This window comes from Misgurnus anguillicaudatus, chromosome 16 (genome assembly GCF_027580225.2).
Source record: "Misgurnus anguillicaudatus chromosome 16, ASM2758022v2, whole genome shotgun sequence".
Taxonomy (NCBI): domain Eukaryota; kingdom Metazoa; phylum Chordata; class Actinopteri; order Cypriniformes; family Cobitidae; genus Misgurnus; species Misgurnus anguillicaudatus.
The window spans coordinates 26916143-27043820 of record NC_073352.2 but is presented as its reverse complement, the minus strand read 5'-3'; the positions used below and the strand labels follow the sequence as shown (position 1 = coordinate 27043820).

The window sequence follows — 127678 nt, the reverse complement described above, 5'->3', positions numbered from 1 at the left end:
ACTTGACTAAAATGTTAACTATGATCTTAGAAATCATTTAATCTGAAGGTGCATGGTTAAATGCTTGAAATGATTTTTGTAGACCAAAAATATACCTGTGCCAAACTGACTAATTTTATTTAATAGTATTATTAGAAAACCAAAAATGTATTTTTGAAATAGATGACTTACACTGAATATTGAAGAAAAATCAGCCAATAAGAGCCCATATTATATATAAACTCCTTCTATAGTCTTAAAAATTAATCCTAAATTGAAAATTTAAGAAGCTTTTAGGCAAAGGAGGACTTACACTTCAGATGATGAAACGTAACCATTGATTTATTTTGGATGCTTTTAGTCACCAACAAAATTCTCACAGACACAGTTACATTTGTGCTATGTCGTAGTTTGGACGTGTTTATTATTATTCTGTAATATGGAAAAAATATAAATAATTTAAAAAAATGTAGGGGTTGTCCTCTGTATTTGAAAAATCCTGGCTACGGCCTTGCTGTGACATTCAACTTTATTGTACATAACTTTATTTTATTGACTTCAATGTTGTGTATTCTTTGTATTAGAGCCCGACCGATAAAGGATTTTGAAGGCCAATACCGATACAAATGTTTGTCGGGTTTAATTTCCGACATATCGGCTGATTTTTTATTTTTTTTTATTTCAGAAACGCACAACAAAACATTAACAGATTCACCTAACATTAGTTATTTGTAGTTATTCATGAGTTTTAACTAAAATAATATGATAATGCATTTTAAAAAGAAACTTGTTTCTTTTATTGTCTCGTGACCAACTCACCATAAACTCACTTAACCGTTGATCTCTCTGCCCGACTCTGGCTGGATCAGCAGGTTGCAGGATGTGTGACACGTTATACACGAGTGTTGCCAACAGGGAGGTTGTAGAGTGCCCTCGGGTGGACAAACTATACAACGGCAACACTCATGACATGGTTGAAGGCTGTTTCGTCCGGGTTTTTTTATATTCATTTATCGGCCATTATGAATGCCAATACCGATAGTTTGGAAATTGTCTAATATCGGTATGCCGATATATCGGTCGGGCTCTACTTTGTATTAGATTTATTGAGTTAATACTGATGTATGGTTTATGGTATGTCAATAACCTAATTGGAAAATATGCATAAAAAATGTTGACATGTTCAATACTTATTTCCTACAATATGTGGCGGGGGGAATATACCACCGCCTTGTGAGGGGGAAATTAAACCACTTAACTAACGAAGACTGAGTGAGCAAAGATATCTTAGTACCCTCACCCAATACTTTTAAGTCTTTGTACAATTTACCATAAATTGTATGTAGTGCCTGTTGTGTTGCAATACAAAATGCTTAAGGATTCAGTAAGGCGGCTTCAGGGTCTTAATTTTACACGGCAGCTTCCTGAAGTGTATATGTGCAGCACTATTGGTAAGTATAGGCTAAAGAAACTACAAAGAAACTACAAAGCTACAAAGATTTGTTTCAATGTCTGTGTAAGACCAATCAAATTGAAATATAAAACCCTCTTATCTGAATGAATTCTTATCTCACTGAATATTATATACACAGTAAGCTTAATTCAAACCTTCAAAAATAACACAATATTACACAGGGAATTCACTTACAACTTTTACACGAATCACAGATTTTACATGAACAGTAATTCAATGATTCAAAGTCACTGATTATTCAGTCCAATCCACCATTAGGTACGGGAAAATCAGTTAAAAGTTCCAGGAAAATAGAATTTTAAACCCTTTCCATTTCCATGTCCGTGGGTTCAGAAATGAATAATGCACTTGTGCACAGAAAAAGTCTCTGATTTCCTTGGCAAACATGTGCACTAATCACAGTTTCACGAATGATAGTTAAACCACAGTTCACTCACCGAAAACAATGATTTGCTTACCAGTGTTCAGTAGAAAAACAGAAATATTGTTCATCACCACTCAATTTGTGGATAAGACTCTGAATGACGTCCAGGGATGGCAGGGTAAAGTTTCTTCACTCAATGGTCTTCTGCGACTGTACCCGTGATCAGCACAACAACAGCACGATCCAACGAGGCTGCAGTACCACGTGCAGGCGACGCATCGAAAAGACAAACGATACACAGCCCACACAGCCCTGTCTGACGACTCAACAGGCTTTCCTCAAATAACACTGTGACAATTCAAAACTCAAAAACAACATCATACGGTTCTGACGTGTATCACGAGATTCAAAAACGTTGTTTACTTTCACTTTTAACGTTATAAACACAAACAACACCAACCGTACACTTCTTCAGCGTGTAGTTGCTTCTTCCAGCTCACTCGCGTAACTCTCCAGAAACACGCAAAACTAACGCACTTTACAGGGGCACAAAAAGGCGGCGCCCATGGCAAGTGTCAAAATAAAAGTCTCTCTCAAAAACACTTACGTAGGTAAATAAATACAGGTAAATTAGTTAATTATATAGGTCCCCTACAAATGTATTAGATAGTAAAAAAATGTTGACAACTTTATTTGTGTGTCTGTGTTTCGGTCAAACTGGAAAATGGGCAGGATCTTAATACCACAGCCTAGGGTGGCCATTCATGCCAGTTCCGCCAGACACGTCCCGAACAGGACCTCGGGTGCGCTCACCGGAAGTCGCGGTCGACATCAAGGTTTAATATTTTGGGTTCAATTTCAGAAAAGCCACTGCATAGTTTAGCTCCAACCCTGATCAAACACACCTGAGCAAGCTAATCAAGGTCTTCATGATCACTAGACAATCACAGGTGGGTAAGTTTGATTAGGGTTGGAGCTAAACCATGAAGTGCTCCGGCCCTCCAGGGTAAGATTTGAATAGCCCTGACGTCATTTGAATAGCCCTGGTCATATCCGGAGAACACACCAGAAATCCTGTTCGGGACGTGTCCGGCGGAACCGGCACGAACGGCCACCCCACCACAGCCCCACCTCACGATCACTACTGCACAGATTCTGGACCCAAATTTCGTCATCCGCACAAGATGTCAGGTGCTATTTTTGAGATATTTTGATACATTTCCATTATTTCTTGACATTCACATAAGCTCTGAAACCTGCACAAAAACTGACTGAAAGATCAGCTGGTCAGTCCTCGTGTACAAGACAGCAGTGCTTCTGTCGCATGACAGTCCCATACAAGCTGTGTATACTGTCCGGAAACAGAATCTCTCAAGTCTTTAGGTTCGAGTCGTTCAATCTTTTGTCACATATTCAATTCAATTCTATTTTGTTTATGTAGCGCTTTTCACAATTGGTAATTGTTTCAAAGCAGCTTTACATTAATAGAAGCAGGGAAAAACACAGAAAAATCCTAATACAGATAGCATAAGCAGCAGAATTTGCTGCGGCTATGAATCAACATTATAGAGCCCTTCAAGGTTTGTAAACATTGAATGACTATCGGGTGCGCGCGCAGCATGGGGTCAAACTTTTCATACCATTCAGGCTTAGTTTATAATTTAATCTAACATGGCTTAAAAATGATGACTTACCTCAAATGAAGTGAGCACTACAAACACAAGCCTCTTTGATCTTTGCATTGTCCCAGTCTGCACGTTAATTGCTTGCAGCTGCAGATGTTGTGTTTTTTTGTTTTTGAGATTCTGCATGAATCGCGAAAACGTAACGGAAGACCTGGTGCGATTTTCACAGCCCACAACGTAAGTAGGCATTTTTGACGATACCGAATAATACGCAACTCAATCTGCTGTAATGGCTTTTCTGACCCCGACATGCGCAGTGGGAACCGCCTGTGACGTGAACCGTGAAGGGGTCTATAAGCGAGCGTATTACTAATGTAACATATAGAAGAGGGTGCTAAGTTAAGCAAATGAAGGCTGACTGCCTGGGTTGAAAACCCCCTAGGAGGAAAAAAGAAGAAATTATTATATAATACGAAAATTCCATATTATTGATTGTACTATTACTAATCAGCTGTGACATTTCTCTATGAAAGATTTATCTTGTTATATTATTTAAAGTATGTCCTTTTTGCTATTACTGAATAAAAAAGATAAAATATAGAAATGTAGTGTTACTGCATAATTTTAGTCCATAAAAAATCACCTAAAAGCTGCATTTTGTAGTTAGCAAAGTATTTTACTAAATGTTGCTATATTAATAATTACATTAATATAAATTAAATATACAATTATTTAATGATAGAGATGTCTGTGTACCTACCTTTATAACATAGCAATGATGATGTACTATAACAATAAACACTGTAGACATAATTGTTGTTTATTGTTTATATATAATTCTAGCAAAAATAAATTAAAACAAATGTAGAACCTATGTATGTACAATGTGTTCACGTGGTTCATGGTTCAAACACATTATTTCCACATACTGTACATTTTGTTGCTTCAGATTTTCCTGTCTTCCTCAAATGCTCTGGGCTGGGTTTCCTGATAACGATTGAACTTAGCACTTGAAACACTAACCAAAACTTTATTTTAGATGTTAACATAGTTTTGTTGCACATCATAGAAGACAATGTTAGTATCTGTTAATTTTAACATTAGGAGAAAAATAGTTAAATATTAGCTTTTTTGTGATATTTTTGTCTTCCCGGTTTAAACTTCATATCGTGTAAACGTCACAGGCTGTGACGTGGCAAATTACTGTAGTACATCATAACTGTCTTTGTTTAAATTTAAAGGTGCAATTTGTAAGATATTTGCAGAAAAATGTCCAAAAACCACTAGGCCAGTGTTATATATTTTGTCCAGCTGATTACTATCAATATCTGTAATGTTTTCAACTACTTGTAAATCGTGAGAAAATTTCAATTCAAAACATTGTTACGGGGCAGTGCAGTCTCCTGTCAATGACGTTAATATCCATGTGACCCTTTGTCACCGCCTTTACTGACGTAACCCACATGACGACACTGGTCGAGTTCGAAAAAATAAAATGGCGGCCAAGGAAGCGACTGGAGCACAAATTTAGTGTAAATAAACGTATATTTTCACATTTTACACATTTTAATTGCATTTCTAGCGAGAAATTAGTATTGTAGTTTTCAAAAATGTGATTAGTTATCACAAAAGCGCTCTCTGTTCATATTTCAAACACGCTGCCTTTGAAGTGCGTCGGAAAGCCTTTCTCTGAGCTGCCTTCAGGCCTCCGAGTCCGAAGTCATTTCCTCATGAGGCAGCGAGGCAACAAGTCCTCACATTCCTCACAGCCTTGAGGTTTCGGACGCAGCCAGTGTCGTGGACAAATGCGGAACTATGCGATAGCGGCTGTCGGGCTACGCGCTTGCTTATGGACTTATGGATAACTCTTTACCATCTGCCGCTGGTTGTGTCAGCTCCTGTTAGCGTACGGGCCAACCAAGCGACCCAAGAAGAGTTTGGAACAAAACGAGAGAGGATCAATTTGTTGTTGCATTATCTGGATGGAGAAGAGCTTCACAACAGCATTTAACTAGACCGAGATTCTGATCCTGCTTGTGTTTTACACGATGGTGAGTTGTTTTGATTCGTAACCCTTCAAAAAACGTATGCTGTTATATTGATCACAACATTAGTGTGTGGATTGTAATCAGCGTGTCTTCCCGCGGACGATATGCACATCAAAGATATTGTACAGCAATATAAATTGTCATTTTAAGACACTTCACAATAAGATCTGTACTGTCAATACATTATGTGAAAAATCATTGTAGATTGTAAGTTGAAAACTTAATTATGTGCTGTGTTAACCATCGAATTTGGACTAATATAATATCTATGACTGAAAATTTCGTTTTGAACATCACATATAAACTTACATAATGAAATAAACGATGTCATCAAACGCAACATTTATAAGACTTGATTACCTTATCCATCAACGTGATTTCTCGTTCTCGTCTGATTCATGGCCATCAGCGGTTGAGTTAAAGACTACAAATCCCATAATTCCACGCTGCTTCAGAGCGTCAGTAAACAACATCATTGTTGTTGTTTGATCTGGCGCCATCTATCGGCGCAAATAATACAAACTGCATCTTTAAATATTATATTCAGTTTAATTATTTCTGTAATACTGTAATCTTAGTAAATCTTAGCTTATATCAGTTGCCCTGCCCACTCATCACCGTTCTTCTCACAGCGGCCACGCCCATTTAAGTAGAATTTTTCAAAATGATAGTGAGGTAGACTGAAACAGCCGGGTTTCATGGCACTTTAAGAGCGCTTTCTACGAGGTACTTAACAAATATTTGTTGTAAATTTACGTGCGTTTCACAAAGATGCACGTAATATGATCGCTCGCAGCTGGGTTTTAAGTGCTACGAGTAGCTATCCGTTTGTCAAGTGCTGAAATATCACCAATAGAATGACTCAAATTTGTAGCAGAAGCTTGTTTAGGCTAATGATCTTCAGCCGATGTGCACTAATATTTTTTTAAAATACTTTTCATTATTGTTGTTCAATGACTTTTTAAATGTTTTAATAATTTGTGTATAATTAAATATTCCTTTCCGTATTTAGTTAGGACTCATCCCACTGCAAAATTCTTTCTGCGTGTTATATTATAGTTTAGATTATTATAATTATTTGATGTTTATTATCTATGTTTACTCAATATTTAAAATAATATTTATTTTAAATTGTAAACATTTTTTATGTAACATTTAATTATATTCCTCCAATTTTGTGCACGTATATGTAAGAGCATAATTAAAGGCAGGGTATCTCATTTGATCCAGAAACATTTTCAGTTATGCTGGTTAAAAGTCTCCTCACATCCTGATAGCAATCACTATGATAAGTTCTTTAAATGTATTTGTAGAAATGTATGTCATCTGTGAAAGACGTAGGACCAAAAAATGTTCAACCAATCATAGATCTTAGCCTGAACGGACGTTGCCTTTTTTGTCCCTCATCTATAAGCGTAATTTGAATGCCACTGCGCAGCTTGTCCACACAGACATCATACGTCATCGGCGCGTTCATTTGCGCTCACCTAGAATGGCAAACTTTTCTGCTGAATTGACAACCTGCACAGGAGCCACAAAACGAAAGACATCTTTTAAAACAACAAAAGCAAAAACTGCCTCAGGAGCTTGGGAACGAATTGAGACGTTCGCCGAGCAGCGAGTGATTGGGTGTGCCGCTCTAATTTGCATGAAGGTAAAGCTAATCTTTACATTATAGGAATGACGCTGGTAGTGACAATTCTCTCAGACCAATCAGTGATTTACAGTGGGATCACTGGGTGGTGATGGTGCAGTGGATAAGACACAAATAGCTTTCTGTGCCTCCATGTCCACTACAAGCTACAACCGTACATTCGCGCTTAGCGTCTACGTCACGGCTCTCAGCCCGCCCTCTGTTCGTTAATTGGACGACCGTTTTGAGACCAAAGGAAAACTGTTAGAATGGTAGTGATCTTAGACTGAGTACAGAAGCGTAATAAAATTTTGCGAAAGTACAAAGTATGACGTAGTCAGGCTAAACCCCAACCAAGGTTGTACTAAAAAAAGTACTGCACCTAGTGAAAAGCTCCCAAAAGTAAGCTGACTTAGCCTAAAGTTGTCATACTCAATTCTAGTCAGAATTTGAATCTGATACCGCTCCATTGGGCTATGATTATGGGGCGTGTCTCAACCAAAAAATAACTCTGCACTCAATTGGATAGACCTACGACCAATCAGAGCAACGGAGTGTGTGACATATGTTGAAATGGCGTCTTTAGCAGCCTGACCGAACTGCTAGTTATTTCGCTACAATGACACTAACACTGTGATTATTATACTAAGTCTGAGTTAGCGAATGTACATCAACACTGTTTACAACATTTCATTTATATCACAACATTAAGTATTTACGAAGTCATACAGTCAGACTATCTCTTACCATTTGTATGTTAGGTGAACTTCATCCACGACGATACCCATTACGTTGGCTTCAAAAAATATCGGAGCCTAGCATGTCCCTCCACTTATTCAGCAGTGTTTAAATGACGGTCTTATTCGAAGCTTTGGAACAACAATCTTTACTTATAAAACTGCATCAGCATCACACCAGGTACATGTGAGTTATTCCACCACACAGTTCCGTATACGTCAGGGCGTACTCTGACGTCACTAATACGGATACGCTAGAGATACAAATCACATTATTAAGAACATGTACTCAATGTTCTACATTCTCTTTCTTTAGTAGACTTTCCTGTAAACAAATAACAATTATTAACATCAATTAAAGCATACATAACCTAGTATGCTGTTATTACTGTTAACCATAACATTTTGTTAACAAATAAAGCTTGAACTGTTAACCACACAAGTTATAAAATTCTTTCTTGATTTAAAATGTCTCTAAACATTTCAGTCAGCATACTTTGGGTTTGGTCTAGAAATCCTGCCTGATCGAGTTACATAAAGAGTCTTTTCTGGTTCTTTGGTAGGCATTGTGCTTTGAGATGATGTTACTGAACTTGTATATGTTATCTGTGTACTTGTGTTGTTGGTCAAGAAACTTTTCTCAGATGTTGGTGTTAGTCTTTCGGGGTTGAGTAATGTTGTGTTCTTCTTCCTGTTTTGGCATAGGTTCAGGCACAGACAAAATGTGTCGACGATTTCTTCTGTAACATCGTCCGTCTGACTCCACAACATATGATCTTGGTTCCTTGCAAATGTCTTTAATGATTCCAACTTTGGTATATCCATGAGGCGTTTGCAGTCTGACCGTTTCTCCTTTCATCAAGGAACGAATAGGTTTGCTGGTTTTAGTAGTTTCCACCCCAGGGTGTCCTCTGTGAAGAATAGTGATGTATTCCTTCTGAAGTGACTTTGGAATCACAGCTTTTGGACCTTTCATAACAATTCCATCCTGTGTTGTGAGTTCGTCTCTGTACGGGTAGTATTGCTGAAGTACATTAGGAAGTTTTACCAGTCGACTTGACCAACCTATAAGTATTGTTCTGCAAAGCTGTTGCAAAGTTGGATCTGTGGCTGTATGCACTTTCAACTCTGCAAGCCTTGACAATGAGATGTGTTCCACTGACATTACCACAAAATCAGCTTTTTCAGCACCTATAGCTTCTGCGTCCTTCTGCGGAGCACGAGAGAGAGTATCGGCAAGGTACATTTCCTTTCCTTTCTTGTAACTTATCACAAAGTTATACTTCTGGAGTTTCAACATCATACGTTGCAATCGCGCAGGCGCCATGTGTAGTGGTTTATTTAGAATTGTCACCAATGGCTGATGATCTGTCTCGATTTGAATCTTCTTCCCGTAGATGAAATCGTGGAACTTTTCACAAGCAAACACCACTGCTAGAAGTTCCTTCTCGATTTGAGCATATTGGGTCTCAGTCTGGGTTAGAGTGCGTGAAGCATATGCTATAGGCACATTCTGTTGTAGACATGCTGCTTCAAGTCCGAATTGTGAAGCATCACATGTCAGTGTGACAGATTTGTTGACATCATAATAGCGTAATGTCGGTGTATTTGAGATACATTTCTTCAGCTTGTTGAATGCTTTTTCATGTTGCTCTAACCAACACCATTCTACATCTTTGCGAGTTAATTCTTTTAAAGGTGTGGCGAGGTCACTGAAACATGGAATAAACTTTCCCAGGTAGTTAACCATTCCTAGAAAGCGCAGTAAAGCGGTCACATTTTCAGGAGCATCCATTTCCGTGATTGCTTTGACCTTTGACGGGTCAGGTTTCAAGCCTTCATTTGTGAACACATGTCCGAGGTAGGCAACTTCTGACAGTCGAAACTTGCACTTAAGAGGGTTTAATCTTAGATGGACTTTTCTTGCACGATACAGAACTTTCCTGAGATTTTCATCATGCTCTTTCACATCTTTACCTCCTACCAAGATGTCATTTACCATTATTGAACAGGGATATCCGGCGAATATTTGCTCCATCGCTCTTTGGAATACTTCACTCGCTGCACTAATCCCAAATGACATTCAGAGAAATCTAAATCTACCAAAAGGTGAGTTGAACGTTGTCAACTTTGATGACCTTTCATCAAGCGATATTTGCAAGAATGATGATTTCGCATCCAAGACTGAAAAGACAGAAGAGTTCGGCATTTGTGATGCAACGTCTTCCACCGTACGCATTGGATGATGTGGTCGTAGAAATGCTTTGTTGATGTCTCTTGGATTGATGCATATTCTTATGTCATCTGAATTCTTTTTGTGCGTTGCCACCATCGATGACACCCATTTAGTGGGCTCAGAGACTGGAACTAATACTTCCATTTTGACCATCCTTTGCAGTTCTGCTTTAACCTTGTTGTGAATGGCTGCTGGAATTTTCCGTGCTGGTTTAACAACTGGGTGTATTGCTGGATCTAGTTTCATCGAATATGTCACTGGCAGCTTACCAATCTCATCTTTGAAAAGATCAGAATACTATGAGTAGATCTGACTTGTGAAGCTTGCAACTTCATCCATTGACAGGTGATGTATTTCTTTGTCTAACCTGACCAACTCCATTTGTAAACAGTCTGGAAGTCCAATTAATGGTTGTACATTTCTTCTCACCACATAGAATGAGAGGTTGTATTCCTTTTCAGATGAGTAACAGAGGAATGTGACAAATCCTGCTGTGGGTATCTCCTCTCCTCCATAAGCAATAAGCTTAGTGTGCCTTGATGAGATAAATTCCTCTCCTCTGTGTATTTTCCTGAACAGATTTTCAGAAATGACATTGCATTTGGCTCCAGTGTCTACTTTGAAATCAACTGAAAGTCCATTAATGTGCAAAATATATCTCAACTCAGTCTTTTGAGGAGTTTTCATGCCGACTGTTTGTACAGTAACATTTTCCATTGACACTCCATCTACGTAATAGGATTCATCAGGACTGTCTGTGAGGTTTTCGTTTGATTATAGCTGGTCCACTTGTCTTCTACGTCTGTTTTGCATGTGCTTTTGTGTAGTTTTGCAGCACTTTTTGTAATGGTTCCACTTTTTACACTTGTGACATTGCTGACCATATGCTAAACATTTCTCCTTTTTTGCTTCATGCTTGCCTCCACAACAACTACAGTTTACAATCATCTGTGAAGCTGTTAGATCAGAAGTATCTCTTTGTGACATCTTAACCTTTGTCTTATGATGAACACTATCTACATTTGTATTGCTTTTAGGCACCGCAAGAGTCTTTGTGTGTAGATCCGTCAGCTCATGCACTTGACACAGTTCTATTGCTTTAGCTAGTGTTAGCTCACTGTCCCTCAGAAACAGTTTTCTCATGCCATCGTTGCTTACGCCACACACCAGCCTGTCTCTTATTAGTTAGTCTATTAGATCGCCAAATCGGCACGTCTTTGCTTTGTTCCGTAAATCACTGATGTACGCTTCTATCGTTTCACCTGGTTTTTGATTTCTCATATTAAATTCAGTGTTGTCAAGTCCGCTTATTATAAGCGACTTTGGGCTTGCTTTTCTGTAAAGTCGCTTACAAATATTGGTAGTCGCGGGTCGCGTTATTTTGGGCTTGTTTCTTTGTCTCCTCTCCACTAATAAGCTGGTGTGTGGTGGGCGTTCTGGCACAATTTGGCTGCCGTCGCATCATCCAGGTGGATGCTGCACATTGGTGGTGGTTGAGGAGATTCCCCCTTTCATATGTAAAGCGCTTTGAGTACTGAGAAAAAGCGCTATATAAATGTAAGGAATTATTATTATTATTATTATTAAAGTGTAGTTGCTTATTTGGGCTTGATCCCAGCTCCATAATAAGTTGTCAATCAGATATTTTCTATATGTTATTTAAACGAAGGAGTTTGTCTAGCCTGTTCTCTCCGTCTCTCCCCTTTCCTTATACACGCAGGAGACAGCAGTTTTTCCCACCCACACCTGTTTCTAATTGGCTCTGACCCAGATGGCAACGAGTACTAGCCAATCAGAGGCAGAGCAGGGCAATCTGTTTTTTTCTGGTTAGGAAAACGTAGTCAGTGAGTGATGTAAACTTTAAATTAATGCACGCGAGTTGCGACTAATGTTGACTGACTGGACTGTAGGAGAGTTTTTTGGAGGAACAAATGCCTGGAACAAAGTGTGAAAAGACTGGGAGAAAGAGAAAGGAGTAAAAGAATGGATTCAACCTGTCGTGTGGGACGACTCAAAGCACTGTGCAGAGTATCAGTTAAGTGTGAAATACATACACACCATGCGGACCTCGTACAACATGTTAGCACATAGAAACATAAAAAATGCAGCCCCGTTCTCCTCAATGGTCTCGTACACACTGCAAACTTTCGGGAATGACAACCGCATTTAAATGCGGTAGTGAATCCCCTAAATGTTCGTTTCATGTCTGTACGGAACAAGACTCACTCCCGAAAATGTGATGATTGACACAGAAATAACCATAGCAACATTCTGCCGGTTTGCGTGCTTATCACTCACAGCTTCGACCAAAATAATCGAACAGCATTGTGTTTTTTGAGGCTTACGGACAGTGGGGGGGGATTGTGGAAAAGTCGCTTGTTTTGGGCTTGTTTTCACAGGCCTGGTTGCTGATTTGTCTCGCGAGATCTGGCAACACTGATTAAATTGTGACGTTCCATTGTTACATTTGTTTGTGGGTTGCATAACTTTTTAGACATTCCGGGTTTTCTCTGGACTATGCCTCCGCGACCAGCTGTCTGTGCTCTCCTTCGCCTGTGTACTGGGCTTGTATGTAAACAAACGCACGCTCTCGCTCAATGGCCTCCAATCCGGACAGATTGAGGAGTATAAACGTTTGAGTCCGGGCATCCTTATCTGAGTGAGCTGCCGCAATGAAGATATCGTATTCTTGCTCGAACACACGCCAGTTCTCACTGATATTGCCGTCAAACACGAGTGTGTTGGGTCGTCTGAAACCTTCCGCCATTTTCAATGAAGTTACCGACCTATTCCCACCACTTCTCTATTTCCAAATAAATTGACCACACGACAGCAATCCTCGAAGGCAACGGTCCAGAGAGCCGTCTTCTGACACCATGTTTAAATGACGGTCTCATTCGAAGCTTTGGAACAACAATCTTTACTTATAAAACTGCATCAGCATCACACCAGGTACATGAGTTATTCCACCACACAGTTACGTATACGTCAGGGCGTACGCTGACATCACTTATATGGATACGCTAGAGATACAAATCACATTATTAAGAACATGTACTCAATGTTCTACAAGCAGCCACGATTCCAGGGCTATATCCATCTCGTCATGAATTCTACATCGGCAGCCATTTAGTTGTAAACAGATTGAACACACGCGCTCTTTGGTGACGTGGTTGATTACGTTACTGTTGATCATCTGTCCATCATCGTATAAAGCCCACCCTGACAATTTGGTTGGTCGACCAGCTTTGGGTTTCACATAGAAGCTCCTCAACGTAAAAACCCCAGACAGATCTTCCTGTTTCTCAAAATGTTGTGGGCGGGGCTAAGATCGGCTGGCACCCAGGCTAAAGCTGACCCAAACCGTGGGGTATGCAATGGAAAAGCGCCAATAGACTACTTACAGGCTGTGAGTCAGAAGCAGGAGGATTATGACAATGACCATCATGTCAATGTCAAACGGCCCAGTAAGCAAACTGTTGCCCACAATCATTGTGTTTGTATTACTCGTGCCATTGTTTAATTTGGTATTTGTACCTTTTGCATATTGTTAACATATCATTATTAATACACACTTACACACCAAAGGAAATGTAAAATCATGAATCGGATATTTTGTGCCCTTTAAAATAAAAACACATACAGACTTAGACACACACACACAAATACACACACACTGTCAGGTTTATTCTACTTATAACCCTTAACAAAATAAGACACACATAAGGGTTTCACACTTCTCGCGAGGGAGAGCACCAGAGAGCTGTCTCATAAAGATATGCTCAGGTTCTCTCTCTGATTCTCTCTCTGCAAGCCTTTTTATTTAGTTTTAGATGGCCCGACAACCACATGTGCTATGTGTCGAAAACAAGGATATGCGTCATCAAATCAACAAACACACACACAAACAAGGACATCTTATACCAGTCCAAGGTGAAACAGTATATCAAGGCTTTCCACCACCCAAGGACTCCAAACTGCCAATTCTCGGGTTACTACTTGCTAGCTACGACTTCCACTAAGCAATACTGCACATAAACATTTAAAGAAATTAAAAGAAGTCACAATAATAATATCATAATATCCAATGCTTGTGTTTGAGGTTAAAGCCCCCGTTCGTTCTGTGCTTTTGAAGCTTTGATTGGGTTTACAGTGCGCAATATAACATATGTTCATGTTTCACATGTAAAAAAACAGTATTTTTCCCACAATTTACTTATCTGTACACAGCTGTTTTCACTGTCCTCAAAACTGGCTGATGTCTTCCTTGTTCTATAAAGTCCCTCCTTCAGAAATACGTAATGAGTTCTGATTGTGTAGTTTGTTTAGTGTGTTGTGATTCGATAGCAGCTTAGCTTAACCGTTTGAGCCAAAGCTGGTGACTGACGTATTCCCGTGGGCGGAGTTTAGTAAAAAAAACTTTTTGCTGATGTCATTAAAGCAGGAAATAGAGGGCTGTAGTCCAAACCGGCCGTTCGTTGTAGGCTTTGAAAGAGGAATTCTATTAAAGAAAATATAACACCTGCGCTCTAAAAAATATTGGATCGCTTTCAACCGAGAGCTGGGCAACCACTGGACAGAAGACACCTCCGGGTCAAAATGACCCAAACACTGGGTCGCCCTAACCCAACCGCTGGGTTGCTTCAACATGGTTAATCAACAATAACCCAGCAGTTGGGTAAAAACAACCCACCACTTGGGTCACTCCAACCCAGAAATGTCCTCTGTCCAACAGCCACCCAGCACCGGGCCAAAAAACAACCCAATATTTCCCAGAGTGTGGCAGTGAACTTTGAGCTTTATCATTGGGTTTTATTTATGCTATTATAGCAACATTACACACTAAAAAAATGGGATCAGGAAGAATGTGACCTTTAAAGCTCTATTCATGTGAAAATCTTTTTATTTCTCATATAAGTGATGAAATCTCCTTCTGTCTGTTGATGATATTCTGTTATCTTGTCCAAGTTTTCCTACAGAACTATTTCTTCTTGTTTCTCTTCTGAAAACATCACATTATAATCATTATCACTTAATATAATCTTAAACATTAGTGATTCAGATTCATCATAAGTGTTTGTCACCTGGTGTTTGTGTGCTGGTGGGCTTTCTGATGTAGATGTGAAAGCCTCCTAACAGAAGCAGAACAAATATCATCTGTAAGGTCCAAACTATCACAAATGTCCGAGAGACTGAACCTACAATACAACACAAACACAGCAAACAATATCTGTCAGTCAATCATTTCATTAAATAATCCACCCATCTTTTATTAATCATTGCATAAAAACCTCAAAACAAAATCATCATCTCATCCTAAAGACAGTGCTTTAGATTAATAATTATTTTCACTAACATTTACAACAATATTTAATTAGCAGACAGTATGTGCAGTGTACACTGTAAACAGTAAGCAGTACACTAGTATTGTGTCATGAACATACTGTAGCGAAATAAAAAAAAGAAAAACAACATAAATAATTATTTTCCAAATAAGTCGAAATAATTAAGTGAAGTTAGTCTGAGGTCACAGATGCAGTAGCAGTAATTGCTGTAGGTGTTGTTCCTGTAATCAGACACAGTTAAAGATTCATCTACACTAAATCTCTTTGAACCCCACAACACATTTACACAAGTCATGAACTGACTGATAAACCTCATTATTGTTAATAATTAAAACTTCAGATCAGAGAATTAATTCAACTTAGTCACTCGTTTTAGTAAATCAGTGAAAATTCATAGTTTAATATTTTACAGGGATTCTCTTCTCTCCATATGCAAAATATAATGTTTATTCATTCTTTTTATTTAGGTGAAATGTGGCTTTGTTTATGAGATGTTGTGAGATTCACGCAGTATATTCTTGTTGCTGTTGTTTTAGTAAGTAAACATTTATAGTTTAAATCTCACCAGGACAATAGTTTACAGTGATGCTCTTCTCTCCATGACTGATGTGGTTCTTCACGCTGCAGATGATGTTTCCAGAAATGTTCCCATTCAGATTAATGGTGGTCTTATTTTCTTGTGCTAGTGGTTGTCCATTCAGAGTCCAGTTGAAGAAGAGTGAATCCCCCTCAGATGAGCAGGACACCACCCACTCCTTACTGATGCATTCGGCTAACACATTCACCGAGGCAACAGGAGCTGGAGGCAAGGACACATCACAGTCACATGACAAATACAGCACACACAGGGTTCAAAATGGCATTCTTATATACTACTATTCTTTTGTGCAGTTCTGTTGCGGGGGTGTTTGCTAAATAATTAGTGGATTGTTATAGCTATACCTAATACAAATGAATTAACACCAAACCAAGACATGTTCAATGCACATTTAATTGGAACGTAATTCTATTGGTTGATGGCATACATTGTAAGAAAAATGGCAAAAACATACTACAAAAGGAATTTTATAAGGGTTTTAATAGAAACAGCTAATGGTTCATAATGAACAGAAATTATTACAATTTTTCTATTGTCATTTCAGCTGGGTACTACAGATATACAAATTTGTTTCTTTAATTAATTATTAGTGCAAAGCGATCCTTTAGGGATGGAGTAAAACTAAAATTCAGCAAACACAGGTCAAAAGGGATATGAATTTATATATTATGTGAATATTCATAAAAAAATTACAATTCTGCCTAGCTAAAAGTACAGAATTATGACATGTATGATCAGTATGTTAGCAATAGAATTGCGTTATAGAAATACATACCTAAACAATTACCAAACACTCAGGCACAATATAATCTATGATTGCAGGCTCCCTTAATCTTTTGCAAATTTGTATTTAGTACCACTGAGGCTTTGTAATGTTTGCTAGCCATTTAGCCATTTGTTAGACCGACTAGCTCAGGTTCTCATCGTTTATTCGTACGCTGATGGCTTTGTTTCTTGACATAGGTTGTGATGTCACATTGGTCTGGGCCCAAGGGCGTCAGTTTGTGTTGAAAAGTTGTGGGAACAAAAGATCAGATGAAAAAACATGACAGCAGGACAGGAAAAATATTGAATAACGGTGCATCAAAAATGGGCAAATAGGCCAGTAAACAACATGAAAATACTCAGCATAAAACCCTTAACAATGTCGACTGCACATGTTACAGTCCCTGCAACACCAGCTCAACCGAATAATGCCAAAGCACCATACCGTAGAAAACAGCAACGCATTAAGTCAATGATTACAATGAAATTCATTACATATGTAAAAGAAAACAGCATACAACGCAATATATTTGACCCTGGACCACAAAACCAGTCGTAAGTCGCAAATGCAACACTTGGTTTTTCAGAACATTTTAACCAAAAGCTTTCAAAAAGTGGTTTGAACATGTCCCTAGCGTCGTAAATGATACCTATGTCCTGGCCATGAATGTTGGTAATCTTGTGGTGTAGAAGAGGATGCTGCGAACAAGAGATTCTGCTTTTTCTCTTTCATAAGGCTTAAAATTGCCGACTCACTCATGTTGGAGATGTCAAAATATTTGACACAAAGTTTGTATATAGCTTTAGTTTCAATTTTGGCCTCCTTAGCCAGCCAGTCTTTAAATTCAGGAGTGTCAAGCCAGCCATCATAAAACTTACATTTATGCAAAATTTGACAAAGTTCAATGTGTTTAGTCGAACAGGTGGGGGCACCTGTCATGTTTACTGCTGCCTCACTGCTTAACATCCAATCACAGCAAACAGTCCTGCAGCAGGTTTGGTCTAGCACTGATCTTACGGCAGCTCCAAATGATATAAAATAAATGTATAATTAGAAATTTTTTATTTAAAATTTTAGGAATAGGCTGGAAATGTAAAAATGTTTTTCCATACTCCATTTTTCTGTACTAATCCAGACTTGGAAAACACTCAAATCAAATTCCATACTTTTTCATACTTTCCAAAAATAGAATGTTCAACTTCATATAATGTAAGATCTGTATATTGAGCTGAAACTTAACAGACACATTCTGGGAATACCAGAGACTTTTATTTTATTTAATAACATCAAGGTTAGCGGCCCTTTATCTTACTGCCAAATAAAAGAAGCTTTTTGAGTGATATACACCTGTAAAACAACTCAGGTGTATATCATTTGCTGAATTAAACATCTCATGTATGTGACATCAATGTAACATAAATGTGTGTTAAAAATATTTCAGCATAATATACACTTTAAATACTGATTTAAAGACAGTATGCAGTGTAGACTGTGTAGAAAAGATCTCTAGAGAAAGTGTGATAGTATTTATTCTAGAGAGTTACTTTACCTTCAACGTTCACTTGAAGTTTTGTATTAGGAAATTGTTTCCCATGTGAGTCAGTAAGCTGTAATGTGTATCTCCCTGAATATGCTCTGGTCACACTGTTTATAATCACAGTGCTATCACTGATGATAACATTAGATGTGTTATAGAGATCGGATAGAAAGATTCTCTCTTTCTGTTTTTTATACATTGTAATATTTTCTTTCTTTAAATCCAGTTTAGATATATTATCATCGTGAATCATCTGTAGAGAGAGTTTGTCTCCCAGAGTTGCATAACAGGGTTTAGTCTCAATAAAACTGCAGATCTGATCCACACCTGCAGAACAAAACAAACACATGCTGTACACAAAATTAAAGAATCAAAGAACTTTTTTTAGCATTTAAAGAGACACACAGAAAAACAGTGCATCGTTCATTGCAGCCACAAATGACATCCATGCCATGTTGAATATCATATAATGAAAGATATGTAAAAGATATGTGTTTTATAAATATATAGAAAACACCTGTTAGCGTGTTGGACATGTGCTATGGCATTTAAAATGGTTCCTCTCTGATTACAAGCCAATAAACCATTTTAGTGCAATTTAACACCATCTTTTTTGTCTACAGCTGCCCAAATGTGGTTAAACAGCATCATAACATTTAGTTTGAGATGATCATTTACTTACATGAGCCAGTCTGTAGCAGCACCAACATCAGTCCAAAGATGATCAACATTTCTCTGAAGTTTCCAGAAGAGAGTAAATCCATCAGAAGAGAGTAAAGACCTGAAGCAGACTGTGAAGTATGAAGATCTTTCACTCAGTCACGTCTCATTCTGACAGACCACATTTGCTTACACTGGACTCAAAGTCTTTATAAGGACAATGAGAAGTTCGATCAGAAATTATTTGTCAAAAGTTTTCACTAATAGACTTGACACGAAAACTGTCAAGAAAATGTTTATAAAACGCCCAAATCACATTCTCACGTTCCTTTAAATACTGTAGTGTCATCATTTTCTCATCTGCATGTTGTTCTGAACCTTTATGAATTTCTTTTATCTGATAAACACAAAAGAAGATATTTAATAAATGATGTGCTGATTGTAACCATTGACTTCCACAGTAGAAAAAAACAAATAGATGAAATTCAATGGGTACCTTCAATTGTGTGCTTATCATTATTTATCAAAATATAGTCAGTTATCACAATACTTCCATAATATTTGTTTTTGTGATAGGATTATAATGTTAAAAATGGTGGTAAACTGTCCTTTTGTCTGTGGTCTCTCATGGATTGAAAATAGAGCATCTGCTATGACAATACAAATAAATACATAAAGCACAATAAGCTCATTCAGCTCATCCAAGAACAGTCCACAGGAAGAGTCTATTTGATTGACAGATACATTCAATCACATGCTTCCTTTTAGTATATTACATGCATGCAAACATTACACTACAATAATTCAGCGACACAATAAGGCAGCGACACAAGAGACAGATGTGGAGGTCATTTGTGTACAGTGGATGAATGAGATAAGGGTTAAAATTCACTTTTTTTTTAGATGTGACTCTGGACACAATGCTATCAACAAGAACAATATCAAAGTCCAATTACTCATTATTCAGATGATGATTTGATTTTTCTCTCTTCAGAGATAAATCCAGCTGCATATGTTTCGTCTCTCTCTCTCCCCCTCACGCCTTTAGGTCTCTCCGTTGGAACTTCGCTAGACACTTGGGGGTCTTCCACGTTCCACGGAGGCGAGTCAGTGACCAAAGGTGAGTATTCGCACTACTGAGGCTGTTCGCCCTTCACCAGGTGTTACTGTAAGCAAAGGTAGGTTACACTCCGCACAGGTAAGTCGCTCACAAGACTTGGACTTTTCATCCACTTCAGGGCGTACACTAGAGCAAAGGTAAGTGGTTCACACTACTGACACTGTTCGTTCCTCTTCGGGGTGTTGCTGTAAGCAAAGGTAGGTTACACACCACACAGGTAAGTTACTCACAAGACTTGGGCTTTTCGTTCACTTCAGGGCATACGTTGGAACAGAGGTAAAGGGTCCACACCACTGCCACTGTTCGTTCCTCTTCGGGGTGTTGCTGTAAGCAAAAGGTAGGTTACACACCACACAGGTAAGTTACTCACAAGACTTGGGCTTTTCGTTCACGCTCCTCCAGGCAGCGGGCCTTCACAACCACGGCTGTACACCGTATACCTTCACCCGTCCTCCTGAGCTTCGTAGGTGTTGTGGGGACTGATGGGTCGGGCGACGCGGAGCTGAACGCTTCCCTAGCTCCCCCCTCCTTGTCGATGACAGGAGTCTTAAGCTGGGGCGAACTCTCGACGAGGCTCCGCGCACACAGAAGGTTCTTTTAAACAGATCGAATCACAACAACGACCCTCCGTCCGTACAGTGAACTTTGGCCGTTACTCACTCCGATATACAGCTGGGCTGCACCACTGCCTGCTTTCCGAATTGGCGCGGGCTCTCGCCAACACACAGGGGATTAAGGTTTTAGTTGCCTCCTCTCGTGTGGTTCAGGCCTCAACGTGCCGTTAACTTCTCACGACCTGCACGGGGCCAGGGCGGCTTCCGTCACTATAAGCACAGCACACACAGCAAGCTTTAGTGAAAACACACAATGAAAGTCACAACTCACCCACAGCACTCTGCACACACACTCCGCGCGAATTAAGGACTTGGTCGGCTAGACTTAGGCTCCTCGTGAGGCTGGTTGGGCGTTGTTCTTGCCACAGAGAGAAAGGGTTGGCACGTAAATATGATCAGCAAAGCCCCTGTATGTTTCCTGGTTACCTCTTCGGCTCACCTACATTTCTTTTATCCGCAGGGCCAGAACTACGAATGATGGAGGGTTTCCCCAGCGGATCTCCCGGCTCGGGTTCCACGGTAAATACACGGCGCACCCACGTTTCCCTCCGTAGTGGGGCCGGTAACCTTCGACACACTCACAAAACACACCAGGTAACTCTTCTTCTGAATAGCTTATAATCACACTTCAATTATTACTCACACTTCGTGTTCAGCATATCTCTGCATCAATGCATCCGATGACTTCGTGTTCAGCCCACTCAACAGTCGAATCACACAATATTCTCTTCGCCCAGTCACCTCCAACCTCTTATCTTCCCTAAGGGATCGATGTAAGCCAATACAACAGATCTGCACAGCAGCAACAAAGCGCACCCAAAAGCACTCACAAAAGCACCCCATTTGGTGTCTTCAAAGGTCTTTTTATACCCTGCCTTCTCCCCTTGTCGACCTATCAGCAATCGCTGTGTTAATCGCCCTCACCTGTACGTAATCGGGCTTGATTTGGTGTTTGGGGAAACCCCGGAAATTCCGGTGTTCAGAGTCAGTCGTCCGGGCGGAACCATCGTCGGGCGGAACCCGTCTTCCACACTTTTGGTTCCGCCCTCACCAATCGTCACCTGGTGACATTAACCTACCAATATTTAACTTTGTGTTAACATACAGTAACTGTATGTAAACACAATTAAATTAAATTCTCAAATGCAGTTAAATTTAAACGAGTGTTTCACCATTTACAGAAATTTGGTCATTTGGATGAATTTGAATATGTAATGTTACTTATATTTTGCCATTTCAATGGTATTTGCATATAAGCACAAAATTTGCCATGTCACATATTGCCCCTATATCTACAGTATCACTTTATATTCCCTCATTGGAGATCTGGGATGAAAGTGTGATGTGCTGTAACTATGGCAACCACATTTATGCACCGTGATGATGGAGACCTCTTGTGGAGATTTTGAGTATTAATGCGTTTGCTTTTAATCTTCTCTAGGTTCTTCATCAGGTTAAATATCAGCATGTGTTTTTTTACATTATTGATCACAGGGGTTTGTTCAATAAAATTGAAAAGGCAAAAACATTGTTTGGGTATTGTTAATTATAGATCTTATTTAATTTTTACTCCTGGACACTCAAACTTTATCAAATTCTGATTACTGTTAACTGCTTCCTCTTTATTGACATCTGGTGTTGCTAACTGTGTCTGTTTAGTGGTTTTAACTTCTGTTAACGTGAGCTGTGTTTTGATGACTTGTTACATGATGAGGTAGTCACAGTTTTCTTGTTTACAAAAACCTCTGTTATCTGTGACTTCCTTTACAAAAATATTTTTGTAGAAACCTCCAAATATAGCTTAACTCAAAATTAAAATAGCAAATATGTTGAAAATAAGATGACAGTCAGTTTATAAAATGAGCTGTATGAACTGTAAAAGAAGTTTAATAAAATACATCAGTATTACCATAATCATGTCACGTTGCAACAAAAACAGATTGACAATTATATGCTGTTAACATTTAGCCACACTTCCCATTAAAGCTTACGCAAATTAAAACGACGCATATCTTACCTTTAAAAAAATGCTGAAGGTGGCATGTGCGAACATTAAACTTCCTTAAAACAGTGTCGTGTAGATTTGAAAATTTTGCCTCGACCTTGTTGGCCCTAACTCTGAGTTTGATTAATTAATAAAAGCATATATCAACTATATTTTCCTCATTTTATTACATTAAGGGTGGGTTGCACCAGTAAGGTTGAAGCAGTCATGAAACATTCAATGTTTAATTTGTTTTAATTGTTCTTGATATATATTAAATTAATAAAAAACTGCTTAGGGGCACAACAACCTCTTTGGGGAACCACAGCCCGCGAATGCCCCCCCCCCAAAACTGACGCCAGACAGTGTATGGATTTATTAAACTCAATTCTGAAGGGCCCTAAAATGTATACAACATGTACGTGGGTACATGAGTTAAGAGCAGACATTTGACACTTTTTGAGTATTTTGTAAAGATTATAGTGAAATATTTGTTACGTCTCTCTTTCTTTCAAGTCTGTTATTGGAAACTGTTTAGCAGTGTGTCTGTTTTCCCCCATGTGAGGAAACTTCCTGATTCTCAATAAAGGCTGTGAGTCCTGTGTAAGCAGATCTGATCTGTCAGATTGAGACACATGAGACAGAGCGACAGATCTTCATACTTCACAGTCTGCTTCAGGACTCTGTCTTTCTGACGTTCTCTCTTCTGGAAACTTCAGAGAAATGCTGATTATCTTTGGACTGATGCTGGTGCTGCTACAGACTGTCTCATGTAAGTGAACAATCATCAATTTATAAGGTTTCATTTCTTAAGCAGTTTTGTGGTTTGACAGGCTCACTGCAATAACTTTATGTATATTAGAATGATTTTAAGGCAACTGATGCCAAAATTGTGGATAAAACAGTCCGACTTCATAAAAGGTTAATCTGAAACGAGACGTTAGAGGGAGTAAATTCATTCCTTAATTTCAGAAAAGTTTACAAAGTCTCTGTAATTTGTTAATACTGGAAAACACCAAAATTGTAAAGTGTTACACAGTCATTTATGTTAGGAGTTTAAAATACATAATTATAGTCTGCTGTGATGCAATTACAATGTTTCTGCTCTTATCATTGTGCATTAGTGGTGTGTTAATACAGTATATAAAAGTGTTCAAGGTATTGAACCACCTGTGTATATAATAAGGATTATTTGATAGTGACCTGAGATCAGATGCTCCACTAATCAAATATAATGTCTGTCTTATACATTTCTTTGTTTTCAAAAGTTTTAATTTGTGAGTTAATTTAAAATATGTTGCTTTTCTGCTTTTAAATTATGACGAGAGTAAAATGTGTACCAGCAGAAAACATTCAGAGTCTGTCTATTATAATAAACATGTTGAAATGTTTCTGTTGTTAGATTTGATTTTGTGTATGTGTATTTTGTTCTGCAGGTGTGGATCAGATCTGCAGTTTTAATCAGACAGAAACCTGTTATGCAGCTCTGGGAGACAAACTCTCTCTACAGATGATTCAGGATATTCATATATCTAATCTAAATATAAAGAAAGAAGAGCGTTTAATTTATAAAAAACAGAAAGAGAGAATCTTTCTATCCGATCTCTTTAACAGATCTGATGTTATCATCAGTGATAGCACTGTGATTATAAACAGTGTGACCAGAGCATATTCAGGGAACTACACATTACAGCTTTATGACTTACAGGGCACACTAAAATCTACTACAGATCTTCAAGTGAATGTTGAAGGTAATGTAATTCTCTATCAGAATAAATACTATCACACTTTCTCTTAACCTCTCTTTTCTTATCCAGGTAAATTAACAATTCTAAAGTAACTCTACAATACTACTACCATACTACCAGTATGCATTGCATACTGTGCAGAAATAAATATTTCAAACATTAATATGCTTCACTGACGTCACATAATCTGAACATAATCAGTATCCTATCAGAAATCAAGAGTTATTTTGCAAGTTCATTTTAGGCACACACATAAAATAAAATATGAATAGCATGAAAGATGAGAGTTTTTTTTTAACTATTGTTAACGATATTAAACAGAAGAAAGAGATTAGTCAAGAGTAGAGAAAATGTGTCTTGAGTTGTTTCTTGAAGGTTGTGAACAGGTTTCGTTCATTACTGATCAGTGTGAGGATGAGTGTGAGGATGAAGTTTCAATTATGGTCCTGGAGGTCAGTGACTAACATATGATGCAGGCAGCAACAGGAAACCAATAGAAAGAGATGAGAAGTGATGTGACAAGAGATCTCTTTGGCTGATTGAAGGCCAGACATGCTGCTGCATTCTGGATTATTTGAAGAGGTTTGCTCACTTTGACTAGAAGGACGGCCAGCAGGGCACTGCAGTAGTCAGGAGTTGATATGACATGAGCTTGAACATGATGCTGTGTGTGCTCTTAAAAATAAAGGAGCTGTTAAGAGTTCTTCACAGTAATGCTATAGGAGAGACCCCTTTTTTGGTTCCCCAATGTCCGTAAAAGATCAATTTCTGACTTATCCAAGTCTCTAGAACCTTTTCCACTATGAAGGATCTTTTGTGCAACCAAAATGTTCTGTGGATTTTAAAAGTTCTTTATGGAACCATTTTTGGAACCTTATTTAAGAGAGTATGCTCACAGAGGAAAGATGGTGATAAAGCACATACAGTATAGTAGCTGTTGCAGTGTGTGTGTTGTAAATGTCAGCTGGTCGTCAAGCACCACCTCCAGGTCCAAACAGACTATTACATATCATGAGCTGTGACATCAAATGAAACAAAGAGAGATACAGCATGCTAACCAGCCAAACCTTGACCTTTTGGATCACAATGGAAATTGAGGATTGAGTACAGTGCAGTAGTACAGGATCTTGTGCATTGGATAGACTGCGCCTGTTCATTAGTATTATACACATACAGATATGAACATGCTGTACACAGTATACACACTGCAGAAATAGTATGAGTAGTATGCAAGTATGCCATTCTTAACCCTGTGTGTGCTGTATTTGTCATGTGACTGTGATGTGTCCTTGCCTCCAGCTCCTGTTGCCTCTGTGAATGTGTTAGCCGAATGCATCAGTAAGGAGTGGGTGGTGTCCTGCTCATCTGAGGGGGATTCACTCTTCTTCAACTGGAGTCTGAATGGACAACCACTAGCACAAGGAAATAAGACCATTAATCTGGATGGGAAAATTTTTGGAAACATCATCTGCAGCGTGAAGAACCACATCAGTCATGGAGAGAAGAGCACCACTGTAACCTATTGTCCCGGTGAGCTTTAAACTATAAATGTTTACTTACTTACTAAAACAACAGCAACAAGAATAATATCACTGGATGAATCTCACAACATCTCATAAACACAGGTCAATATTTCACCTAAATAAAATAAAAACCAAATAAAAATAACAATATATAAATTTTGTTGTTCTGATAAACACAAAGGAATATATTTAGAGAAATATTTGTAACCAAACCGTTCATGGACCTCATTTATGAAATGTTTACCGTACATATTAAAGTATTCTGTTTTTCTACTATGGAAGTGAATGGGGTCTATGAACGGTTTGGTTATAAACATTTCTCAAAATATCTTCCTTTGTGTTCTTCAGAACAAAGAAATTCTGTCATCATTTACTCACCCTCATGTTGTTATAGGTTTGTAACAACATGAGGGTGAGTAAATGATGACACAATTTTTGTATTTTGGGGTGAACTATCCCAAATTTTTATTTTGTTAAAATTAATTTCAGTTCCTTCCCAAACATAATTCTCATTGCTGTAATACATTTTTATTTAAATCAAAGGCATTGCAGCAACTACAACATGATGTAAACATCGTTTAGAGTTAGGGGTGTAACGATTAACCGTGCAAATGCGTGTTTTCTCAATGAATAAATTTGAGTGACATACGGTGAAATCCCATCCAAACGACAGGGGTCAATCTCATGCAGAAACTCCCTTTGTGCCACAGAAGTAGTAGCATGCATTGATGTAACTTTTCCACGTGACCACACGAGAGCTCGCCCGGTTGAGTGGCAAAACACTCAACAAAATGTCTGGTTTTCATAGCGGCTGCTGCGAAAATGCCAGTAAAACTGACTATTATCAGCTTAAATTGAATTTAGTTGGACTTGATGGCAAAGGTGGACAATATTTATTTACATTAGTTAAATTTTCCAAGCATCTGTCCTTTATTAGGATGTTTGAATTGGGAAAAAATTTACTTCACTACATTCTAAAGCATATCATCATACTATGTATTCTTTAATATTGCATATTAAAATATATTAAATTACATTAAAATTATGTACTTTTAAGTATGTTAATGTACTTAAATATTAAATGTAAAACAAACACGTGTATTTATGAAATGTAATAGAATAAAAATTATGATAATGTACTTTGGAATGTGTTTTCCAAAAAAAAACACGGATAAAATACAAAAACTTGAAAAATTATTTTAAGTAGAAATTAAAACCTTCTTCTTGATAGTGACTTATCAACCCACCTGTGGTCTGTTGACGTTGGCATGAACAATCAATTTACTTCTTCTTTCTGTGTTTTTTTGCAGTCTGTAAAACAATAGCTCTGAATTTTTGTTAATCTGTTAGTACAGTCTATCGCACAACAGCTTTTTGTAATAAAGCGTTTTCCCATTTCGACTTGTTTTCACCATGTTTTTGCCGATGTCACACTGTACTCAAATGCTGCCACTCTGTCTTTTGCCACTCAGTGGGCATATCTGCAGTCCCTCTCGCTGACGGTGACGTCATGTGCATACCCTCTATACGCTGTTCTTCAAATTGTTTCAGGTATTTTCATGATAATATAGAATATTTTGAATGATTTTAATTTAACAAGTGTTGCTTTTTTAAATGCATGCAGTGGCGTAGAGTCTGGGCATGCAGGGTATGCACGTGCAAATGGGCCCGGGCCAATAGAGGGCCTGGCCCTGGGCCCGCCCCGGCTTTTAATAAAAAAAAAAAATCAGTTTAACTTGTATTTGTGGCTGCAATAAATATATTTTTGTATGCATATCATGTGTAGTGATTTCTTACTTCTCCGTAATGTCTAATTTCTCCGTCATTTCTTGTTTGTGATTATTTAAAAAAAAAAATTGCACTCGGTGGCTGCTGTAGACTACTACGCCATCATTTTTTTACATGATGCATCGCCGCGCCAAATAAAAAGAAAACACAGTGTGAGAGTGTACTATAGTGGCTATCTACATGAACATTAAGGATGGACAAATATAAACATAAAAGTGGTGCCTTAAAGAGAAAAGAGAAGGCGGAGAAGTTAGTCACGAGTCAAAAACATTTTGTTTTTCTTTATTCAAATCTACCCTTTAAAGTAAAAGAGTAATGTAAAAATATTTGACTACCTTATTAAAAGTATATGTTGTTAAAAGACCTGCGAGCTTTGGCTTAAGGGGGCCCGTAAATTTTTTTTGCATATGGGCCCGGGACTGACTTCCTACGCGACTGAATGCACGTTATAAACGATTCTGACCCATAATGAGTTTAGATTGATAAAGACTTCCTACTGACCAAATGCCGTAGTACATGCATAAGCTGTGCATGAAACAAAGAATTGCAGCCTTGCGATTCAGAATTGATTTTAGACAGGCATTTTTAATAGACACACAATTGAATCGTTACATCCATATGTAGAGTATTATACAGTTAAATCATACAAAATGTATCTTTTCGTGTTATATGTGTTTAAGTTAGCATATTGTTATCGTAATGAAAAATTCTCACTTCTTTATTTTGATTTCGGGCTGAGATGTGTCCTCAACATATATTATTGATGAATTTGAGATTCACCCATGAATTTACTGTCTAAAGTGGAGGTTTAATTGTTAACTGTGATGAGGTTTATTGGTCGGTTCATGACTTGTGTCGATGTGTTTTGGGGTAAATTAATACAAAGAGAGAATGGAGATGATTCTTCAGTTGTGTCTGATTACAGGAACAACTACTGCATCTGTGACCACACATCTGACCCCTGCGCTGACCAATAGCACATCAGTCGGTACGAGTCTCTCTGCTAGTAATCTCACCCGCACACAGAAACCTGGACTGTTTTCACCACTGAACTGTGAGTGTTGAGCAACTGCAGTGTAGATGTTAGAAATAAACTGTACAGGGTTTCGTCAATGGATCATTTACCCATTCAATCATGTAGCTAAAATGATTTTTATGATAAAAACCAAAACACAATTGTCATTTACGTTTATACAAAGCCACTTTACAGTGCATTACAAGTATGTGTGATCCCTGAGTTCAAACCCATGATCTGTTGTGCTGATGCTCTACAACTGCTATAAATTTAACCAAAATAAAAAGAACGAATAAAATGAGATTTTGCATAAAGACATTTATCTGCACACAGATATAGTTGCTATTCTTGTTGCTGTTGAACAATAATGAACATTTAAAATCTGTTTATGTATTTATGTAACTGTGTAAAACAATCGTGTTGTGTGTTTTTTTCATAGTGACACAAACAGAAATTATTGGAATGGGTTCTTCAATTGTTATTCTTATTGTGCTGGTCATCACAGTTTGTTACATTTACAAGAAGAAACAAGCTAAGTCAGCAGCAGGTCAGTTCATTCAGAGTACATGAATTTGCAGTAAATATTCTGACTGGTACAGTAACTCAATTTTAAAGGTTAAAATGAAATATAACTGTAGTGCATAAGTGAAAAATGCTTCAGCTTTGTCTAAACATGAAATGAGACTATGGCGATATGTTTGGTTTTGCTGAGTAGCCAAAAAAAATATGAAATTTTTTTAAAACATGTACATTCAAATGTGAACCACTGAGAGATTGAACCAAAATTGTGACCTACCCCACACTAAAGGGATAGTTCACCCAAAAATGAAAATGTTGTCATAATTTACTCACCCTTATGTTGTTCTAAACCTGTACCAGTTTTTATTTTGATAAAAAAGAAAGAATATATTTTGATAAATGATGGTAAGCACACAGCTGATTGTAACCATTGACTTCCATAGTAGGAAAAACAAATCAGCTGTGTGCTTACCATCATATATCCAAATACCTTTTTTTGTGTTCATCAGAAAAATGAAATGCAACAGGTTTACAACAACATGAGGATGAGAAAATGATGACAGATTAACTATCCCTTTAACCATTGTGTTAAAGTCCCCCTGTGGGGAAATTCGGGTTTTTGATGTAGTTTATATGTCTATGTGATGTTTTATTATGCTTTAAGACCCATCATGTACAAATTCATTATTCAAAACCATTGCTGAGTATTATCTCCATAAAACTGAGGATATTCTCATTCCAACGGTTCAAAATCGGTTCAAAATGTAAAAAATCACATCAACACAGCTGAATGTTTGGATCAGTAGTTTGAGTCGATAAATATGATGTATGGATGCAGCATAGACTCTGCAGAGAAACGATTGCAGCTGCTTCAGCTCTTCTGTGATGCTCACACGCGCTGCTCACAAATGACCTGTGAAGGCTCCAACCTGTTAACATCAGCGCTTAAAGTTTAGTGCTGCAAAGTTCACGTATGCGTTGTGTGAAACCAAACTTGGCAGTTGTGTCTCTGAATGTAGCATCTATTTACATATAGTATATCTGTTACAAACTGAGATGTTAGCGGAACATGCCAATACCCTTTTAATAGGTCCAGCTTCGTCACAAATTTGGCGAATTGCAAATTGTGGATGTGGTCTTCCATTCTGGGTAATGGGTAACAGTCAGGTACTGTAACTGCATTTACACGACAGTACACTCTCAGAAATAAAGGTACAAAAGTTGGCACTGGGACAGTACCCTTTTAAAAAGGTACACCTTTTAGTGCATATTAGTACTTCAAAGGTACATATTTGTACCTAAGTGGTACATATTTGGACCTTTTAAAGGGTACTGCCCCATTGACAGCTTTTGTATCTTTATTTTTGACAGTGAAGTCAGTGCAAAAAACGAAACAAACCTTCTGGCTTGTGCACTTAAAGGCAACGAGAACTCCAAGTGCTACTACTATATTTAGCCAACCCATTCTGCTACAAATATTCAGTTTCTTGCTTCATAATAGTTATTTTAACAGCGTTAAACTGATATGCATGTTGCTTAATTGGGGATGCACCATCAGCATTAATATTTTGTATGAGTTGGAACTTAATGGGTACTATGAAGGACAAAGATACTGAGTACAAAAATGGCACATCAGTAGGGTTTGTTTTTAGTTATCCTATACGTACACTATATGTGCCTCTCATTAACTTACCCTGGCTTATAGGTACCACACATACAATGTATATACAATTCGTAAGTACATTACTTTTTGTTATTAGTTATCATATATGCAGGCCTGGAAAAACATAGTGTAGTGCCCCAGGGTGACCACATTAGAAGTGCCCCCCCCCCCATTTTTTTTTTTTTTTAATAAACTCTAGTCATTTAGTGTTCAATAGTTTCATAATATGGTTATGTCCTTTTTCCCCCAATTTTGAAAACAGTTCATTCTAGATGTTCCAGTCTACGCAACTGTTTACAGTTCCGTCCATCCTGTGGTACATCACAGAGTTGCTGGATCTTTTTAGGCATGTCGTTCTGGATCTTAGCAGGTTCAGAAATGTCTGGATTCCCTATTCCAGTGGTAAATCTGGGAATTCCTGGCTGATCGGGTTAATTCCTTTTTCTTGAAGAAGAACCCTGCCATCACTTGTCGTGTTGGCCTTCTGGTCCTTGTCCTTTTTGTCCAGATCATCTTTCTCCCAAGGGCACACATCTCCATGCTTACATTGAAACAACAACAAAAGAAGAGGTTTCCCCCCTTTTCCCCCACAATTACTTTTTCACATTCAAAACATCAGTCACATATGTTTAATCACAGCACATCAAACATCAGTAAAATGTAATGGCTTTAAAACATTCCTTCTAAATACATTTACATATCAACCACATTAAAACCTTTTTTATGAATTATAAAGAACCCCCCCCCCCCTTGATAGTAAACATACTTTACTATTATAAACAATTTTCTAGTTCACATCAACATCTGCTTGTGACTGAGTTACAGTCATGTTGTTCACACAGTTATGTGTCTGGCAAGGCGTGAATGCTTTCTTCCTTGTTTACTTTCAACAGAGCTGGGTTTCTAAATTCCCTATTTTCTTAAGCAAATCATGAAAGCCAAACTTTCATTTATGTGAAGTGACACTGTCTTACCTTGTGCCCTGTCTTTCCACATTTAAAGCAAACCACTTCATTATCTTTCCATTTTTTTCCAACAATGCCTTGCAAATCATGTGACCATCCTTTCCACATGCATGACAGACAAAGTTTTTATGTCTCTTATTTATTGTCTTGACATTTTTTCGTAAATCCTTCACTGCTTGGCTTGCCAGTGTAAAGAAAAATGATGAGGATGTAGAAAGTTTTGTGTGGTAAATTAAGTATAGTACTAGAAATGACCCCTGTCACCAACTGTGTGCCTAAAATAATGTATGCGATTTTTCTTAGGCAATAAGATACACATGAATCGCAGGCAAATCTTTTTTTAACAAATTCATATGCATGGAAAATGGCTAGTTTTACAGTGTCATATTTTAAACTTTCCTCCAAAGGTAAATTCAAGAAAACCTCTTGTACCTTGCCTACTAATATGCACTCAAGTAAAATTCAAAGTCACAATACGTTCAAAGGCATTAAAATTGGAGTCATCCTCAGTATCCCGAAAATGAGGTACTAACGCAATAAATATACCAACATCATACATAGCCGCTACTGAGTTTGAATCCACTGGTTAAGAGAGCGTACTGTAGCAACTCAAGAGGAAATAGGTGTAACTTGAGAAGGAGCTGGCAAAACTGATGGCTGATGGTTGGCTGCACGGCTGCTACACCACCAACAATTTTCATTGCATCTAACTCAGCCTCAATCTAAAGTGTGTGTATCATTCTCTTTGAAGTGTGTGTATTCAGCCTGTCATTTATCAGCTTTATCCTGAGCTTCCATCTGTAAACAAGCTATCCAAACTTAACCTCACATCCCCCTTGGAAACAGAGGAGACAGGTGAAAACAGATTGTACGGTGGCAGGACAATCCTAACCATGTCCTCTGCTCCAGTTTCAGAGAACAGCTAGCTTCGCGCTTTATCCCTATCAGTTAAATCAGGAGTAGAAATGTCTTCTGCACCAACTAACACAGAGTCTAAATCCTACACAACCAAAATTTTTCATTCAAGCAGACGATTCCACAAAACATATTTAATCTCTTTTTAAGAAATTGTTTAGTTGAAAATTACTCACAATGGCTAGTAAGTCATGCTTTCTACATGTCTCAAATAACTTACGGCTTAAACCTTACTCCAACACAAAAACCCTTCATAACCTGTATCATCACTTGATTTCCAGTAAACGAACAGTGCTTAATTGTTCGGGACAACTGTTATTGATCCCGGACGAGCCCCCATTAATTACAAACACTTTTTTAGAATATCTAGGGAAAACAAAGGTGCAACATTAAAACAATGAATGTGCACTGGAAAACAATCACACACCATTTTTACGTCAGCAATGTGTTTGTTTATTACAATGAGACTGGGACAGATTATCCCAGAATATAATTACTTAAATACATTTACAAATTCATTAACCAAGCAAAAATAATTCACAAAAAAAATGGGGAAAGGAAAAAAGAACGAGACTGTGCCAAATCAAAGAAATAAACAAAATATAACCAATCTTACTAAGCAAAAACTTCATCCAACTCAACCTAATATTCGCAAAAAACCCTACATTAAACAAAAAGAAAAATGTTCGGCATCAAAGACGCCCTAACTAATCAAAGAACACAGACTTACCCAACAGGTATTAAACACAAGAATGGTACAGGGCAAAATAAGCACGCCATTTAACCATCACACAACAATAAAATGTGTGACATGCCAGATAACTTCCGCTTCCTGCACAGGTGCGCTCTTTAATATTCCACTAGGGTGCCCTGATTGGTGAAGCCGAGCGTTGCTGTCACCATGCGTCCCGGTGATTGGCCAAGGATTTACTCAGGTACCCGCATAACCATGCTGAAACAAAAGTAAAGGCAAAGGATGAAAAGAGAGAAAAAAACAAACAAAATACCATTCCCAAAATAAAAAATAACATGGGACGTAACAATATCTATGGTCCGAGGTGGTGCGAAAAAGTGGAATTTACCAGTCGATTGTGTTTCCATTGTCTCTGCCATTGGAAGATACCAGTAAAAATGTTGTGAATGTACATGTGATCAATGCAACCTTGACCAGATTCAAATCTGATTTAATTCTGATCTAGATATTGAAATAATTTATGGGACGAAAGCCATCTTTTATTGGTCAGCCATCAATCTTATTTCAAATATCACTTTTCCTCAAAGAAACTGAATCAATGTTTTGTTGTTTTGTGCAGGTCTTGATGTTGCAGATATGTTGATGCTTTACTGAATGAGTGTTATATCATTTCTCTATCCGCAGCTGATGGTGGGACAGAACTCGTCTACGCTGACATCAATCATGACAAACTCAACAGAGACAATAAACCTACGAAAACAGGTAACAAAGATGACCAATTAACCTAAATCAAGTTTAGAGACTGAAAATAAGAAGTAACAGTTTAACCTTTAAGTTTATTCTATAGAGTTGATAGTTTGCCTTATCTATTGATGATGTGATGTTTCTCTTTATTTAGAGATGAGTTCAGCTGCAGATGTTGAATATGCTGAGGTCGCATCTCAGAGAAAGACTAAAAAGAAGAAGGGGAAGGAAGATGAGGTTCAGTATGGTGAGGTGTCATTCACTCCGGCCGGTCGCAACGTTCAGAAACAACATACGGAGCAGGATGAGTGTGTCTACTCTCAGATATACCAAAAGAAATGATTGACTCACTATTGCTGCAGTTTTCTGAACCAGCTGCATGGTCAGTACATCTCACACTATGAAAAAAGCAGCATGAAGTTTAAAGAACTAAATTATGCAAGTCAATTCAACCTATGTTTTAAAATTTTGACTTGTGATAAGTTGTTGTTAAGTTAGATTAACATAAAAATATAAGTTGATAAGAAAACATTTTACAGTACATGTCACCACCGTACAATGTCATAAAATATTTGAAAATATTTTTATTTTCAAAATAATTTTGGCCATTCGTGAGATATATGGTGTGGTCTTTTTTTGAGCTTTATAAGTATTCGTGCATAACAGCTGTTACTAAGGGTACAGTATGTTTCTGTGGTTCAGTGGTGAGGTGTTGAGCTTGCAAGCCAAAGGAAAGAGAGATATTCATCTTTAGAAGAAAAGAGGAAACCATTTTGGTCTTATTTTCCATCAAACCAGAACTTCCTTTTTCAAGTCTTCAAGTTGCAGTTTCTAAATTATGTGGAACTGGATTTTATTTAACAACTTTTTACATTTAGACACTTTAATAATGTAATATAAAGTGTTATAAATGTAATAAAAGGCACTAAATGCAATTACAAGTAAATAAATGTAAATATTGTTTCTACAGCTCAGCTGGTAAACCCGTATGCCTGATTTGCAATTATTGTATATAGTGATCTATAATGTACAAAGTGAATTGAGGAAGTGTCTGCTGAATGAATAAAAGAAAATGCAAAAAAGTAACCCAAGATAACCTTGAATCATGTCTGTATTGTGTAGAATGAGAGGTGAGGAGGTGACGGTTATGAAGTCTTGCGCCACTAAAGAGCAAACAGAGAAGTTTAAGGGACTTAGCATTTAGAGCCAGATCTACTAACAGCTTGCGTCAGCGCAAACCATCATTTTGGCATTAAATTGCGACTGTCAGGATTTACTTAAAGGGATAGTTTATCCAAAAATGAAAATAAGGTCATGAATGACTCGTTCTTGACTCGTGGGACCTCCGTTCGTCTTCGGAGCGCAGTTTGGGATGTTTTGTATTTGGTCCGGGAGCTTGTTGACCCTTCATTGAAAATCTATGTATGATATACTGTCCATGTCCAGAAAGGTAAGAAAAACATCATCAAAGTGGGTCAGGTAGAATGTGTTAAAGCATCGAAAATACACTTTGGTCCAAAAATAAAAAAATTATTATCTTGCATGCGCGTGACTAAAGTCACATGACTGCATTGACGCGGCTGACATGTTATCTGGTGCACCCAGCAGTTGTTTTGTGCACCCAGGCTTCGTTTACAGTCTGAGGGAGACGCACGCTGTAAGTTTAAAAAAAATAAACTACGAAAACATGTAATTTGATAACACATCATCCGTGTCACTGCAGTCACGAGACTTTAAGGGCGATTTATAGTCGTGCGTAGGTCCTACGGCGTAGCAGCGACGACGTAGGTTCCGCGTCGGTTTTCATTTATACTTGTGCGTTGCCGTCCGCGTCGACGTGCAAACACACGCGAAACCGCTGGTTGGCAGTAATCACGCGTGTAACCACAGTAGCAGCAGAAGTCGTCACAGAAGAAGAAGCTAAGCAAGTAAACCCACAAACGAAGAAGAAATAGCAACTTGTTGTGTATAATTTGAGAAGACCAGCAATGATGGAAGTAAATAAACAGCGACTTATGTTTCAGTTTGAGTTAAATCACTCCTCAACTTGGCTCGTCTTTGTTTTCACGGTCTCAAACGGAAATACCTATGACGCAGTTTTTTTACCTGACGGGAGGGGTTCTGGTGGACCAATCACAGCGCTTACGGTCCGCGTAGAGCCGACGCGCTGTTAGAAAATTTGTGAGGTGCGCGTCAGGCTACGCAGAGCTACGCACAGGCTACGGATAGCCTGAGCCGTAGCTACGCCGTGGGACCTACGCGCGACTATAGATCGCCCTTTAGTCTCACGCATGTACTTCACAACAGACGCGGAAGAGAAGACAATGCTAAATAAAGTTGTCATTTTTGTTATTTTTGGACCAGGGTGTGTTTTGATGCTTCGGCACATTCTGACTGACCCACTGATGTCACATTGACTACTTTGGTGGTGTTTTTGTTGTCTTTCTGGACATGGACAGTATACCGTACGTAGATTTTCAATGAAGGGTCAACCAGCTCTCGGACTGGGTATAAAACATCTTAACTCTTTCACCGCCAGCGTTTTTTAAAAAAAAGTTGCCATTTCAAAACTTGAAGGAATGATGCAAAACTCTGATTGGCTTTGCAAAGCTTTCATGAGCCAACTGACCCACAATGGCGTGACATATTTTATATGTGCATTCGGTTGTCCAAACAGTTAATTTTCACATATAAAGCATCAAAAAGGTTAAAGGATTTAGAGTCATTTTAATATATATTCTCTATTGTTTACATCAGATTTTAAATAGGAGAGTCATCCATCATCTGAATCTTATGCATAAAACAAGCCGACGCACACATGATTCGTATTTTACAATCAGATGATAAGTTTACTCTTTAACAACTTTATGTTGTTATTTTGTGTTTGAGTTCACCGTAATCCATCTGTATTCCAGTACTACTATTGTCATCCCCATTTACATGCACTATTAGCAAAACATTTTCCATGTGTCTGCAGTATTCAGGTATTTATGAACATGAATTAGTGACAAAAATGTATTGTTTGAAGCAGATCATTGCTTTATGTACTGCCCTTCACTGTGTAAATTCAGCAGTCATTTACACTAGTGCTCGACTTCAGACAAAAAGATCTCCTGTCAGCCATCAGCTTGAATGACATCTGTTACAGTTAAACCCTTGGTATCTATTCTGCTTTTTACTAACTTTGAGTAGTTGTGTATTATTTTCAACAAAAATATATATGTAAATATATAATAGACATAAGTAACAAAATCTAATTTTGATCATTTAAACATCAAGTGGTGATTTGTAGCATAGGAATAACCATTGTGTGTGTGTGTGTGCGTGAGTGAGTTTTAATACTAACAAAAAGTTATACACAATTTACTGATTCACAACCTATATGGAACTGTGAGGAAATGATTGAGACATATCCAGTGATTCATTTGATTATTCCCCTTCTGTGGATGAATAATACTGTTAGACCTTACCTTATTTTTAACTTTGTCCTTTTTTTTGGTATATGCTTGTGATTTATTGAATTGTTTTGATTAGTACTTGATTAGTTAGGCTAGTAGCTTTAAAGTGTACTTAAGTACTCACAAAAACTTACTAAAAAACTAAAACTAAAAACCAAAAATTTAAAGTGCTCTTTAATTAGTAAAATTTTATCTGGCCAGCCCCCTTTCTGCTGATCCAAAAAATTGTACAATCCAAAACTCAGTTCAGACACAGATGTGGTCTAAAGCAAACGTCTTCAACCTTTTTCAGGCTAATGATCCCTTAATGGATAGAGGAGGAGAAGGGACCCCCAGTACATGTAACAAATTAAAGGATTGGTCAATTTTCTTGAAACTAGAATCCAGGTGGTTTACTCACCACCATGTAGTCTAAAATGGTGATATCTTTCTTTGTTCAGTCGAGAAGATTTTTTGAGGAAAATATTCCAGGATTTTTTCATTTTGATGGACTTTAATAGACCCCAATACTTAACAGCTTTAATGCAGTTTAAAATTACAGTTTCAAAGGACTCTAAATGATCCCAAACTTTATATGCACTTTTAAACCACAACCTCTGGTCTTCCTCCGATCGTTTGACGCGCCAGTTCAACCTTGCGTAATGGCCTAATGATTTCGAAAGGTCACGAATGACTTATGCAAACTACGCCCGAGTGTGGAGAAAGAGGACGTTGTTTTATGTCGAATGATACTAATTAATATCTTTGTGTCAGTTTATTGTTTAAAATGGTCTGCAAATGTGCGTTTCATATATGTAACACGTGATCTTTAGACTTCATTACGCAATTACGTAAGGTCGCTGGCGCATCACACAACTGGAGGAAGAAGTAAAGTTGTGGTTTAAAAGTGCATATTTTTTATCGTTTCGCTAGATAAGACCCTTATGCCTCATTTGAGATCGTTCCCTTGAAACAGCTATTTTAAGCTGCATTAAAACTTTAAGTCCATTGAAATGAGAAAAATCCTGGAATGTTTTCCTACATTTTGGATGACATGGTGGTGATGAAATTATCCGGATTTTTTTTTTGGGAAATTTACTTATCTTTTAAGACTGTATTTTTATGATGGTTCCATTACAAAAATACACAAATAAATATTTTTGGCATACTACATAACATTTTATTTAACTGAATATATTTTATTGTGGAGACATTATACATGCTCTTCATTGCATTTTTATTATTGGCCCATAAATGTACTTTATTAAATAAAAAAATGCCCCAAGTATTACCACCATGGACCCCCTGTTGATGGTCTAGACTAGTACCCCATTATGGCTGCAAATAACAATTTATGATATACTATGCATCATATACAAATTTTTGGAACTGTTGTATGAAATATTACATATAAATAGTACACATATATTACATACTATATAAATATCAGTGAAATAAAACTGTAAAGCTATAAATGTGTACACTCTTAGAACGGATGTGTTTTAATAGAAACATCACATTAGTGTTTATTCTGGGACAACACACGAAATGCGTTTTCCCAGAATTCACCCATCCTTGTGTTACTTTTAACACAACTTGTGTTTAATTTGAACACATAATGTGTTACAATTACACATTAAAAGCATAACACAAAAAGATGAGTAAAAAATTTACAAATCTTCTTCTTTTTAAGAGTGTATGCAGGCTATTATTTTAAACGGATAAATACCACTGAAATTGTCCGCCAAAACTAATTTTGCATAGGCCCTAAAATTCTGTGCTGCTCTCTAAAAACAGAGGCACGTTCAAGCTCAAACAGGTGTGCAAAGGTTTGCTATGGTTTCCAGATGAAACAAGATGTTTCTGGGAAACAGTGTCTACAGGTTTGAGATACATTTTCTCTTGGTGGGTGTGTCAAAAATGCCAGCCCAATTGGCAACAACATGATATAAACCATGAGGTATTAAAGAGACAACACGCATAATAGGTGTAAGTAAAGTAGTTTGCGAATGTGTTATCTTTTATTATGGACAGCAAGGACAGTGACTGTAACATTGAGCGTATTTTACAGTATTAAATACGCATTTATAACATCAGACACAAAGAATGGCCTTCTAACCTGCCTTAGATGCAACATTTGCGTCATCAGAACAGAGTGTTTAACGCACCAACGTTTTTTCGGGGTTCAACGCATCCCTCATGTGTTAAAAACAACACCTTCTGTGTTATTTTAGGGACTTTTCATCAGATGTGTTGTGCATAACTTACACATCTCTGTTATTTTTAACACAAAATGTGTTGTCCACTTCATTCATTTGAACCCTGCGACCTATGTGCATATTTCAATTTAGTTGTCAGTTATAAGCCAGGTTTTTACTAATCCCTTACCTTTAAATAACACTATTTATTTAAAAAAAAATTGGTTACACTTTATTTTAAGGCGTCACTGTTACATTGTAATGATATATTTAAGTACCAAGTAATAATCATCAACAACATGTACTTACTGTAGGGTTGGGGTTAGGAATAGAGTTTGGTTTAGGATTAGATGCATGTAATTATGCATAATTAAGTGTTATTACTATAATAATTACATGTAACATGTGTAACAAAGACACCGTAAAATAAAGTGTTACCAAAATATTTTATGTTTTTGGGTAGATACTTTGACACAAAATTATTTACTATTGTTTTTTGTTCCAGTTTAAGGTTCAGTGTTGACATTGTGAAATAAATCAAACATTAACAGTTCATACACATGATCTTCGATACGTTGCTGCCGTCAGTTCTTTATCACCTTTTTAATTGACATGAATCATCTGACAAAATGTGCCAAGAGGTCAAGGTTAACCCTCGGTTCAACGAATCCGACCCATGCCAACCGAAAGCCAAGAGATGTTATTTTAATCATTATTATAGGATTAATGATCATTGATTATTTGAAGCCTAAATATGTATGATGGCTTTTGTTAGTCATTTTAAGTTTGTAATGTTTTATTTATTTTCATTATGTTTGTAAATCTATTCTGACCTCTGTGTTTCTGTGAATAATTGACTTCATTGAGATGTGCTTCTGTTTTTATCAGTAAGCAAAATTTGTTTCCTTATGTTATCACTTCTTAAGATCCACACAGTTTATTGTGATCAGTAAAGATTGCACGCTAACTACCCTCCACCCAGTGAGATTTAAAGGTTATTTAAGGAGATTATGTGTTTAATCCAAAACACAAGTGAATCTCATGAACATATAAGAGAAATAAAAGAGAAGTTATGTTTTACAAACCAAAATGTTTCACCATTTGCATGCCATGAGAATACGCAAAACTGTCAGCAAAAATAGTCCCAACAGGAGACCATAGCAGGGGGAACATATTTTCATCAGGGGGTGCTGAGAAAAATGGTGGGGGAATGGGGTGAATCACGTTTGGGCTTAGTCGCAGACTAAAATGCATGTTTGAGCTGCCTTATTTTAAAAACACATTGCGCTGAGATATCAGTGCCATTATTTTGTCTCAACATGCACACCTGCATTGCTTTTGTAAGGTTTGTTTGTAAAAACTACTAGAATTACTTAGACCTAGTCCTGAATTAATCTAAACCCTGTCCGGGAAACCACCCCTAAATGTGCATTAATATACAGAAACATTAATTTGTTGGTTCATCCACTGATTTAATTACTTGCCCAGTCTTTATAGAAATAACATTAATTTATGCAGGTATTTCATGTCATCCATCTTATATTCATTTTTAAGAACATTTATGTTTAATATAAGCCAGTTTTCGTTAGTTTTAAAACTATTTTATTGGATTTTGCCAACATGTCTGAATGGCCTGAGGCCATGAAAGTATTTGGTGAACGTATAATACATTCAGTCAACATGCATTCGGTCAACGTCATTTTGGGGATGTGGCATTTAGCGCTTTGGTATCTGAGTTCCCCATTTGTTCATTATAAAAATCAAGGGTGTGAAGATCAAACATAAAGATCAGAATGTAAAATGTGCGGTATAACACTGGTCATCACAAGTTTATTAATCAATATCACCATCACATCCCTATTCTTAATGTTGTCAGAAGACATGTTATAGGTTTAGTTGTGAACTCTAACTTAAAGGACAAGTTCGGTATTTTACACTTAAAGCCCTGTTTTCAGATTGTTTATGGTGAAATAGAACGATTTTGACTGAAATTTCGACATATGCGGCTGGCCCGAGAATTTTCGGGTGTTTGTCGTTTCACCTCCTACCTCTATAATGGCTGAATAGGTGCACTGGAACAATCTTCAGCTTCGTACCTTTATTTTTGACAGTGTAAATATGGAATTGGCATGGCGTGAGCGCAGCTGGCTTTCAAAGAGGATGACAGCTGAAACTCTCAATGATTTATTGCACGTTATGCCCAAAACACACTCATTAGTAATTACGAGAATAGGAACAACCCTTTTTAGACTTGGTGCACAAACCAATTTTCCTGTCATCAAATTAGCAAAAGTGCATTCGGACAGGCCCTTTACGTCTGTGCGCTTTAGATAATGCACTTAGATCATTAAAATAGGGCCCTTACTGAAAACAAACTGACCTTAGCTGGAGAACCAAACATATAAACACACGTAATGTATGCTTGGCTATAAAAAAACACAACAGAAAGTTTTGAACCATACTTCCTGCGGCTATAGAGGGTATGCACGTAACCAGGGTTCTAAATTAACAAAATTAATAAAAACTTACTAGCCAGTTTGGCCGGTGATGCATGAGGCATTGCATGTATGATACATAAAGCTCTGTTCTCGGTCATTTATCCCTCTGGCAGTACTTCCTACATTTCCCATGAATGCTGTGCCGTAATGCTACGTGATAATGTTTCATACGCCAATTGGCTGCACGCAGTTTGCAGCGAAACCAGCGTGAGAAACCATGGAAACGAACTAAGCGCGTCCACCAGAAAACTAACGGAAGAAGGAGAACGAACGGGCAGAGCAGGGAGGATAGACTAAAGACAGGGGTGTCGCCAGACCCCTTTACTGAGGCACGTGCCCCACTGTAAATCTTTTGTGCCCAGGTGTAAATCTCAAGTTTAAATTTTAGCAGTTAACTAGTGTATTCCTTTCCAAAGATAATAGCGGCTACATCAGATTTATATGCAATGTAGTTAGTTATTTACGCTTGTAAAAGCGACGAAGGAGTCGCACTTACGCGTGCACGCATGTATTCATGTCCGCACGTGTCTTTGCGTTCATCCGCGCACGCAACTGCATTCCAAAGGTATGCCATGCAAGTGAGTAATTATGAAAAGATGACGAGAAGTACGTTTCTAAAAAATAATGCTTATCTTATTTTGTCTCGATCATTATTGGCTTCTGTAGATGGACATAAGAAATGTTTTGTTCAAAGCAGGGAAAGGGAAGCAGAATGGAGATATGATGAGTTTAAGGAAGGTAAGAGAAACTACATCCTCACCCTGTCAGGTCTCAAACATTAGAGGAAAAATCTCAGGAAAGCCTTTTTGTCAAGTCTATAGCATTGTTGCTGAGAAAATCCACAGATTTATGTGTTATACTGTTCTGTATTTCAGATATGAAATTAATATTTAGTTTACTAATATTTAGGACACTACATAAACAGTTAGCAGTAACTGTGACTGAGATTATTTAGTATAGCAGTCATAAAAAGACTGGTTTCTTAAAATATTCTTGTAAAAAAAGTTATTAATCATTTCCATCATTGTATAATGTAGAAAATATTTCTCTGCTGTAATTATTACCAAACATTTTACGCCATTTATGCCTCCAAACATGTTACTAATGTTAGGTATGATGAAGATGATACTTAAATATTTTTAAATACATATTTATCTTTCGCAGCACCTGTTGCACTGTAGAATAGTGGGTTAGGCAAAGGACATATAGAAGTGTTACACACAGCAGGCTTTCAAAAAAAAGTCAGCAAAAAATGGGGGGGCCTGTGCCCCAGTAAAGCTTTTTTTCTATCGACAGAGAAACGAAGAAAGCTTATGTTTGATCACAAAAATGTTGTCATGTTTTGTCATGACTGTCGCATGTACGCGAAAGAAAAAAACAAATCATTGTTGCATTCAGTGGCACTCATAATTAAAAAAGTTAATTTAGAACCCTGCACGTAACGTCACCTTCAGCAAAAATGTCTGCGGTTCCACTGAGTGGAAAAAGACAGAGCGGCAGAATTTGTGTACAGTGTGAAGTCGGCGAAAACACAAGGAAACGTGTCTTAATGGAAAAAAGCTGTTGTGTGATAGACTGTACTAACAGATTAACAAGAATTCGGAGCTATCGTTTTACAGACTGCCAAAAATACAGAAATAAGTAAATTGATCGTTCAAGCCAACGTCCCCAGACCACAGGTGGGTTGACAAGTTGCTAGTGTCACTATCAAGCAGAGGCTTTACTTTCTACTTAAAAGTATTTTTTCAAGTATTTGTATTTTATCCGTGTTTTTCTTTGGAAAACATACATTCCAAAACATATTATCATCATTTTTACTTTATTTTTACTTTATGAAAACCAGCATTTTGTTAAACCTTTCCACTGAACAGTACGAGTTCCGGTGTGATCACGTAAAAAAGTGACGTCAATGCATACCCTCTATTTTTGGTACCGATGTGTATCTCAGAGGTATTAATATGAACTCTTTAGATGCTTTTTTGAAAGCATTCCACCCCAGTGACAGTTTGGACCCATTTTGACCATCTTTTTCTGACAGTGCACAATTGACCCAAATTCTTACCACAAGGCTAAAAATCTTTGTTTTCTAGGGCTGGGCCCATACCACTTTTCATGTCTGATACCGATGTCGATACCACAACCTAGAGTATCTTTTGATACCGATACGATCCAATACCATCTCTATCGCCCTTTTAATCAATTAAACTGCAAATAACACATTTGTTAGCCATATAAAAAGCTTAAATAGGCCTACAGAACCGTTTTAGTGTGCAACAAATGTCTGTGCAAATTCAAGACTCAATGAATCATTGTGCAATACTGCTGCTTCATTTTTACAGTTTTAGTTAGTCAGCACAAAATTCAAAATGAAATTTAAGGTGGCAAATCGCGTTTTACGCCAAGTTGTCATGATAAGGTCCGTGGTGGTATTGGATCGGATTGTACTCCCAGACTACTTCTACAATATTTCAATCCGGCCATTTCCGCCAATATCTGAGTAATATCAACACTGAATATAGTACCGGCCCACCCTATTTTCTACTTTAAATCTGATTGGATTGGTACATTTTGCACTGTTTAAAAAATTAAAATGAGCTGTTTTACTTTGACTGTCCTCAAATAAACTTTTTTATTAGAATTTAAAAACATTTAAATGATTAATTGCACAAGTTCACAAATTCTAGAGACATCAATAAAGTTATTTTTAATGATTCAGTAGATTTAGTAGAAAGTATTTTACAAAACAGCGAAACATATTGGCATTCATTGTGAAATAGGCACTTAATATACAGTCATCCAACAATAATTTTCAACAGTTAGCGTGGTCATATCAAAAGCAGTTCAGAATGTTCATCATACACAAGAATCATATTTATTCTTTACAAAAATTGAAATACTGTGTGCTTTATTCACAATAAAATGTGTTTGCATGTCATTTGTGTAGTGCAATGTGAGCGTTCAGTGTTACTGAATCTGTGTAAACATTTAGTGTTTATCCTTCAGTTATAAAGAGTTCTCAATATTCCTCTTTGATAGTGCTTGATATATCTGTCATCAAACTGTTATTGGTGCTGGTAACCATGGCGACGTTGCTGTGGATTGACGTGCTGGGCTGTGACGTCTGCTGAACCTGCTGCAGACGCTTCTTGTTCATCTTCCTCTCTTTAGCTCGTCTGTTTTGAAACCAAATCTTCACCTGTGAACCACAAGCGGATGTTATTGACCGGTTATAGCCTCACCTTAAACCATTAAAGGAGCTGTATTTAGGTTTTTGGCTGTACTAAAAAAAGAGAATGCTGCCTGTTTTATAAAGATTTTGCTAACTTAATTTATACCATGGGCAGTGGCGGCTAGTAACTTCTTTTTTTGAGGGCGCTTGATGCGAAGTTAATCACGACATGTGTGTGGTTCTTTTTTTCAAAATATGTGTTCTGCGCTTTGAGAGATCTTGTGTGCATCACGTGTCCTGCCAAAATAAGTGCCTGCTGCAGACGTGCCTAAAGAGTTTATGATAAAAGTTTGCCAGATACTCGTATAATCTCATGCGTATTCAGAGTTTACTGTTAAGGGAGTGTCTTGCGTGTATTTGGTCAACGTGAGCGTCTCTTTTGTCATGGACGGTTTTGACGCGTGTGCAGCATGCACTTGTTTTGGCAGGGCATGTGATGCACGCGGGATCTCTCGGGGCGCAGGACACGTATTTTGGAAAAGAAAACCACACACATGATACTCCAAACACTTATTTTGAATTAGCAGCCCTCGGATGAGGAGTCACGAGCTGCCATTGACCACGGGTCTGTTGAATGCTGTTTTCTGATTGGTTGAGAAATGTTCCACGGGTATGCATTATTTTTCGATAACCGCACAGCTAACTTGTCAAATGTCTAAAAATAGGCACCAGGGCAATGTTTGTGATAACCATAGTATAAGCGGATAAATTTCATATTTATTTGAAAATAATGCACACCCGCTGTGAATCGGCACTCCGCTTACTTATTTACTTGGACGTTTTTTCCATCATTCACAGTTGGCTTGTGGTTTATAACACCTTTTCTGTGGTATGACAAACTTAGAACATTTAAAATTTTGTTGGGTGGTTAATAACACCTTTTTTTTAACTCAAAATGTTTACAGAACTCAAAGTTTGAGTTTACAAGCTCAAAACACATTATTTGAACTTTAAGCTGCAGAAAGTCATAGTCAGACGGAAAGCGTACAAAATCTAAATAAAACATCCGAATTACCATCATCGTTACCATTGTTTATCAAGGGGCAACATCAGGGGGAGTGAATGATGACAGACGTTTTATTTTTGGATGAACTTTACACAAAACTGCACCCACCTGTCGCTCTGATAGGCTGAGGTTCACAGCGAGCTCTGCCTTCCGCCTGATGGTGATGTAGCGACTGAAATGAAATTCTTTCTCGAGCTCCAGACGTTGCATGTCGCTGTACACGACTCTGTATTTGTCTTTCGTTCGGGTCTTTCCACCTGTGATCATAAGAGATCTGTTAGGATTTCACATATAAATATTTTTGCATTTAATGTTCGGCACCAATCATTGTGCTTATTACAGTTGATTGCTTTGACCTGGTAGGATCCACTCAGTTTTCATCATCACTATCTCGGCAGAGCAGAAGACACGTTTTGCAAATGTGTTAATTCTTTCTCACGGGATTGACACATTTCCCCACCCTTTTGCAAAACAGTTAACACGGATGTCATTCAAGCAGTCCAAACTCCATTGTTTCAGCTATGGTAGCCAAACAGAAACCATCTATTCCTAACTATTAGAAACTACCTAGATCAGTATGAACTCACTGAAGCACTTGTTTGACACTCATTCACACAAATCTTCAATTTCTTGGGCAGCAATAACTGCTGCTGCCCAAGAAATAAGTGCAGAGAAATACCAAGGTTGGATAAGGCATGCAAAAAGATTTTTCCATAGGTGTATTGCAATAGAGGATATTGAATGTGATGTGGATGAGGCCATGTGGGAGACTCAGTATCAATAGTGGCTTAAACTCCCATAGATTTTACTGTGTTTTGGTTTACATGCATTCTCTGTAATATTTACAGTATTTCAGTTTTAGACATGGTTTGAAAAAAATAAATGTCATGGAATCAATAAAAAATGCATCAGAGCATTTCTTATTCTGGATCCAATTCTTTGCAAAAAGGAAAATTTGACAAAGCCTATATAGAAAGACAACAAATGGCACTGGCAATATAGGCTACATGGACAGGCAATGGTACAGTGATTCGCACTTAGTATTTCACGAGTTCACACTTACAAATAATTTTGAACAGTGTAATTAATATGCGTATTTGGCGTGCTGTCCGATGAGAGGGCTCCGAGCTCGTTACAGTTTTTTCCAATTGCTAACACACTAAAATGACATGAACAACACAACTATTTAAACTGACACACAGAGAGCAAGACCTCTTCTCAAGTCTCCAAAAGTCTAAACACATTTTCTGCTTTACACATATTTTGCAATTCACAATGGCACTTTTTAAATGCACTGAACACGGTTCTCTGCACAAGACATAACAATCTGACATAAAGTCACATGTTTTCCTTTTCAAAACAGTACCATTCAAAATGACACTACACGAGCTAAATGGCAATATATGTGCCACCTGCCCAAACACCTGAATGGTTAATTGTTAACACTTCAATCAGGATGTAAGCACTAGAAAAGACCACAGGTACGTCATTGGCCACAGAACCATTATAGATGTTCCTGGCTAACGTGGTGGGAACATCACAATGTGTGCTGCCATTTCCAATATGGATGGTGTCCTCCACCGTCATGCCAACCTTGATACAACACAGCCCATATTCTCACATTTCTAGGAAGACTCCACAACATTCTCATACCATCAGAGTGTATGAATGATGCAGACCAAAGAAACCGGTATGTTGTAGTATGGCACAACGTGAGCTTTCATCTGCAGCCCCAGTCCAAAACTGGTTTGCTGACTACCAAACATTTATCGTGCAATACCTCCCACCATACTTGCCATTTTTGAACCCCATAGAAGAGTTATATGGAAGGTATATGACCACCAGCCCTTTGTGCGCATGCCTCTTTTGCAGGCGATGGAAGAGGCATGTGATGAGATTGATGTTGGTGCAATTTAGGGATGGATAAGGAGCTCAAGGCGCTTCTTCCCTCGATGTCTGGCAAGGGAATATATTGCCTGTGATGTGGACGAGGCGTTGTGACTTGTTTGGTGAAAAATAAAAAAAAATTCAACAGCATGTATGTGTATCTGCAAATATTTTTGTGCATGTGAACAATCTAATACATACAGTATGTTAGTATTATGGCAAAGCATACTAAAGAAAAGTGCACTTTTCATTATGCCCAACTGTGTGTAGTTGGTTAGACAAAAATCTGGTAATATGAATGAAGTGCGTTCCAATTTGTGTCAAAGTTTGATTTTGATAATGTTATATGTAGTTGGAGTGCTTCGTTTTGCAGGATATATGTGGTATTTTGCTATTTGGGTGTGTGGTTTTGTAAATTGTGTTAAAGGAATAGTCTACTCATTTTCAATATTAAAATATGTTATTACCTTAACTAAGAATTGTTGATACATCCCTCTATCATCTGTGTGCGTGCACGTAAGCGCTGAAGCGCTGCGACGCTTCGATAGCATTTAGCTTAGCCCCATTCATTCAATGGTACCATTTAGAGATAAAGTTAGAAGTGACCAAACACATCAACGTTTTTCCTATTTAAGACGAGTAGTTATACGAGCAAGTTTGGTGGTACAAAATAAAACGTAGCGCTTTTCTAAGCGGATTTAAAAGAGGAGCTACAGCTGCGTCAAAGCAATAAAAAAACTGTAAAACGAAAATATCTCCAATAAGAATTTTACTCTACATAAAACTCTTAAATTGGGAGCAGAGCACATCTAAAAAAATGTGCAGAAATGTAAAAAGTTTTATTATGTGATTTCCATGTTTGCATTTAGAGTTTTTAGAGCTGTTCTCAAAAACAGAGCGACAGAAGAGGAGTTTTTTGGAGGTTTAAAAGGAAGGACATCGGCTAAGATCTCACTTCCTCTTTTTATAATCTATTTCAGCATCTTAAACAAATGAAAGCTGTGGCTTTCATTTAGAAACACTGCTGGAGAATATGTGCATGTTACACGAAAACAACCTTGATATTCCTCCTTTAGTTTTGGTTCCTCTTCTTCATCTGCTATACACAACTGCTTGTAAGAACAACTCTTAAATAATCTCACACGTCTGAGAAAGTGTCAAAACACACAGACAGTGACCCAAAAGTGTTTTGAAATGTCTCTTTTTTTTTAAAGTTGATGTGCTATACTGTTATATGTTTTGTTGATCTTGTTAACTTCTTAAGACTTACTGTAAGCACATGACCCGTGTTATACAGGAACTGTTGTTACCCAACCACAATGACTTTAAAAGAATGTTGTAAAGTGGATCCAACTTTACTTTTAATAAATCAACATTTTTAACAAACGGTGAAATTGGATTCTTTCATATGCATTTCAGTGAATTGCTGACTAACAGAAATCTTTTGTATCTAAGTCTGTATGTCAGTGAAGATCAGATCAAATGTTTGTTTAAATCCAAAAGTGTTTCGGTTTGATCCTGTCCACAATGAAAATGATTCGACATAAGCTTCATCATTCATTGTTCATGAGAAATTCAACACATTTCTATCTGCTTCATTTTTATCCTTACAGTGTGTTTTACTAAACTTCAGGAACAAAGCTGTATTAGACATGTTTAAAGGAAAGGCCTGAGGTTTGTCATAACAATGCCAAGATGACCAACAACACACTGGCATTGAGATGTAAGACAATTAATGCAATACGATTCCATTCTGAATCATGCAGGACACTTAAAAATATATTGTGCATTTACAAAAAACCTTGCAACTTCCGTTTTAAAACTTTTTTAAGAGTTTTCATCACCGGATTTAGCTGACATACATAAACCCACACACACGCACACACACCAACTCTTATCAGTGCTCCAAGGTTCTCTCACAGTGCACACAGTAGGGTGCGGCACCGCCTCAGACTCGCTGGCTTCTGCTCTTATTAGCTTTTCAAAAAATCTTTCACTTTGTCGACAGGCTGTGCGTCTTAAAACATCATGCGTTTAACGCGCCGATGAATAATTGAGCTGCTAATATTGTGCAACAGACCCTCCACCTTCATTCATAAACCGTGACACAGCATTGACTCACTGTTTCTGTTCAATTGACGGCCGGCCACACGTATATCCTCATGGCACCAAGAATCTTGTTTACCTTTCGTTAAATGCCGATTTTTCTTTCTGTGACATCAGCGATACATAATGATTGATATCACCGAATCTGGAAACGACGATTATTGGCACACTAATCACCGAGACTCCTACTTGAACTAACAGAAGTTAAAGTGGGTGTAATAGTGTGTCACTGGAGTCCTCTGTTAAATGGATGACTGATTTTACTGGGATTTATCTCCTCAGACTGGTCATAAGAGGGCAAACATTTTGAGTAAACTCGGTACATCAGGGTTCATGGTGTTTAACATTATTACAACATGCACGCACACACAGTCATATGACGTGTTGAGATAAACACAACTATCAATCTGTCAATCCTGCCCGACATCTCAGTGGAGACCATAGACATCATTTTAAGCATTGTGGCCCTCATCTAAACTCTCTGTTCATTTCTGACACCTCATTCTGGACATTCTCCTCAAGATGCATAATGTCATCTTCATGGAAATCCCTGAATGATTGTAACAAGTTCAATGACAGGAAAGAAAAGTGCATTATAAACATGTTAACAGGCCAGTAGGTGCCAGAAGGAGTCATTTTATGTGTACACTTATAGTAGGGAGATTAAAACAACATTCAGTTATGGACAGAAAAGGTATTTGCACAATTTTTCATAGTCTACACAGGAAGATATCTGTAATATTACACCTAACTGGTCAGAATAAAGCATTATGAATGTGTCAGTTTGATAGTTTAACAATAGGGGGCAGCAGTGAATTGCATTGGTAACGTGCGTGTGTGCGTGTACTGTAAAAAATGGTTAAAAAAAACTTTTGAAGGTTCAACCTACTATTTTAAGTTTTGCCCTGTGATAAGTTTAAATTTTTTAAGTAACATAAAAATATATGTTGAGTTAAAAATGGTGCATTATTTTTAGCGTGTTTGTGTTAGGTTAGGTTAGGTTTAGAGATTGTGTTGTGGTTCTCAAACTGGGGGGCGGGATGGTGCCAGGGGGCCCCAATTGTATAAAATACATTAATTTATCATAAATTCTGTGTAATTAAACCTCAGAAATAAGACATTTAACCAACAGCAATACATTGTATCATTTAATTTGTTTCGTTTAATTCAAAAGTTTTTTGGGGGGGATGTGTGCGTGCATGCGCACATATGTCTTAGTTATGAAGTGCCATAGGTCATAAAATAAAAAGGAACATGAAATAAAATAATTTTCTATTTTTGGAGCTGATGTGAACCAACTTGTTATGTGTGCGTTTTCTAAAGAAATGAATAGGAAATAAAGAAGTTCAGGTCATTGTTACACATTTCTCACATTTCTGAAACAATGTCATCATATCTATATTTGTTTTTGTCACATGATGCATGTATGAATGATATCAGAATGTTTGAACAGTCAAGCATGATGGCCACATTTGCATCCTTTCCAATCCTCTTTGAAAACCAAATACATAATTATTTAACTGTATTTTACGTAAAACTTTTTTTTATTATTGAACACAGTTTAAGAAATGTGACCGAAACGTTAAACTTCTTGAAATAAAGGCAACATAACCGTGTTCACTATTTTCTTGCACCTGGTCATGACTTTTTTGGATGTGCGTATTTTGATCTTTCTTTAGTTTATGAAATGTGACCATTTACACAGACTTCAGTTTAATAATATCTTAGATTATGACAGGTTGTTTCCTGATCTGCCTCTGAAACATTCATTGTTCATTATTCATTACTTTGTCATTTAAAATTATTGATTGCAAAGTTAATTTGAAACAATACGTATTATGAAACAAAACGGAACTGAAACAGACATTTGCATGTCTGCAAATAAATGCCAAATGTGAGTAAACAACTACAAATCCAACACAGGAAAGATGTTACATCACAACTTCTAGACAAAAGCTTCTAGTCTCCTAATGTTAAGCCAAATCTCCATTTCCATTTCTCAATAAGGTAAATTTAGTGGTTTGTTTCACTTAAGCTCTATATCTTTTGACACACAACTGTGCCAACCTTACATACGCAAATATACCCAGATGAGATTAGTCTTTCGATCTGTAAACTATTAGCCACAATACTTTGATAAGGCCACAAATATAACTGTTCAACTACATGTTTATTTAAATAATGTCAAAGATCAAACATGAGGGTTCTGCGGGAATTTTAATCTTTCTGTAGCCGGACCGCATACTGTACAAACTCATTTATAAACTGTTTGACTGAAGGGCAGAAAAAGATGAAAGACACATATGACTAAATAACTAAAACACAACAGCAGTTAGACTGCTTTACATGTTCTTGGAGAAGAAAAGAAACTTTGTTTTTAGCCTTATCAAAAAGTACATCTGATTGTATCAAATGATAATGGTTTACAGGTATAGGCTTTTCTATGGTACTTTAAGGGACTTCTAAGAATATATGTTAGAACCACTATGGTGTATTTTTACTCCTATAGGTGATGAAGCCCCTATAGGTAAAATAAATATGGCTTTATCAAGGCATAGCCTATCACAAAAACATTAAATGCTTTCATAAAATGTGGTATTACAGGTATGACTAAAGTCATTATATTACCATGGTGCATGCATGCTCAAAAACTTGCTACTATCATGGGAAACAGTACAAAGCATCGTGAAATATCATGGCACATTTTTTAAGGAAGTGAAACAACTATGAGTTGAGAATGAGTTGGTTTATGGTTCAGTTACTTTAAGTTCAGTTTTTTCAAGTTCAGTTTTTGGATCTTGATTTCCACCTGGAATTGCAGGACCGGTTGCGCGTCTCATCCAATCCTGCGGTTCTTCTCTCTCCACTGGCGCGCTCTGTCCGCCGCTCAGCAGCCCCTGATCGACCGATGGAATGACGTTCACCTCCACGCCGTTACCCGGCAGAGAGTGACCTGTCCCGTGCCCGTACAGTGGCGGCCAGTCCTCACGTGCCGCTGTGCCGAATCCGGGACTCCACGCGCTCCCGGTGTGATGGAGGTCATTGCCGAGGGCAGAAACCGGGTGGTATCCGGTGTAATCCGGGTACGGGGTGGACGGATAGACGTTCAGGTGAGGCTGAGCGAGGTTCAGGTGTCTCCCGTACATGGCCGTGTCTCTCTCCAGCAGGAAACTCACAGACATTTTTCCTCCTGGACGAAAAGTTTTACTTTAACTAAACTTCACCTCACCTGAGCGCTCGCGAGCGTGCGTTTGTTTGCCCAGCTCTGACGTCATGCCGGGACACCCACCTGAGCTGATTTATGACACTCGCACAGGTGCCGCTGGCCCGCCGGAAGGGCGATATTATATGATCAACTACGTGGATGAAGGCTAAAATGCGTTGAAGTTTTGTCTCTGTTTGGGGTTCTCATGACACCCCATTCGCACTGGCGACGTGACGCGACGCTCCATCAGTGAAGCTGGCGCGTGCCAGATGGGGCGTCTGTCGCGTAAACCAAATTTAGGCTACAACATTTTGCATAAAGGTCAGAATATGATGTGTGTGTGTTTGAGGTGACGACGATGAATAGGATGATGAATGTAATACTACAGTGAGGTCGGTGTGTCTAAGAAATATATATTTTATTCGCTGAAATATATATTTTATTCTGGAAAAAAACGTAACAAAAATGTAATAAAATAAATGGAAATACAAGAAATAAAAAACTCCTTTGTAAGAAAAGTCAGATTTCTTCCAACACAGCAAGAATATTTTGGAATATTTTAAAATCATGTCGTGTGCAAAAAGCTAACAAAAATACACAAATATGCACTTTGCGCAATGCAAAGTGTAAGCACTGTAATGTGATTCCATTGTAATAATAATATTAATAACAAGAGATAAAAATAAAATAATGTATAATATGAAATGTAGATGGGTTTTCAGGGGTGGTGACAGACTTTTGGAGCCTACTGTACGTCAGAGCGGCGCGCATGACTCTTTACATCAGAAAGCGCTCCTGCATTTCAAAGGCTCCCGCGCGCCGCACATCAAAGAGCAGCAATAAAGGCGACAAATGAGCGCCGTTGTAAAGTGAAATCCTCTGTATTCAAATGCCGATGTCATGCAGCTTTCTGCTTCCTTTCACAGACTCGTGCTGCTGCCGTGAGAACCCACTGAAATTTCTCATGCTTCACGTGAACACTGACACGACACTATGTGAACTTATACTCTTCACAAAGTTGTATTAAACTGTATTGGCTCTATTTTTGTTATTATAATGTGAAATTAAATTCATTATTAAAAATAGACAAAATAGATTTGTGTTATGTTACTTCTAATGTTAGCTACTTTATTCATTAATATCTTTTTTACTTCAAGGTTCCATTATAATTTGTTTAATTTGTTATTTGAATGGTATACCCTTTTAATAAACATTTTGTGTTTATGCATGCCATACAAGTGTCTTTTCAGGTAAAGTGGACCCGCTGGTTTGGTAGGTGGTTTGTAATTTATTTGTAATCTGTTGTAAAATAATTACATCCTAATTATACATTTAAAAATGCATTGTTTGTTACAAATCATACATTACCTTAGAAAATAATTCAACATTTTAACTACATTTATACATTACAAGGCCAATGTTTAAAATGTGTAAGTTTACTTAATTAATGAGTAAAGGCAAAACAACTGATAGAACATGTTTGTTGACATTACATTTATAGGCCTATAAGTCTTACAATAAATAAATAAATATTAACATTTAAAAATGTCCCTATAACACACATAACAATTTAAACTAAATACCTGCATGTGGCAAAAATACTTTGAATGTACCCTTTGGGCATGGATATTAAATGTAACAAGGCCTATATTTTAAACTTTTTTCTCTGAATCTTTCATCACTGTTCACATAGTCACATCCAAGATGCATGCATTCTGCACATTTTATACTTCCCACTTCTGCTTTTGCATCTGCTCTCTCTTCTTTTTTTTCACCTCCTACCGGATATTCCTGACAGCTCATACTACTTTTAAAGTACATGTCAATTATAAAGTATAAACAGTGAATGTCAGGTTTATAATTAGTGTGAGTAGAATAAGTAATGATTAAATGTGGCTCATTTTACCAACTGGCCCATATAGCCTATTTCAATTTCTAACAAAATGTTTTGGATTATAATAGTAACAAATACAACACCAAGTACTGTCACAGAAATGTTTGTTTACATTTACTAAGCAACCTTATAAGTTAGAAAGGAAAATCTGAGGTGTGGCCACACTCATCACTATTTTATAATTTAAAGAGAAAGTGACCCTTTAACACATTAAACATGATATCCTAACAGTGTAGTAGGCTAAATCCAGTGATCACAATACAATCAAGCCTAAATGCCCCACTTCATTCACCATTTATTATAGCATCATTATAGCATTATATTTTACAACATTATTTTTATTATCACTAAACATTTTTGAATACCATGCACATTGTATTTTCTTAAAGGTGGAAAGGCAAAATGTTCAAGGCTTCCCCATTTGTAAGCCGAGTAAACCGAATGGCCATATCGTATTCCTGACAGTCCTCGTGTCGTGAGTTTCTCTGTTTGGTCACTAGTGGGCAGCACACAGCTGTGCTCGTGCACTGAGCTGTACTACTGTAGCTCTCTAATGATCAGTAGGCTATAAGGCTTTCCAATTAGCTGATTTTTAACATAATGGTGGTAGTCAAAACTACACCAACTACACAATAACAATGTGAAACTATGAGTGGCTAATGCATAATGTGATTTTTTTCTTTATCATTTAGGTTAAATCATGAATGTCTATAGGAAATGTTATGTCTAAGATTAAGTAACTGTATGTCTATATATGTATACACACACACACACACATATGTTGGCATATGTGGTTTACAGGGATAAATTTATAGATGCAATGCATATACTGTGCACAAACTGTATTCTATTTCCCTAACCTACCCAGTCCCTAACCCCAACCATCACAAAAACCTGTCTTTAATCTATGAAAAAGTGGTATTTAGTATGTTTTTAAGATGTTAAGTTTCAGAGACACTTCCTGTGTCCCCATAAACCATGTTGATCAACCATGTTAACACACTCTTCATGTCCTACATATACCATATATTAGCATTATGAGGGCTTGAGGTGTATAAACCATAGCCTTGTTTTTATGGCATGTCACTGAAATGTACCTTAACCTTCCTTAAACATTTGGTTATTTTTTTCTTTAATTTATTAAGTCAATAATTGCAGCAAGACTTGAGGTGTATTGCAATGGATCAAAGACACACAGAGACACAGAAAGTTTCTGGTACCGCGTCTGTTTTTGCTCTCTGGACATTTCTCCTCCTCCATTTCCTGTCTGTGCTGGAGCTGTGTTCATCCCTCATACTTTTTACAGGCCAGCTTTTCATCCTCAAACCACTGCCATCAAATTCATTTACAGTTTTTTTTATTCGCTTTGGTACTATTTTCACAAGTAAGGTGCACATTTTCAAAACTCTTAGTACAAAAATCCAAACTGATCACACTTGTAACGCAGCTAGTCATTCTTTCAAAACCTGATGTATTGCTTTCAGTGAGTTGCACATGTTTTCAGTCCACATAATCATTGTTTCAAATACAAGATTATTGTAATATGTAATGAGAACATTTGGTTTAATCACCGAAACACAACGATATGATCTTCTTTTAGTTTAGTACTTTTAACAATCAGCTCATCCAACAGCAAACAATGCTAGATACATGTTTCAAATCAGCCTTAAAAGAACTGAAATTAATATGCTACAGTACTATAAAATACATATTACACAGTTTCACATTAGGCAATACACTTACATTACTTACATAATCTATAATTTCCCAAATATCCGTTCTACGTGTAATCAAGTGAAGGATCAATGAAGACATCCTCTACAATCATTTGAGCAAATTACAGTAGTTTTTATTTTTCAGATATAATTGTAACATAGCTTTACTTTCTATAATGTAACTGAATGAGAACATAACATTTAGTGCACACATTACATTACGGTAATTTGGATCAAGCCTGTCTTACAGTAAGCATTTGGCCGTAGATTTTCGTCCACCTCTTTGACCTCTCTGACAGATCCCTTGTCCACAAGATCTTCTTATTCCTTGCTATTTGTCCTGCTCCATGTTGAATTTGCCAGTGTTTACATCCCCACTTTTACAGTATATCTACTGTGATGACCAATTGTGGTTACCACTATGTAAAATCAATTAGCAACAAAGAGTATTTTATCATGTGTGGCTACACATAATTTATATGTTCGTACAAACACACATTTTATTTATGTAGTTCTCAAAACCCATATACTGTATATTGCTGAAGTGAAAATATACATTTTTACCAAATGGTTCAGTGATTAACCATTAAGATCAGTTGGATTTAGTGCTGGTCAAATGTATTTACGCAAATAAGATGAGAAGCACATCAAAAGTATTGTGAGCATTGCATTGTGAAAGACAATTACTTCAAATGAAATGTATTTCTTTGATGACACAATGATTAAGTGTGGTGAAAAAGTGAGTGTATAATTTTGTGTGTTGTACTAAGTCAATTGAAAATGTGATTACATGTTTGAAAAAATTGACTTTTTGATGATCTGCTGTGAGTTTTGTACTAACAGTTGTGAGGTTTTAACACATACTTGTGAAAATTGTACCAAAGCGAATTAAAAAAACTGTAAAAGCTGAAGTTAGTTTCATATATGCAAACAACAAATATAACAACAACTTTGTATTGCATGTGTAGCCTATAGCCTATACTGTCCATTTCAAAACAAAAATAAATCATACTTAGTTTTTTATGTACTCTAACAGATTGCTGGAAAAGTGGAATTTCCAACCACAGTAAAGTTTAATCCAGATGTTCTGCTTAAAATTAGAAAGAAATATAAAACAATGAAATAATGAGTGAGGGTTTTGTTGTTGGTTAAGCTGTTTACAGGACAGATATAGGGATCTAGTTTCACACTCAGCAGTTCTCTGACATCTGTTTGTGTGATTTAAACCACAGCACTGCTAAAGTTTTTCAAATTCAGCTTTAGCTCTTTATTTATCTCAACAGGAAGAAGTTAAGCTCGGATCACATTTATATTTTGCAGAATTCAGTCAACTTTGATGCAAAATCATCAGATTTATTACTAAATAAAACCTTAAACTGGACAGAAATTTGATTATATTAGTTTAGAGAAGATAATCACCTCATTAAGATTTATGAGTTTTTATGAGGCTGTTTCGACATAGGGGAGGCTCAGTGTTGCATAGAAACACTAGCGTAGGGAATTTTTAACTGTATATTATATCCCCTAACCCACCTAATAAAACTTTCTGATTTTTTAGATTTAAATTTTAGATTTTCAAAAAATCGTGCGCACACGCGCACGCACGCAGACAGACAAATGAAATGCTTCAGCGCCTCTTCAGAGACGAGCTGCAGATAAAGCGGAATGTTTGTGAGAATTAAAGCTCTACATGCTGCTTATCTGTTTCCTGTCCTGTCAGTTTAACAACAAACTAAACTAGTCAGCACTACAGAAGAGCTGATAATAGGTGTTGTACGGTTTGGAAAAGTGAAACAAATTTATGGTACGTACAGCAATTATAAACAGAAACAATATGATACAATTTAAGTGAGTAACGTTTTTGAATTATTGTATCTAATCATAATTATAAACAGAAACAATATGATAAAATTTAGGAGTGAAACGTTTGGGAATTACTGTTTCTGTGTGTGAATTAATTGATAAAAAGAATTGATTGATAATTAAACAAATTGATGTAGCAGCTTTAAAATGCTTTGAGGGATTGTGTGGGATTTAAAAGGTAGATTTTTATATTTATAGAAAAAAAGTTGGAACTCCGCGCACTGGGATTGTCCTCAGCAAGGATGTTTAGGTGTGTCGTTAGGCTTGTTCGACTTCATGCGGCGCCGTAAGAATCGACAGCCGGATGACTTCAAAGAACCGCGAGAGCGATTCGCGAAATCATACAGAGGAGTTTGCTTTTAAATCGCTCTCGCGGTACTTTGACGTCATCCGGCGGTCGGTTCTTGCAGCGCTGCATGAAGTCGAACAAGCCTGTTGTGTTGCGTCCAAAATGTATGAACTCCAGGGTAACGAGGCGTTTAAAATTATATTTAAAGCTAATTCTGAACAACTACTTTATCGTGAAAATGCGTTTAAAGTTGTAAATAGTGTAAACAAAACTTTCGTTTGTACAGAATTTGCCTGTCCTCTGGCCTCTCAAGAGAATACACAACAGCTTTGGTCCGTTGCTGCGATGGGTCAACAGCGCCGCCATGTTGGATCGGAACAACCAACACATACAAGTGAGTTGCAGTTTACATTTATGATATCGATTTATGTGACACATTAAAACGTTTTATATGCTTAATTTTGTATAATTAAATATAGGCAGTTAATTAATGCCAAAATAATATCAATAAGATATTGATCATCAAAACAGTGCATCTTAGCATTGAAAAGACACTTAGCCTATCTGAAGCAACATACAAAAACGAGGAAAGCAGTTCATTCTTAGGATTCAATAATATGCAAAGTGCTAATTCTTTTAACTATTTATACTGCACATAAGTTGTAGTTTTTATCTAATCTATAGTTCCAGCATTGGCAGTATGAAGCCAACATAAAAACTCTATGGCACATAAACTTTTATCTTCAAGTCTGTTTTGTCCATTGTCAGAAGAATTACTGAGCACTGTATTTGTCATCTTTCCAAGGTCTTTAATGAGCGTCTGTTTATCAGGACATTTTGTGTTCACTCACACTAATACAGAGTGAATGCCAACACTCCTAGTCTCGCTCTCCCAGTCTCTCTCTTTCTCTGTCCCTGAAATAAAGAGAAAAGGCCTTACTCAGCTGCTGGACACCGTTATGAATTTGCAAGCCACTCAGCTTGCTGCCTGGAAGAAAGAAAGAGAGAGAGAGAGAGCCAAGATTGAAAACAGACCCCGGTACTTTGTGTGTGTGTGTGTGTTTCATACGCTACTATTGACACACCTTCTCTTCATCCAAAGCCACACAATATTCCATTGCGTTTTCATTTATCGTTTAAGGCCGGTTGTCGTCTGCACTGAGACGCTCTGATTTGCCCTGAAAAGAACTTTCTCTCCTGTTTTTGTTTCTAATTCTTTTTCCTTCTCTTCAGCTGGCCGCTGCATCGCAAGAGTTGCCAAACTCCTTTAATTCTCCCTGCGTCTCGTGTTTTCAGCGCAGGAGAAACAGACGACTGTTGCTGAGGAGCTCTGGCTGGGCTTGTGTTTTGATGTGTGCGTCTCTCCTCAGCTCTACCAAACCTCTGGAAGACAGACGTCCCGTTCAGAGAGGCACGCTTGAGTTCTTCAAACGGTACGACTGTTTTTGTTTTAAACTCAGCTGGAGATATGCCATCACTCTTTTATAGTTTAAAAGACTTTTTGGTTTCCTTTCATTTAAGTTTCAGCTTTGTCTTGAATGTTTATTAGTTAATGTGGATGGCATAATTGATATAATTAGATAAAAAAATGTTTGAAGTCTCAGGTCTCTTGTATTTTGAGACAGCAAATCAGAGTTTGAAACATTCTTAAAATCTCATAAAAAACTTAAAAAATGCTTACTGGACAATTTTAGTATCTTAAAAGTAAGAATTTAGGTAATTTATTAGATATTATGTGTTAATCTTCAGGGTTTAGTGTTGTTTATATGTGGAAGGATGCGTTAGGATCTTTCCTGTGGTACCTTTCAGAGGTGGGTTAGTTTTACTAGTGAGTGAACCCTGCTGTGGTCATTTGACTAAATAAACAAGTGGTGCCCAGTCTCTCTCTCTCTCTCTCTCTCTCTCTCTCTCTCTCTCTCTCTCTCTCTCTCTCTCTCTCTCTCTCTCTCTCTCTTTCTCTCTCTCTCTCTCTCTGGGACCCTGGAGACTAAAAAGCTTTAGCTCCATCCCTCCCTCGACCAGCTGTATGACCGGCCAAAGCAAAAGTGCAGATAATTGAACACTGTTGCTCACACATAGTGAGAGAGAGAGGGCCAGGATACAGACTTTAAGTCCGAGAGGAAAAGTTAGAACAACTCAGAGTTTTCTAGGAATGTGGTTGATCCGAAGTTCAGGATTCTGTGTTGTTGAAGGTAAGAGATGTGAGATCATTTATCTGCCGCACATTCCCTCCATTATGTGTAATTTCCGATTGACTCCAGCTGGTTTTCCTGAAGGTTTTTCCACAACATTTGATTCTTTTTGGCTATAGTAAAAGTTCCAGTTATTTTTGTGTTTATAGAGTCAATAATGAAAACGACTTGTAATTAAAGTCATGCAGCAAGAATGTGATATTTGGTGAACGTTATCACATGATGTGTCAAGATGTTTTTTCCCAAACGCTCTGAACGTGATTGTGTTGGGTAAGGATGACCGTGCATCATCACATCTGATGCTCTGTCTGTGTTTGGTCTGGGTTGTTGAGGACGTTCCTGCTGTTTGTTTATGTCGTAAACATGTTGTATTGTAATGAGTATGTCGGGAATTCAGCGATGGCAAAGTTAACGTATGCATGTTTGAACATCTTTACACACGGTTGTCAACATCGTTGAAACCTCTGGCTTGTTTATTTTCTTACAGAGCACGTTTGTGTTCTGTGTGTCTGTGTGTGGAGTTGTAATGCAATGTTTTGTGTGTGTGTGTGGTGGTGTTGTGCTGTAATACTAATGGTTTATTTGACTTGTTCTTCAGTCATTGAAACACACTGGTTTTCTCACCAGCTGCATTGTTTGTGTCTGTTGTAAAACTGCGTTTGGAGGACAGTAACATTCCAGAACCTCATTGCCTAGATTCAACTTTATGGCTTAACTTTAGCAACTATATGCTGCCTTATTAAAATGTTTACAAAAATGTATACAAAATGCACATTGTGTGTAAGGTGAAACAGCTTAGAAATAACTTTTTTTTTTTTTACAAAAGAAGGTAAACAGACATCTTGATTAGATCCCAATTTTATGTCATTGCTGCTATGAATAACATCTGAAAAAAATAGGAGATCTCATTTATATATATTTTTGCAATGGCTACAGTCACCAATAAAAATAACTGCTCTTTCATAGTTCATGAGATTAAATGATCTCAGTCATGTTTCCTTAAATCATCAGCTTTATCCCAGATGTTTCTCCTAAAGTATGAGAAAAAGCAATAGACACTGATAAAAGCGTTATCATCATTATCTCAACATTATTTAGTGTAGTATTGCTTGGAACGCGAACATTTATAAAATGAAGTTCCACAGACTCTTATCTGAAACGCAGGACGTTGTGTATGTTTCGAACAGTCTGAATTGTTCGGCGCTCTCTTACAGATGTTCAGCAGCTGATTTCAGCAGAACGGGGCTCCGTTTCAGGAGCACATGTTCTCGGTTTCACTGAGGCAGAACCTTCATCACATTGTGTTCTAGCAAACTCCATTAGTCATCGGTTCATTGTTTTGTCATGATAAGGTTCTGTCCAGAGTATAGTACTAGAACACACAATCTTTAGTCACTGCATGAGTAAAACGTGAGTCTGCCGAAACTGTCAGGAGTGAAGTGAACTTATGAGGACTGCATCACCAGCTGTTTCCTGTATACCCTCCCTCCCTCAGATGGGTCACATACCAGTCTGTAATGTGCTGTAAATGTGCTTTCCATTAGCAGCGGATGAGTAGAACTCGTGGACACTAGACATTGCGTTTTAGTTTTTACCATTAGGTTCCTAAAAATCATAGATTTGATTTGAATGTCAACTTAACCCTAATGAGTCCCTTGGGGTCAATCTTACCCCAAAGACACTTTTCTTTAGTTAAAAAAACATGGTTCCCTTCATCTCAGTGGAATAAGATTTTGTGACTTTTCTAGACTATCTGTCAATATTGCATATAAAAACCTGGGCTTGATTCGGTCGTTCTAAAGTTGTGTAAAAATTTACCAAAAGAGGCCCTTAGGGGGTAAAAATGACCCTAATTGGAAATGAATGGAAAATGCAAAAAAACTTTTTTTCTTTTTATTTGTAAAAAAAAATCCATCTAGAATAAATCTGAAAAATTTAACACAGAAAAGTAGGCCTGGTACTAGAGCACAAATGCAACATAGAAAAGACATGGTCAATTGCACACACACACAAACATACAAAGGTATGCATGCCACAGAGAGCATTTTTTACAGAATTTGGCATAAAACAGCCACAGATGCAAAACAAAGATGCAAATTGGTGGGCTCTAATGCTCACACACACACACACACACACACACCTTCTGGTTTCCATGTTTTGTGGGGACATTCCATAGACGTAATGCATTTTATACTGTAAAAACTGTATATTCTATTCCCCTAACCTACCCCAGTCCCTAACCCCAACCATCACAGAAAACTTTCTCCTACTTCACATTTTCAAGAAACATCATTTTGTTTGATTTAGAAGCTTGTTTCCTCATGGGGACATCAAAATTTCCCCACAAGGTCACAAAAATACTGATATTCCTATATTTGTGGGGACAATTGGTCCCCACAACGTGATAATTACCCACCCACACCCACACACACACACACACACACACACACACACACACACACACACACTTACATTCATTCAAATTTCTGTGGCATTTTGTAATAACTTTTCAAAATGCAAAACTGCAAAAAATTATACTATTTGAAATAATATTTATTTTTTATGTCCTTTCTAATGCTTAATGTATACATAAATTCACAAAATGTATCACTAAAGTAGTGATTTGAGCAGTTGGCCACATCCAGTGAAATGAATGGGTCTCTATTGGCCTCTGCTGGTCGAAATTATTTATTTCATAAACGGATTTTTTTTTTAATGTTTTTTTTTCTAAACACCAGATGACCAAATTTAACACACAACATCCAGACCAATAACTAAAAACAATTTAAATCAAATTAAGATAATAATTTATGTGAAAATGTTCATAAAATTTGATATTTTACAGGCAAGCTAATGGTGTAGTTGAGGAATTTAGTGGTAAACAGGTACAAAAGTACTTCATATCTCCCAAAACCCAGCATTAATGTAAAGATAGGAAGTAAACAAAAAAAATTATATATTATTTGTATCATTAAAAATGTATATATTTTTGTAATCACTCTTTAAATTTCTGGGGTCATTTTTACCCCCAAGGAACTCTAACACATACAGGAAAATCGGGGCTTATAAGGGTTAATATGTTGAATAAATGTAATTTTAGCAAATGCTATCAGTGCCTTTTTGATGGTATAAGATGTCAGTAGTATGGTATTACTAAAATCATTGTATCTATTAGGGATGGGCATTCGATTAAGTTTTCTTTGTCGATCGTCGGGAGAATTAACGATCGACTATCGATTAATCATTAATATTTTTATAATAAAATTTGTTATTTAACTTTTATACTTAAAAAATGCAATGAATACAAATATACACCGTGTTTTTCCTCGATGAGACCTTTATTACAAGATCAACTTGTGGCAGACAGTTAAACTATGTTTCAAACATATATGTGCGTGCATGTGCGGTGCTCTAAAGCAGTGGAACCTGCAGCTGCGAGCCAGCGTTCTTAAACAGAGACCTCATTAGTTCCAAAATAAAAAAACCAAAAAACAGATTCATGTTTAACATTAAATTAAACAAAAAACATAATACTTAGATCTGAAAGGTTTTGTCAAAATGTAACTCAAAATTATTCAAGCCTGAAGAAAGTGCAAGATATTAGCCTTCCTAACATTAGGCTATAACAAATTAGGCATTAAAGCCTCGTGAAAAATAACTAACTTTAGTAACTCGCATAAAACTTCTGCACCAGTCTACTGATTTTTTTTTTGAGAAATAAAAGCATGTTTTGGGGTCAGACGCGACCGCAACCCATGGTGACCGTCAGTCCAGCCGCCGCCGAAAACAGCCGCTCTGAGGAGACTGACTGGGATGCACAGGTACCTCAGCGCTAACTTGGCTTACGGCGCATTCACATGGGGCGTAAGCGTTAACGCTTAACGGAAGGCTTGTCTGAAGCGTGGCCAACAGCCAATCACAGTGGCCGCTACACATGCTCCGTTCTTCCATAAACGTAATTGGCTGGCTCTGTCTAGTTAATTTGCATAAGGCGATCTGATTGGCTGACGCACGCGTTGACGCTTGAAAAGTTGAGAAATGTTCAACTTCTGCCGCGAGCAACGGCACTGAGGCGGCCCCGACGGATCCATAATTCAGTTCGGCAACGCATGACGTCACCCATTAAAAGTGAATGGGAAGCGTTAACGCTGACGCCCCGTGTGAATGCGCCGTTATTCCGCATACAGAGTATGTGTGAAACAGCGTGCGTTTTGTGAGCCCCATTCACCATTGTTTAATTATACTAACATAGTCTTTTAGTTTTTATTTGTTGTAAAACAACAAGACAACAGTAGACACAAATTTACTATGGTCTCCAACTCCACAATATAGCCTACCATAACCATGTTATTTGTAGTAAAATTGCGGAAATACAAATCGTTTTTTATCTGCAAAAAAAAACAAAACATTTTCACAATGATAAAATCATGGCTAATTTTCCTAAGGTAGTAATTACAAAATTATATGTTTGAAAGACGGAGATGCGCACCTGTCAATCTATTACATAACAGAGCGAGGCCAGAGACAAATGTGCTCCTAAACGGGAGTAATATGGAATAATGTGTGCATATTTAAAAGTATACATTACTTTTAAATATATTTTGTCATATAAAGTTTTGAGACATGGCCTAATAATGTTTTTTTCACTGTTTTGCTCATTTAGACTTATTGTGCGGGTAACAGCGTTTTTGACGCATTTACCTCAGAGATTACTTTAGCAATATTGCCTTTTTCCGGTAATAATAATACAATTTATATTTCAATCCTGTTTCATTGTCTGTTTATTCATTTCATTATGCTGTTATGTTAATTTGAGGATATTTATTTGCCATATGAAACGTGCAGTTAAATGAATACTTTTATATAATATTCAAATTATATGCAGAATAATGTCTGCATCTTTGAATAACTGTAGGAATACAGTTGCTTATTTTTGTCATAAAGTTTTGAGAAATAATAATATTGTGATGATTTATTTCCATATGAGACACTTTTTGTCGTTGAATACTCTCGTTTATTATTTGGAAATCATATACATACATAGTAGGAAATATATAATGTGTAAGGGTAGACTTGCAAAGTTACTCTGCTTATTTTTATTTATGATATATGTGGAGATAAATAAAGCATTGCAAAACTGCTGATTTGATCCATTCAGATCCTGACCACCAGGCTAGAGATTTTAAACATGCTTAATCCACACTTCTGTCAAATAATATCTAAAATATATCGTTTTGTGAAAAAAAATGATGCTTTGTTCTTTTGTTTATGCGGAAAAGTGTTCACAGAAAGTGTCAATCACATGAACGTTTTATATGCAGAATAAGCGGTCAGCAGCGCACTGCACAGGTGCTTGACGTATATGTGAAACAGGAGTTAGATTAAAAAAAATGCATTCGATTAATTGATAACAAATTAACGTGATCGACGAAATTCTTAACAATCAATTATCGATCGTCGATTAATTATGCCCATCCCTAGTATCTATGACTGTCTTATTTATTGTATATATGGCTGTAATAATATTATTGTTGTTAAAGCAACACCAAAGAGTTTTTTTACCTTAAAAAAATAACGTTTCCAAAAAAGTTTCAGTGGTTCATCCACTCAAAACAGGGTGAACGGCACTTTCACATTCGCTTTGCAGCCCTCTGTCGGCCAAAACCGCACTAAAGAAGTTTCCAACCGTCAGGTAGTGGTCCTGTAGTTCGAGTGAAAACTACAAAAACTTGCTTTACGGCAGACCTACAATCCAATCAGAGCCAGCTATGCTGCAGTATTTACGACAGTGGTAATGAACAATTACGCTTTTAACCTGTAGGGGGAGCAAAGAGCAATAAGTCTTTAGTGTTGCTTTAACATTGGCGTTCCTGTCGACCAGTTGGTAGAGCTTTGCATTAGCAGCACAATAGTTATGGGTTCGATTCCAAAAGATGCACACTGAAGGGGGGGGGGGGGGGGGTTGTGGCAGAAGGGCATAAGGGACATGTTGGGTGAAATGGAGATATATACCAAATGAAAGCTCTTGTAGAGCTCTTTCTGCTGCCAAAGAACATGTAATTGTAGTTATAAAAGATTGAAATTGGTACACAAAGTCAGATCAAACCATGGTCATTTTTTTTCTGGTGAAATGTCACTGACGCAGACGTCACTTGATTGTACTTTGAATAAAATCATCTGCCAAATGCATAAATGTAAGTATAAATAACATTAAAAACAAATTGTTCTAGTGTCATGGTACAACTAAAACTATGTTGTTATCATGATTCATGATAAATAAAAAAGTGAGACCATAGTAATACCATACTATTCGTCAAACATGAGGTTAGGATTTCCTTCTCTTTCAACTCCTGCAAAGTTTCAGCATTTAAGAGCAGAAGTTTTTCTTCTGTCATCAGGGTAAATCAGGGTAAATTTCCTTCACTCAAGTGTCAGTAGTCTCCTGTATATTGCGGTCAATGACTGCGGCACCATGACCAAAAAATAACAATGATTAATGACTGTTAACTTACAAGAATGTAGAAAGAAAGACAGATGATATTGTCTTCATCAGTCTAAATCTCTCTCTCCCCGTCTGTCTCTCTCTCTCTCTCTCAATGTTTGTCTCTCTGCCTGTCAGTTTCAACTTTCATAATAAGTGTGCTTTATTGGCATGGCAAAAATTTTACATTTGTATTGCCAAACGATTTGCAGCTGGGCTATGCACAATGTGTGCAATGTAAAGTAAAAGAAGTGCAAATCCTTATTGTTTACAAAGAACATTTAAACTTGTGTACACTAAATCTGTACCTTCAATGTGGCAAACACTAAACACTCTTCTTTTTTCTCTCTCTTATTGTGGACACAAGCTCTCCATATTGCAGACATGTTTTCTGTTTCTGCCCATCTCTTATGTATGGTAATTTGGTAAAATGCTATTTTGCTTTTGCTAAGGACACTGTGGCCACTTACACACTGCAAATTATTAAAGGGGACATATCATGAAAATCTGACTTTTTGCACCAGTGCTTCTATCAACCTATTTAGTTAGCACTGCTATTTAGTGCAGAGATCAGCTATTTTGCATGTTAAAGGACACACCCAAAACTACTAAGGGGCAATTTTAACATGTTATAATAAATGATCTGTATGGTATTTTGAGCTAGAACTTCACATACATACTCTGGGGACACCAAAGATTTATTTGACATCTTAAAAAAGTCTTGTGAAATGTCCCCTTTAAGGTCAAATTGATCATTGTTTAAAGATGGGTATAGTGTCAGAACCACACTGATTAATTTCACAATGGCCTGTTGTAATTTAGTGCTAATTTAGAGCCTTTTTATGTTTAAGGGTTTAAAGTTATAGGGTAGTTATAGGGAAGTCTAATGGGTTTTGATGATGTTTGATTGCCAATTCTAGTTCTTTTGATTGTTTGGTTGTTTGATTTAGCTTACTGTTTGTGTCTGTATTGTGTTGTATTCTGAATGTGGGTTCATATTAATTTATGGTTTCAGAAGGTACGTTTATGCGTTATTTCTATCTCTGGGTTTCTTATTAGACAGCATTCTTTGTTTTTTTTTTTTACGAATTGTTTGGTAGTCCTGGTTAAACCATTATTTTTTGGTTTTATGATTTTTTTCCAGTTTTTGACAAACAGGAATGCATTGTGTTTTTGGGACAAGAAAAAAAGACTGTCTGTCTCTTTCTCTGCCTCTCTCCCTGTCTCTATTATTGTCTGTCTTTTTGACTGTTTCTCTCTCCCTCTTTCTGTCTCTCTCTCTCTCTCTCTCTCTCTGTCTGTCTCTCTGACTCTGTCTGTCTCTTAGCACTCAGTCCAATTCAAACAGAAACACATAGAGGCAGTGTTGGGTTATACTGGAAAAATTGTCTTATCAGACCAAAGAAAATATTATTAGACTTTCTTTTGATAAGCAGCTCTCTTAAAGATAGCACACTGTGTGTTGTATGTGTGTGTGTGGCTACATTCCCACTGTCAAAGTTTAAGATTGACAACTGCATTAACTTATAGGTACGAGTCTGAAAATGTTCTGTTCACACAGCAGATTACAGTATATCTGATACTGTCTGTATAAGCAACTAAAGTCAAGCCTATATTCAATTCGCCTATAACCATTAACAGATTGAACCATCAGAAAGTATTATTTTCACATTGGACTGAGCGTTGTACAACAACAAGAATGTTGTACAAAATACCAAATGCAACACTCATGTAATATGTCTACACAAGAGAGTCGAGCGCTTATAAAATATCGCTAGCCTGACGTTGTCATACTCAATTTTAGTCAGAATTTGAGTCTGATAACTCTCCATTAGGCTGTGATTATGGGGCGTGTTTCAACCGAACCAGAACAAAAAATGCCTCGGCACTCAATTGGATAGACCTACAACAAATCAGAGCAACCGAGTGTGTGACGTATGTTAAAATGGCGTCCTTTTGCAGCCTGACCTGAACTTCTAGTTATTTCGCTACAATGACACTACATGAAACATTATGATTATACTAAGTTTGAGTTAGCAGACGTACATCGACACCTACTATGTTTACAACATTTCATTCATATAACGTCATTGTGAGTTATTTACTAAGTCACTGAGTCATCTCTTACCATTTGTAAGCTAGATGAACTTCATCCAAAGGAGCTGGCAACGACCGCTAGTTATCCACATTGTCGTGCACACTGAGTTGCCCATTTTCATTGTGTTCCATATTCTTAACGACCATCAGAGCTGGCAGATAAATTAATCTTTTGCCGAATCCCGTAGGAGGGAGGGCAAAAACATCTTTCCGATCAACAAAGTATTGATCGCGTTTCTCTGTTCCTCTTTTAAAATCAATGCCTTGTTGATATCTTCTAGAACAGACTGGATGACAGAATCTTCACATCTCAATTCTCCAGCGGCAGTCAACTTTGTTGTAAACGGATTCAACACAAGCGCTTTTGGGTGACTGTTGATCATCTGTCCGTCAATAAAGCCCTCACTGACAATTTGATTGGTTCGACCAGCTTTGGTTCGAGCATAGTTGCGCCACAACTGAGCGACACCAGACCGAACAAGATATGGTTGTCACTCCTGTAAACAACCAAAAACTGTGTGTGAACGCAGTCGTAAGGGCTCGAATGCAGCACTGACGATACATTCACATGGGGGCGTCAGCATTACCATATTTTTCGGCCTATAAGTCGCGTTTTTTTTTCATAACTTGGCTGGTGCTGCTTCTTATAGTCAGGTGCGCCTTGTTAGTCAGTATGAATTAATTTTGACATTTATGAGGCAAAAGACAAAATTACCGTCTACAGCCGCGAGAGTCCACCATATGCTGCTCCTGTATTTATGTATCAATGGATTCAGTGATGTGGAATGACGAGTATGCGAACTTCACGCTAGTTGGCTTGTTTGGTTAATTTAGCCTATTGAACCTTCCAGGTAAGTTCTGTATGCTATGGTTTATCATTTAAATAACTGATAATATTACTTTAACGTACAGACATCTATTCAGCCTGCTGTTCTGTCTGCTATTGTTTAGTTGAATATTGTGCCTTTCCAGTTTAAATGTCTGTTCTTTGGCTTGGATTTTGTGAAATAATTTTCTAAATAAGCGCGACGTATAGTCCACTGTGACTTATATATTGTATTTCGTCTTAATGACGCATTTTTGAATGATGCGACTTATACTCCTATGCGGCTTATAGTCCGGAAAGTACGGTAATGCTTGCTGGAGGACGTGTCTGAAGCGTGGCCCTAATGCAATTGTAATAGTAAAAAACAGTCAACTTCTGATGCGAGCAACCCCATTGACGTGACACAGACGAATCCACAATTCAGTTCGGCAATGCATGACGTCGCCCATTTAAAGTAAATGAGAAGCATTAACGCTGATGCCCTATGTGAATGTACCATGACAAGCGTATTACAGTGCTGTGTGAACATGGCCTGTGTGCAATGTATGTATTTCTGCTTGCTTGTGACTTCAGTTTTAGTAATATAGGCCATGCATAGGATGTTTCCATTCCATTTCTGATTTTAAAAAGCCAAGCAATGACTTTTAATGATACGGTGCGTGTTCCTCAGAGTGGAAAACATATGTGAACACATGGACTCTCCACAGATCTAGATTTAAGACCCCTTATGATCTGACATGTGTCAGAATGTGTTGTGTTATCCTCAACAGCTGCTTAGAGTCAATGTGCATTGGTAAAGTGCTTTATAAATAAATTGAATTGTATATCTTGCATCCTTGTTGTCACATTAACGTAACCTCTTTTCTTCTATTGTCACTTTTTTTCTTTAGTTTAACTACTAGCAAAATGTCAATGACCTATTTTTTCACATGCTTGCAGAGAATGATTTACCAAAACTAAGTTACTGGGTTGATCATTTTCACATTTTCTAGGTTGATAGAAGCACTGGGGACCCAATTTATAAAAATCATGATATTTTCATGATATATCCCCTTTAAAAACTGTAATCCTTAAAAGGACTTCAGTAGTATAGTATACCTTAACACACTAGTGTGGTCATGAAAGTTTTTCAGTCACCTCGACTGTATTATCTGATCCAAAATTAAAGGAACAGTATGTAATAAATTTATATCAATTAATCATAAAATGGCCCTGACATGTCACTAGACATTAAGAAATCATTTTCATTTTTAAATACTTATATCACTGACAACAGTGGTCCGGTCAGGATATTGTCATTTAAAAAGTGGAGTTGCAACCCTCAACTGATGTTTATGTTGTTATGTTGTGTATTGGCCACCAGTTGTGTGATTGCAGTACCAGTTTTAGCCACAATCCTACATACTGTTCCTTTAATATCTGTTAGTTTATTTATATAAGACTGTTGCATTAAACTTTTTCAAAATTTAAAGAATACAACAAATGCATCTTGTGTCGCACTTTTTTTCTGATGTTGTCAGTGTTTGATAGCTGTTTTTGTATGTGATCAGCATCCTCAGGATGCAGTTTGTCTTTTTTCTCATCTGAAGTGGAGCTTCCTGGCTTTTCTTTGGTGAAATCTCTCTGACTCTTTGGATTCACTGACAATGGACTGATAAATAAAAAATGCAGTGATTCAAATGCACGCGAGAACATTACAAGAGGACCGACACGAATTATGAGAGAATAACTGTCAACCTTTAACTTCCAGAGTTGCCTATTAAATGTTGGAAGTGTTGAAACACTTTTCCCCCTATAACAATTTATCCTTAATGAGTTGAGAGGAAAGAACTTTTAATGTGAGAAAAGATGCCTCCCACATGGAACACACAACACACACACACACACACACACACACAGTGATATACACACAGCACCATCATCTTCACAGATGCTTTAAAAACCAGCAGTTTCTGTTTCCAGCCTAAAAACAGTTGAAGACTGAAAAAAAGAAAGAGAGTAAAAATGAAAGAAAGAGGAATGTAGATGTTGGCAGTGAGAAACTATGTTTGGAATGTATTGTTTCTTTTTATTTACTTCTCTCTCTTTCTGCAAGCCTGTGTTGGGAATCATGCAAATGTTGTTTAAAACAGTGGTTCTGAAACTTTTTGGCCTGCGGCCCCTGTGTACGGTGGTCCCCACTTGTGCCCTTCATGGCCTCCCGCAAAAAATGTATGACATAAAACTTTTTAAAATATAAAAATTTAATTAAACAAAAAATGTATGTATTTCCAAAAATGTCATAAAACTGGGCCCCCCCGGCACAGTTTGAGAACCACTTGTTTAAAACACTATTCGGTGTGATAAATGAACACTGACACGATGTGTTCATGTGGCTCAATGTTAGCAACCTAAAGCTCATAGGTTCAATCCCAGGAAACACATACTGTATACTGATAAAAGAAATGTATGGATTCAATGCACCGTAGGTTGCGATGGAATTTTTTTTTTGCCAAATGCATAAATAAAAATTTCATAATCTTGGAGTGGATAGGCATAGCAGGGGGTGTTTGACATACTGGGGTCTTCACATCATCCCAGGGGAAAGAAGGGATAGAAAAGGACAAACGTTTATTTTAACACGGACACATCGGATCAGTTTTCCCACAGTCTGTGCCAAAGGTTCGGCTCTAGGGGGTGCAGCCATCTTTAACAAACGCTAAAGTGAGACAGAATACGAGTGTGTGCGTGTGCACGTGTGTATGTACTGGACGTCCTCCAGATAGATAACAATCTCTGTATTTGGTCTAAAAAACACTACTCTATTTTTAATAAGCGATAAGAGGTCTGTGAACTGTGAGATGAAATATGATGTGGGGTTGGGGTCTGATATTTGTTTAGATTGAACGCAGGACCTCTTGTCATCTCTGAACACGATGTACTCGTGCAGACCATTAGCTGTAGATGTTTATGTGCTGCTCATCTGTGTGTCAAGAGAAAAAAGTTATTGCTGTCTGAGATGTTTCTCTCAAAAGTCAAGTGTTGATGTATTGTGGGAGTATAGAGAGAAGTTGTGGATAGCATTCTTTGAGGTTTGAGAGACAGTCATCAGTGGTCTCGTCAGCACACAGACCCGACAGCGATGTGTTTCGCAACCTTTAAGGCTGTCAGAGGGGGATTTTTCCATGGTTTTATTTGTGTGTGTGTGTGTGTGTGTTATTCCTGGTCTCTCTCACACACCCACACTGGATCCACACACATGTTCCCAGATGCACACAGGAAGTGTGAGGCCATCCAGCTGAAAGCATGTCTCTAAAACATGGTTTCTTTTCTTTGTCATTATTTTTCCACTTTTCTTTTGAGGCATTGAAGTTGTGTATGTTTCCCAGGAGGCCGTGCACAAGAACACACTGAAGTTTCAGACTGACTCCTACTTCATCAGTGCATCGCCGGCAGATGTTTAAGAAAAACAATCAGTCGAGTAATCCCAGTAGAGATCAGCAGCTCTGGGGGTTTATATGGGTGCGAGGTCTGTGTGGAAGCCGTGTGTCAGCTGGTGGAAGTTCTGGGATTTAGCTGCTGTGTCATGAAATGACACGTTTAAGACTGCTGGCGTGAGATCGGGATGTTGGGAAAGGTCATGCGGGCACAACGTTCCCATCCCGACACCCTATGATGTTCACACACGCTCAATCACACTCCGGCAAACTTCTGGGACAGGAATCATATCTGTTTACATGAAGTTAAACTCTTCATTTTTTTGGTTAATCACCCCCCCCCCCACACACACACACATGTGGAACATATTATTTATTTGATGTGCATTTCATGTATGCTTAACAAAATTAAACTTTATAATGCTATTTCAGCAACAAGCTTGCTCGTTAATATATCTTATTCTTCTGTCATAATATTTGTTGGAAAAGTTAAAATTTTTGTTCCTAAACGTTTTTTATTTTCGGGTTTAAAGTTTTCAGCGTTAAACTGAAAACTTTGCATGCGTTTTTGGCAGTTAATTTACACAACAACGTTTTAGGGCCCTATGTTTTTTTTACGTTTTTTAAAAAACGACTGCGTTATGTTTTCTATGTAAACGGCTAAAAATGCAAATCTGTGAAAAAGGTGACGTCATGTGCCTGCTTATTACGTTTTCAGTCTACAGGCATGCGCGAGTAGCCTACTTGACTTGACTTGGTTTCAGCAGTAACAACATAAACAAGCGGCTGTCGTGGTCCACACGTAACTTCCGGTAAACTCCGCTAAGAATAAATAACAACAAATTTCTTTAAACTTAGTTTATTTATATAACAAGCAAAAAAACATTTGTTATTTTCGACGAGGCATTTGTTCAAGAGATCTGTTTAGCAACTAGTCAGTCCATTAAAAAAATGAAACCGGAAGTAAAGTTCGGATCCAGATGTGTATCGCGTCAGCGCACGTGCGTCCGATGAAACCGTCTATAGGTTTCAGCAGTAACAACATTAACAAACGGCTTTCATGGAACAAACGTAACTTCTGGTAAACTCTGCAAAGGATGAATATCAACAAAGTCCTTTCAGAGTAGTTTATTTCTGATAACAAGCAAAATAAACAACAAGTAGATTACCGTAGTTCAAATCATAGCTAAAGCGTATCAAAAACTACACTGAGCTAACGTTTCTGTGTAAAAAGTATACTATATAATGTATACAATCCTAACTACAGATCGGCTGCCAAACCTCCTTTTAAATAGCAGGGATCTATGATCCCTGTCTCCCCTCATCTTTACAAAACCAAAGCATTTGTTATTTTCGACAACGTATTTGTTCCAGAGTTCAGTTTAACCACTAGCCAGACCATTAACTCTTTCTCCGCCATTGATGGATATAGCGTCAATTAAGAGAAAACATTAGCATGAAAAAACGTGTTTTTATGTTAATCTGCGATTATCCACTACATGTCGCACTTAACCAATTTATAAAAAAAACTGAAGCAAAAAAATTATTTACTAATTTTAAACTCTGTGTGTGATAATCATTCTGAATCTGATCTCTAACAAAATTCCTTCACAAAAATGCTATTATTTTAGCCTTTTTGTAAAAAAAATATTCTTGAAGAAAAATACCCATATTTATAAGTTTATAAGCAGAGGAAAAAATATTGATACGTTTTTCCCGTTTTTGTTTGTTTGTTTATTGTTTGTTTGAAAGCAGAGGATCTTTTCTTTCTTTTAATATATTTGTATCTTAATATATTTTTAGAAGAAAATTGTCCTGGAAGGCATTTTGTGAAACTTTTGTGAAAATCACAAAAAAGCTGGCAGGCAACTTTTCAAAAAAGTTTGGCGGGGAATGAGTTAAACAAACAGGAAGGAACTTAACCGGAAACTCAGACGCGTAACCCCGACAATGCACGTGCGTCCAATGAAACCGTCTGTAGGAATGTGCTTTCGCTGCTCATGAGTTTATCAACACTTCTACCACAAACTATTTTTTACGAAACACTGCTTTATGCAACCGGCCCCGGGTCACTTGTAATAATAAACCTACCTCATTGTCCATCTAAACAAAGTTGCTTGATGCTTTCCCCGCCTTGATTGTTTTATCTGTAGAAAAATGCGTTAGTTTATGTGTAGACATTTAGTGTTTCTTTACAGAGTAACATTGCCAACTACTGGCCTGGCACGTAATACAGCATTTTAAGTCATATCAATGATGCAACATATGGATTATCCTTGTGATAATGGTTATTAAGTCTCTGAGGACTATAAAGACTCCCACAGGTCTCTGTGACGCAGACTGGCTGTAGTGGAATCCAAAGAGACGTCAGCCTCATTCTGTTCCCTGTCCCTCCTCCTGAGTTACAAAACTTTACCCTTTATATTCTCTTTGTTTATAGCCATTCTCTCTCTCTCTCTCTCTCTCTCTCTCTCTCTCTTCCTCTCTCTCGCTCGCTCTCTCTCTCTGAAAGAGATTTTTTCAGTGCTTTTTCATGGCTGTGTTGTTTGGCAGTAGATGTTCACCGTATTCATGTGCTGTTTTTCAAATTGTCCTGGTACCGCTGCTCTAGCAGCAACAGAGAACTCAGCACAGCTCAACTCAGCTTACAAGCATAAGATTTGTCATTTAAAAACTGCATCTTTTTATTTCCATGGACTGTTTAGTCGACTACCAGGGGACTATTTGTGTCACTGTACCCTCATACAAACTCATATGTCGGTCTTTTCTCCATATTTTTTTAAATTCTAGGTAAACCTTTTAACGCCTACAACACTGTACTATTTATAGTAACACATCACACATGAGACCTTATGGGTAAACATGACTCCTGAGGGGTCCGGGGCCTCTGTGTGTCTCCCCTGTGTATTAAAGATCATGAGAAAGTTACAGAATCTTTTCTGGGAATACAAACTAAAAAAAACTCCTCATACAGTAAGTGTAGGAGCACTCAGAACTTCCTGGTCCCCTCTGTGCGACCCTCCTGTATGTTTTACCTCTTGCAGTATATTAGGGATGAGAGGGGGTCGTAATGAAGCCTCTCGCAGGATTTGCGTGGGTTTTGATTGCTCTGCTGAGATATTACTGATAGGTTTTAAAGGCCAAACACTCCATAATTTCCTCTTTTATTGGCTGGAATGAAAATGCTTTCAATATGGACTTGAGTATGTTTCGGATTTAGAAAATCAAATGTTTTTTGTTGACAGGATATTGTTTCCAGATTTCTTTTATTTTTCATGACGAATCTCTTACAACATCGAGTTTTATCCTGTTGCTAAAAATAAAAGCATTAGATCACCATACTGAAACATTTTCAATGAGTTACGAATATTATTATGCATTTTACTGTCCACAGACTCCCTCAAAGCTTTCCTCCTCCACTTCTCTGCGTCCTCTCTCTGTGATATGTTTTCCGCCCTCACTGCATTTCCCACCCTGAATTTGCACCCAGCGATCCAGCTTTAACTGTTTCCAGACCTCCAAAATACCCCCACCCTTGTTCCAATCCACCCACACTGACCCTGTCCTAATCAACCCATCTCTTTCTCTTTCTTTCTCTCTCTTTCTCTATCTCTCTCTCTTTCTCTCTCTGTGTTTATTTACTGACACACACACAAATTTCCTGAAGGATTTGAGTCTGTGTGACCTCTGGCCTCGATGAGTGACCTCTAGATCAAGGAGCTCATCTCTGCTGTTAATCAGGTCCAGTAAACCTGAATGTTTATTTGTTATTTGGAAGCACTGGCAAGACAAGTAGTGGTTAAGTCCCCCCATAAATTAATTTCAGTATCTGGAGATGTCAGATTTATTGACGTTTTTTTATTATTGCTCACACTGAGTCATGTTAACCAACACTTCAGCAACTCAGTTACTCATTCAAGTCTGTGCTGCAGACATGAGTGAAGCTCTGATCATGTGACGTGTCGTATGTCAAACTTTTGGAAATGCGCTTCAGTCTGAAGTCTTTCAGAAAATAACAATGTGCTAAATTTGTAATGCTATATTATTTCATTCATCAAACTTTCATTTTGGATGTTGGGTGAATTCATTTCATAGCAGCCTCAATCTTGTCACCCTGACCGCAGTAAATGCCGGCGAGTGCTGCAATGAAAAGCAACAATGCAGAGTTTGTGAAGCATGCTTCTGTTTGTGTGCAGTCAGGCATGCGTCCCTGTGTGAGAACCGACCCATGTGTTATTCTGCACATCACAGGCTGCCTGTCCATTCATAGTTCATGCAAGAAAATTAAAAGAAAACAATAATGCAAACATTATTCACCAGCCTGCATGCACTGTACATTTCTGTGCATCTTTCAAGGTTTTTTTCACAGATGGATAGACATTCACTTCTTCGGCTTTGAAATACATTTTGAAGTAAGTTGAAATTGTTGTTTTCAATGAGTTGTTTTTCTCTCTGTCTCCAGTTTAAAAGCGTCCTGCCCTGGAAACCAGTATGAAGAGTTTCACCATCTGCCTGTTCCAGCTGACTGCAGGTAACAGACTAAACCAAAGCCAAAATAACTTTACACCCCACAGCTAGCCAAATAAAAACTCCACCTTAAAGCTCAGAATATCCCTGATGCTCTGCATGTCCTGTGTTTAACATGTGTGATTCTGCTGATTTGACACTTTCTGTATTTTTACAATGATTTCTTAAAACACACACAATTGTTATATTGTCAGATACAGGAAACCTAACTGAGCAACATTACTGTCATGCAGAAAAGCATTAAAGGGCTTTAAACTACAAAATAATCAACATCAAGAGTATTTGTAGGTTTAATGGAAAATCCAGTTCTGTTCCAAAATCTGGACACCTCCCTACATTGACGGTATTTTAAGAATAGGAAAAACAATCTGCGGTTACACTAGACTTTTCGTTCTTTGACTTTATTTGCACACATGGGAACGCGGCAGACCGGAAACACAAGCCCATGTGAAAAAAAACTACATTTCGATAAAGTTGGCTCTGATCTGCAATTCATATCACGTTAAGTTGTGACATAACGGTGCAAGCATGTCAGAATCCATGATGTGTGAATAAAAAAAGAAAACACTTTGCTATGTGATATTGTATCTGGTTGCTGCCCATATACGCAGGGGTCTGTGTGGAAAATTGCATACTGACTGTTACACTGTAAAAATGCAGCATGAAGTTAAAACTTGGTTTTGCAAATCAATTCAACCTACTATTTGAGATTTGGCCTTAAAAAAGCTGACATAACTTTGAAATTCAATGTGAAATTGTTTAACTTAATTTTTTAGGTTAAAGTAACATAAAAATAAGTGTTGATTTGACAAAAATGCTATTACTGCGCCAAGACGATTTATAGGTTAAGAGCAAAATCATGATTTTGATATATTTTACTACCATATTCATAGACAGCATTGCATTTATCTTTCAGTAATAAGGCAATCCCATAATGCATTGCAACAAGAGGAATGTTGATTATAAACATACTTATTTACTTCAATAAAACAACAACACATTTTGCAGCGTATTTTTGTATTTCACTCTAGTTAGGAAGTATTAAGTGTAAGTCTTTTTTTATTTGATACCTCTCATCTATCATATTGATGTACTAAATGTCCTATAATCTTTTAGTAGATTACAATAATTGTTTTCTAATTTTTCTGTTTAATTAATCTAAAGCTGCTTTTGAATGCAACATTGCATACAATCCATTCAATGCAACATTGTAAAAAAGTGCTATATAAATAAATCTGAATTGACTTGAATCCAGTTATCATTTGTAATTGGAAAATCTATGTCTGAAGTCAATCCTCAATGTATTGTTTGTATAATGTTTGTATATTTAAAGTAAGTTTGTTTTGTTGTGCTGTGCGCAGGATTACTTCTGCTCGGTCTGGTCAGTTCAGGTCTGGAGCTCAATCCCAGCCTTCCAGAGGTCATTTTGGCCACAAACTCCTCGTTCACCATCACCTGCTCCGGCTGGGCCAGCGTCACCTGGCGCTTCAAACGAGAGGAGAACGTTCCACAGTTCCACATTATAAACCAAAGTCCAACCTCGAGTGTTCTGAGCCTTGAGAACGTCACATGGCATCACACGGGTGTCTATGTGTGTTCTGAGAACGGCACCAGTGAGACCAGAGAGGTGATCGTCTTTGTGCCTGGTAAGATCATTTGAAGATTTATAAATCAACAGTCTTACTTATTCATTTAGGTGACGCTTTTATCCAAAGCAACTTGCAATAGGCTTGCCCAGCTGCACTACTTCCTGAACTTCAGCAGGCTCCTTGTTACCTGTCTGCCATTATTGGACAAACTGATTAATCCAGGTGTGCCTGACCTCAGTAGTCACAACAACAATAGAATCAGACACACCTGGATTAATCCGTTTGTCCAATAATGGCAGACAGGAAACCACGAGCTGGCTGAAGTTCAGGAAGTAGTGCAGCTGGGCATAAAGCCTATTGCTATATATGTCAGAGGTCGCAAGCCTCTGGAGCAACTAGGGGTTAAGTGTCTTGCTCAGGGACACAATGGTGTGTCACAGTGGATTCAAACCCGAGTCTCTCACACCAAAGTCGTGTGTCTTATCCACTGTACCATCACCGCCATCAGTCTGATCAGTCAGATTTTTTTCGGTTTATAAATATCAGGCTGATAAATGAAAGGACCCATTACAGTGCTGTGTGCTTTTACATAAAAAGCTAACTTAGGTTTTTCATGATTATTGTATTGTTTTTTATTATTATCAATCATAATACTTTTTGACATTATTATGGTACGTTCACACCAGACACACCAGCGTTTTGTCCGTTTGCGTGATTCTTACAAATCGCGCGAGTTGAAAAATCTTAACTTTGGCAGACTTCGCGCTGCATTACCCAATCAGGAACTTGCTCTAGTAGTGATGTGATTACGACATCCCAAGCTTAGGCAGAAATACGAAACAACAATGGAGGTCAAAATCATCAGTCGCTGTATGTGGACACCCGGAGCTGTACGACTTTGTACTTTTATAGAAACAGAAATTAAAAGGATCTTGTTTGGAAGAAACTGAGTGAGGAGGTCGGATAAGCTAGTAAATTGAAAAAAAAAAACGCTCTTTACTCAATTTGAGCTATATATATATACATATTGGGACTTCAAGCTAGCTAAAGCCGGCAAATTGAATGTATTCGCGTCTGAATTTCATGGCGTGAATGATGGGAATTTCATGCGCAAACGATGCGAATTTCGTGGGTGAATAATGCAAATTTTATGCGCGAATGAAGCAAGTTAACTCAAAATGTTCAAGCATCCAAATACGCATGAAAGGCGTGATTGATTTGTTTCATTCACTTCTGTTGTAAATGCAAAGTTAGATGATCTTGACTGTTATCAGGTTATCTTAGTCAGTGCTTATCTTTACAAATCACTCACTTACTCATATTCATTCACTGTCTATTAGATCCTGAGGTTTGGTTTCTTAAAAATGATCATGATATGGTGACTAAGACTCATGAAGAGGGCACAATACCATGCCTGGTGACGGATCCACGGATAAATGTCACACTGCTTGAAAAGGACACAGTGGTGGAGGGTTCGTACAACCCCAGCGTGGGCTACACTGCCGTCCTGGAGGACAGAACCTATAAATGCAGGGGAGAGCTGAACGGCACGAAGAAAGAATCCAAATCCTTCTACGTCTACAGCATCCTGGGTATGTTAACAATCGACAGATTTTACTTTTACAAAAAGTGAACTACTAACTGCTTTTCAACCATCTGACACCTGTTAAACAAGAATAGGATGAGTTTTGTATTAAATCAGACAGGGATCTCCATCTGTTGTACATCTGCTGAGTCTGATATCTGTCTCATCGTTCATTAGATAGCGTCTCATATAAACACATCAGATTGTTTGCGTTATAGAAGACAAAAGCAGTTTTGTTCTCTCTTTCGCACACATGGCCTTAGTCCCCGAGGTTCTGGACCCCTACATCAACGCCTCCAAAACTGTGCTGAAACAGGGCGAGACGCTGCACGTCAACTGCACGGTTAACGGTGTGGAGCTGGTCTTCTTCTCCTGGGACTTTCCCAACAAAGACGTGAGTGGGCTGAAAACACATTGCTTTGTTTCCAGAATTTTCTCATTCGTGCACTTTGGCTCCCATAAGAGGTTCAGAATGTTGAATTACCTCAAGATGTTCAGCCGCACCTCTCTCCTCATCGTCTTCATGTTTAATGTGTTTTTATTAAGTGTTAAAGTAATACATATGTAATGGAGTAAAAAACTATGTAACTACCATCATGGTGGGCACCTGTTTAAGCTGGTTGACCAGCTTTTCCTCTAGTTTAAACTGGTTTTCCAGAAGGATAATGATTTTTTTATTGATCTTATTTAACCCACAGAAGGGAAAAATTGAGCCATTGACTGATGTTCTGTCCTCTTTGAGCATGCGCTCCTGTCTCAACATCACAGATGTGACTCTGGCCAGCTCTGGAGAGTATTTTTGTCACGTACACGAGAGTGTGATGGACCAGAAGGCTTCAGCCAGTATCACCATCACTGTACTGGGTAAGAACTGCAGATTAAACATGCTCGATACATCAGTAATGGGTTCTTTGTGGCACCCATCCAATGTTTTTGCTGGTCTTTAAGGGTCAGGGTGAGAGCTTTGTACAAACCATTAGTATGATCCTAGAAACTAATTTACTCAACTGCATTGCCTAGTTATAAAAAATAAATCTCATTTAAATGGTATGTTATATTAAGCAGCTTACTGTAGCGGTTCACTTACTGGAAGCACTTGGAAACATTGATGGTTAGATTTTATTGATGGTTAGCTCAAATAAACAGAAGTCTTGCATCAAGAGACTCTTCATGTGATGCATGAAAGTACTGTAAAAACTGAGTAACATCTTTCATGCAAACCCAAATAAAATGAACATTCGCATCCACAAGGCCTCAGTGTTCATGAGTTTACTCTGAAGGAAAATTTCAGCATTTAAAGCAAACAGTGCAGGTGAATGCAGACATTGAGTTCGCTGTGTTTATGTTTAACACGAAAAAAAAAAAACACACACACTGTCCAAACCGCTGTACACAGACGTGCTGTACTCTAAGATTCAGAGGAACTGACCGTAGATCAGCTGTCACACAGATTGCAGTCTAAAGTGCTTTTAGCACCTGTGCATGATTTAGATCAAACTTATTAAATATTAAATAGATAATATAAGATGAGCAAGCAAGACTCTCTGTACCTAATATGATGTATTTGGATGAATAGTCATTCATAAAACATGGGCATACACAATATCAAACAGGCATATACATCCCATTCACTTACATTGTAAGAGAGACACACAGAGATATAATCAGGATATCAAAGAGACCTGGAGGTCTGGCTCTTTAAACTACAACCTCACTGCACTTTCTGAATCAATAGATTTATTATGTGTCTCATACACAGACTGAGTGTTTTAAAGTGCTAACCCTGTACAGCTACAGAGTTCAGTGGGAATATGTATGACCTTCAATGACTTTCAAACTAAATGCAATATCTGTTGACATGTCTGCAGAGAAAGGTTTCGTTGCCCTCACGTCTCATCTGGACAGGAACGTCTCTGCAAAGCACGGTGAAAATGTTGAGCTCAAAGTGGAAATAGAGGCATATCCCAAACCCACTGTTAACTGGACTAAAGATGGAGTCCTTATTCGTGGACACAACATGAGACAGGAACATGAGACCAGGTAATGAACCCACATCATAAAACGACATCAATCCCCTTAACAGGATAACGCTCTAGATGTTTCCTGGGGATCTGTCGCAGGTATGTCAGCACGTTGACCCTGGTGAGGATCCGACTGGAGCAGATGGGTCTCTACACTGTCAGTGTCCAGAATGAAGATGCCGTTAAAAAGATGACCTTTGACCTCGAGGTGAAAGGTGAGACAGTTTGACATTAATTCTCGCACCATATCGTTGCAGCCCATTTCCTGAGATCAGACGGCCGTGGTGGCTGCAAAAAAAACAGTTGGTGTCATGTTGAGAATATTTTAGTTATTTTGGTATAAAATAAACAATAACAAATGATAGATACTTTATTGTATTAAGTTATTTTATGTTTATGTGCAGTAATGCATTATTATGATTATCTTTAAATTATCACAAAAGTGTTTTGGAAAATCTGCTCTTACAAAAATAAACCATGGTTATATTACACTTATTATGGCTAAACCATAGTTACTTTCATAGGTGGAATTTGGGGGTCATGATCCCTCAGACCAGAGCCAATTATGATTTCGTCTGAGCTTTTACTGAAATAAAAATATAAGAATTCATATTTTATTTGTCTAATCCTAACATTTTAATGGGCAGACTGAGTAACTTCCTTAATTCATTCAGTAATTTATTTAAACCATATTTTAAATCAAAACCATGAATTCCTGAGAGATCATGGTATTAACAAACCAATGGTTGATTTCTGTAAGGGCCGACATTTTCTTCCTCGATGTGGCTGTTTGTAGCAGCCAGTGAAATTTAAACAAATGCATTACTTAGTGCACTTGTCCACACGGGTATTTTCAAAACTGAAAATGTTTCTATGCACTTTAACAGTTCGTCCACACGCAAACGCAGTATTAAGTGAATGAAACCAAACTTTTTATTAAACTCCTGCCAGAGTAAAGTTTTTTAGAAACTCGTTGTTGTGTAGACAGACCCGTCGCCAGACCTCAGTCTTAAGGGGGGCATATGAAATGCATGGGAGGGCACACTTATTATTAGCCTACAGTATACTTATAATAATATATACTCTATTCGCGCAGCACGTAATCATCACGTTAAACAACCATCAGCAATATGACCAGATAGCCTATAGCCTACACACCACATTACATATAGAAAAAATTTTATGAATATCCATAATCTATACAACATATTACATGTAACACCAGAGACATCTCTCAAACATTGCATTTTAAAGCAGTCAACAGAGGGATATGCATTGCCATGAGACACGTGCGCGCGCACACACACACACAATCACACACACGCACGCAGACTTTGAACCTACGGTACTGTGGAGGCAGCGCTGTCGTCTCTCCTTTCCCTCCTGTCAGTACAGCGGCAGGCGGCGTTTCTCCGAGCAGAAGCTCCTCATTAATAAAGTGTCCATATCTTCTGAATGTAGTAATCTGTTAGGCCCGGGGTCGGGCTCCACGGTAGAGGTCTTCACGGGTCCACTTAGATCCGAAAACCCGAGGTCCGGCCCGGCCAGAGACCCGATCGGGTCTAAAAGTTTCACATGTGCCTCGGACACGGGTCGGGTACAACAAAAGCGGCATCGGGTCTCTCGGGTAATTTAAAAATGAATGTGTTTTTTCTGAACGGACCCGAGAAGACCCGAACTCTCTCGCCTGTGTGCCTCAATGTCCTTTTCAAACCTCTCATCTGTTTGCCAAGAGCGCTTGCGACATTGTGTGGTTGTCGGAAGGTTCATTTTCGTTGAGACAAACATGTCAGTCAATTATAAATGTACATTTTAGCAGTTACGTTGGTGTCGTCGTCAGATAACAAAGTAAAACCAATGGAGCAGCTCGCCAAATTGGTTGCAAGGCCACCGGAGTTTCTTTCTGTCTGACTGCTGTGCATCTTTTGGAGACTGTTGTTGGGCTTTTAACCATTTGCGGATAATATCCATCTTAAAGCAGTATAGCTAAGCGAAAACTCATCCAGTTTAAAAAAGTGCGGTAACTGTTGAGCGGCTACACTGACGTAGGCTACGTCACGTACGTGTCGTACGTAGCCTCGTGATAGGCTGTTGCAGTGTAGCTAGATTCCCATCAATCAAACAAAATCACACCATTGTTTTTTATATTTTTAATGTTTTAATTATAAAGAATACAACATTAATGCAACACAAAATTAGCAACATTAATAATTTAAAATGACAGTATTTTTGTAAATACTGGGGGGGCACAAGCGTCCTTGAGGGCGGGCCCGGCCCCCTAAGGCCCGCCCATAGCGACGGGTGTGTGTGTAGACGGTGAGTTTTTGGCTTGTGACATTGGCCCTGTCCCAAATGGCGGACTTCATGTGGACTTTTGGTCTCGTGGCCTTAATTTGCACGTGCTCGCTTAGTTTCCGAGTCTGTGTGGTGTCCCATCTGTCATTGTTATGCTACGAAGTGTGCTCATCAGCGCCCCTTTGCACCCTTGATGCGTTCTTCGGCACTGTTGCAGGTCTCACGCACTTTACCAACCCAGAAGTCCTTGCGAAAGAGCAATCTGATGACAGATGGGAGGAGTTTACACTGATCGACAACCTCTCTTCCTATTTCCGGAGTGACGCTTAAGTCTGTCCCAAAATACGACTCTGGTGCACCCTCGTGGACTCGCGTCAAGGGTCCCTAAGGTCTGCACTACATGATGTCATCAAAGTGTGGACTCTGAGGAAGTCCACAATCCAGAGTGTGCCAAATGGCGCACTTCATGTGGACTTTTGGTCTTGTGGCCTTAAATTGCGCATGCTCGCCTAGTCTACGAGTCCGAAGGGTGTCCCATCTGTCATTTTTACACTCCAAAGTGTGCTCATCAGCGCCCCCTTTGCCCCCTTGATGCAGTCTTCGGCGAAGCCCGCACTGCAGCAGGCTTCGCGCACTTTACCAATCCAGAAGTCCTTGCGAAAGAGCAATCAGACCGATCAGACGACGGATGGGAGGAGTTCACACTAATGGGCAACTTCTCTTCCTATTTCTGGCATGACGCTCTAGTCTGTCCCAAAATATGACTCCGGTGCGCCCTCTTGGACTCACACATCAAGGGTCCCTAAGGTCTGCACTACATGATGTCATCAAAGTGTGGACTCTGAGGAAGTCCACAATCCAGAGTGTGCCAAATGGCGCACTTCATGTGGACTTTTGGTCTCGTGGCCTTAAATTGCGCATGTTCGCCTAGTCTACGAGTCTGTAGGGTGTCCCATATTTCGTTTTTACGCTCTGAAGTGTGCTCATCAGCGCCCCCTTTGCCCCCTTGATGCGGTCTTCGGCGAGGCCCGCACTGCAGCAAGCTTCGCGCACTTTACCAATCCAGAAGTCCTTGCGAAAGAGCAATCAGACCGATCAGACGACGGATGGGAAGAAGTTCACACTAATGGGCAACTTCTCTTCCTATTTCCGGCATGACGCTCAAGTCTGTCCCAAAATACGACTCCGGTGTGCCCTCTTGGACTCACGTCAAGGGTCCCTAAGATCTGCACTACATGATGTCATCAAAGTGTGGACTCTGAGGGGGTCCACAAGTCCAGGGTGTGCCAAATGACGCACTTCATGTGGACTTTCCATCTCATGGCCTTAAATTGCGCATGCTCGCCTAGTCTACGAGTCCGTAGGGCGTCCCATCTGTCGTTTTTACGCTCCGAAGTGTGCTCATCAGCGCCCCCTTTGCCCCCTTGATGCGGTCTTCCGCGAAGCCCGCACTGCACCAGGCTTCGCGCATTTTAACAATCCAGAAGTCCTTGCGAAAGAGCAATCAGACCGATCAGACGACGGATGGGAGGAGTTCACACTAATGGGCAACTTCTCTTCCTATTTCCGGCATGACGCTTGAGTCTGTCCCAAAATATGACTCCGGTGCGCCCTCTTGGACTCACACGTCAAGGGTCCCTAAGCTCTCCACTACATGATGTCATCAAAGTGTGGACTCTGAGGAAGTCCACAAGTCCAGAGTGTGCCAAATGGCGCACTTCATGTGGACTTTCTGTCTCGTGGCCTTAAATTGCGCATGCTCGCCTAGTCTACGAGTCCGTAGGGTGTCCCATCTGTCGTTTTTACGCTCCGAAGTGTGCTCATCAGCGCCCCCTTTGCCCCCTTGACATCAAGGGTCCCTAAGGTCTGCACTACATGATGTCATCAAAGTGTGGACTCTGAGCAGGTCCACAAGTCCGGAGTGTGCCATTTGGGACAGGGCCATAGTTGTTTGTGCTGAGGCAAAAACTCTGCAATGACTTCTGATTGGCCAACATGGATTTAGGGATAGGGATATTTCACCATCTGTTGGTTAGGCATGCTCTTGACAGTGCTTCATACCAGGTATTTGTGTGTTCGTGTGATGATGATGTTTTAACGAAGGAGGAACTCATTTTATAAAAATACCTGTGTATGTGTAGACTAGGCCTTAATATTTGTGTGTGTTTAAATAATAATATGGGCTGATGTCATGTTTCTGTCTCTATAGTTCCTCCTCAAATAACTGAACTGTCTGATCATCACCTGCCGGGGAAGAGACATGCGGTCACCTGTGTAGCCGAGGGTGTGCCATCACCCACCATCCAGTGGTTCAGTTGTGACAGCATGCCCAAGTAATGTGTCCATCATCATTATTACATACAAAAAAAACATTTAGCTCTGTTTTCATTTCATTTGATTCCATGTTGAAATCAGATCAATTTTAAATGCATATTTTTTCTATTTGTCCAAAAGACAAATTGTACTTCCTTTGAAGCACATGTTCTGCCCCAATGTTTACGTAATCTCAGATATGCTGTTTGTTTAGTGTGCCGATGGTAAACACTAGACTATTATGCAACATCTTAAAATGTTAAAAACCCTTTTAATGATTCTCATTCATATTTCATAAGGATTGTTTTAGAGATAAGTAAATTTGTACGTTATGAGTTTGTACAGCACTTTTGAAAAGCATTCATTGGCGCGATGAAGGGAAAGTGGTTGATGGGAATTTGCTTGAATGTGCTCTGTGCATCATCTGAATGCTGTGCATATGCTTATAAAACACTCCAGAATACTTCAGTATGAATAATGCAAATCGTGTATGCCGTAACAGCTATTAGTGCACACCTCTAGTCAATCACACCACACTTACTGTACGACTGGAGCTCTGAATGCTTGGCTAAACCCAGCAGATTTTATTGCCTGTGTTTGTTGAGGTTTGCAGATTGAATAATCACTAATGAGTTTCAGAAAGTGTTTCACCTTTACTCCCAAGCATGATAAACATTTGAAACATTAATGTGCTATAAAATGGGCTGTAAAATATATCGAAATCATGTGCACATTACAATAGTTAGCAATAACTGAATGATTTTAAAACAGGTTATGTATAGTAATATTTTTAGTAAAGAGACTGGCACAGGAATGTTAGTGCTCTTGGGACTCACATGTGCCGAAGCGATCGGACAAAATGTATGACTCGTGTATGTTTTAGGGATGTAAATTGCCATGGGTCTCACAATACGATACATTGTGTGCATGTTATATCATGATATGTTGCGGCACAATGCATGCTGTGATATATTTGTATAATTTTACATAGTATTATTGTATCAATATCATATCATATACATTTTTGTGCAGCCCATACTAGAAATTTGACCCCTTCATTTAACCCGTCTAGTAAGTAGTGTACATACACACACAGAGCAGTGGGCAGCTATCACAGTAGTTCCTGGACAGATGCTTTGATCAGGGCCACGGTCATTTCCTGTCGCTGTTCTGTCGATTTTTGCTTCCTGTCAGATTGTGCTACCTATGCGTTTTCATGCTTGGGGGTTAGGTTTTGGGTAGGGATTTGTATGACAGGTAGCATAATGTTAATGAGAATTAAACCTATGACCTTCAGGTCGCAAGTCCAACTCTCTAACCTTAGGCCACAACTACCTTCAATATACTATGCAATATTGTTTTCACATGCCCTAAACAGTTTGATTGAGCTTGATTCATTTATCTCATTTAAAAACTGTGTGCAGTATGCATTCTTCAAATGCTAAATACAGTCATTGTGTGTTCTCATAAGATGCAGTAACAAAAGTGCTGTATGGAGCCCTCTAGTGGAGGATCCAGAGACCGTCTCAATCCAGACTAACATCACCTACAACAGCACACGTAAGATCCACCAGGCTCACAGTCAGTTGTCACTCCTGCGGCCACAGCTGCTCACCATCCGCTGTGAAGCCAGGAACGAGAGAGGAACCCGGGCCAGAGACATCAGACTGGTCAACAGCAGTGAGTACAATCGCTTTGTGTGTGTGTGTTATAAAGTTAAAGCCCTCGTTTGAAATGAAGATCTCATGAGTGAAGCAGCACCCATGGAGAACAAACACAGAGAGGCTTTGGTTTCAATCCCATAATCATCCTGGGTTGTTTTCATGAGCAGCACTGAGAACCTGATACTGTTTCATCTGTGAGAAAAACACACACACACTTGTAAATGCCCTGGGAAACACGTACTCAAAATATGTATGTTATGAGAATCCAGTCCTTCTGACTCAAAGTTAAAAAAATAAGAGTTAATGGTTAATGTGGCACTAAACAGAATTGCAAAACTTACAAACAGATCGCCCCCTTGTCTGTCATTGTTGTAGCCCTGCCCAAAATTCCCATGATTTGTTAAATCATATGCTGTCATATCAGACCGTTTAGGCAACATTTATTGAGTCTCATATTGTTTAAATAATGAATATGATTGTTTCTTCTGTGGAACACAAAAGTAGTAAATGATGAAAGATAAAAAAGATTATTGGGTAAATAATCACGTAAATTAGCATTTAACATAAATCATTATTTTAACTTGAATCGGTATTTAATGTGAATCATTGTTTTAATGTGAATCAATGTTTAACATGAATCAGCATTTAACGTGAATGATTATTTTAACGTGAATCAGTATTTACCGTGAATCAGCATTTAACGTGAATCAGCATTTAACATGAGTCAGCATTTAACGTGAATCAGCATTTAATGTGAATCAGCATTTAACGTGAATCAATATTTAATGTGAATCAGCATTTAACGTGAAACACCATTTAATGTGAATCACCATTTATCTTGAATCATTATTTTAACGTGAATCAGTATTTAACATCAATCATTATTTTAACGTGAATCAATATTTAACGTGAATCAATATTTAACGTGAATCATTATTTTAATGTGAATCATTATTTTAACGTGAATCAGCATTTAACGTGAATCAGCATTTAACGTGAATCAACATTTCAGCATTTAACGTGAATCAGCATTTAACGTGAATCAGTATTTAACGTGAATCAGCATTTAACGTGAATCAGCATTTAACGTGAATCAGCATTTAATGTGAATCAGTATTTAACGTGAATCAGCATTTAACGTGAATTAGCATTAAACGTGAATCAACATTTAACGTGATCAGTATTTAACGTGAATCAGCATTTAATGTAAATCAGCATTTAACATGAATCAGCATTTAACGTGAAACAGTATTTATGTGAATCAGTATTTAACGTGAATCATTATTTTAACGTGAATCATTATTTTAACGTGAATCATTATTTTAATGTGAATCATTATTTTAACGTGAATCAGCATTTAACGTGAATCAGCATTTAACGTAAATCAGTATTTAATGTGAATCAGTATTTAATGTGAATCAGCATTTAACATGAATCAGCATTTAACGTGAATCAGTATTTAACGTGAATCAGCATTTAACCCGAATCATTATTTTAACGTGAATCAGCATTTAATGTAAATCAGTATTTAACGTGAATCATTATTTCAATGTGAATCAGTATTTAACATGAATCAGCATTTAACACGAATCAGTATTTAACATTAATCAGTATTTAAAACGTGTGTTTTGTCTCTGTCCAGCGTTGTTCTCACAGGTGGCTGTCCTGGCTGCTGTTCTGGCACTCGTGGTCATCGTCATCATCTCCATCATCATCCTCATCGCTGTGTGGAGGAAGGTTAGTGACATCATACCCTGTTTCACTGAAACTCAGGCCTCACACCAGAGCCCCTCCTTTAGGAGGAGCATTCAGGGTTAGCAAAACAAACAGTAACACAGCACCAGATCGACTAAATGTATGTCAGCAAATATGCTTTTGAGAGAAAAGATTTTATATGACAACTCAAAATGATTCACATCAGTTACTGCAAATTTAGCATGAATAAACTGAAACACTTTTCTCTTCTGCAGAAACCACGTTATGAAATCAGGTGGAAGGTGATCGAGTCGGTCAGTTTGGACGGACATGAGTACATCTATGTAGACCCAATTCACTTGCCATATGACCTGGCATGGGAGATGCCACGAGACAGTCTGGTGCTGGGTAAGAATGCCAACATCTATACCACAGACAGACAGACAGTGTGCTATATCTGCCTGTCTAGTAACCACACAGTACAGCTTAGCGACTGGCAAACCCATCTTCAAAAAAAATGTAAACAGCTCAGCTATTCATTTGTCTTACATAACAACTCATCAGAATAATTTGTACTCTATGTTTATTCAGGTCGTACGTTGGGATCTGGAGCGTTCGGGCGTGTTGTTGAGGCGACGGCATACGGTCTCGGTCTCTCTCAGTCCGCCACTAAAGTGGCAGTAAAGATGCTCAAATGTAAGTGTAAAATTCTCAACAGCACAGTAAACACATGATTTAAAACAAACATGATGCTCACACGTGGTTTCACATTATTGTAGCAACCGCAAGGAGAAGTGAGACACAAGCTCTGATGTCTGAGCTGAAGATCATGAGCCATCTTGGTCCTCACCTGAACATTGTGAACTTGCTGGGCGCCTGCACCAAACAAGGTGAACAGTCTCAGATGCTTTTTATGGTGTGTTTTTTTTTTTCAAATTGAACACTGTGGTATTAAATTAAATTAAATTAAATTAAATTAAATTAAATTAAATTAAATTAAATTAAATTAAATTAAATTAAATTAAATTAAATTAAATTAAATTAAATTAAATTAAATTAAATTAAATAAAATAAAATTAATAAACTGTATTACACTCACTGTGACTTACTAAAGAAATAAGCTTGCAATAAAAGGTATTATGTTGCAGTGATTTTACCGTGCTAAAGAGAAAATTAACTGACACATTTAAGGAATAGTTTGTCCCAAAATGGCATTGAATAATTTCTAATTTTTAAATCTTGAAAAACATCCATCAAAATGTCGTTCGAGGTAAAGCAATGGGTTTTTGGGTCACAGGTCAGTCTTCCAGCTCTTGCAAACACATATGGCCATAGTTTATTAAGTTTGAAATATAAACGTTTCCTTACAAAATCCCATTACTTGAAGCCATTTAATAACTGTATGGATGAGTTTTTAATGGATGGGTGCACTTTTTGGAGCTCTATAAAAATGCCATTATAAAGCTGAAAAAGAGACTGGATATTATTTATTATTACTCTGATATTATTATTGGATGTTCTTTAATATAACTTCGACTGTGTTTGGCTGAAAGAAAAAAGTCATATACTCATCGAATCATTTTATTTCCCTCAGGTCCACTGTACCTGGTAACCGAATACTGTCGCTATGGTGATCTGGTGGATTACCTGCACAGGAACAAGCACAGCTTCCTTCAGTACTACACTGACAAGAACCACATCGCCAACGGCAACAGCACTCAGATCTGTCATGATGCTGATGTACCAACAGGAAAAGAGTATGAGAACCCTCTCTTTATTTCTTAGCTTCTGTTGTAACATATTCAGCATTTACTGTATCATTTTAAAATATGAAACTGTCTAACAGGAAGTGTAATGTTTTTATGTTAGTCTGCGCAACAAAAGCCCAATCCAAACCACATTCATTTATGATTTGAAATCCAGTTGAACTTAAAGGGACACTCCACTTTTTTTGAATATATGCTCATTTTCCAGCTCCCCTAGAGTTAAACATTTGATTTATACCGTTTTGGAATCCATTCATCTGATTTCCGGGTCTGGCGCTAGCACTTTTAGCATAGCTTAGCACAATCCATTGAATCTAATTAGACCATTAGCATTGCACCTAAAAAAAGAACCAAAGAGTTTCAATATTTTTCCTATTTAAAACTTGACTCTTCTGTAGTTACATCGTGTACGAAGACCGACAGTAGATTAAAAGTTGCGATTTTCTAGGCAGATATGGCTAAGACTATACTCTAATTCTGGCGTAATAATCAAGGACTTTGCTGCCATAACATGGCTGTAGCAGGCGTAATGATATTACGCAGCACCTGAAAATAGTACCCTGCTATTGAAAGTAACCGAGGGGACTACTTTCGGGCAGTGCGTAAAATCACTACGCCTGCTGCAGCCATGTTACAGCAGCAAAGTCACACGCTGTCGGTCTAAGTACACGATGTAACTACAGAGTCAAGTTTTATATAGGAAAAATATCGAAACTCTTTGTTTATTTTTTAGCGCGATGCTAGTGGTCTGATCAGATTCAGTGGATTGTGCTAATAGCGCCAGACCCAAAGATCAGCTGAATGGATTTCAAAATGGTAATAATTTATTGTTCAACTCTAGGGGAGCTGGAAAATCAGCATATTTTCATAAAAAGTGGAATGTCCCTTTAAATGTCTCAGTCTAAATCAATTTGTATTTCATCCTTTAGTTCGTAGTGATTAGTGAACAAATATATCTGCACTGAGCAGATCAGATTTTATAGCTTGCAAAATGAAAGTGTGAACCGATCTGAAGATCAGATTTGAAGAAATGTAAAGCTGACTAGTGATCTCACTGTGATCTCTAGATATGTATCGTTTGGCAGCGAGTGTGATGGAGGTTATATGGACATGACCAAAGATTTACAGACAGAATATGTTGCCATGCAAGAGCTCACGGACACTATCAAGTATGCTGACATTCAGCCGTCACCCTACGAGTCCCCTTACCAGCAGGACATCTACCAGGAGCAAGGTACTGTACATACTGTATATCTTTCTTTTACAAAAAAGAAAATGTGTTAGATTTTTAGATACTTGCCGTGAAGCACCACGCTGCATCACACCATGTATCATATCATACATGGTGTGCAACCTTCTTCTGAATAAAAGGTTCAAAAGCTGTCACTGGGGCGGTACCCTTTCAAAAAGTACACCTTTGTGGTACCTAAAGAGTGCTCAAAGGTACATATTTATCCATCAAAGCTACCTATCTGTATCTAAATGGTACATATTATGACCCTTTTAAAGGGTAGTGTCCCAGTGACAGCTTTTGTACCTTTTTCTGACAGTGTAGGATAAAAACATGTCTGTCTATAAATAATAGAAATCACTATGCTATTTTTAAAGTATGCTATTTACTGTACTGTAGGTCAAATTGCATACAAAAACTGGTGGCATGCTTTGATCTGAATCTGTTTTTAATCAGAATCTAAACAAGTCTTTAGTTTCTTCCTCTTCGTGCCAAACATTGTCAGAAATGATTTCAGTTTGGCCTAAACACAAAAAACAAATGATGTGACTAAAGTTTTATCCCGGCAGGGCCACACCTGCCTCTTCTTCTCTATGAATTTGCATGCAATTAAATGAATCACTTTAAACATAATCAAACTGCTCTGTTTGTATTGTAACACTGCGGTGATGACAAGATTTCTGTTTTTAAATGAGGAAGTTTAGCAAATGAACAAATAATCCAAGTCACGAAATAGTGTAAACTGTGTATTATGCAGATGTTATGTATAGTGGAGAAACATCATGCATTAGCACACAACACATGTGTTATGATTTATACTTTAAACTAAAAAGAGAAAAAAATCATGTTTTCACTTCCTGATATGACAGGATGTCCGATGAACTGCCTCCACTGCGGTAAACTTAACCGCATGATGATGCTCCACTATACATAACATCTGCATAATACACAGTTTGCACTATTTTGTGACTTAGATTATTTGTTCATTTGTCATCTTCCTCATTCGAAAACAGAACATCTTGCCGTCACCACAGTGTTACAATGCAATGCTGTAAATTTTACCGCAGTGATTTATTTAAAACGGTAATGCGTTGTGTATAAGAGATGCTTTACTAGAAGGTTGTGTGGTTTCTTATGTCGACATGTGAATTATGTAGCAAATCACCCAACCACAAAAGTACTATGGTGGGTCAGTGATGCTATCGGACGGTTATACAGTCGGAACAAAAATAATTGGTTTACTTTCCAAAAAAACATTAAATTATAAAAAAACTTGGAGTTCTTATAGAATTACCACACTCGAATTAAAGCTGTATATTTTTATTTCCATCAGAATGTATCATCAAAAATATTGGATATAACTAGATTAACTCTTTCCCCGCCATTGACGAGTTATATCCTCAATTAAGAAAAAACAGTTGCATGAAAAATGTGTTCCTGAAAAATTTTTATGATTTATTTTTATTTTTACCCAATGAAAAAACTAAAGCCAAAATGTTATTTACTCAATTTTAACTTTGTGCATGTTTTGATAATCGTTCTGAGAATCTGATCTCTAACAAAATTTCCTTTACAAAAATTAAATTCAGCTTTTTGCTAAAAAAATATGGTTAAAGAAAAATACCCATATTTAAGAGTTTATAAGCAAAAAAATATAGATTTGATGAAAAAAAAATCCCGTTCTGTTTGTTTGTTTATTGTTTGTTTTAAAGCAGAGGATCTGTTCTTTCATTTGATATATTTGTATGTTTATATATTTTTAGAAGAACATTTTCCTGTAAGGCATTTTGTGAAAATGACAAAAAATTCTGGGGGGCAACTTTTCAAAAAATGGCTGGCGGGGAATGAGTTAAGCATTCCTAATACTATGAATAGGGACAATGCAAATCTCAATATGGCCGCTCTGGCGACGGACATCCAGCCTTCTCGTTAAGGGGGTCGCACACCAGACGCGCAGCTCAGCGCCGTGTCGAGTCGCGTCTAGGACAACTTGGAGATATCGCACACCGGAAGTGCACATTAAATAGCGCGAGCTTAGTCAGACAGCGTCTACTTCAAAATGCAAAATTAACGTTAGCAGCCAATGTTAATCTTTAATGATTTGGGACAAATATGATGTTATATAATTTTAAACTGTGTGAGTGGCGCTCTGTGGCGCGACAGGGATTTGAGGAACTTTCTGAGTCGTAGCTGGGCGCCAAGGACAGACGCCACCTGTCAGCGCCGGTGTGCGTATACTCATAGAAAACAATGTGTTCGATTTTTTTAGAACGGCGCTGGGCGTCGCTGAGCTGTGACCCCTTTAAAAGAACCAATCATCATTCGATAAATACTGGCAATTCTCTGAGGGAGGGGCTCTGTAGAGTCGCGACAGGTGCTTGCCAACCTGTGCACTTGAGCGATAGTTGAAATGACTTTGAATAAAGTTTTTAATGTAATTGTATCTTTAGTTTCTTAATCTGAAATCACACGCAGTTAATGTGGTTAATTGTGATTTTTGCGATGTGATTTTAGCGATATCTGTTCTTCCCCATTCAAGCAGGTGTGACTTTAGTCTTGCATGACTGAAATACCTGCGCGCCGGAGGTGTTGCAAAGATGGCCGCTTAGTGGCGCGACTTCCCTAAAGGGATTTTGTTATCATTGTGAAGACTCCTCATGTGTGTCTGTGTGTGTGTGTGTATTGCAGGTCACAGAGTAGACCAGTCTCTGGCCATCAGTGATTCTCCAGTTCTGAGTTACATTGATCTTGTGGGTTTCAGTTATCAGGTGGCGAAAGGCATGGAGTTTCTCGCAGCAAAGAATTGTGAGTATTTGTCAAATGTATTATTTCAATTTAACAAATCATATTTACTACATCTGATTCTATGTGTACAGATGTAGATCGTTATCTATTTTGTCCTCAAACCCTAAAGAAATCTGTTTTTATCTCGCATGTGTTTTTTAGTGTGTCCATCGGGATCTGGCAGCCAGAAACGTCTTGATCTGTGAGGGCAAATTGGCCAAGATCTGTGACTTTGGCCTGGCTAGAGACATCATGCACGATAACAACTACATCTCCAAAGGCAGCGTATGTCCACCCCTCACCATCTTCCGCCATCCTCTCAGTGCAGTGTGATCTGAGTATATTAACACCGTAATCAAAGAACTGTACAAGTCAAAGATGTGAATTTGAAATGAAACTGATGTCTTGTGATGCTTAGTGAAGATTTACATTTTTCTCTCCAGACTTTTCTCCCATTGAAGTGGATGGCACCAGAGAGCATCTTTCATAACCTGTACACTTCACTGAGTGACGTCTGGTCTTACGGCATCTTACTGTGGGAGATTTTCACTCTGGGTGTGTTCTTCAAACCATTAATTTAGTTCAAACGTTTGTGTTATAATGATTATTACTTATAAAACGGTCAGTTTTAGACCTTGATTCTGATTGGTCAATAGTTGTGTTTTATTTATGATAATGCACATCTATGATCCCTGCACCAAACGATTCACAGTTGTTTATTTAACTTTATGGAAGTTGCATATACAGTACTGTGCAAAAGTCTTAGGACACCACCACCAGACTTGTTGTTTTAGAAGTTTAAATGTACATCCATATTTATTTTTCACTCTTTTTATTAAGATACAAACAGAAAATACAGAAAATATATGTACAAAAAAATAAATTTTCAGGACTAGATGTCTTCTTTAGGCATCGTCTGTGTTTAGTGTGACCTCTCTTGGCACTAAACACATCTTGAGGGTTAAAAGATCCTTGTGGGTTGTTCCCATTCACTGCCCTTTTGGGTTGTTCATGTACAAAAAAGGCCACTGAATTAAACGGCTGTAAAAAATTATCAGATACATTTTTTTCTTTTTTTTTCAAAAATCTGTTAATCAACCTCGGTACTGATCAAACCTACCAAATGTTTACAAAATTTGCATGATTTTAACCCTTTAATTGCCAAGCTCATAAGTGGTGTCACTGATTTGGGGGGGGGGAACACAAATTTACTGATTTTCAACCTAGAAAGTGATTGTGGACTAGATTTTTTTTTGGGCATGCCAAAGATCGGCAAAAACATTGGCCTTGATGCAGTTTTAGTTTTTGTGCAGCATCAGTTTTTGTTCTTTTCCTCCCTCGTTTACTCTATTTGTCCCATTGACTTCCATTATAACAAAATTTTTTGATTGCAAAGCCATGACACCATATAATCATGCATTCTTGATTGTTGGCGTTTTTTCCTTTTGCTAAGAGTTCAAATTTGTAATTTTTACTGTTGATCACCATGTGGCACCATTAACCCTTTAGTAGACCTGTGCAAAAAACAGAGCTTAATTTCATGTACATTGAGTTATATCAATGGGGCAAAAAAGCCACAAACAACTAATTAGGGAGAAAAATTCTGCACAAAAACTAAAAATGCATCAAAGCCAATGTTTTTACCAATCTTTGACAAGCCCAAGACTGTGAAAAAGGTTTTTAAAAAATCCAGTCCACAATCACTTTTTATATTAAAAATCTGTAATTGTGTGTGTGTTTTTTTTTTCATCAAATCAGTGACACCACTTATGAACTTGGCAATTAATGAGTTAAAATCGTGGAAATTTTTTAAGCATTTGGTAGTTTTGATCAGTACTGAGGGCGATTAACAGATTTATTTAAAAAAATGTGGAAAAAATATTCATCTGATAACATTATTACAGCCGTTTAATTTAGTGGCTTTTTTGTACACAAACAACCCGAAAGGGTAGTACATTTGGCCACGGTATATTGTTGAGTTTTTGAAAACTTTCAAAGCATTTTTTCAAAATATGTGTAAATATAAGATTTTTGGATGTATTCTATTAAAGAGACTAAAAAACAATTACGTATATATGATCACTATAACATTGCAAAAACAACAAAATAATTCTGGCATGGTGGCCTAAGACTTTTGCAGAGTACTGTATATACTGTATACATGTGTGTATCATCAACGCAACTTTTATTAAGTAAAATCACTAAAATACTTTTTTATTATCATATTATAATAAATAAAACACTCCTGTGTGTGTATATATATATATATATATATATTTTTTTTTTTTTCATTTATGAACGTTTCTGCTTCTATATTGCTTTGGTAAATATAACATAAAGTATTTTATTGTTGGTGTATTGTCTGTGTGATGTTGCAGGTGGAACCCCGTATCCAGACCTGCCGATGAATGAGTTATTTTACAGCGCTCTGAAGCAAGGTTACCGTATGGCCAAACCTTCATACGCATCAGATGAAATGTATGTTCTCACTCCAGCCATTTAAATAACAATGAACAAACAAATACAATCCTCTCAAATACAATATCACTTAAAGGGATAGTTCACCCAAAAATGAAAATTCTGTCATCATTTACTCATCCTTATGTTGCTCATGTTTTCTTTTATCTGATGAACACAAAAGAAGATAGTGTTAATAAATGATGGTAAGCACACAGTTAAAGGAATAGTCTACTCATTTTCAACACTAAAATACGCCATTACCCCAACCAAGAACCGTCGATACATCCCTCCATCATCCGTGCGCGTGCACGAAAGCGCCGGAGCGCGAGCAAGTTTGGTGGTACAAAATAAAACGTAACGCTTTCTAAGCGGATTTAAAAGAGGAACTATATTTTATGGCATAATAGCACTTTTGGGAGTACTTCGACTCGCCTGAAAAGTCCGCTCCCCTTCTCACTCTCATAATGGGAGAGGGAGGGTGTTACTGCGCCGAGTCGAAGTACTCCCAAAAGTGCTATTACGCCATAAAATATAGTTCCTCTTTTAAATCTGCTTAGAAAAGCGTTACGTTTTATTTTCTACCACCAAACTTGTTCATATAACTACTCGTCTTAAATAGGAAAAACGTTGATGTGTTTGGTCACTTCTAACTTTATCTCTAAATGGTACCATTGAATGAATGGGGCTAAGCTAAATGCTATCGAAGCGTCGCAGCGCGCTCCAGCGCTTACGTGCACGCACACAGATGATAGAGGGATGTATCAACAATTCTTAGTTAAGGTAATAACATATTTTAATATTGAAAATGAGTAGACTATTCCTTTAATTGTAACTATTGACTTCCATAGTAGGAAAAAAAATATTATGTAAGCATTGATAAATGATGAAGAAGATATTTTGATAAATGATGGTAAGCACACAGTTGATGGTAACCGTTAAATTCCATCATATTTGTTTTTCCTACTATGGAAGTCAATGGTTACATTCAGTTGTGTGCTTTACCATCATTTATCAAAATATCTTTTTTTGTGTTCATCAGATAAAGTTCATTCATACTGGTTTAAAACAACATGAAGATGAGAAAATGATGACAGAATTTTCATTTATATCCCTTTAAAGCACAGTGATTTGCACATCAGTTCACAGTAATGAGAGGTTAATGACAGACTTTGGCTTCCGGAAGTTTTTTTTTAGGCTTGTTTAAATCAGAATTTGGGTTTGGTTTAAATGGAGTTTATGTTGTTCCCCTCCAGTTATGAGATCATGAAGAAATGTTGGGATGAGAAGTTTGAGACACGACCAGAGTTCTCCTTTCTAGTGCACTCAATGGGGAACCTTCTGTCGGACGGATATAAAAAGGTTTCCTCTACGTTTTTATTTCTTTGGTTACCTCGTTCTGTATATTGCTTACATTCCTAATTTTAATATTTGTCTTGCAGAGATACACTCAAGTCAACAACAACTTTCTGACAAGCGATCACCCTGCCGTGGTTCGCGTGAAGTCCCCGATTCCCACCGCACCGTTTCCAGAGACCCTCTCTGAGTTTTCTCCAAGACCTCAGCCCATCCCAACTCCTCGTCCTCAGACCGATGGAGGGGTCGCGGAGGCTCTTCACAACGAGTACATCATTCCCATTCCGGACCCAAAGCCAGAGGATGAATCTGAGGATGTGATGGTGCTGGTGGAAAGCACCCTGAGGTATCTCAGACTTCCTGTGTGATCAGAAATAAATCAAACCATTTGAAACCACAGAAGAAAAGATGAAGTCCGAGCTCTTCCTCTAGCAGAAGGCTCACTTCCCTTTTCTTTCAGGAATACGGATGAATAATCTGTGCAAACCAGAGCAATTTCTAATTTAAGAATGACCAAATGTACCTTTTTTAAACAGACCCTTAAAAAACTAATGTGGTGTGACCTTCGCTTTAAAATGTATGTGGGGGCGTGTATAGGGGTCTGAAAATATGATCACATATTGTCAGTGAAAACTGAATTTAAAAATTAACATGATTATAAGAATTTTTCATCACCTCATGAATCATAATTTTGCAGGATCTGACAATGTTAGTTATAAACGGATTCATATTATTATTAATATGATTAAATAAATAACAAAAAGCTAATGACTGCATCATCACAGCGCCCTCTGGAGGTGTATATCTGTTGATGGAGTGATTTACTTTGTTTGTGTGGTTGGATGATAAAGGTCTCTTTCTCTCTTTCACAGTTTCATGAGCTCTGATGAGGAGACGGTCTCCATGGAAACCCCAAGTACCGAACCCGATCAGGAGCAACTGCTGCAGGAGGCGCGTTCAGAAACCTCAGATGTGGAAGAGAGTTTCCTTTGACTTTTAAACTTCTTGTCATAATGAAGTAAAATCTTGCATTTTTAGCAAATTATTGGAAACGTTGTACACGCTGACTTTAGCATTAAAATGTATAGAACTACAGCAGAAATTTAAGACTTTTTGAAAATTTTGATCACATTTTTTTATCATTTTTAATAACTTGGTACAACTCTCAGTATTATAGACTAAAGCAAACCTACAAGCAGTACATTTTTTAGTTATATATGTTTTTATGTGCTTTGCAATCTGTAAATCTGCACAGATATCTTGAAGAGGATTATTCATTTGTGTTTTTCTGTGTTATATTGCATTTTCTGAAATTTTGTATAATTTTGAATATTACTTCATGCAGACAACTTTAGATTTTATGATTTTATATCTTTGAATTTTCACATCTTTCACATCTTTTTTTTAAGATTCTCGTAGCAAAATTGCACTTTAACGTTTATGGGTAATTGAAGAAAATATATGAAACACAAGCTAAAGTAATTATATGTGATTTTAATTTGGTTTCACCTATTTTACTTAACACCTATTTTAAAGGGAACGGTCACAGAACATTAATGGACTGATTTTGTATGAGATTGATGTTATCTTCTCGGTTCCTGTGCCAAGCTGTACAATATGTTCCTCATAAGTATAACATCTAAATGATGATGAATTCATTACAGGTACATAACGATACATAATTTAGTGTTTTTCATCTAAACCGCCTTATTTTAAACTTTTAAACTCCATCGTTTTATTGAAATTGATCAGATTTTTTATTGTCACTTTACATGTACAAATTCTGGTGGAGCAACCTCCAAATGCCTTCATTATAGACACAAATGCCCATATACAAATCTGTACATACATTTTATACACGAGGCACTATACTTTACTGTACAATATACACAACATACCATATAACTCGGCACACAATACAATAGAACACAAGGGAACAAATGAACATTATAGCCTGGTTTCACAGACAAGGCTTAGTTAAAGGCCTTAATTAACATGCATTAAAAAAAGACGTTACTGGTATGTATCTTGAGACCAATTAATGGCACTGGTAGATTTTAAGATCTGTCAGTAAAAGTTATTTTCAATTGAGGCATCTCAAACATGTGTTTAATGCTGCGTTCACACCAGCCGCGGGAGAGGCATCAAGCGTGAGTGATTTCAATGTTAAGTCAATGTAAAGACGCGTTGATGCGCGTCTGGAGGTCTCGCGGCGCGAATAAGGCGTTTATCGCGGCGCGGTAGACGCGATTCCACCTCATTCGTGCGAATGGCACGAATTGAGCATTGCCGCGGGAAACGCGTGAGTTGAAAAATGTTTAACTTTGGCGGAAAACGCGCCGTGTTAACCAATCAGGAACTTGCTCTAGTAGTGACGTGATTACAGGAAGCGAGCGGAGTCGCAGAAGCCCCTCCCATAACGCGAAATTCCGCGTGAATGTCTCGATGATTAAAATTTCATGTGCGACTTTACGCGAGAATGAAGCGAGTACACTCAAAATGTTCAAGCGTCCAAGTACGCACGGTTGACGAAAATTTGACGCGTTTGGTGTGAACCCATCATTAGTCTAGGGGTAGCCTTAAAGGGACACTCCACTTTTTTGAATAAAGGCTTATTTTCAGGCTCCCCTATAGTTAAACAGTTGCGTTTTGCCGTTTTGGAATCCATTCAGCTGGCGGTACCCCTTTTGGCATGGCTTGGCATGGTCCATTGAATCTGATTAGACCATTAGCATGGTGCAGTGATATTATGCAGTGCCCGAAAAAAGTCCCCAGCTATTAAAAGTTACCAAGGGGACTATTTTCGAGCACTTGAGTAATATCATTGTGCCTGCCGCACCGATGGTACGGCAGCAAAGTGCTTGATTATTACGTCAAAATGAGAGTATAGTTCCTAGCCATATCGGCCTAGAAATTCGCAACTTTTAATTTTCCTTCAGGCTTAGTACACGATGTAACTACAGAAGAGTCAAGTTTTAAATAGGAAAAATATTGAAACTCTTTGGTCCTTTTTGAGCGTGATGCTAATGGTCTAATCAGATTCAATGGATTATGCTAAGCTATACTAAAAGTGGTACCGCCAGATCAGGAGATCAGCTGGATGGATTCAAAAACGGTAATAATCAAATGTTTAACTCTAGGGGAGCTGGAAAATTAGCATATTTTCATAAAAGGTGGAGTGTCCCTTTAAGCCTTGTGTGTTAAACAAGGGGTTCGCTTCTTTTTGGTATTAAACAGTACAGTAGAAGCCCACTCTTTTTTGATGTTTTTTTTAATCATATCATATCAAACATACATCATCCTCCTTCTAAATCCGTCAGTTATAAATCCTTAAGCACAAAGTTACAGTAGTAACATAAAGTCGTATTTTCTTGCAAAACAAGGGCTTAATATTCCTGACTTTAACACTAGACATTTCTATGTATGCACAAGACTTTAATAAATTGCACAATTCACTACAAGTATAATAATGAAGTTACACACTCTAAGGTACCAAAGCTTTATGTATGTTTACAAGTATATTTTTGTATAGATCTTTTGTACATTGTTGTTTTACACATATTATGTTCTGTATAATAAACTAAGAACTGTAATAAATACATCAGCCTTTGTTTTTATTTAACCTAGAAGATTTGAGAGTTTGGTTTTCTGCAGCTTGTTTGGAGTTTCATGCCTAAGACTCGAAACCAAAATAAGTCGCTAAACATTGAAAGGACTCATGAGCGTAAATCGGTTATCAGCAGAAATGTTTTTGTGGGATGCAGAAGACAGCTGGAGCTCATATGCTCTACAAGGAGCTTGTTGACGGCTATTTTTCACACATAAACAGACGGTAACGTCAAATTAAGCGCTTTGATCATGTGGCTGTCAGAACAGTGGAAAGTCTTGTTTAAACTGACTCAGGCAAACTCACAGTTCTTAGTACACAAGATTTACATTTGTTTCACTTGAATACCATGATGGAGATGTAAGACCATGGTGTTACCATATGAGACCTGTTTATCTCAAGATGATTTCAGATTGGATGTAACTGGGACAAACAGCAGAACGTTTCTCCACTAACAGTAGATTCAACAGGTGATGAGATTAGCAAGGAAAATATTTGGAAGCTGTTACTAGTTTTATTATTTATTTATTTATTTTTTTGTGGATTTTACTTCTTGTATGGACTTAATTGGTTCATTTAATTTTAATTCAATTATTTTTTTTCTGAACAATCACTGAAAATATATATATTTTTTTAAACACAGATTATCTTTAAATATTTAAAACACTTAAAACACACAAAATTGATATTAAGAAGATATTAAAAAGTTGTTTTAAGTTTAAAAAAAACTTTAATGCTTAAATCACTTTTGCATTTTGCTTGTGCATGCTCGATTCATTTCTTATTGATTAGATGAATTGGTTTATGTAAAGAAAATAATATTGATTTCTTGTAAAATGATATGTGGTCAGCTGATTTTCCAGTTGTGTCACATCCGTCAACTAAAATGAGAAGTCACTGTTGAAGGACATTGAAATCATTCCTTATTTCCTCAGAGCAGAAACTAACTCAAGACACACTCAAAACACTTGAACAGGATCATCTCTGGCCCGGGATCAGGTCTATGATGCTTCTGTTCATTTTCGTTTTAGGACTGCTGGACAGTCGAGCCCATGGTAAGAATCTCACCTGATCTCAAATCAGGACTTGCTTAAGTCTCACAGCCTATTTAGCTCATAGCTATATTTTTTCTAAGACTCAAAAGTTTTAAAAGAGATTTTAAGATGTTAGAGCAGCTGATTTAAAAATGTCATGTTTGGTTGTCAAACATAATCTTTGTGCGTTGATGAAAAGTGTTTTTGATGATGGTGTAATAATGGAAATGAGTGTCTCATGATTCTGTTTAGTGAATTTCTCTAAAATGCTTTATGTATAATTTCAATTTTTTATCTTCACTGCTAAAACCAACAATAAAAACCATTGGAGAAATTCTATTCAATTTAATGGTTTAAAAAGAATTTTATTGGTTGTAATGGAAACTATAATGGCCTCTGTGCGGTCTCTACTGGTATGTGTTGGGTTTTTTGGTAGGACCATTAAATCTTATTGGAATATGCCCCAAAAGGAATTGTGTAGTGGTTGTAATGGTACACTGTCAGAATGTGCTGGGGTTGTACCCTGAGGTTCTGTTTTGTACCTTTACAGGTATACAAAACAATTCAATGTTGTAGTTTTTGGAACTATTGTGTGTCTTTAAAGGTCTCTGTAAATGTTTTGTACCATTTATCTGGTACAAAATTGGTCCTTAACAGTACACAATATAGCTCCTTAGGGTGTAATATCATATGTTTCAATGTGTTGTATAAAGGTACAAAAATTAACCTTTGAGGGTACCACCTCAGTGACAGAAAAGGTAAAGCTTTGTACCTTTCTTTCTTTCTTTCTTTCTTTCATTCTTTCTTTCTTTCTTTCTTTCTTTCTTTCTTTCTTTCTTTCTTTCTTTCTAATGGTACCTAATCGTATTTTAATAGAAACCAATATAATTTCTGTGATGGTTTCTATTGTTTTTTCAGCAGGGTTTAAGGATATGCGCAGTGTTTGTTTTAGACTATACAGAAAAGTTTCCAGTTGGCTTTCTTATAGTTTACTATATGTTGCATTCGACTTGTTCTTTAGATGTTGTCAATGTGAATCCTGAATGATCATGTAAACAGCATTGATGAATTTTGTCATTTTTTCTAAGCCTGTGACTGAAGTGTCCGTGTGCTCATTTGAATATAAATATGTTTCTGTTCATAAACTTTCTGTCTTCTGCTATTTGGAAAGCACAGCCCGCTTATGGGCTCAGTTATATTTGGTTATACTACGGGGCTGCTATTCTAAATGGTTGAGAAATGTTCAACGGGTGACACCTAACCTGTCAAATGTCTTAAAATAACCACCAGAGCAAAGTCTTTGGTAACTGTGGTATAAGCGGAATAATTGAATCTAATTCTTGGAATTATGTAAGAAATAACTGACTCCGATCCTGTGAATTATGTAAGGAATAATTGACGACGGGCCGTTATTATTAGAGAATAATGCATACCCAAGGTGATAATTCACGTAGTGTGGGTGTGCATTAGTTCAAATAATTCAAAGGACCAGAATCAAATATTCTGCCTATACCACGGTTACCACAGCCATTGCTCTGTGAGTTATTATAAGACATATGTGTGCGTTTATTGAAAAATAATGCATACCCGTGGAACATTTCTCCCTGTATCAGAATAAAGCATTCAACAGCCCGTGGTATAATTGAAAATAATGCACACCCGCAGTGTAACTCCACTTGCGTTGTGTCGCATTACCACTTTCGGTATGCATTATTTTTGAATAATTCAATGGCCTATCATCAATTATTCTTTAGTGTTCTTATGAGGTAGTAAGAGATTTTAAAATTCTGTAGGTTTGATTGAGATGTTGAAGTGATACAGATGTCTATTGAGGAGGCGATGCAAGTTTATGACAAAAAAATATGGGGGTTCATGTTGAAAATGCAGTGGGTCGGAATTTAATTGTGTGTGTGTGTGGGGGGGGGGTTGTGTGCGTGCATGCGTGCACAAACAGTGTGTGTGTCAGAAACTAAAGCAGAAGTGAAAAAAGGATTGAGACGTTTTCTGCTGATTGGGGAGTACAGATCATATACACACTCTTAAAATCAGGGTGCTACAAAAGGTTCTTCACAGCAAAGCCATAGAACAACCATTTTGGTTCCTCAAGGCAGGTGTTTTCAAACTGGGGGGCGGGGCCCCCAGGGGGGGCGCGAGATGGTGCCCCAGTTTTATGACATTTTATAAAATACATTAATTTATCATGAATTCTGTGTAATTTAACATAAAAAATAAGGCTACTAACCAAAAGCACTACTTTTTTTTGTGTTTTAGTAAAATGTTGAGTTTAGAACAGTTTTTTGTCACAAATTTTCTTTGGGGGGCCGCGAAGGAATGCACCGTACACAAGGGGGGCCGCACACTGAAAAAGTTTGGGAATCACTGCCTTAAGGAACCATTCAGTCAAAGTTTCTTAGATGAGCAATTTCTTTCTTACCATTTTATAATTTGAAGAACTTTGTTACACCACAAAGAACATTTTATGAAACAGAAAGGATCTTCAGAAATCGTGGTTACGTTTATGAAACACGTTCATCATGTCAGACATTCACATTTAAACCTTTCCTTAACATATAGTGTAGGCTGAACCACACAGTGTTGAATTACTAACACGACTATAGTGTTCACTAACTGCTTTCCAGTGAGCAGGAGATCTCAGAATCTGCTAAAGTGTCATCGATCTGAGGATTTACAGAGAAATGTCTAAACTGGAAGATGTTGCATTTCATATGAAGATCAGAGGAACTAGTTAACCATACATGGGTGATGACAATACTGTGGTTTATGGTGTTATTACAGATTATTTTAAAGGAAATTTGTGCGTGGCTTTAGGATGTTATATCACATTTATATCACAATAAACTTTATTAAAGGTGCAGTGTGTAATTTTTAGAAGAATCTCTTGACAGAAATGCAATATAATATACAAAACTACATTATTATGGGTGTATAAAACCCTTTATATAATAAATCGTTATGTTGTTATTACCTTAGAATGAGATGTTTTTATCCACATGCACGAGGGTCCCCTTATGTGGAAGTCGAGTCCCTTAACGGACAAACATTTTTTTCTCAGACGATGACATGTTTTTCCGGTGGCGGCTACTGTAGCTTCTCTATGCGTTTCGAAAGCAAGGGGTGAGCAGTGGGCTGAGCAGTTGATTGCATTTCATAACCTCACCACTAGATGCCGCTAAAATTTACACACTGCACCTTTAAAGACACTATGATGGTGTGACCAACAATTAGAGATCTTAACATAACCTCTTACTGTATGTCTTTTAGTTAACTTATTGAATGCTGGAGTATCAGATCATATGTGACATCATCAACTACCGTTTGATTGACAGGTTGGTCTCAAACCAAGATCATGGTGAACTCTGATGTCCTGACGGGTACTGATGTGATTCTGGACTCTGGTTCTCCTCTTCATCTGAGTTGTGAAGGTGATGGACCAGTAACATGGGTTCCACGGCTGAATAAACACAGACGCTACATCTCCAAAGAAACAGGAAACATCCGGAGTTTTCACGTGGATAAAGCCACAGTGGAATTTACCGGCACATACACCTGTAGTTACATCAGCGGAGATAAATCCAATGAATCTTCTTCTCTGCATGTGTTTGTCAGGGGTAAGTAAAGAGACATTCGTTGTTTTGAACTTTAAACACCCTGCCCATGAAGGGACGAAACAGAAGGGCTGTGGTGTAGTAGTGACTCTCATTTGCTACTAAAAGGGTTGAACGATCAAACTCAGTGTGAGGATACAGCAGGAGATAAAGGCTGATGAAATTCATCATTTTTTTTTTTTTTTTTTTTTTTGGAAAGTTATGTTATGATAAATTGTTATAAATCGTATAAATTGTAAAATTGTTTTGCTAAATTTTTGCTCCAGAAAATGATGTTTAAAGATTCTATAAACTTGCAAATAGATGTTTTGATGGCCCCAAATGTCATAAATCTTTGATTTTATCTGATGATATTTAACAAGAAAAATTGTAATATCTTACAGATCCACAGGTTCTGTTTGTGACTCCGAGCACACCTCTGAGTTACGTGCGGAAAGAAGGTGAAGATCTGCTGTTACCGTGTCTACTGACCGACCCCAACGCCACAGACTTCACATTTCGTATGGATAACAATTCAGCTCTGCCTCATGGCATGAACATCACCTTTGACCCCAGGAAGGGTGTTCTGATTCGAAACGTTCACCCCGGATACAACGCAGACTATGTGTGCAGTGCGAGAGTAAGAGGAATTGAGAAAGTTTCAAAGACTTTCAAAATTAACGTCATACAAAGTGAGTAAATGCCAAAATGTTGAAATTGTGCAATAAGCAGTTACTACATTATTAACATTCACTACGTCAAGAAGGATAACAGATATCGGTGTTGATATATTTCCAGAACTACGCTTTCCTCCGTATGTTTTTTTGGAAAGAAACGAGTACGTCAGATTGGTGGGAGAAAAACTTCAAATCAGCTGTACCACAAATAACCCAAACTTTAACTACAATGTTACCTGGACGCACTCCTCAAGAAAGGTTTGACCTCTGACCTGTTGTTAACCCTTTTATGTAAAATATTACTGTAATTGGAGGCTATTATCTTTTTATGGCATATTGTTATGTATTTATGCAAGTCAGTTTTGTTTATTTTGTTTTAGTGTTATATGAGATTCACTCTTTAATACACTTAAAGGGACAGTTCGCCGAAAATTGAACATTTTGTCATCATTTACTCACAAACATGTCAAAATGTATTCGTTCTGATAAACACGAAGGAGGAAATTTTGACAAATGTTTGTAACCAAACTGGTCAGAAGCCCCTTGACTTCCATAGTACACTGTAAAAAAAAATCAGTAGAAATTACAATGTAATTGCAGCTGGGTTGCCGGTTATTTACCGTAGATTTAAATTTATGTTATTTACTGGCAATAGCTTGTTCAAAGTTAAATAAATTTTAAATATTATCAAGTCTTTGTCTTTACAGAATAAAACTATACAATAACAGCCTCATGCAAAGCATTCTGGGAACCAGAAATCGTCATCAACCTTTTTCAGTTTTTTGCTTCAGATTTTGTTTAGCAGAAGGTTTAGCTTGATGCTGTTTTTTTGGTTTTGCTCTGTAAAGACAAAGACTTGTGAATGTTTGGTGTTCGTTTAACTTTGAACAAAATGTTGCCAGTGAAGAACATAAATTTAAATCTACTGTAAATTACCGTCAACCCAGATGCAATTTCTACGGAATTTTTTTACAGTCTAGAATAAAAGAATACTATGGAAGTCAATGGGGATTCTGCCATTATTTATTAATGACCCTCCTTTCATTTGATTCCCAATGTCTTTTCTTTGCAGAACCCAAATGCAGACTTTTTAAAAGTGTTGTTTGGGGTTTTCTGGCTACTATGGTAGTGAATGGTGACCGCCTCTTTAAGCTTCAAAGGAACCCAAAAGTGTTAAACAAATATCTCAATTCAAGTTTTCATTTTTGGCTGAACTATCCCTTTAACTTCCCAGCCAGGGTATTTTAAAAAGCTGCAAGCCAGTGTTTTAGTTTTATATATATATATATATTGTAGTGTTTATTTTAAAAAGTTGCCAGTCAGTGCCAGCATTTTTTATGATTTTCACAAATGTGTAAAGCCTTCCAGAATTTTTTCTTTCGATAAATAAACAATATATCAAATGAAAAAACAGACCCTCTGCTTTCGAACAAACAAACAAAACTGAAACTAAAATTTATATTATCTTATCTTTATTTGTTCTCTTTTATGCCCTCTCAAATATGGGTAGGTTTCTTAAAAAATACCCAATTTTGAGCAAAAAGCTGGGATAATTACATACAGAGTTTTTACTGTTTCTGAATCAGTGTATGCTTTAGTGTTTTTTATGCTGGGTTAGAGCACCACCTAGTGGTTAATGGCGGAAATATGGATTGCTGTAAAAACTTGTCAGAGAAGCGCCATTGGCAGGGAAGCGTTTTCTCTTAATTTACGAGATAATTTGTCAATGGCAGGTGGATGGTTTACTTTAAACTCTGTACAAAAGTCAATGTTGTCCTCAACTCTTAATTCTAAAATGTTTTTTTAAACATTCCTCTTCCATACTTTTGTTTATTCCCAGCTGCCTGATGCTAAGGACAAATCTGCGATGTCAGGAAATGGAATTGCCATTATGAGCGTCCTCACCATTCCAGATGTCCGACTCTCTGATTCAGGAAACATCACCTGTACAGGGCAGAATGAAGCCGGAGCCAACAGCTCCACCACTCAGCTGCTGGTTGTGGGTAAGAACATCGCCGGTCACTGTGGTTTTACTGGAAACCATTCAAAATCTTTACTGATGTTCAATTTGATTTGTGACAGATGAGCCCTACATTCGACTGTCAGCGAAGCTTTCATCTAAACTCACCCATAACGGTCTGTCCATTGAAGTCAGTGAAGGAGACGATGTAGATCTGAGGGTTCTTATTGAAGCGTACCCCCCTCTGAAATCTCACTCGTGGGAGATTCCAGTACCCCATAATGCATCTCTCCTAGAGCAAAAGTTTTACAACTATAACGACAGGTCAGAATATATCTACATGCTCTGTTTCATTATTCCTCCTGCCTCTGAATTACTTCATGTATAAAGTTTCATAAAAACACCTGATGATTCTGTAGGTATGAAGCCCTGCTGTTTCTTAAAAGACTGAACTTTCAGGAAATGGGTCGCTACACGCTTCATGTGCAGAACGACATGAGAAACGCCTCCATTTCATTTGATATTAAAATGTATAGTAAGTATAATACATTCATCATTTATTGTTTCAAACCCCCTTATGCTGCGTTCACACCAGCAGCGGTAGAAGCATCAAGCGTGAGTGATTTCAATGTTAAGTCAATGTAAAGATGCGTTTAGTGCGGCGTTTAGTGATTCCGCCTCATTCGCGCATCTAGTTTGCGCGAATGGCCAGAATTAAGCATTGCCGCGACAAACGTGCGAGTTGAAAAATGTGAACTTTGGTGGAAAAACGCACCACGTTAACCAATCAGGAGCTTGCTTTAGTAGTGACATGATTACAGAACGCGAGCGGAGTCGCAGAAGCCCCTCCCATGACGCGAATTTCCACGTGAATGTCTCAATGACTAGAATTTCACCCGCGGCTTTAATGCGCGAATGAAGCGAGTAAACTTATGCTGCGTTCAGACCAGCCGCGGTAGAGGCATCAAGCACAAGTCATTTAATGTTAAGTCAATGTGAAGACACGTTGACGCATGTCTGGAAGTCTCGCGGCACAAACGAGGCGTTTAGTGCAGCGCGGTAGATGTGATTCCGCCTCATTTGCTCATCTAGTTCGCGCAAATGGCGCGAATTAAGCGTTGCCGTGGAAAATGCGCCAGTTGAAACATTTGAACTTGGGTGGAAAACGTGCCACGTTAACCAATCAGGAGCTTGCTTTAGTTGTGACGTGATTACAGAAAGCGAGCGGAGTCACAGAAGCCTCTACCATGTCTCGATGACTACATTTTCACGCGCGAATGAAGCGAGTAGATGCGGTAGACGCAATTTTGACACCTCAAACGAGGCTGGTGTGAACCCACGGTTAAAGGGAGAGTTCACCCAAAAAAAAATTATGATTGACTTCCATAGTAGAAAAAAAGAATATTATGGAAGTCAATGGGGCTTCTGATTGGCTTGGTTACAAACATTTCTCGAAATATCTTTCTTTGTGTTCATCAGAACACGTTTGAAACAACATGAGACAAAATTAAATTCAAATTATGACAAAAATTTCATTTTTGAGGAACTATCCCTTTAAATGACCTGGTTGCATTACATTTATGCTTAATGTTCTTTAGAGATGTCAATAAATTTTAACATGAAGATTTGTGCCCTGTCTGTGAAATCCTGACTTAAGTCTTATATAATTTTGAGATTAGGAGCATCAAAGTTTGATTTCAATGATTGATTTTACATTAATTTAAATCTTTGAGATGACCTACTCAGTCAATATTAAACGGAGGTTATATTTTCAAAATTGTAGGATGTTTTTACTGCGAACTAGCTGGGTTTTAACAGGCAAGGTCACATATTAAAAAACATATCTTAAACCCTGAACAGGGAAGCCGGTTACTGTGGTGAAATGGGAGAATGTCACAACTCTATCCTGTAAGTCATATGGATATCCAGCTCCCAGCATCATTTGGTACCAGTGCACAGGAACTGACATCTCGTATGTGTTGTCTCCTAACTATTATATTTATAAAATTGTTTAATATGATGTGAAATAATGTGATGTAATGTTTGTCAGATGCACGGAGAACTCTACAGGACTCGAAACGGAGACGGTGGAGTTTCATAAGGAACAATACGGAAGTGTGGGTGTGGAAAGCGTCTTGACCATCGGATCATCCGTTCAGAGAATGACCGTGGTGTGTGTGGCCTACAATCTGGTCGGGCGGGACAGTGACATTTTTGCAATGGAAGTTTCTGGTAAGATGACCGTTATTATAAAGTTTTTGCAAATTTAAAGAAGTTCTTATGGTGTGTTGCTGAAGTTCTGGGTTTATCTCTAGATAAACATTTCACCAGCATTTTATGTGGAGGTGCGGGTGCCATGACGATACTTCTCCTGCTTCTCTGCTTCCTGCTGTACAAGTACAAGCAGGTGACATCACCACGTGTCAAATACGAATTAATCATGTTTTCATATTTCATGGTCCTGCATTTAATCTGAAAAGTCAAATTGTGAAGGGTAAAGGTCGAAAATGTCTGACGTCTTGTTTCCATCTTTTGTCTGTTGTTAGAAACCCAGATATGAGGTCCGCTGGAAGATCATTGAAACCACAAATGGAAATAACTACACCTTCATAGACCCAACGCAACTGCCATACAATGAGAAGTGGGAGTTTCCACGAGACAAACTCAAGCTGGGTTGGTACCTGCGTACCGTGCGTTTTGATGGCATGTGGTTGTGTGTTCGTGTGTATTGATGTGTGTTGTGTGCACAGGTAAGACTCTGGGCGCAGGAGCCTTTGGGAAGGTGGTGGAGGCTACAGCATACGGTCTGGGGAAAGACGACAATATCATACGTGTTGCTGTAAAAATGCTTAAAGGTCAGAACATGCTTATCACATTTTTAAGTACCATGGCAGATGTTTTAAGGTTAACACAGCTCATGAACCTATTGAAAATGGCTCTTACGGACCAATGTTTTATGTGTCACTGACATTAAAACTGTGTGTTGTGTGTATTTTTGTGATGAGAGCAGCCAGCGCTCATACAGACGAGCGGGAAGCTCTGATGTCAGAACTGAAAATCCTCAGTCATCTTGGGCAGCACAAGAACATTGTGAATCTGTTGGGTGCCTGCACTTATGGCGGTGAGATTCATTCATCTCTACTGTCTGTAACTGCTATCAGATAGATACAGCTATGATGCTAAAGATGATTGGTTACTTTGGACTAAAGTCACATCTTGTATCCCAAAGGTGGCACATACAGATGATAAAAATTGAATGTATATTGTTTTTATCCAGGCCCAGTGTTGGTGATCACCGAGTACTGTTGCCATGGTGACCTCTTGAACTTCCTGCGTCAAAAAGCTGAAACCTTCTTGAACTTTGTCATGACGGCCCAGAACGTTCCAGAGCAGACGACGGATTACAAGAATGTGACCGGCGATCGGGCATTTTTCAGAAGGTTTAACTGAAATAAAACTGACAACACATATACTATAACTTATAACTTATAGTATATAGTATATATTAGTATTAAAAAACTAAAGCTTTGAACGTAATACTTACACTCTTAAAAATAAAGGTGCTTCACGATGCCATAGAACAGGGGTGGGCATTCCTGGTCCTGGAGGGCCACTGTCCTGCAGAGTTTAGCTCCAACCCAAATCAAACACACCAGCGAGCTTTGCAGGACAGTGGCCCTCCAAGACAGGGAATGGCCAACCCGGCCATAGAAAAAACATTTTTGGCTGAATGGTTCCATAAAGAATCTTCTCCGTTCTTTGTAGTAGAAAAATGTGTTATTAAACACGCCGAATTTGAATGATAAAAACTGCTAGGTAAATAAAATAAGTTGTCAAAATCTTAAAAAATAAGCAAGATTTCCTGCTTTTCAAATGCTGGGGGTGTGTCCGCTGTCATCTCCTTAGACAAAACGTCTCCATAGTACCCCGCGTGATTCCACTGGCCGAGAAACCTTCTAGTGGGTAATCTTTTCGGCACTGTAGGGTTAGAGTTTCTACAAAATCGCATTATGATTTCTGTAAAGAATAATTGACGAAAGAAATAACGGAAATAGATATTTTGAATTATTCTAAAATAATGCACAACTAAGGTGGTGTGCGTCATGCTGTTACATCGCTGGTGTGCATTATTTTCAAATAATTTAGTCAATTATTCCTCTTATACCAAGATTTCCACAAATAATTAACACCCATGGAATATTTCTTAACCAATCAGAATAAAGCATTCAACAGACCCGTGGTGTAAGTCATTATAACTTTGTTAAAATTACAATTGATGTATTTTAAATTATATGTTTCATGTCGTAGTATATAACTGAGGCTAGGCAGTGAGATTAAACAATTAGTTAGCTTTACGTACTAGCTTAACCTACAGCTAACCGGTTGCTAGCCTACTATATATTTGAACCACGCTTTAAAATAATAATGTTTATACCACGGGTCTGTTGAATGCTGCATTCTGATTGGCTGAGAAATGTTCTATGGGTGTTGATTATTATTATATGCCGCATTACCACCTTGGTGTGCATTATATGCATTATCTTATAATTCAATGGCCCGTCGTCAATTATTCCTTACATGAGACATTGTTTTCACACTTTTAGTATTATAAAAAAAATATGGTTAATTTTCATTGATTGGTTATGATTTACAAAAATATCAAAGGTATTTATAAGGGGATGATGACGTGTCTGCTACATGAATTAGAAGCTTTTATTTTAAAACATTTTAAATTATTTTTTGTATAAAGTATTACGCATGCTAGACCTATAGCCGCTAATGCAGCTTAGATTAGCCATTAGTAACAAGTTATACCACGGGTCTGTTGAATGCTGCATTCTGATTGGCTGAGAAATGTTCTATGGGTGTTGATTATTTTTCTGTAAACCGCACACCTAACTTGTCAAATGTCTTAGAAATAGGCACCAGAGCAATGTTTGTGGGAACCGTGGTATAAGCAGAATAATTGACTCCGGTCCTTTGAATTATTCGAAAATAATGCGGTGGGCCGCATTACCACCTTGGTGTGCATTATTTTCTTATAATTCAATGGCCCGTCCTCAATTATTCCTTACATATTGCATGAACAAATTTAGATCAAGCATTAGCCCTAGGTGCCAGTTGGGGTCCTAGGGAGACCGAATTGTCAGTGGAGATCCACTTAGCGGAGCTTAGATGAATATTCAATAACTTCCCAAATATGTGCATTAAAAAATGTAACACCCTTTAGTCTCAGCACATTCAATAAATTGTAGAAGTTTATGAATATTCACGTAAGCTCCGCCCGTGAAACAACTATCTCAGAAACCAAAAATCGTATAAAACGTCTCTCTCAACTATTAAATACAATTACATCCTGAATGGATGCTTGCAAATGTGTTAGTGGTGTGGCCATGCTCGGTTGCTCCAGTGCGCTACCGTTTTAGCCACGCCCAAATAATCCAGAATCTAGAAATGTGAAAAAACTGTTTAACAGTGTAACTTCACAATTCAGTACTACATACTCTAGTTCACAGTCTTTGTAAGTGTCAAACATTTGTAATGTGTTTAAAAACAATTCTCTGAAATGACATGGACATTTAAGAGTGTAAGCTTAATGATACTTCAACTTAATAATTGTTTAATGAATCTGTGTTTTATTTAAAACTGCATGATGTAAAAGGTTTTGTCTTTGGTTGTGTTGACAGTGACAGTGGGATATCCAGCACCTGCTCTGATCATTATCTGGACATGAGACCAGCAACATCCAGACTGACAAACTCACTTCTGGGTGAGTCAACAAAGCACTGTTTTAGGTACACATAAACCAATCCTACAGTTGAATTGTCTTCCAGGTAAATTATGAACTTTGTTGTCATGTTGACTCAAAAGACCTTACGTAAAAGATCTGTTAGATTTTAGCCACTTTCTCTTGTGGTTTAGATTCTTCTTGTGAGAATCAGGAAGAAGATTCATGGCCGGTGGACATGGACGACCTGCTCAGATTCTCCTATCAGGTGTCTGAAGGACTTCACTTCCTCGCAGCTAAAAATGTGAGTATACCTTAAAAAAAAAACATGATAAATGGCAGATCTAGAGGTGACGATGGTGGCAACCAAGCATTAAAATCCTATGTTTCTTCTCTTCAGTGTATCCACAGAGATGTGGCAGCCCGCAACGTTTTGCTTACCGACGGACGTGTGGCTAAGATTTGTGATTTTGGGCTGGCACGAGACATCATGAACGATTCCAACTATGTGGTCAAAGGAAACGTGAGGGCTACACATACAAACGCACATAAGAACACATTAATCATCATAGATGGACACAATTTAATTGTGTATGTGTGTTTATAATTAGGCTCGTCTTCCTGTGAAATGGATGGCTCCAGAGAGCATCTTTGAGTGTGTGTACACGGTTCAGAGTGATGTGTGGTCTTACGGCATCTTACTGTGGGAGATCTTCTCATTGGGTAAGAACTAATGCTGGTTTATAAACTCATCTTGTGTCTTTATCGTCTGGGTAAATATTTGAAAATGTTTCTGCAGGTAAGAGCCCGTACCCCAACATGCTGGTGGACTCAAAATTCTATAAGATGATCAAATGTGGCTATCAGATGTCCAGACCTGATTTTGCTCCTCCTGAGATGTAAGTTGTTTTCGGTTTATGTTGTTTTAACCAAGATTGTGTTATGACTGAACATGTATGCAACATGTCAGCTGTTTTAACCACAGTTTTCTGCAACTAAACAAACAAAAAGTAAGAAAAACAACACTGAAAGAAGGAATTGTTCTGAAAAGAAACCGCTTAAATACAGAACAGTGATCTTAAGTCAAACTTTAGTCAGTGTGTGAACCCAATATTACAGTGTTTCTTTCTTATATGTTGTAAAATAACATTTTATTTTATGGTTTTATGAAACATAACATATGTGACCCTGAACCACAAAACCAGTCAAAAGTCGCACGGGTATGTTTGACAGTCAACAATACATTGCATTGTTCAAAATTGTTAGAATATTAAAGGAAAACACCACAGTTTTTCAATATTTTACTATGTTCTTATCTCAACTTAGACAAATTTATACATACATACCTATCTTTTTTCAGTGCGTGCACTTAATCTTTGTACAGCGCATTGTGAATGTGTTATAGCCTAGCGCCATTCATTCCTTAGGATCCACTCCTGACTCCTCCCCCTCTCGCTCAATCTTCCGTCAATATTACTGTGCTGAGGTCAAAGTGCTGCTAACTAAGTGCTCTTCTGCCATACAATATTCTTATTTTTTATCCGCTTAAAATATCGCCACGTTTTATTTTGTGCCACCATTCTTACTTGTGTAACTACTCATGTAACAGTCTTTAATAGGAAAAACATGGTCTAAGTGTTTAGTGGCTTCGAAATTCATCCCTGTTTGGACCCTAAGGAATGAATGGGGCTAGGCTAAATGCTAACACATTCACGACACGTTGTACAAATATTAAGTGCACGCATTGAAAAAAGATAGGTATGTATATATTCATCTAAGTTGAGGTAAGAACATAGTAAAACGTTGAAAAAAATGGGTGTTTTCCTTTAAGTAAACATCATGTTTCATGAAGATATTTTGTAAATTTCCTACTGTAATGGCGATCCAAACTATAATTCGTTATTCACCATTTACACATTGTTGATGCACAAATGATTTGACACGTGAATTAGTGTTTACTTTTCTTGTCGTCAAAACACAAAATATGAAAAACAAACTTATTTAAAAAACAAAATATTTATTCCAGTTCCAAATGATCGATTCTTCTTTTCACGGTCAAAAGACTGTCTAGCACGAACTATTCTTCTTTGTAATTCAACTTCCTATTTGCTTAGCCTACGCAACACTCAAAAGTCACGTGATATGAAATAAAACTCAAATATATACACTGAAAAAAATGATTCATTGAATTTAATATTTTTTTTAAGGTAAGTGGTTGTAATCAATTTATTTAAGCTACATTTAAACAAAAAAGATTATTAAAGTAAAATAAAATATAAAACTTTTGTTTAAATGTAGCTTAAATAAATTGATTGCAACCACTTACCTTTAAAAAAATTATTAAATTCAATGAATCATTTTTTTCAGTCTATATAAAGCTTATTCTTTTCAGCTTCCAGCTTATGTATACATTTTAATGTCAAAAAATGTACCTTTATGAGTGGTTTTGTCATCCAGTGTCACATACGTCTTTTTTGTGAAAGGTTTTGCACTTGTGTCGTAATTCTTTTAATATGAATGTCACTTTTGTGTCGTTTTTATCTAATGCAAAAGCATCTTAACAGTTTTATTTGTGGCCTTATTGTCCTACACTGTCAGATAAATGATAAAAAATGTCCCTAGCTGTTACTGGGACGGTACCCTTTCAAAAATGACAATTCTTTGAACATAAAGAGTTCATGTAACTCAAAGGTACATATTAGGACCTTTTAAAGGGTACTGGCTAAATGACAACTTATATTTTTGACCTTTTTCTTAAATATGACAGTGTATTGACGTGGACTCTCTGACTCATAGCCTAGTCTGTCAGTGTCTGCTTTTGTCCTTTTTACATGGATCTTTAGTTCTGCATGTTAAACCCTAAACACATGACATGAGCTTCTTTATCCACACATTTCATGCTTAGTGAAGTTTTGGTTTGTTATAAAAAAAAGATGTTTTGCTGTTTTCATATATGTGTGTATATATTTATGATATATATTTATTTTCTTTATTATTTAAATTATTATTATTGTTTATTTTTTTTATGCTGTTTGAACAAGTGTTTTGGAAAATTTAATGTAAAATAAATAGGAATTTTAAAGGTCAAAGGTCTCTCTCTCTCTCTCTCTCTCTCTCTCTCTCTCTCAGACACACACACACACACGCGCACACGCACACACACTTTCTGTAAAATGTCAGTAAATCTATGTGAAGAAGAAAAAAATCCACTTTTTTGAAAATATGCAAATTTTTCAGCTCCCCTTTAGTTAAAAATTTCATTTTTACAGTTTTGGGATCCATTCAGCTGATCTCCGGGTCTGGCGCTACCACTTTTAGCATATCTTAGCATAATCCATTGAATCTGATTAGACCATTAGCATCGCACTAAAAATAACCAAAGATTTTCAATATTTTTCCTATTTAAAACTTGACTCTTCTGTAGTTACATCGACCACCGGAAAATTAAAAGTTGTGATTTTCTAAGTAGATATGACTAGGAACTATATTCTTATTCTGGCATAATAATCAAGGACTTTGCCGCTTTAACATGGCTGCAGGAGGCGCAATGATATTACGCAACAGCCGAAAATAGTCCTTTGTTTACTTTCAATGGCAGGGGACTATTTTCGGGCAGTGCGTAATATCATTGCGCCTTCTGCAGCCATGTTATATTTTCAAAAAAAGTGGAGTGTCCCTTTAAATCTGTAGTGTAATGAACTACATGCCAGTGTTGTAGTCAAGTCCAACTCAAGTGACCAAACCAGAAATCAAGTGTCAAGTCCATGTCAAGACCGAGTCCACATTCATTATCTGCACCCTGTCGGACTTGACACTTGATCTTTAGTCTTGGTCTTGACTTGAACTTGACTACAATGCTGCTACATGCTACTAATTATTTTATGTCAATAAACTACAGTCATTTAACTTTAGTAGTAGGCCAGTAGCTACAATTCAGGCTACTACAAACAGTGACTAACTACTATTTCAAATTCTGGTTTGAAACTATAAGAATCTTTGTAAAGGTGACAACACAGTCTTTAACATTAATTGATTAACTCATATGAAATGCTCCTGTGTGCAGATATACAATCATGAAGATGTGCTGGAACCTGGAACCGTCCGAGAGGCCAACCTTCAACAAGATCAGCCAGCTTATCGAGAGATTGTTGGGAGAGACACCAGACCAGCAGGTAAATACTGATGCTGTAAGACCTTGACGTCATGTCATGATCAATTATAGTCAGTGGCGTAGCGTCTGGGCATGCAGGGTATGCACGTGCAAATGGGCCCATGCCAATAGGGGGCCCGCCCCAGCTTTTAATTAAAAAAATGTTTTTTCAATTTAATTTTTATTTCTGGCTGCAATAAATATATTTTTGTATGCATATCATGTGTAGTGATTTCTTATTTCTCCATAATGTCTAATTTCTCCGTCATTTCTTGTTTGCATTTATTTATTTTTTTGCACTCCGCGGCTGCCGTAGACTACTACGCTATCATTTTTTTTACATGATGCATCGCCGCGCCAAAAAAAAGAAAACACAGTGTGAGAGGTTAATATAGCGGCAATCTACATGAACATTAAGGATGGACAAATATAAACATAAAAGTGGGGCCTTAAAGAGAAAAGAGAAGGCGGAGAAGTTAGTCACGAGTCAAAAACTACCTAAAACATTTCGTTTTTCTTTACTTAAATCTACCCTTTAAAGTAAAAAAGTAAAGTAAAAATATTTGACTACCTTATTAACAGTATATGTTGTTAACAGACCTGCGCGCCCCAGTTAACAGTGCCACCGGGGAAGGTTGGGGGGGCTTTGGCTTAAGGGGGCCCGTAAATTTTTTTGCATATGGCCCCGGAACTGACTTGCTACGCCACTGATTATAGTAGTGCAAACATAAAGCCGTGCTAATTATTTCCCATAATCCTTTGCAGCAGACAGAGTACCAGAACATCCAGTCTGAAGCACCCGGTGACCAACAGCTGGAATCGTGTGAAATTGTTACCAGTGAAGAATGTGAGTCATGTGAGACGTCATGTGACCAGGATGAAGACGCACAGCTGCTCACGAAAGTGAACAACTATCAGTTCTGTTGAGAGTCAGACTGGTTCACAGATTCATAATCTCTTCACTGACACATGGAAACGAAGCTCAGACGCAATTCATGTCTCAATGACCATGAGTCACAAACATGGAAAAGATGCAATTTTACACGCTCTCGTTTTTTTGATTGCTTAAATAATCTTGATAACAGTTCTTCTATAGAGTTTGTGTTGTTGACCAGTTTTCACTTAAATCATGTAGGACATCTGACACCAAGCTGCTCAAAATTCTGAACAAAACATGTTTTATAGATATCCTTTAAAAAATGCTCAAAACATGTGTCGGTACCAGTTTGCATGTTGCGTTTCTCTGTCCGTGACCTGTTAAGAAAAGACTCTCATCCAGTTTTTGGGTCATGACCCAGACGCTAAGACTCTGTTGTAAACAGTCTTAAATTGCTTGGCTAAGTTTAGGTGTGTTGTTACGAACCCAACCGGTTTCACTTCTCAGATAACACCATTTACGGATCTCCAAACCTCACATTCGGTTTCCTCTTGTATGTAAGCTTGAACTTCCCTGTTCGGGAATGATGCTAGTTCATCACTTTGAGATGCGAACGCTGCATGTTGCACTTCCTCATTTAACACATTCTGCCTGCCAGTGGCTTCTGTTTTCGCAATCTTGGATAAAATCCTATAAACAAACATTTTGCATTTGCGTGTGATTCACCTGTTTGCTGCATGCAGGTGTGAAAGAACAGGTGAGAGGTGAATGAAGCAGGTTAGTGAGGTGAGGTGTAAGTCAGCCCTCTGCTCTGGTTCTTAGTCAATCTTGGAAGGCAAACAAAGTATTTTACCACCCTTTACTGCTGATTATGGTAGTTAGGAGCGATAAGAAGCTTAATGCAGGCCTACAGCAGAACTCCACACCTCTAATGGGTGAAACATTGACACGCTCGTGGTGCAATAATGTTTCTGAGGTCAGACGTTCATTGACTTTATTTCATCAGATGACTGAGGGTTGAAGGTTAAATGGTTTCTCATTAATAAACAACCTTGTTCATTATAGAAGCCTTTAAAATAGAGCAACACTGATTTTAATTGCAATAACACAAGGCAAACTAACTGTGTAAATGAACAAGTTTGTTTGTTGTATGTGACCCTACTTGTGAAATCCATACTAAAGTCTTATAGCCTAATTAATTTTGAGCTTAAAGGAGAATCAAAGTTTTATTTTACTCATTGATTTCAGTCTTTGGTACATCTTACCGAGTCTATATTAAAGGGATAGTTCACCAAAAAATGAAAATTGTGTAATTATCTCTCATGTTGGTTCAAATCTGTAGAGATGTGTTTGTTTTGATGAACACAGGGGAGGATATGTTGATTGATGTTTTGACTTAACTAATCAGAGGCATCCATAGTTGAGAAAAGAATACTAGGGTGATTCTCACGAAAACTTGGTTTTAAAAATTTCAAGCATGAAAATGTAAAAATTGCTTAAATTTACTTTTTTTCCCACCAGACATTGAAAAACAAAGTCTGGAGTAAATGGGAACATTAATTTAAAAACTTTTACTTATCATTTAACACTTTTTGTAACATAATAAAAAAATTGTCCTTAAAAATCTCATTACCGCAACAGTCAGAAAACATCAACACTGACATATTTTCAAAATGACATGACAAACCTGAAAGAACATAATTTGGAGATTCTGCACATGCATTTAAAATCAAAGTATTATGCTTCTATTAATTAAATTAACATTTAATAAGCATCTGTTGTGGTAATGATAATCAAAATGTCGTGTAAGCATTCTGACAAGACAATATTTCAAATTAACTGTAAAAAAATGATCTTACTGGTAGCCATCTTGAAGTAACTGGTCCATGTGCTTGGTCACTCAAAATCAAACTTTATTAAAATTCTGTATGTGTGCTAAAACTGTTCTCAAAAAGTGTTGCGGAGGATGAGAACATCAGGCATGGACACATCATTTTCCTTATTTTTCTTCATTATTATTATACATGAATATTCAGTAAATATTTTTTCTGTCATCTAAAGTAGTCTAGCAAAACATCCATTTATTTTTTTCTTAATATTTTTGTGTTAATTTGATTAAATTACAACATAACGCATGTTCAAACACAGCCGGACACATTGCGGTAATGAGAATTTCAGCAGAAAATGAGATAAAATTTACAATTATAAATTCTTATGTTGAAATCACACATTGTGCAAGGTAGAACACAGTATTGTGTTAATTCTGATGCTTTTTAATGTTACTATATTACACATTTTAAAGCTAAAATCATTAGTGCCGTGGTGTTTCAATGGTTTCGTGAGAATCACCCACTAAGTCAATGGGGCATCTGATTGGTTTGGTTACAAACATTGTTCAAAGTATCTTCCGTTTTGTTCATCTGAACAAACACATTTATACAGGTTTGAAACAACATCCCTTTAAGGAAATCAAGGATATATTTTTAAAGAATGTTGTTTACATTATGTAGGATGATTTTATGTAGAAAAAGGCAAATCACTAATAAATGACTTTAGCTTGCTATTTACTGTACATAGAGTATAACATATTCAAGAAATTTTCTCATTCATTTATTTTTGTTTGAAATGAAAGCTTTTTTAATTCAAGAGATGTTCATATAATACAAAAATTAAGCTATATCTCTTTTCTTTTTTTACAATTTGCTTGTTCACCTATAATTTTAAAGGTGCAGTGTGTAGATTTTAGCAGCAACTAGTGGTGAGGTTGCGTATTGCACCCCTCCCTTTTGAATAGAATAGAGAAGCTATGGTACCGATTACAGGACAAAAAAAACGTGTCATCGTCTGAGACGACGTAGTGACAAACGCGCTCTGTAAGCAGTTTTTGTCCGTTTAGGGCTACTGTAGAAACATGATGGTGCAAAATGGCTGCTTCCATGTAAGGGGACCTGCGGTGTATGTAGATAAAACAGCTCATTCTAAGGTAATAAAAACAACAGTTCATTATGTAAGGTTTTTAACCACTGATAATATAGTTATGTAGATTATATTGCATTTCTGTCAAGAGATCCTACTTAAATTTACACAATGCACCTTTAAAGAGAAAAATCTTTTTATTTTTTGTGGTACATTTGTACAAAAGTATCTCTTTGTTTAAATAATTTTGCATTAAATGTAGCACCAGACACATACTGCCATACAGAGTAACCCTTGAGTTCTCAAAAGACATTATATTGTTTTTACATTGGTCTTCGAGTAGAAATGTAACATTTTTCTGTGTTATCTATTGTTAAATCTGACAAGTTTATTCCTGAATCAGAATCAATGACGTCTTAGACTGAACATTCTATGTCATGAATAAAATTCTGTTTGTGGGGAATTAAAGCTTTATCGGTAACACTTAACAATAAGGTTTTGTTTGTTAACAATTAGTTAATGCATTAGCTAATGTGAACTATCGATCAATCCTTGTACAGCATTTATAAATCTTAGTTCACCATGAACTAACATGGATAACTGTATTGGTATTAACTTACATTAACAAGAATTATGGTGAAATGCTGAAAAATTATATTGCTTATTGTTTATGTTAATTAATGCATTTACTAATGTGTACTTATACAACTTCATTGTAAAGTGTTACAACTTTATCATTGATGATAAATCATATAAAGATATAAACATGTTTTACTTAGAACTTTCTACTGTATGATACTAATAAATCATTAAAAATATCATGTGATGTTGTTATCAGTATTAATATGATGTATTCCACATAGATTAAGGATTATTTATTGACTGTATCAGTTGCCAATAGCTGTATTTAAAAGCACTGGCTTGTGATCATAGGGGAACCACTTTAAGTGCTCTATAGACCCTTTTACTGTTTGTACATAATGATGACGTGGCAACATACGCGCGCGCATTTTGGCAACTTAAGGCAAGAATCAGCAGTGAAGCAACACAGACAGAGAAAGTTATTTTAAAAAGTTGACTTTATCAACTTTTTCAACACAGCTACCAGATTCGTGTACTATAGTGGAGTGGATAGAAGACGTTAGCAGATGGCCAAATATAAAGTGTCCAGATGTATGTATATTAGTATAGCGCAACAAAACGCAACA

General features: G+C 37.5%; 4 protein-coding genes across 8 annotated transcripts; 3 read left to right on the top strand and 1 right to left on the bottom strand.

The window, feature by feature from the left end:
* The first annotated feature begins 23259 nt into the window (after positions 1-23259).
* LOC129422765 (uncharacterized) lies at positions 23260-34677 on the top strand. Its single transcript, XM_073854589.1, has 7 exons — positions 23260-23492; positions 24157-24471; positions 25768-25998; positions 28705-28833; positions 29234-29341; positions 34235-34312; positions 34449-34677. The coding sequence occupies exons 1-7, from the start codon at positions 23444-23446 to the stop codon at positions 34634-34636; spliced, it is 1098 nt and encodes a 365-aa protein (XP_073710690.1). The 5' UTR covers positions 23260-23443; the 3' UTR covers positions 34637-34677.
* A 10428-nt stretch (positions 34678-45105) lies between these two features.
* Positions 45106-53947, bottom strand: cdx1a (caudal type homeobox 1a). The gene is made up of 3 exons (XM_055178731.2): positions 53465-53947; positions 46771-46919; positions 45106-45623 (listed from the first exon to the last, which is right to left on the bottom strand). The coding sequence occupies exons 1-3, from the start codon at positions 53835-53837 to the stop codon at positions 45444-45446; spliced, it is 702 nt and encodes a 233-aa protein (XP_055034706.2). The 5' UTR covers positions 53838-53947; the 3' UTR covers positions 45106-45443.
* A 6621-nt stretch (positions 53948-60568) lies between these two features.
* pdgfrb (platelet-derived growth factor receptor, beta polypeptide) lies at positions 60569-105515 on the top strand. 3 transcript variants are annotated; one of them, XM_073854407.1, is made up of 24 exons: positions 60569-60660; positions 60855-61054; positions 79096-79164; positions 80522-80806; positions 82090-82341; positions 82598-82728; positions 83033-83198; positions 84203-84374; positions 84455-84570; positions 88860-88983; positions 90435-90643; positions 92270-92364; positions 92598-92730; positions 92914-93018; positions 93102-93212; positions 93917-94079; positions 95156-95322; positions 98008-98127; positions 98270-98388; positions 98547-98658; positions 100482-100581; positions 101817-101922; positions 102003-102262; positions 102789-105515. In XM_073854407.1, exons 3-24 carry the CDS (start codon positions 79125-79127, stop codon positions 102907-102909), a joined length of 3207 nt encoding a protein of 1068 aa, XP_073710508.1. In that variant the 5' UTR covers positions 60569-60660; positions 60855-61054; positions 79096-79124; the 3' UTR covers positions 102910-105515. The 3 variants fall into 3 exon arrangements, with proteins under 3 accessions (XP_073710508.1, XP_073710507.1, XP_073710509.1); XM_073854406.1 differs by lacking the exons at positions 60569-60660; positions 60855-61054 and adding an exon at positions 61648-61813; XM_073854408.1 differs by lacking the exons at positions 60569-60660; positions 60855-61054 and adding an exon at positions 61648-61822.
* A 918-nt stretch (positions 105516-106433) lies between these two features.
* Positions 106434-127291, top strand: csf1ra (colony stimulating factor 1 receptor, a). Of its 3 annotated transcripts, none has more exons than XM_055177610.2 (21): positions 106434-106578; positions 109905-110186; positions 110567-110854; positions 110961-111097; positions 112680-112842; positions 112922-113123; positions 113219-113334; positions 114660-114771; positions 114850-115031; positions 115115-115206; positions 115346-115472; positions 115550-115654; positions 115810-115920; positions 116077-116239; positions 118487-118569; positions 118722-118831; positions 118928-119050; positions 119139-119250; positions 119327-119426; positions 122591-122699; positions 123446-127291. In XM_055177610.2, the coding sequence occupies exons 1-21, from the start codon at positions 106527-106529 to the stop codon at positions 123602-123604; spliced, it is 2928 nt and encodes a 975-aa protein (XP_055033585.2). In that variant the 5' UTR covers positions 106434-106526; the 3' UTR covers positions 123605-127291. The 3 variants fall into 3 exon arrangements, with proteins under 3 accessions (XP_055033585.2, XP_055033584.2, XP_073710510.1); XM_055177609.2 differs by having other exon boundaries at positions 123443-127291; XM_073854409.1 differs by having other exon boundaries at positions 122591-122714; positions 123443-127291.
* The last annotated feature ends 387 nt before the right edge of the window (positions 127292-127678 follow it).

Bases quoted from the DNA above. Each gene is read 5' to 3' on its own strand.
- LOC129422765 (XM_073854589.1), top strand. From the start codon at position 23,444: ATGCTGATTATCTTTGGACTGATGCTGGTGCTGCTACAGACTGTCTCA. The intron at 23,493-24,156 runs GTAAGTGAACAA...TTTGTTCTGCAG, and splicing joins GCTGCTACAGACTGTCTCAT to GTGTGGATCAGATCTGCAGT. The intron at 29,342-34,234 runs GTCAGTTCATTC...CTCTATCCGCAG, and splicing joins ACAAGCTAAGTCAGCAGCAG to CTGATGGTGGGACAGAACTC.
- cdx1a (XM_055178731.2), bottom strand. From the start codon at position 53,837: ATGTCTGTGAGTTTCCTGCTGGAGAGAGACACGGCCATGTACGGGAGA. The intron at 46,920-53,464 runs GTGGAAATCAAG...TTATGATCACAG, and splicing joins AACCGGTCCTGCAATTCCAG to GTGGAAAGACCCGAACGAAA. The intron at 45,624-46,770 runs GTGGGTGCAGTT...TGTGGTTCACAG, and splicing joins TCAGCCTATCAGAGCGACAG to GTGAAGATTTGGTTTCAAAA.
- pdgfrb (XM_073854407.1), top strand. From the start codon at position 79,125: ATGAAGAGTTTCACCATCTGCCTGTTCCAGCTGACTGCAG. The intron at 92,731-92,913 runs GTAAGAATGCCA...ATGTTTATTCAG, and splicing joins ACGAGACAGTCTGGTGCTGG to GTCGTACGTTGGGATCTGGA. The intron at 102,263-102,788 runs GTATCTCAGACT...TCTCTTTCACAG, and splicing joins CTGGTGGAAAGCACCCTGAG to TTTCATGAGCTCTGATGAGG.
- csf1ra (XM_073854409.1), top strand. From the start codon at position 106,527: ATGATGCTTCTGTTCATTTTCGTTTTAGGACTGCTGGACAGTCGAGCC. The intron at 110,855-110,960 runs GTGAGTAAATGC...ATATATTTCCAG, and splicing joins CAAAATTAACGTCATACAAA to AACTACGCTTTCCTCCGTAT. The intron at 113,335-114,659 runs GTAAGTATAATA...AACCCTGAACAG, and splicing joins ATTTGATATTAAAATGTATA to GGAAGCCGGTTACTGTGGTG.